General features: G+C 45.5%; 1 protein-coding gene and 1 pseudogene across 1 annotated transcript; both read left to right on the forward strand.

The window, feature by feature from the left end:
* The first annotated feature begins 24,567 nt into the window (after positions 1 to 24,567).
* On the forward strand, positions 24,568 to 116,615 carry LOC147632297 (beta-1,2-xylosyltransferase RCN11-like). Its single transcript, XM_086807106.1, has 3 exons — positions 24,568 to 25,324; positions 80,515 to 80,664; positions 115,416 to 116,615. Exons 1-3 carry the CDS (start codon positions 24,632 to 24,634, stop codon positions 116,154 to 116,156), a joined length of 1,584 nt encoding a protein of 527 aa, XP_086663232.1. The 5' UTR covers positions 24,568 to 24,631; the 3' UTR covers positions 116,157 to 116,615.
* Positions 61,162 to 67,782, forward strand: LOC147632298 (uncharacterized; annotated as a pseudogene).
* Positions 116,616 to 144,179: the final 27,564 nt, after the last annotated feature.

Below are 144,179 nucleotides of genomic sequence, written 5' to 3' on the forward strand. Positions count from 1 at the left end.
TATTCCCTTTCGTGAATCCACGTTTATTCGCTCGTCCAATCCATGGTTGTTCCTTAGTAGAGTCATGATTGTTTCTTTGTAAAGCCACAATCATACACCTACCTTGCAAATCTAAATAAGGGCCCACCATAATTCAATTTTCTCACTTTTCTCCTTGCTCCCTAGCCAAACACTTGCCATATTTTCTTGAGAATTTTCATAGGTTCTTGCCCACTTGCCATCCCAAGCGAGGCCTCTATAGGCATTGCCACCTAACCCACAGTGGTCTTGCCAGCACACCAGCACAACACAATGCACCTCAACCTGGCCATGAAGTGGCCCCGTGCAAGGAATCCTTTGGGTACCCAAAGTACCCTTGCCACCCCCAGTCATTCTACCACCACCACCATTACCTTGAGTGACCCTTGTTCACCAGTTAACCTTGACGGAAAGCTTTGAAGAAGATAGATTGGGAGAGATTCTCCAACATGAAGTGAACAGGCGTGGCCAAGGAAGGTACGGCCGTACCTCTATGAAGTGAATGGCCATTCACTTCTCACAGATGCAACTCGAGAATGAATTACGCCCAGTTTTTTCTTGGTCTTTCCTTGATTTCTCCCTCTTAGTGATGGATTTTTAGGGTTTTGTTTTTATGGGTCCCAGGCTACCCAATGATGCAAGGAATGCCTAATTTAACCTAATATCCTAAGATTAATGGTGGGTTAAGATAACATGTAGTTTTTTATCTACTTGAAGAAAAAAAAATTAATGGAATCAAAAGCAAAATTAGGGCAGTACTTGTAGCTTCCACTTTTGGTGTAGCCTCCCAAGCCCCTAATGCTCCCAATTCTCCATTGCAACTCTATTGTACAAAGAAAAACAAAATAACACAAATCAAACATGCATCTCATAACCAACTCCTACCGGTGGATTTGCATTCCATTTGGGCAAAACAAGACTGTGGCTTAGGAATAGAGGGTGGAGGACGCTAAGCTAAGTGCTATCCCCGACAATGCCGCCAAAGATGTCCACCTAAATGAGAATTCTCTTTGCATGAGAGAGGAAGAAGAGATTAGAGGAGAGAAGATCCACAACCTATTCTCTTCTCTACTAATCACACTGCTTCAAATAGCCATATTAAGGGACAAGAGACTTGTAAGAAGATGTCAGCAGGGAGGGCAAATAGAGTAGAAAAAGCTAGTGTTTCCCAGCCAGTGCTAAAAATGTTACATGCTACACCATCCCTCTTCTAATGCAAATATCCTAATATAAAGGAAAATGCCCACCTTAACTTGTCATGGGGTACTTGTTGGTGTCCAATCTTGTATCTCGGTAGACTCCAAGCTTTCCTAGTGGTAGCTAGCACCATTCTCTTGCCTCCTCCCCAAACTGTCACCACCATGACGTTGCCATTCTCCATACAAGGGAATTCACTCCTCTCAACTCTCACACTCAAAAACACAAGCATGAACGGAACATATATGAAGAATGTAGCTCTCTCCTCTCAACTCTCTCCCTCTATCACACACCATCTACTATCACACACCATAGACAAGCAAGAGAGTAAGGAGATAAGACTAGACTCAATTGGCACAAAGGGGGATTGTGTTTTTTATTATGAGAATAATGTTATTTATACATTTGGCCCTTATTCACACTTGGGTACCCAAAACTTAATAAAGTATGGACTCAATGCTTACAAATTACATGGTTTTATGAGGGTTTTATGAGGGTTTTATAGATAATCTATTCTCATAATTATAACATTTAGAGTACCGTTACGTGACATTTATTGTGCTATCTCTCATATGTAATGGAGAGATGCTAAGTTAATCCCAAAATGGGGTTGACACTTGGTGAAATATTCCATCTATGTGGATTGTATTTGTACACATCTATGGTTTCAAGGATGAAACCTCTTAGGTAGGGATGGTTTGTAACAAAGTTTAAAAGGTCTCATGTAATTTAGGCCCAAGGCCAAGAGATTGGAGAATGGGAAAAGGATTATGCTTATGGACACATTAAAGTGTAATGTGAAAGGGCAGTCATGTATATAAGTAAAAATAAGCCTAATTTGGCACTATTCACTTTACCAATAGAAAGTTAATCATTTGACTAATTTAGCACCAATCACTTTACCAATGGAAATTTAATCACTGTACTAATTTGGCACTAATCACTTTACTAATAAAATAATACCATATATCTTTCTAATCTTAGGCTAATCTCTCTAATCTAGGCTAATCCATGTAAGTTAGGCTAATCTAGGTGTAGCTTTCTTTTAGGGGGCTTAGAGAGACTGGACTAGGTAATACCCCATGGGTCCATCACCATAGAACGCATGAAACATACAGACATAGGAGATGAAACTCTTGGTTTCTTTCAAAAATTATGAGTTCTATATCCGATTGTATCTTGAAGATGGCACTAGACCACTTTTGTTATTCAATCATCTAGATTATTTAAACATTTTGAAGAAAATATTAGGATAAATGAGCTCTCCATTCTCTAGTTTTATTGGATCATTTGGGGCCTCTTGGGAAACTTGTAATTTGAAGAGAAGCCCTCACATCAAATCTTGAAGCATTATATATACTAGTTGGTGAGATCAAATCTTGAAGCATTATATCCACTAGTTTGGTGATATCAAAGCTTTTTCTCAATTTTTCTATTAACAATCATTAACAAAGGATGAAAAGGCTGATCTGTGGGGGCTAAAGTTTGAGTTGATTTCCAGCTGGTATAGGCTGATTCGCAACACCTTGTTGAGCATTCATTTGCCCCACATATGGATGTCTAACATTATATAAAGGTTTGTATAAAATCATGGGCTGAACTGAGTTCTCAAAAAAGATAACATCTCTACTCACCAAAATCCACCTTGTGGCTAGTTGCTATAGTATATACCCTTTGTTTTTAGAGATGTATCCCACAAAATTTCATTTTATTTCCTTGTCATCTAACTTATTACATTGTTTCTCGGGCACAAAGCATAAGAAAGGCAACCAAAATCTAAATTGTCATCTAACTTATTACATTGTTGCTTAGGCACAAGAGCATAAGAAAGGCAACCAAAATCATGAAAATGAGCCATAGAGGACTTCCTGGCATTCCAAGCTTCATAAGGGCTACAAGGCCTTGGTGGGACATCAGTTTAACACATAAGTGGGCACACATAACTACTTCCAACCAAAAATCATGAGGCAAATCCTGGCCTTTCACCATGCAATGTGCCATCTTCATTAAGATCTATTCTTCCTCTTAGCCATACCATTTTGTTAAGGTGGGCAAGGCACTGTGCATTGATCTTTCATGCCTTTTTTAGCCATATGTGCATGAAACTCCTTGACATCTACTCCCCCTCCCCACCTTGATCTATACAAAGGGTGCCAACTTTTATGTATACAGATTTTTAGCCATAGAAACAAGGTGCTAGAGCATGTAAAACCTCAGACTTTACTTTCAAACAACAGATATAGCCAAGTGTGCCTAGAGCAGTCATCAATAAAAGTCACGAAGTAGAGATATCCCCCGTTTGATGGTGTCCTTAAAGAACCACATGCATCACTGTATAAGTCATAATTTCTAGATAGCCCTTGTTTACTGATCCATCTTTCTTGATAGTCCTTTGCTGATCCATCTTTTAAGAATGATGGCTAATGCATCTTGCCTCACATACATGTTTGACAAGGGCCTCCACCTCTTGCCTTTTAAGGCACAACAAGCAATCTAAATTCAAGTGACCAAAGTGGGCATGCCATAGCTCCCTGCATCACTCATAGCACGTGTGACAATAACTACACAAGCATTATATGTGCCAATCTCTCATTGCACGTGTGGCAATAACTAAACAAACATTTTGTACCAATCTCTCATACCTATCCAACCTGTAAAGCCTATGACAGAGTACTGAACCACAGTGATGTTTCTCTCTAGTCATGAATTGTACCATGTCATCAATAAATTTGACCTCTAGGATAGCCCTAACAATGGTGGAGACTTAGATCGACTTCTTTTTAATATTACGACACAAACAAGACTTCGAAGAGAGTGATTACCATACCATTTGTAGTGAGCATAACCTTACCAATTTTTTTCACTAGATATAAGTAGTTTTTTGCACATGTGACTATGCCTCCTTGAGGAGTAGACAAAGACAGGAAAACAAATCATGTTGAGAAGTAATGTCCTTATTTGCTAGTACCACTATCAAAATACCAGACATGCTAATTTGATGTCATTGATATACATACATCATGGAAAGAAGGGTCATAACTATAATTCACCCAATCATCATGTGTGTAGTTTGTTGACATATGTATATCACTCACATACATACATCAAGGAAAGAAGGGTCATAACTATAATTCACCCAATCATCATGTGTGTAATTTGTTGACTCTTTCTTTTTAACACTTGGTGTTGATGCATTAGCCACCATAGCCATGCTTGACTCTTTCTTCTTCTCCTTCTCTAGCCTTTTTCTATATTCATTAATATAATGGCATTTATTTTGATAATAGTTGCATTTAACTTACTTTTTACACTTATATCACCCCTCTTCTCAGCATCCTTACCAAAAGACTGGGTTGATTATACCTTTGGCTTAGTCGCCCCCTAAGAGAAGGCTTTACCTTTACCTTTTTTATTGTTGGCAGCGAGAACGCATGTTCTCCCACATGCATAATAGCTCGGTTTTGTTGACATTGCTCTTTTTGTAGAATCAAATAAGCCAAAGTGTAGATGCAAACACTGGTATGAATTTGGCAAAGCTGTGAGAACAATAGACACTAATTTCTTAAATTTGTGAGAATAATATAGACACCAATGAACTATTTAGATAGACACCAATTTGGTAAAGCTATGAGAACAATAGACACCGATTAACTTTTTAGATTGAAACCAATTTGGTAAAGCTATGAGAACAATAGACACCAGTTTGGTAAAGCTGTGAGAACAATAGACACTAATGAAGTGTTTAGATATGCCTTTGATCCTTATGAGAGACTCATCCATCGAGTCTCCTCATTCATATACTCGGACTCTAATTGCTTGCACAAGTAGGCCACACGTCATTACATGCATGGTAAAGCGCAATAAAGCATGTCCCAAGCTTGTTTGGCAATTTTACATGAGTGAATATGAGGTATAATGCTCCTTTCCACAAAAAGTGTCACCAATGCATGTGCATGTGCATGTGCATGTGCATCCCTACCATCCCACCTTGTTTCTTTTATTGTGGGCATTACGAAGGTGATGGTAGATGCCACAATTACATCTGAACTAGTATCACCATGTATTATTCTACACTTAGCTAGGCATGCCTCAATGCCAATAATAACATTCCATAGCCTTTTAATAATTAATAAATAACATATCACATATAGAAGCACAATGGTCCCATTAAGCTTATCCTCAATGGAAATAACATCATCACTACTCATCATTTTAGCCTCCGAATAGCAAATCTCTAAAACAAAATGTAAGTATCCCAAAAACCTATAAGTACCATCAATGCCCACTGAACGTAACCAAGTTGATTGCAAGTAGATCATTGGTGTGAATGAAGTGACATGCAAAGTGTATGAAAAATGGTAGATTATAGATTGTAGATATATTACTATCAAGGATGTAAAAGTTGATGACAATGCTCAAAAAGCTATTGATGATGAGCTCAAAGATGCTATGTCAATTGACAATCAAGAAGCGACACTAATGGCCCTGTCTGCACACACTAAATTCATCTTGATGGTATATTGCAAAAAATCTAAAATCGAACAAAGGAAGTTCAAATTGAAACTCCCCTAAGATGTCTATGGTAATCTTCTAGCATGCGAGAGTAGCCCTCGAAATGGGCCTGCTTAAAACGACCCATAAAGTTGAAAATTTTTTGTTAACAAAGTTAACTAAGTTGTAAAATTTTGTTCTTAAAGTTCACTAAGTCATAATTTTTTTTAAACCAAAGTTCACTAAGTCATAAAATTTTTGTAAACAAAGTTAACATCACACTAAGTCATTAAAAAATTATTACCAAAGTTAACATCACACTATAGGATATACCTTCTCCACCTCTAAGAGCATAGCTCAATCTCTGAGACTATTAAAAGAGAATCTTAAGAGTAAGAAATGGAGGTAAGAGCCAAGAGAACCTACTCTAAACCAATTGTTAAAGTGGTGGAGACAAAGGAAGAAACCCACATACAGATACAGCAAGTAAGCAAAGCTAAAGAGAAGCACAACACTCAAAGTAGATTGATGAAAATAAGTGAAGTACAAGTGAAGTGACATGATAAGGTCACTTACACACGCAAGTAAATTGATGTGAACGAGTGAAGTAAAAGTGAAGTGACATGATAAGGTTACCTATACACACTGAGGGAGAAAAACCTCCTAAAGAGGGAAAATTTGACATGGCCCTTTATTAGCCTACGTCCAGATATCACTACCATATAAATGGCTACACTCTTGCAATAGGTTGAACTTTACAAAATCATTGCACCCAACCGGTTGGATGTCGTGTTCCAGAAAGTCTCTTTATATAGCTTATAAAATTGATCAACCCAAGCTTTGCAATCCTTAATGAATTTCATTAGTTGACTGCACATGGCCAACTTGAGGTCTTTAATTATTTCAAGTGGGTGACCTTACCCCTCATAGTGAGTGTGGGCATCCAAATGGTTAGCGACAAAAAAAGGATAAATTGCCAAACATGACTGGAGGGCACGGAACATGATCATCAAATTTGAGCAATGAGCCATGGATGTTCTTCTCACGAAAGGACAACTAGGACAAATCTCCTCGGAGATCCAAAAATTACTTCCTCTATTACAAATAAGTCCTATCGCTAAGTTCAATTATTTGCAAGCTCCAAGCCACCTCATCAAACCAACCTTTCCCAAGCTCATTAAGAGTCAAGGCCAGCAAGCTAAGTGTTGCACTTCACAAGGAGATGCTCAAGCTAAAATCAAGGAGGGACCTTAGGAGAAACTAAAGAACCACCAAGGACACTAGTCCAATCCTTGTTACCTCCACTTCATAAAGGATCCCCAAAAATACGACAAGTATGGGTAGCAAAGGCCTTACTAAACCCAACAAATGTACCCTTTACTTCTCTCAAAACCAAGGTCAAAAAGACAAAGCAGGTATGAATCCCAAAAACCAATATTCCAAGCTTGCAAATGAAGTCTAAAACAATGGTAAGTGACAACCAAAGAAAGGGAGAATCCATAAATTGTAGAATGAGCCAACCACACAAGTTTGAGCAACCACAAAAACACTCCTTAAAAGCCTAGGACTAAGGACAAAGACTAATTTGGGTACCTAAGATAAAGCAGTTCAAATCAATGCAGTATGAGAACCAAAATGCATCAAAAATCATCATCGTGCTCTAAGCTTACTCCTATATCTAACAAAGCAAGCTTGGAAATACTTTTTGCCTTCGTTTTTAAGTCCAAGAAAAGCCTTGCAACCTTCCCTTCTTCTTCTCTTTCAGCATTGTTTACTATAGCCTTGTGGATAGACAAGATGCCTCTTCTCTCAGTTTTCATCTTCCCCTTATCTTCACAAGCCTTAGCTTCACGTTGAGCTTGTTTCTTCATTTTGGTCTCCTTTCTTCAAGTTTCAACTTGTGGATGGCCTTGAGTTATTTGCATAGGTCCATAGAACTTTCTAAGCTAGCTCGTTCCATGGTCATAAATCCTAAAAGGACCCATTGCCCTAAGCTTGATCTTTCTTTTGTTTTTCTTGAGGTTATAGAGTAGGACAACCAAATCCCCGTCCTTAAATTTCTTGGGTTTGATGTTTCAAATTGAACCATCTTTTCCTCCTTTTCTTTTCAAGATACATGCCCACGATGGAGCGTAACCTACAACGAATCGCTCCTCCCATGGTCATTTTGTAAATCCTAAAAGAACCCATTCCCCTAAGCTTGATTTTTCTTTTGTTTTTATTGAGGTTAGAGTAGGACAACTAGGTCCCCACATGACCAGGTCACCTTAGTTAAATCTCTTTGTTTTGATGTTTCAAATTAAACCATCTTTTCCTCCTTTTCTTTTTAGCATACATCCCCACGACAGAGTGTAACCTAGCCTTTCTTAACTTTTTCAAGCTCGATGAGTTATTTACAACTCACGGCCATTCCACTCCATTTACTTAGCTACCCTCAAAGTTAAGATCATAGGAAGAATTGCATCCAATTAAAAGACCAAGTTATAAGGTGTAGTCCGTGTTGAAGTTTTGTAAGCACTTCTGTATGCCCACAACTTTGATGTAACAAGTTTAAGTTCCCAATCAATTATGGAAGCATCTACAATTTTAGGGAGCACGATGCATAGAACTTTATCCGTGCTCTCTACTTGTCCATTTGTCTCTGGATAGTAGAAGGAATACTTTTACAATGGATAACCATAAATTTTGGAAGCATTTACAATTTTTGGGAGCACAATGCATATTTATCCGTGCTCTCTACTTGTCCATTTATCTCTGGATAGTAGAGGGAAGGCTTTTACAATGGAAAGCCATAAATTCTTCTAAAATAATCTCAACCACCTCATTTAAGAAATGTGTCCCTCGATCACTAGTGAGCTGAAGGAGCCATCCAAATTTTGTGATGACATTCTCATGAGGACCTTAGTAGTCATCTAAGTGCCAGCCTTGTTTGTAGCCTTAGCCTTGATGAGCCTTGTTTGTAGCCTTAGCCTTGGCCCATTTGCTCACATAATCCAAGATTTGACCTTGATTGTAGCCTTAGCCTTGGCCCATTTGGTCACGTAATCCGTAGCTATGATGATATATCGTGCTTACATGCTTTTAACTACATGGCTAATGGGTCCAATAAAATCCATTCCCTATTTAGCAAACGGTCTAACAGACATTATGGGTTCTAAAGGACATTTTTCTTTTTGTTGTGGTATTATGAAGCATTGGTTGCACCTTTTGTCATATTCCATGGTAACTTCAAAGAGTGTTAGCACCCCACCACAATCTGGCATAGAGGACATTTTGAGTTGTAGTTTTTCCCCCAAAATGTCCTCTAGAGTTGAGCTTGTTCAAGAATAACTACATACTCATCCTCACACATGCAAAGTCTTAAGACATCGTCTTTTTCCTTTTTATTGATCTACCCCAAAATAAGCATGTAAGGGGCTATTTTACCTTCACAAGTTGTCTTTTTCTTTTTAGGAACATTGATTCCTCCATGGCTCAAGAATTGAGCAATTTCATAACTCCATCTTGACATAAGATTGATTTGGAGAAGAGGAGTATCTCGAAGATCATCCTCAACTCTTGTCGGTGGTTCTCCACTCAAGATTCTTGACAAATGGTCAACTCTTAGGTTGACCCTTTTTCTCATAGAGAAAGTGAAATCAAACTCAAGAAGAAGCAATAGCCACTAGTTATATTCCCCGTGGGGTGTAGGCTTATTCACAAGTCAAAGTAAGGCCCGATGTGATCAACATAAAACACAATCTTGTTTGCCAATAAATAATGTTAAAATTTATTCATAGCATGTACCATTGATAATCATTCTCTCTCAGTGTTGTGTAGTTCTTTTTAGGCTTGTTCAACTATCTACTAGCATAGTAGACTAGAAAAATCCATGTTCTTTGGTTGAGCTAATATACATCCTATACATAAGTGGATGCATAAATTATACACATAGAAGATGGCATCCCACTTTGGTGCTCTCAAAATCAAAGATGAGCTTGTTTTAGCTTGTGGAAATCTTCCTTCTATCCTTCAGTCCACATGATGTTGAAATATGGTGCCCGTCATGTCATGTATGGGGCACATGTATATGGGAGTAAGGTAGAAGAAGATTAGGATGTTGAAATGGATGCAAGCTAAGGCTATTTGGAGATGTGAATGGATGAATGTAAAAGGTAGTCAATGGTCAAAAAGTAGACACATGGAAGATGCAAGGGTGCACAAGGCATGTGAGCATTTACGAACACATGGATGGCACAAGTGTGCATAGAACATGTGGATGAGAGCTCTATAAGACCTACATATAGATGTAACAAGCTCATTCTCATAATGCAAAAACATAATATGTTGATTAGCCTTGCCTCATATCTTAATCGCTTCTATTAGTGTTGATATCACACTCTAATGATGTCTTCCTTCATCTTTTATCCACCATAGCTCTCTCCTGCAACTCTCACACACTCTTAATCGCTTCTATTAGTGTTGATATCACACTCTAATGATGTCTTCCTTCATCTTTTATCCACCATAGCTCTCTCCTGCAACTCTCACACACTCTATAGCCATCTCAAATCGTGCATTTTCTTAACTTAGTATTAGATCTAGGTTAGTGCTTCACTCACAAAATTTGAGCATTAACAAAAATTAGTGACTTCATTAGGCATAATTAAGTTTTTTAGAATCCTTAATCAACCTTATCCATAAGCTCAAAGTAGTGGGATGCAATTGAAAACTCTGGTTCTCCCTGTTCTCCCCAACATTGGGCAAGCCCTTCTAGGAGAATATAAAGCACCTTAGGGCAAACCCACACATTGGAGGAATCAACCAAAGACACCAAGAAGCATGCGGATTTGACGTTGCAGCAGTTGATGCTACAAATTTTGGGGAAAAAAACTTGAAATCAATAAGCTCGTGCAAAATCAAACAAATTCCACTGAGTCATGGGGGTTTTTGTCAGCTGCAAATCGACCTGCAGCCTCAAATTAAGCGAAAAATGCAGTGTTCTACCTCATTCAAGCTTGAGCACTCGTCAAAAAGCAAGTTTGGTGTAATACTATGATTAAGGCTTGATTAAAATGATTAATCATGTGTTTATGGGCTTAAATCTCAAGCATATTCACTACTATTGAAGGCTACAAAGTTTTTCTTGCTCATTCATTACTAAATCTACTCAAAATTATCACCCAAAGTTGTCCAATTTTTTATATAATTAATAAAAAATTAGCATCACTAATACCTTGATTAGTGTTAATTATCAAAGGTATTCTGAGCATCTTATGATTGGATTTGCAACTTTGGATGTTGTTAAATCTCGGTAATATCCTCCTCATTAAGCCATGGCTACCCAAATCCTAGTGGATAAATTTAGTGTGGTGAAGGATTCCATACATGGCAAACAAAATTCATGTATCTACTCATGAAAAAGGAGCTTTGGGGGGGGTAGTAAATGGAGATGAACTCAATGAAAGAAGTGAGGCTGAGGTCAAAGCATGAATAAATAAAGATTAAAAAAGCCATGGCCATCATTGGGTTAAGCCTTGAGGATAATATCATTCATCACATCAGCACAAAGAGCATTCCAAGGAAGCCTGAGATGAGCTAGAGCAAGTATTTGGAGCTAGGGCAAAAAATTAAGAAATAAATCTGAGAACACAAGTCTATGGGCTTGATATGGAGTTCAAAGACTCATTTGTGGAGCATGTAGGTAAGATGAAGAACATTATGATACAACTTATAGGTAACAACTCTTGCTAATCTTCCAAATCTTACTCTTAAAGGTGTTGAATACTCTTTGTTTAAAGAAGATAAGAAACTAAAAGGTACACAACAAAGCTCAACAAACAGTAGGGAGACTACATTCTTTAACAAATCCAATGTCAAATGTAACCATTGTGGAAGGATGGGGCATGTAATGGCCCAATGTCATCATCAAAACATTTGTGGAGCATGTAGGTAAGATGAAGAACATTATGATACAACTTATAGGTAACAACTCTTGCTAATCTTCCAAATCTTACTCTTAAAGGTGTTGAATACTCTTTGTTTAAAGAAGATAAGAAACTAAAAGGTACACAACAAAGCTCAACAAACAGTAGGGAGACTACATTCTTTAACAAATCCAATGTCAAATGTAACCATTGTGGAAGGATGGGGCATGTAATGGCCCAATGTCATCATCAAAACAAGCCCAACGCTTGTATGTGATGCATGTGGAAAAGTAGGCCACCTTGAGAAGAATCGCTGGTCAAAGAAGAAGCAACAAAGTAACTTGATGGTGGAAGCAACTCATGAGGATGCTCCACAAAAACACCTTTTCTAGGTGTGATGATGTATGAGATGATATTTTATGTCATGTCTTATTTCTATGTCAACCTTGGGATTGGGTGACCCTTGGTCGAGATGTGACCATATGTGTGTGGATATGATGATGTCTATATTCATGTCCATAATGTTATGTAATCATCTCTAGCCACCAATGATGTAGGCTAAGTGATGTATATATGTGTGTCTCTATTAAGGGGGGGCAAATGTCATGTCTATGTGTGTCACATTACCTTCTTGGGATAAGATCCATTTGGGCACCAAGGGGGGGTATTGAAATATAGTACCTGTCATGTCATGTATGGGACACATGTATGTGGAAGTAAGGTAGAAGAAGACTAGGATGTTGAAATGGATGCAAGCAAAGGTTATTTGGATATGTGAATGGGTGAATGTAAAAGGTAATCAATGGTCATGAATTAGGCACATGGAAGATGCAAGGGTACACAAGGCATGTGAGCATTTATGAACATGTGACAAAAGTGTGCATAGAACATGTGGATGAGAGCTCTATATGGATGTAACAAGCTCATATATGGATGTAACAAGCTCTATATGGATGTAACAAGCTCATTCTCATAATTCAAAAACGTGATGTGTTGATTAGTCTTGACTCATATCTTAATCACTTCTATTAGTGTTGATATCATGCTCTAGTGATGTCTTCCTTCATCTTTTATCCACCATAGCTCTCTCTTGCAACTCTCAGACACTCTATAGACATCTCAAATCATGCATTTTCTCAACTCATGAAACATACCAACAAGGCAAAGAAAGGTCTTGCAATCTCTACATACATAAATGGAGGTTTCTGAAATGAGATGGAGCACATAGATTGGTGTCACTAGTGATCATAGTAGAATAGCAAGATCCACGTATGCATGAACTTAAAAAAGGTAAATATTGCCACAGTTAGAGACCATTACCCATTGCCTTACACTAAACATGTGCTCAAACGAGTAGTAGGAAAAGAAGCTTATAGCTTGTTACATTGGTTCTCTGGATATTATAAAGTATCTATAGACGTAAGATTACATTCAAAAAACAGAGTGGGAAACATTCATATTAATGTTGTTTGGACTCACAAACGCGTTAACTATGTTCCAATGATTAATGTCCACGGATTACAAGAATTTCCTACAGAAATTATTAGAGATCTTCATGGATGGCCTCTATGTGAACTCAAAGTCAAGAATAGAGCATATCCCAGTGTTTAAAAGATGCAGATATTATATATAGATTGTGCTAAACTCAAACAAGTGTAAATTCATGTTTAGGCATGGAATAATCTTAAGGCATATGGTGTCCACAAATGGGATAGTCATAGACAAAGAAAAGGTTAAAGTTATTATAGAACTCAAAAGACCAGAAGGCCAAAATGGGATAGTCATAGACAAAGAAAAGGTTAAAGTTATTATAGAACTCGAAAGATCAGAAGGCCAAAAGGCCTCCAAAGATTTATGGGACATACATGATATTGGTTGCATTGTAAATGTATGGCCTTTGTTTGACCAGCTTTACACCATCATGATTGGAATAGGGTGCTAGAAAACTTTTAGAGAAAATTATTTTAGATTTGAATAGCTTTAAGCAAACACATATGCAACCAAAGGAACATCCAAGGCACTACCAATAAGAGAAAAGCCCAGGCTTCCACTTTGAAGCAAGTAGCCAAAGGACACTAGTTGAGCTTGATATATCTACACTCCTTGTGTCGAGCTTAACTCCATACTCAAGACTCTAAGTAATCTCATGAGCTTGCGAAGCCTCTCTGTATCCAATGCATTGTGAAGATCTCATATGCATAATGCTATGTGTTGACATAAACTAAATCCACATCACTTGCTAGACCCTTCTCCATCACCTTTGTGAAGATGTTAGATACACGATCCTCTGTGTTGATGTAAACCAAATCCACATCACCTACTATACCCTTCTCCCTCAAAAAATGATAATGCGCCTCAATGTGCTTCATCCTAGTATGCTACATTGGGTCACTAGCCAACTACTGTATGCTACTCATATTGTCATAATAGGGTAGTTGTCATAATTAATGATAACACTGCCCTATCCATGGCTCACCCATATATGCTCTACAAGTAGCTTGATTGCAAGTATCAAGCTACCTCACATATGCTACCATAGAAACACCCTTATATGCGCCCTATACTCAGCCTTTGTACTTGACAAAGCAATCATTGATTGTGTCTTGTTTCTCTCCAGCTACTACTAATAGTAGCACTCCCAAAAGAAAAGGTCTAACAATAGACCCATTGCTAGAGAACTCTCCTCGTCCACAAAGTACATATGGTTGTTTACATAATAACAATATGTACTTAGTGGGACGAGGAGTCTCCTTGTCCACTAAGTACATACTATTGTTTACATAACAGCTCTATGAAATCCTTCACTAGTACACCAGCTATTTATCTCATCAAACACAACATCCCTACTCTCACTCGCACCTCATGTGTAGTGGGATTATAAAATTTATAAGCTTTCTACTCAAGGGAATATCCAATAAAGATACATTTTCTACCTTGGGATCCAATTTACTTCTCACTTTGTACATAGGTAATGCACCCAAACACTTTCAAGTGTACTAAATCTAGTTTCCTACTAGTAAACTTCTATTCAAGCATCATGCCATGAGCTTCTATTCATAATATAAGCCATAGTTGCTACAACTTTCAGCCCAAACTAAGTGAGGCATTCCTTTCTCATTCAATAATACATGGCTAACTTTTACAATATACATGTTCTTCTTTTTTTTGATGCGGGGTGTACTTGCATGTAAATTACCTCTTTATCTCTTTTTGTTGTGGGGTCTACTTGCATGTAGCTCCATTTTGTTATGTACACGAAGTACTTGCATGTAAACTGCATGTAGCTCTATTTTGTTACACGGAGTACTTGCATGTAAACTGCCTCTTTATCCCATGCTCTCTTAGATAATCATTGAATTCATTAGAGAAATATTATCCCCCACCATTTCATCTTATGAATTTTATGTGTATGCCTTTATCTTTCCCCCCAACCATAGCCTTGAAGCTCTAAAAGTGTGTAAACACTTCACTTTTCTCCTTCATGAAGTATACCCACACATTTATAGTGTGATCATCAATGAAAGATACATAATAGTGACATACTTTGATTGATGCCACCTTTGTTCATCCCCAAACATCAAAATACACCATATCTAGAGGTCTTTGGCTTGCATTCTTATCATGTAAAAATGCATGCTTAGATTGTTTTCCCAATCAGCATGCTTTCCATACTTTTTGCATTCCATCCACTTTAAACTTCGGTAAACCTATAACAATACTTTAGGCCTACTGAATATTTTTTAACCTTGAATATTTACATGACCAATGCGTTTATGCTAAATATCGATGTCTACAATCATATCTATACCATGTGCAAACATTGTATTCTTCACTTCAAGCATGCTAACAATACTTTGGACTTGTATATATTTTTAATCGTTGGATATTGACATGACCAATACATTTATGCTAAATATTTATCAATGTCTACATCGCATATATACCATGTACAAACATTGTAGCCTTCACTTCAGGCATGCTTACATCTAATATATACATTCGACCAATTCTATTCTCCTTTACAACCATGCAAGAATGGTTATTAAAATCTCCTACATAACACCATGAAAGTTTAACCTCACTTGTAGATCATGCTTAACCATTTTTCTAATAGAAAATGTTTGGAACATGTACATCACCCACCAGATACTTCATTTTTCTATCTTGTATAAACAATGGCACCTTATTAACATGTGCAATAGGGTGCATTGTATCACCACATATTTTCACATACCCTAGTTTTATCATTTTTTGCACATCTCTAAACCACTCACCATGACTGGTTATGTGGTTAGAAGTATCCAAATCAATATATCATATCTCTAGGATTCCATGCACTTGTTGCGTCACAAAAAGATGTTCACTTTTATCTTTGGCTTTCTTGCTTGAAGATGAGTTGTTCCCTTACAACTTTCCACGTTTAATGTCATTCTGCTTTTTATAGTAGTAGTCTTATGATATATGCCCTCGTTTGCCATAGAATTAGCACTCCATGCTATTTCCACCCTAATTTCTTTACCATCCAACCCGGTCTCTCTAGCACTTGGCATGCTCGTGCTTTTGGGATGAATGATGACTGGTAGAAGTGGCTCCTAGGATTATGGCACATGTGTTGAGGTGGATGTAAGACATGCGGGCTCCTTCGATCCAGCACAGTGGTCCAGGGATTGATTGGGCTCAACGGTGCATGCCGTCCTAGTTTGAGGATCACAGTCGTGGTGTAAGGAGATATATATTGATGATGTGACACTGATGTGGTGCCTTGTGAATATGTGATTAGACATATGGAATTATGTATGATATGAAAAGAATTTGTATAACGTTATGTTTTTATTTTATGAAAGGAATGTTTTCAAAGGAGTGTGTATGTGAGTAGTGTGTGTGAGTAAAATGGCAATTTTAATTATGGGTGCATGAGTTCACACTAGGTCCATAAGTCTTAGGTAGGGCGAAAGACCCATGGGATTAGATGGGGCTTGGCTGAGCCTATGGATTTGCTCTAAGCTAGAAAAGGATCAAACATTGAAAAGTGGGTGGCAAGGTGGACATGAGTTTGGGGAGTTACTTTCTAAAAAGAGACAAAAGTTTAGACCAACTATCATGAATGAGTAGTTTAGACCAACTATCATGAATGAGTAGTTTAGACCAACTATCATGAATGAGTAGTTTAGACCAACTATCATGAATGAGGATAGAAAATTACATGTATAATCAAGGACTTAGGATATCTTGTTTTAGACTTTGGGGAGATGCTTACTGTGACCTACTTGTGAGAATTACATGAATCATTCAGTTTTCCTTACATAAGGATTGTTCTAATCAGACTTAAAGGGAGCTGACAAAATAACCAAGGGTCAGGATATTATGCTATCCAAGTGAGTCACCCTACCCTTAGTGTGAATTTCGTTTCCAAATATTGTATAAATAGAGGCATAGGGGTCTCACAAGTTCACGGCCATGCAATGCCAAAAGTGACCATTGCTCCAACAGCACCACCCCCTTATGGTCATTATAGTCAAGACTAGGACTTTTGTGGTCTTGTGTGATAACCGTAGTGCTATAGCACATAGGCTTCACCAACTAATCTAGTTTGTGCTTGTTCCCTTGCATTCTCACTAATCTCTGGTTTGGTAAGCAACTTGACCCTTTTCAATCCTTCTTGTTGATGATTCATCAATAAATACTTGGCGCTCACTCGACTCCATTCCAACTAACAAAAGCTCTACAAGGTTTATACTCCACATCACTGATCTAGTCTCTTTTGTTGTGAAGGACTAGAGGCTTGTGTAATCGAGGAGGTCACATTAAAATCGAGGACTAGAGGCTTGTGTAATCGAGGAGGTCAACCCTCTAACGTATCACTCCCTAATGTCGGTGCATAAGACAGTCTCGTATTCGGAGGTCACATTAAAATAAGACCAAGTAATTATTCTACTTGGTCACAAATGCAAAAGCACTTGAGCCAATGCCAAAATGAGATTCTTTTTATGCATATTTTGTGAATTTTTTTGGAGTTTTTATATATTTTAAAACTTTAAAAAAATTATTTTCAAGATTTTTCACTGTAAATCAATAAACAAACAAAGGAATAAAAATGTGCAAGGTGCATATGAATAATGGAAATGTGTGTTTTTTTGTTTTATTTCTTGCTTTTTGGAAATCTTGTCGGATTGGCGATCTAGATCTGGGAATTTTAGGAACGATCTAGATCTCAGATCAACAATCTAGAGATTATTTGAAAATTGGGGTGATTTCGAACTTGCAACAACGATTCTAAAAATAGCCGATCTAAAAAGTGGGACAATTCGAATCCTAAAGAGTATGAGGGTTGGATTGACGATGTGAATTTGACAACGATATGTATTTGGAATCACACGATTTAGAAATGGATATTTAAAAGTTAGGATGGCGATCCATACTAGTGAGTTGGGATTGACAATAAAACAAACAAATAGGGATCAATAATCCAGATTTGGGACCTAGACGACTTGAAAGTACATTTAAGACAATAGATGGCATTGGTCTCTATATACTTTTTTCAGATATAACATGGGTCATTACACAACTTTATACCCTCTACAAGAGAATATTTGATTGGTACCTTGACAACCCCCTTTTTTCTAGCTCAACTGTGTGGAAATGAAGATTATTTACCAATGATTATCTGATACAATCCACTTTCAACTCTAGAAAATGATATGAACTTTGGATCGGTGATCCAGATGTTGGACGATCTAAAAACTGGTTGATGAGCCAAAAATTCCAAAGAGTAATTGCACATATTAATGCCTAAATTAAGATAAACCAGGCAAAAATTATGAAAAATGCTAATGTAAGTAATTTAAGGCTAATGCTCGTAATAATGATGAAAGTAACCAAGTGGATAGATAACCTACCTCAATCGCACTCGGGAGAGCCTGCTCTTCATTCCATCACTCATGAGATAAAGAATATAATAAATTGACAACAAAAAACACAAAAAGGTTAAGGTTAGAAAGAAAACCTACTATAATAACACGAATCCAATCACAACAAACACACAAATCACACACATTAATACTCTAATCAACTCGATACCCTACTCTAAAACACATTTCCCTAATAATAGACCAAGGATTTGCATCCATAAAGTGAGAAAAATAGAAGATTTTTGAGAAGAGAAAGGCTTTATTTCCCTCATTCATCCAAGACTAGTTCTTCCCCAATCATAATGCCATTTGTTCATGTCAAAAAACCTTCAAGGATAGTGGCTAAACCACTTATCTTGGATCATGGAAGTGCCATTGGAAGAGGTGAAAGAGGCCAAGAGGAGTGCTAATCCCTCTTTTTTGAGCTCTTGCTTTACTCTCAATCCTCTAAGGTAACCCTTCCAATGGCAATGGTTAAGCTGCTAGAAAGCTTGAACTACTCTCCACTTCACTATGGTTAACCAAGAGTCCCTTTATGAAAATTGACCTCCTGAAGGCCCCATTCCCTTAATCATCTCCTTGGCATTTTTGAAGGATTTTGCTTGAGCATTGGGCACCTCATGATATGTTATACGTGCCTAAGAAAGTCCTGTTTGGTTGTCAATCCTTGAAGAGGCTTTGATACTTATTCCTTTTGTTTTCTCTAATCAACATGTACTTGGACTTTTGTTAGTTGATACATGTGTGTGTGTGTGTGTGTGTGTGTTATCCACAAAATATAAAAATAGTGTAATTATGGTAAAATTACTATCTTTTTCAAAATAGTCTCCATATTGGTTGAATGCAAACATATAATTATTGTTCCCCCCCCAAAAAAAGACACGTGTATGTTGTTGGTATAATAGTTTTCCAAACCCTACACGCGCAGCCATTGTGTTTGTGATATTTACTATTCAAACTTATTCTGTATTATTTGTTGACTAAAAATGGTAGGTCAAGGCACTAGCGTGGATTTCAAAATTAAAGTCCTGTTTGGTTGTCATTGTCATTGAGGGCCTAAATTTGACGGGTTACTGAAAATTTCAAGTGACACACTTTTTCCAACTGCTTTTCACATGACATGAATCTCTAGAATCATGTTATTCAAATGGCAAGCAATTTATCAAAATGAAAAGCTTTTTTTAAAAACTAAAGCATTCAATCTACAAACAAAAGGCTTCAATGTAATACTTATGCTATGAAAGTACTAATACGAGAGATGCGCGATAGCTTATCCTTGTATTGCATATAGTATTTCTTCTACCAGCCATCTCAAATGTGTCTAGCTGCCCAGCCATCTGAAATGTGTGTCCAGCTTGCCAAAATGGGTTTAGCCACCCTAGTACAACCTACTCACTAGTTGTGTTCAAGGCAAAATAGCTGGAGTGATGTTGTCAACCATCTTATGTACCCATACATTGCCCAGCATGCTGTCCAGTCAAGATGCCTTGCATGTCCAACTTGCCAAAATTAGGCCCCTGACTACTGTTTAGTTGTGTTGCACTTCATGGAATTAGTGAACAAATCACTCTAATGGCATCGCCCTCCTCCTTTTTCCTTGTAACCAAATATCAAAAACATCTTTCCAACAAACTTGTGATGCATCACTTGCATTAAGTAATAACAACATCAATGCATCAAGCGTCTCCAGACAGAAGCTACTTCTCAAGCTACTCTTTATGTCATTTTGTCGAGAGAAACCTCACTCACATGATGCTGTACTCGCTGGAATTACTATGCTTGCTTGCCATAAATGCATCAGTCCTAGAAATGTGTCCCACCAAGTCTTTGTGTTGCTGTAGATTGCCCAAGCATCATGCATACCTCTACTCCTAGCAACCCTGTACATCATTCCAACAAAATCCTCCCGTTCACCCAAACAATTCCTAATGTCAATTGTTGAATCATCAACATTAAGCTTGCCAATAAGCCTATTAACCATTCTTTAGTCCTTTTATCCCTTTCAATTACATATGAAGGATAGGCAGATGGATTAAATAGCTTGACCGAATTGAAAACCCCAAGATCAAGAAACCTATTATTTAAGGCATTCAAAACATCTTGTACAAATGTCCTTCCAATGCAGCAAGGGAACTACTTGCATTTTCAGCATCATGAGGCAATACATTGAGATCAAGAGTTGCATTTTCAGCATCATGAGGCAGTACATTTAGCAAGGGAACTACTTGCATTTTTAGCATCATGAGGCAGTACATTGAGATCAAGAGTTGCATCCTCCTCTTCTGAATCACTTGATGCTCTGCCTCGTTTCTTTCTTCGAGCTAATTTTGGAACCGGCACAAAGTGTAGCACATGCTTATGAGCAAACCCATTAGAATCAACATATAACATATTCCCATCTTTTGACATGTTCAAAAACTTTGTAAGCTGTTTTGAACCAACACTAAATTGACCACTAAATTGACCTTCATAAGATATATACCTTTTAGTGAGCTTCTCAAATGTCAAATCCAAGTAGACTCCAATCATAGTAACATCCATGTTCTCCCTCTGAAATTCTTCATTTAATTTATTCAATTCAACCAAAACATCAGCCAACAAATGCATCATAAACAGGACTTGAAAGATTGTAGCATGATTGTACCATTTTTTCTCATGCATTCTCCATTGCTCCAAAATAGCAAGCATTAAGGGAACCAATCTTTCCATTACTTGACCTCTAGATAACCATCGAATTGCATGGATTTGTAAAACTTTCAAGTCTGCAATATGATACTCACACATCAAGTTTCGAAGTTCAACATGTCGATTTGTTGATTTCCCTAGCCATGCATATACCTTGTTCGTCGCAACCTTATCAACAAAAGCAAACACATGAGGATTCGATGCAAAACCATCCTTTGCTTTGCAAGTGCCTCACGGTGGGCAATACAATGCATGCCCATAATTCGTGAAGCCAATGCTTGAAAGCGTGCCACTGCACCTGTCTTATTTGACCAGTCATTTTGTTGAGGCACCATCTGTTTTACAAATGCAACTAGTTTCTTCAAATCCAGATTGCTCTCTAAGAGCATGGCATGGACAGCATTGTAGATTGCCTCCCCAGATCCATCAACTGGTAGCAATCTCACAAATTTACAACTGGGCTCTCCTTTGCCATTCTGAGCCAAGTACAAAATGTAGATAATCAAATGTTTCTCCATGGTTCTATCTGTACTTTCATCAATGAGGATTGAAAAAATGGACTTCCACAAACTTCAGCATACAAGTCTTGTCTAGTACAATCTCTTAAAGCTATCAAGAACTCTCTTCCAGATACGGGATTGGTATATGCACCATACTCATCAGATGATGGCATATTAGGAGTGCCAAGCTCCCTTTGTAACTTACATCGAGTGGGGTATTTCTCCAATGCAATATTATTGCATGCACAAAAGTGTACCAGCTTCATACAAGTGATTATTCTAAACTGTTCAGAATGCACCATTTTGTCAATACCCCCATCTATTGGTCCTTTGCCACCAATAGCCTTTAGCTTTGCATGATAAATACTTGCAGCTCTCCTATGATCTGCAGATTTTGCATGCTCATTCAAGGCTGAACGCTGAATGCTTTGGGATCCACCCATTGTGAAAGCATTCACTCTTCCATCTTCTTCACACCAAGTGCATTTTATGCGGTCCTCATTACATGTAGACTTGCATAAATATGCCCAAGGATGTAGTAGAGTCCATTGAGTCCTCCACTTCCTTTTGGGTTTACTGGAAGAAGACTCTTAGGAAATCTCATTACAAGTTTCCGAGCTCCCAGCACTACTCTCATGTCCTACATTGGCACTAGTCCGTCTTGACAAAAAAGAATCTATTGAAGGCTGTGAATTTTTCTTTCTGCCGCGTCCTCTATGAGGCACTAGATTGGGACGTTCAGACATGACGTAAAATATAAGAATAAAATAAGAAAAAGAAGCCATGTAACCCAAGCTCTGACTGTGAGCAAACTCAAACTAAAACATACTACACATACTAAGTTACTAACCCAAGCTCTGACATTCTTATTTTTTGTCCCAACAATCTCCAGCAACAAACAGAAGCAAGCAACAATTTCTAGCATGCCTACGTCAGGTAGAGACGAGTAGAGTCCAGACCTGAGAGAGTTGCAAGCCTGAGGCAGTTCTCCTGACTCCCGAGTCCTTGTATGCGAAGGGTGAAGACACCTTTATGAGAAGACCAGAGAGAGTCGTATTAACATCAAGAGTAGAACAACAAATCCACGAGATACTGAGGCATGGAAAAGACTCAAAAGAGACTAGCTATCTGTCTATCTCAGCATCACAGTAATCAAAGGTCGCTCTCAAATCAAATTTTAAATTAAAGAAAACCCTCATTGAGCTCTTTCTTTGGTACAGTAGGTGTGCAGGGTCTGGGGCCTACTGGGCGACATACAACCAGGCAACAGTTCTCTTATAGAAAAGAGAGTTGCACATGAACATCCTGATTCCTACAGATTCCTTATTTCCTACCTCTTACTTTGCCAAAGTCTAGTACAAAGCTCTCTTTCAGCATGCGCAAGGCTCTGGGAAGACGAAGTTGCAACACAGGAGTCAGGACCAAACAACAGCTTTGGTAAACAAATTAATGTGCATGCAGCATGGTAACCACAAGGAAGTTCCTTGATTCATTTATTTTGTAAATAAAGAGAGAACCTGTTGGATTGGAGGACCTTCGATTTGCGATCCCACTACTGGCGTGTGCTGGCATAGCCGCGTATGTGGGGTGGACCAAGTGGCGACTCGGCTGGCCCGCTGGAGAGAGATGCAACATTGGCAACTTGCGCGAGGGCTGGCCCGCTGGAGAGCGATGCAAGCCAACAGAGATGAACGAGGCGGCGAGGCCCCCCCTTTGTGTAAAAGGTCGAGAATCGAGATGATTTATGTAAAAGGCCCAGCCTCCTAGGCTGTAAGCAGCAAGACTCTACAAGAGAATGAAAAAACAGAGGCTAGAGCAGCGAGCTGCAAGCCTGCATGTTTTAAGTTGCAGACTCGCGATTCGTGAACGCCCTGGCCTGGGGCCCTTGGGCCCTTAGCAATGCAGTAGAGAACGGTAAACTAACGCCAGTGGCCACTTACCTTCCAAGTTCCAAGGTTGCAAACTTGCAACTTGCAGACGCTAGCCTGCAGAGCCGATGCAGGGCCAGCCTCCCAGGCTGCAAGCAACAAGAGAATGAAAAAACAGAGGCTAGAGCGGCTGCCAGGCTTGTTGCATGCACTATTGCTGAATCCCGATTCCCCTACACGTGTCAAGTGTCCACTAGGCTGCCCAGTGCCAGGTGGCAAGCGCTAGCCTGCAGGCTGCCATGCAAATGATGAATTAGCAATTTAGCAAATAATAAATTAGCTATTAACTAATAGCAAATTAGCAATCATGCAATAAAACGTGCCATGCAAATGATGAATTAGCAAATAATAAAGTAGCTATAGCTATTAGCTAATAGCTATTAGAATCATGCAATAAAATGTGCCAAGCAAATGATGAATTAACAAATCATAAATTAACTAATAAAATAAAACGTGAATATTTATTAATATTGATTAATTAATCAATTCCAATTTCCAATTTCTCACAAATCTCACTGGTTACTGTTAACTAACTTACTAGGTTAGTGTTCACTGGCTACTAGTAACTTATTACTAACTAGTGGTTAGTGGAGTGGTTATAGATGTGTCATGTGTGCATTGTGTATTATATAATATATTGTATTATATATATATATAAAATATAATATATTATAATATATATATATTATATATATATATTATATATATATATATATAAAATGAAAAACACTTTTTAAAAAATGACATGTCATTTGAAAGGTATTTGAAATTACTGTATTTAAGAGTGAAAAGTTAATTCCAAGGCATTGCATGTTTTTTAACATAGTATTTTTTAAAATTTTAACATAGTATTTTTAAAAAAACCTTTGTTTGACAGGCAAAATGGCCCTTGACAGGCACAATGGCCCTTGACAGTTAAAACAACGGCCTGGCGCTGGCATCCTTTTGAAGTGAAAGCTAAAAATGGTCGACCGTAAAGGACGAGTGAACTCGACCGAATGGCGATCTCCAAGCAGGTAATTCTTCTGGCCGTAGCGGGCTCCATTGTGCTACTCTTCAACCTCACTGGCATCTCCTACTTCCACCTCCCAGCCATCCCTTCGCTCAGGTCCAGAGAGCGCGGCCTGGAGGCTCAGCCACAGCTAAATGTTGAAGACGAAGACACTCGCAGAACACCTTTACAATCCAAAGGGAAGCCGTGGCCCTCCCTCCCTTCTCTCCTGCCATGGCTACCCCGCCCCAACCTGCCCCCGCACTCATGCGAAGCCTACTTCGGCAACGGCTTCACGGAGCGCGTCGACGTCTTCCCTCACAAGGCAAGCTCCTCTAGGGTTTCTCAGAACAACAGAGACAATCCTGCCTTGCATTGCTTCTACAGCAAGACTCTGCGCACCTCGATCTGCGAAGGCCGGAAGATTGTGATGCATCCAGGACGGATCCGCATGTCCGTTGGCGGTGAGGCCCTCAATTCCGTCATGGGACGAACGGATGCTGACGAGCTTCCGTCCTTCTCGGCCGGTGCTTTTGAGATCGCCGTCCCGTCCGACAGCTTTGACGGAATCGCAGACTGGGTCATTGGTGGGAAGCTCCTGGATACTGTTCTACCTCAGGGCCAGATACACGACCACAAACTGCGCTCCCTGTTTAGCAGCATCCGGACTGTAAGATCAGATGAAATCAGCTGCACCCAGGTAAAACGTTTCACTTTTTTTTCTGGGTTTTTTTTGAGTGGATATCACATGGAAAAAATTGGAGGAAGGTTGTTCTACAAGTGAGGGAATTCGTCCTTTTCAAGGACTCCCATGGAAATAGATGTTTGTTTAAAAAACTGTACTTTTCTAAAAACCTATATATTTTTCTAGAACCCTAAAACTACAATGGGTATGTAGAGTTTAAGCTACCACCTACTGTTAAGTTGTGGGTTCGAAGAAGGTTGTTTCCAAGCAGCCGGATTCAGCTGTTCTGTCATGCATGTGTAGCATTAATGCACACTAGGATGTAGCTGGATCTCTTACAAATCTGCTGTATTTATTCATTTATGCAACATACTGTAGATTAGGTCAAGTTAACCTTTTCTTTCGTATATCTGCAGTATAAGTGAATAGCATTAATCAAGAGCTTCATCAATGTTTGATTAGTGTAAATCTAAGCACACTTCCCCAAGTATGTAACAAGAATGAAAGGGATATGGTTGAAATGTGCAAAATTGTGCTTGTGCGTTTCTAATCAAATTGGGTCGCAGAAACATGCATGTTGATTGTCTTGAGTTGTTAGGGTACCAAAGCTAGATTTCTGTCTATAGAAGGTGGGTGCACCTGCGGTTGCAGCTTTGGGCTGACTGGGTGCAGATGGTTGCGTTTTGGCGCGCCCAAGGTGCTGCTGGAGTGCGATGTTGAAAAATGATGGTTTCCATCCTTTTTAAGGGGCTTTATTGGGCGACCGTGTCCCATCTGTGAGGGCTGATAATGGTTTGCTAAACCCTACCAACCGTAACAGATCCTCAAGTTGGCTTGATGAGGATGTTAGAATATGCAATGGAAATGATAACCAAACTTGGGTAGACAAGAGCAAGTAGAATGCAGAAAATAGACAGCACAAGAAACACAGAGAGATAGGTGTGTAAACTCTTCTCTATACACAAGATCCCGCAGAAAACTGAATGAGGAAGTGGTGGGGGCATGGGGCCTATTTATATGCCCCTATGAGAGCAGTCGGCCAGCACTGAAGGGCCTCCACGACTGCATGAGCAGTCGGCCAGCAAAGAAAAGCTCCACGACTGCAGACATCCAGTTGGCCAGCCGTCCAGAAGCGCTCCTGCCAACTTCTGGCTCCCCACCACTGGAAAAAATGGAAAAAAATAGGGAAAAATACGGGGAGTGAGAAAAAATGATAAAACACCTTATACAGGGCGGGCACACCCACAACAGAGGCCCTGGTGTATAAATATAGACAGGAGATGACTTCTAACACCCCCTCTCAGCTCCTGGCTGTGAAACCAACCCAAGGGAGCTGGAGTGCCGCCTGAGCGTAGCGTGAGGTAGAGACTTCGTGAAGAGGTCCGCCGCATTGTCCTCCGTCGAACAATAAAGTAGCAAGATGTCACCAGCCAAGATCTTCTCACGTACAAAGTGATACTGTATCTCTATATGCTTGGTCCGGGCATGGAAGACCGGGTTCCGAGCAACAGCTATACAACTTTGGTTATCGCACTGGATGACTGTGGGCTCCTTCTGTGGAAACCCAATCTCGCCAAGCAGCCTCCGCAGCCACACAACCTCACAAGCAGCACCACAAGCAGCTCGGTACTTTGCCTCTGTCGAAGAAAGGGCAATAGTTGGCTGCCTCTTGCTGCTCCAAGAAACTGCGCCTGAGCCGAGGGTAAAACTGTATCCTGAAGTAGATCTCCTCGTGTCCGGATCTCCTCCCCAATCTGAGTCACTCCAACCTTGGAGCCTGACTCCATTCCCTCCTGTGTAAAAGAGTCCCAGATCCTCCGTACTCTGCAGATACCGCAAGATCCGCAATCCTGCGTCTTCAATGGCGTCTGCATAAAAGAGCTCAACAGCCCCACGGAGAAGCTCAAGTCCAATCTGGTGTTCAGCAACGAGATCAATGAACCAATCAACTTCCGGTATTGCGAGGCATCAACTGGCTCACAAGGATCAGTATTGGTTAACTTTGTGTTCGGATCCATCGGCGAAGTAATAGCCTTGCAGTTCTCCATCCCAAAGGCCTTAAGCAGCTCATGAACATACCGCTGCTGAGAGACGAAAAACCCCCTTTGGGTCTGCCAGATCTCCAATCCCAAAAAGAAGTGGAGTAAGCCTAAGTCGGTCATCTCAAACTCCTTTGACAAGGCAGCCTTCGTCACTCTAATGTGCTCCACATGACCGCCGGTGAGGATGAGATCATCCACATAAAGGATGATAAGCGTGACCATGCCGCGTTCCCGAAAGAGATACAGGTTCGGATCTGCAACCGATCTCTGAAATCCAGTCCGAATAAAGAAGGAATCAATCTTCTGATTTCAAGCCTTGGGAGCCTGCTTAAGACCATACAAGGCCTTACGTAACCTGTAAACCATCCCTTCAGATCCTGGAACAATAAAGCCTGGAGGCTGCTCAACGTACACCTCCTCCTGCAGGTCACCATTAAGGAACGCAGATTTTACATCCATTTGATACACGGGCCACCTCTGAGAAGAAGCAAGGGCAAGAACGGTCCGAATCGTGGACATCCGCGCTGTCGGTGCAAAGGTATCCTCGTAGTCGATGCCTGGCCGCTGAGCATAACCTTTAGCCAGAAGTCTGGCTTTGTGTTTGTCCACCGACCCATCAGACGCATATTTGGTCTTAAAGATCCATTTGACACCAACGACTGACCGCTTCGACGGCCTCGGTGCCAACTCCCAAGTGTGGTTCTTCTCGATGGCATCAAGTTCCACCTGCATGGCTTTTCTCCAAGTATCCTGTGAAAGGGCTTCCTTTACGGAAGTGGGCTCTTTGTCCCGCATTATACGAGACATCAAAGCATAGTTCACCTGAAGAAGCTCCGCCGTGTTGCTTTTATCTCGGACTCTATCTGATCTTCGAGGGCCGTCCTCTGTGGTCCACTCGGAGGGTAGCTCCGTGACACCTGACTCCCGAAGGGTGTCTAACAACCACCTAGGTACTTACTACTCGAACAGATCGTGGAGCCTCCTGTGATCGCGGGGGCTCTACTCCAGCTGTGGGCTCAACCTCCTGTGATGACTGAGGTTGATCAACTGGAATGATAGTCTAAGAATCATCATCAGACTCCTCTGGATCTCCAAGAAGTGGCGGCTCCTCGACAGTGGATACTGGAACATGCTCGTCAAAGACCACATCCCTGCTGACAACAATCTCGTTCCTATTTGGATCATACAGCCTGTATCCCTTGGAAAGAGAGTTATACCCCACAAATACAAGCTTGCGGGACTTGGAGTCAAGCTTCCCCCTCTGCTTCTTCGGAATATGTACATACGCGTCACTCCCAAAGACACGGAAGTGCGAGACATCAGGTTTCTTGCCAAAGTATGCCTCAAATGGAGTCATATGGGGTACTGAAGTCGTCGGAGATCGGTTGAGGGTATGGACAGCCGTTGCCACAGCCTCTCCCCAAAGTGGACGAGGAAGATCACGATGCTTCAGCATAGTCCTTGCCATCTCCACCACAGTCCTGTTCTTGCGTTCAACAACTCCATTCTCCGAAGGCGATCCAGTATTGGCCAGCTCCCTTTTGATGCCATGATCCGCACAAAACCTGAGAAATACAGTCGAGGAGAATTCACCTCCTTTATCAACCCTGAGAGTCTTGACCTGAAATCCAGACTCTTTCTCCACTATCACGTGCCAATCCTTGAACCGAGCGGGATAGTACTAAAATTCAACCTTTCGGAGACCGAACTAAATTCTGCTCGCTGAAGCTCCCGCCTCACCCTGCTTGCGCACCATCGCTCCCCCCCCTCCTCGCGCCTTCTTCCTTCCGCCCCCCGCTTGCTCCCCCCCTCTGCTCACCGCTGCGCCCCCCCTCTCCTTTCACGCTGCTGCGCCGCCCCCCCCTCTCCTTTCCTCGTTGCTGCGCCTCCCCCCCCTCTTCGCCTGTTCGCCATCCCCCCCCCGCTGCCGCCTGTTCGCCTTCCCCCCCCCGCTGCCGCCTGTTCCCCCCCGCAGCCGCCTGTGCGCCATTTCCCCCCGCTGCCGCCTGCTCGCCATCCCCCCCGCCTGCTCGCCTCCTCTCGCCCGCCTCCATTCAGCAGCGCCTCCCCCCCCCCCTCCTTCTCGCGTTGTCGCCGCCCCCCCCCCTCCCTCCTCTGTCGTGCTTCTTTTCACCCCTTGGGGGTTTTTTATTTTTTTCCCCTCTTCGTCATCCGTCTTTCCGCCTCTTGGTGTGCAGCCCGCTTCTTGCAGGTTTTCCGCTTTCGCCTCGCCTTCGCTTGAGCTTCAGACTCTGATGGAGACTCCTCCCGCCTCGCCTCAGAGGGACTCTTCCGCAGCCCCCTCGCCCGCCCCCGAGGTCATCCCCATCAGGCTTTCTCTTTCGCCGGAAGAGGAAGCGAGCCTCACCGCAGAGGTGGAACGCCTTCAGGCTCACTCCACCATCTGCCGTATAGTCGGCACTCGCCCCAGCAGAGGGGAGATCAGGGATCTACTTCAGGCTCGCCTTCTTGCAGATGTGGGCAAGATCCTGGATGTACAGCTCTTGGGCCGGGGACATTATCAGATCGAGTTCGAGGCCGCCCAGAGCGTTGCCAAGGTCCTTGCCATGAGTCCTCTGGATATCAGGGGTGCTCGGGCTTTTTTCAGGCCTTGGCAGCATGGATTTGACCCAGCTGCGGCGGAGCAGGGAGAGCGCCTCTTCCATATTACAGTTTGTTTCCCTGGTCTCCGCCGGGAGTATCTTCCGCTCCTCCCCAGGCTCGGAGCATTGGTGGGCTCGGTTCTTGAGACGGGCCCCTCAGCAGCTTCAGTGGTGGCCAGAGCAGCGGGGCTACCTTCTGTCAGAGTGTTGGTATCTGACATCTCCTCCCTTCCTAAGGTCATTCAGCTACCTAGGATAGGGGGGGGGTGGATAGATCAGAGAGTGGAGTTCTCGGGGCTCCCGAACCAGTGCTTCATTTGCAGGCAGGTCGGTCATTTGGCCAAGGCCTGCCCTCGCAGGAGACCTCGGCCCTCACCACAGCAGCAGGCCACGGATGGCCCGCCCACAGATTCGTCTCGGCAGGCTGCCTCAGGGACACCTGCTCAGGCCACAGAGACCTCGGAGTGGCAGCCTGGACAGGGGCGCCGTCGAGGGAGACAGCCACAGCAGCACGCCCAGGTACCGCTGCAGCAGCAGCCGCAGTCTCAGCCTCACTGGGTTCCCGTGAGGAACAGATTTGCTCCCCTTCAGGAGGAGACCCCTGCAGCGACCGAGGACCAGGAGATGCCAGCTCCCCCTCCTTCACCTCCCCCACACCCATCCCCTCCCACCGCCTCGCTTCCACCATCGCCTCCTCCCGCCCCCGCTCCGGTCTCGGCAGCGGCTCCCTCTCCTCCTCCCTCGCCTCCCCCTCCTCCCCCTCCGCCCGCCTCGCCTTCCCGGGAGGTCCTGGCAGCTCCCTGGCGCTCACCTGCAGTCCGGAGGGCGCTGAGCACTGACCTCGCTCGAGCACCACAGAGGAGACCTATGCCGATTAGGGCCTCACGGATTTCATCTATCCGCAGTCGGCTGAGTCGCCTCGGCATTCGACAGCGCTCGGCGGCGTTTGATTATACCTTCACACGGCTTTTTGGAGCAGAGGGCCCCCATGAGCCAGCACCCATCCGAGTGCATGTAGTGATACCTCCGGCCCGCGGGGAGGAGGCACTAGACTCAGCGGTGGCCTTCTCATTCCCTCTTTGTGGACCTTGTGACCGGGAGTGGACTCTAGAGCTCGCTCTCAGCACGTTGAAGGCTCAGGCAGTTGAGTTTTCTCATCACATGAGCGATTTGGAGGTTACAGATGTGCTAGGCCGACTTTGGGAGTTGGCTCATTTTGTCTTGGATCCCGGGAGTGTGGATACATCCGGGATTCGGCATTTGGTCGTGCGCATAGTTGCAGATCTGGCACGCGACCCAGGATATGTGAGTATTCACGAGGTTACTATGTCAGAGCAGGAGGCAGTCGCCATGGGTCACAGCCACTGGCGTCTGATCCGGGATTCTTGCAGTACACCGGGTGGGCAGACTCGCAGCCGTTCGGATGGGGACTACTCTCCATCCAAGCCGCTTGCGAAGGCCCGCCGCACGGCTGAGACAGCCCCCACCTCAGTATGACATCCATGAGGATCATCTCATGGAATGTACAGGGCCTTGGCGGAGCACACTTTATACGCTATCGAGGCTGCTTGAGGCAGGAGCTACAGAGATGCCTGGTTGGTGGCAGCATAGATATTCTGATGATGCAGGAGCACCACTTGGGTGAGAGCAGGATCCGGAGATATGGTTTGGTGATGCCTGGTAGATGGGACACTTTCTGGTCTGCAGGGTTTGGTCCTTTGGGTGGACAGGGAGGAGTATGCATGGTTATTGCAGATGCATGGCGGCAGGCCATTGTGGATCGAGGGATCATTGTGCCTGGTAGAGCACAGTATGTCATTCTGAGGATGCATGATGAGCTATTGGGTGTGCTCAACATCTATGCGCCCAATCATGCTAGTGCCAGAGCAGAGTTCTGGACTCAGGTTACAGATGCATTGCCAGAGGCCGCACATTGGTGTGTTGGGGGAGACTTCAACATGCTTGAGGACCCGGCAGATAGGGTGGGAGGCAGTCATGTTACAGTGCACGGCACGGAGCTTGCAGCTTGGGACCGGTTTTGTATGACTCTGAGGATCACTGATGCATGGCAGCATGGGGCTTTCTCCCGGTCTCAGGACAGTCTTAGTTTTTCTCGGTCGGATCGCCGGCAGGGAGGGACTAATCTATCTCGGATTGATCGCTTTTATGTGGGCGATTGGTTGGGGGAGCGAGGGGGCTCCGTCGGCATTCTTGCTGGCACCTCATTTTCAGATCATGCGCCAGTTATACTGACTTTGGAGGAGGGGACTCGGGAGCCCAGCTTGCAGTTGAGGATCCCAGAGAGGGTACTTGCAGACCCCAGTCTCGCTGAGGACATTGAGAGGATCTGGCATGATAGTCAGTGCTCTGACCAGGATGCAGCGGGCCAGTGTTCCCAGGGACTCATTGATCTTAGCTCTTTTCTACACGCTGCAGCTTTGACACGACTGGGAGAGATTCGCGAGCGGGAGCAACGGCTGAGACGCAGCCTTGCTTCGCTACAGCGCCTTCAGGAGCAGCAGCCTACATGTGAGTGGGTGGCGTCCCAGCTGAGCCAGGCACGCCAGGAGGTTAGAGAGGCAGAGGAGCAGAGACATGAGTTTTACTATCGTCGTCAGGCCTCTCAGTGGACACAGCTTGGTGATAGAGTGACTGGGGAGTTTTTTGAGATCACTGGACCCCGTCATGCGCGAGCAGGGGTTCGCCAGCTTGGTAGACCGGATGGATCGATAGCTACTGAGCTCGGGGAGATCAGAGCCATTGCCACTGCCTTTTATCGTGACTTGCTTTCAGCGGAGCCAGCCACTGAGGATCGAGATGTATGCAGACAGACTGTGTGGGCCCATGTGCAGAGGAGGGTCACAGACCATATGCGCACAGTTCTAGGTGCGCCTTTGTCAGAGATTGAGCTTGCCGAGGCCTTGAGGGTCCTGCCGCGACATAGTTGCCCAGGGGAGGACGGACTGACGCCGGCCTTTTTTATGCGCTATTGGGACCTTTTGGGGCCAGGCCTCTGCAGGGGCTTTCAGCATGTTTTGGACACTGGGATGATGCCGCAGAGCTTTTCCGAGGGCTTGATCTATCTTATCCCCAAGGGAGAGGGAGTATCAGATGATATTCGGCATTGGAGGCCTATTACGATCCTCAATACTGTCTACAAGGTCTTGGCAAAGGCCTTGAGTTTGAGGATCCAGCCCTTCCTGGGGGAGTTGATTCATGCTACTCAGACAGGATTTGTCAAGGAGCGCAGTATCCTTGACAACATCTTTACTTTCTGGGAGGCGACGGCCCGAGCTAGGTTTCTTGGCGAGGACTTGGTCGTGATGCTTCTCGATTTTGAGAAGGCATACGATAGAGTTGATTGGGGATTCTTAGAGGGCACTATGCTACGCCTGGGCTTTGAGCCAGGATGGATCAGAGGGGTGGCAGCTTTGTACTCCACAGCTCGCAGCCAGGTGCTGATTGCAGGAGGTCGGGGGCCGAGTTTTGAGCTGACCAGATCAGTCCGTCAGGGGTGTCCTCTCGCCCCTTTCCTTTTTCTCTTCTTTGCGGAGGCTATGAGTATGTATTTGACAGCAGAGGAGGTTGGTTTGAGAGGACTTCAGCTCCCAGTCCGGGGGGAGGATTTGCTTGATGCTGAGTTTGCAGACGACACGGGCTTATTTTTGCATGGCCAAGAGGCCAATCTTATTCGGGCAGAGCAGTCGCTCCAGATCTTTAGTGCAGCTTCGGGAGCATTGATCAATTGGCGCAAGACAGTGGCCTTTTGGATCAGTAGTGCTCCCACTCCGGCATGGAGTCCGGACCCCGGCTTTAGATGGATTCCTCCCGGCACAGCAGTGCGGTACTTGGGATGCCAGATTGGCCTTGATTTGTCACCTGAGCAGCAGATTGCCCCGCTTCTTCTGAGCATTCGGAAGAAGCTATTGTATTGGAGTACAGCTCGACTATCCTTGGCTGGGAGGGTGGTGGTGGCAAATCAGGTGCTGTTAGCGACTATGTGGTACATTACGTCTTGCTGGATTTTCTTGAGCTCTTGCATCAGCCAGGTACAGAGGCTGATCAGGAACTTTCTGTGGTCTGGGCGGGACGGTCAGCCAGCTCGGGCAAAGGTTGCATGGGCAGTTATTACACTTCCGCTGGCTCAGGGCGGTTTGGGCATTATAGATCCAGTCGATCAGAGTAGAGCCTTATTGGGGAAGCTTATTGTTCGGGGGTTGCTTCCAGGCGCTGAGCCTTGGAAAGAGCTCCTCTTGCAGCGACTGCAGGCCAGGGCGCCTCCTGCAGGGGGTACTTGGGCACCAGAGATTCGCTGGATATTCATAGAGATGAGGAGGACAGGCCTCAGTAGAGGATGGGAGGACAGATTTGCTTTGAGTATCCTGAGAGCTTGGGAGCTGCTGAGACCGGGGCTCTCTCAGCGGCCTCCGTCTTGTGTTGAGGAGCGGGCCAGGCAGCCGCTTATCTGGAGCCCAGCGGTTCGTACAGAGCAGGGTCATATGCTGGGTTCTCGGCCTCGTCTAGCCTGGGGACCTTTAGCGGCAGGCCCAGCTCGTAGTTTTGGAGACTGGCAGGCTTTCTGCAGTCTACCAGAGGAGACCCAGGTGGAGAGGCTGAGTCACTTCAGAGGGGGGTTGATTATGAGGGATGACATTCAGGAGGCACTTACAGAGGAGTGGTTCACACCTCTCGAGCCAGTGGCCCCACGGTGGATGGGAGCCTTTACACAGTTGGAGATCCTGATTGCTGTCAGAGCTAGCACTGAGGATGGCAGATGCCTCTATTATGAGATTCAGGATGAGGGCCGACTCCAGAGAGTGGAGGTGGAGTCGCCTTTGGTTGCAGAGTGCACCTTTCAGAGGATTCGGGTAGTGGCTGCCGCTTCTCGGAAGTGGCATATTGACCCTGACCCTGCTGATGTGCTCCCGGATTGGCGTATATGGGCATATGCAGCGCGCCCCTTGGCCCGGCTACAGTGGGACCCCGGAGAGTACGAGTGGCATGATCCTTATGCATCCCTTGAGGCCACAGAGATCACCTTTTTCCAGTATACCGTTCGGCTGGGACGGCATATTTTGACGGCGAGGAGGACGGTTTCTCCAGCGGCAGCGGGGCATTGGCGATTGCAGGGACTATCACAGGAGTTCCTGGAGGATTTCTGGGCTCGGCTTTGGGCTAGTCGACAGGCCCGCAGGATCTCGGCCTTGCAGTGGCTGGTCGCCCACAGGGGCTCAGCAGTTGGCACTTGGCTTGTTTACAGCGGTCTTCCGGCGGCCTGCGTCCGATGCGGCCACCCTATGGAGACACAGAGACATTGCCTTTGGGACTGCCCTCAGGCACAGCAGATTTGGCTGCGGATGCTGCGTATTCTGGCCCCCCTCTCTCCAGAGGGTATGTTTACGTGGGGTGCTGCTGCTTGGTCGACTTCGTCAGGGCCTGCTATGGGCTATGAGATGGAGCAGGGCAGCCAGGCCATCAGATTTATTAGGGGCCAGCCTCGCCTGGTTCCGGCACCGGATTTCTCGTCCGCCAGCTGGACACAGGAGAGGGATTTACGATGGGAGCTCCTCAGCAGCCTCACCATCTGGTTCACCTGGAGGGCCCGGTGTTTTACGGCCTTTGAGGGGAGCAGAGACTGTTCGGGGGATTTGGCAGGAGTTGATCCACACCCTGCGAGGACAGTACGACCGCATCCGGGGAGACTCGGATGAGGCGATTTTACGGCGCCAGGCCTTCCATACCACTTGGCGCTGTGGTCCGTTCTACACCCTTCACACGGGATCCCCCCGTTGGCACTACAGGCCACCTGTTTGGCTTTTCCCCCCCCCCATTGTATGATTTAGCCGCTCAGTCCGTTAGACTGATGCTTGTATTTTGCAGCACCCAGGGAGAGTCTCCCGGGCTGCCTGGATGTATTCACTGCTCCTCTCTCTGTTGGGAGCAGGAGAGATCTCTTTTGTAGCCCTACGGGCGTTTTTTTTACATAACTAATGAAAGGATCTTTTCTCGGAAAAAAAAAAAAAAATCCTTGAACCGAGCAAAAGCCTGGTCCTTTTGGGAAAGAAAGTAGACCCACGTGAATCTGGTACAATCATCAACAAGCAGCATAAAGTGCCTACTACCAACATCTGGCAAGCCAACCACCATCTGGTCTCGGAAAGCTCGCCTCAATGCATCCACATTTAAGTGGCCAAAACGAAAGTGCCACAAATCTCTGACCTGAGAACCTGTCAACGAGGAGAGTGCAGAGAGCTTGTAGATACCATTCTCCACACCGCCTTCCCAAACAACCTGGCCAGTCTCACGGTCCCTTAGAGCAACTGAATGCTCCTCAAATTCCACCCGAAAGCCAGGCTTGCATACTTCATGCACTGACAGAAGATGAAAACCCAGAGCAGGGACATAAAGAACACGGGAAGCATGCTTGCCCCCCTTGCCGTCGGGAATAATCTCCATCCGGCCCTCACTATGTATCGGGATAGTGGAATTGTCGCCAATAAAGATGCAACTTGACTGCCGTTTTAGATCCAGAAAGAAGTCACGGGATGGAGTCATGTGACTGGAAGCACCACTGTTGAGAATCCATTCCCGGGTATCCTTCGCGGTGAAGCCAACTGCCTCCTCGCTCGAAGATGACGCTCGAAGATGATGAAGCATCGGAGTCCACCATCTCTAAGTGCACAAATGCCGGAGTCTTCGCAGCGGAGGCTGATGAATCAGCACTCTTCCCTGTCCGCTTAGGACACTTCCTCCAATAGTGGCCTTTCTCGCCACAATCATTACAAGATCTTTCGGCCTTCGGCTTCTCTCGTTTTGAATCAGGCTTCTTCTCAGAAGACTTCTCCGATGAAACCTTTCCTTTGCCCTTGTTGTTATTCCGGCCTTTCGACCGTTGGCCAGTTAAGGCCTCCGAACCTCCGTTGTGAGGAGGGTTCGTGAAACGTTCCTCCTGGTCCAAGACCATTGGCACAAGCTCCTCCCAGGTAATGGTGCTGAGCCTGCCACTCGTAATCAACGAGGAATAGAAAGCAGAATACTGAGCAGGCAAGTGGGACAGCAAAGTGATGGCCATGTCTTCAGACGATATCTCTTTCCCAGCTTGTAGAACTTCCTGCTGAAGGGCTTGCAGCTTGTTAATGTGTTCCCGCATCGTCGAGGACTTTGCAGGGTTCATAACCCGTATCTGCACTTCCAAGGAGATCCGTTTCATGGGTGATACCCTGTTATACAAAGAAGCCAAGTGCTCCCATATGCCTCTCGCCAGCGTCATGTGCTTCACATGATTGATCACTTGTGGTGTGCAGTTGAGGAAAATAAACGACCAGACCCTGGCGTTGACACGATCCCACATGTGTGCCTGTGCCTCTCGGTCCTTCCTCGTTGACAGTAACTCCCCTTCCTCTGCTTCCGGCCGTGGAACCCCGATGATGATAAAATCAGCAAGGTCATATGACTCCAGCACCGACTCCATCATGACCTTCCAGATGCCATAATTGGACCCATCCAACTGACGATCCACTGGGAACGTGGGGAGAGTCGGAATCTTCACGTGCTTCTCAGCCATCTCTAGTGAATCTGCCATCGCGGGGAGTAACCTGAAAGGGTGGGTAGGTGGGAAAAAAAATCTGTAAAACCTGCAAGTGGCTGTCCAGCCCCTTTGGGCCACCTTTCTCTTGCACCTTCTCTTCCCTTACAGTCCAAAACAGTCCACCAATCAGCAACCTAACGCTCCCCCTCTTGCTTAGAAAAACTCCCAAGATCTATCACGAGCCTAGGGCTCTGATACCATGTCAGAATATGCAGCGGAAATGATAATCAAACTTGGGTAGACAAGAGCAAGTAGAATGCAGAAAATAGACAGCACAAGAAACACAGAGAGATAGGTGTGTAAACTCTTCTCTATACACAAGATCCCGCAGAAAACTGAATGAGGAAGTGGTGGGGGCATGGGGCCTATTTATATGCCCCTATGAGAGCAGTCGGCCAGCACTGAAGGGCCTCCATGACTGCATGAGCAGTCGGCCAGCAAAGAAAAGCTCCATGACTGCATACATACAGTCGGCCAGCAGTCCAGAAGTGCTCCTGCCAACTTCTGGCAACCCTCCCCACCACTGGAAAAAATGGGAAAAAATAGGGAAAAATACAGGGAGTGAGGAAAAATGATAAAACACCTTATACAGGGCAGGCACACCCACAACAGAGGCCCTGGTGTATAAATGTAATATGCGGAAGCTTCGGAGAAGGATCGGTACTTCAAAACTCAGAAATCAGCACTCTTTTCGCGACGGAATTAACGCACAAACTGAAAGGAGATGTGCAGAAAATAGAGAGAGAAGGGGAAGATGGAGAGGACACAGTATTGGGTCCCAATTACCCTCTGTAGGGCCCCCACCACGGATGGTGTATTTGCTTTATTAGAATGATGTAAATTTGAAAACAAATACAGAAACTTGACCTTTTCTTGGCTAGAGAATCCTGCCCTTGACCTTCAGTCCTTCACCCCTTTGCGTTAGCAACTTCTTGGCTGTCCTGGCCCCTTTTTGCTTAAGCACTTGGTGAATTATGAGATGACTTCAATGATTATTGGCTGGAGTATTTATACTCCCTTTATCATCCAGTCGGCCAGCTTCATGAAGCCCCACGACTAGGTCTTGAGAAATATTGTGTTTTCACACTTATTCAAGCTGCTGGCCACTCTGCGCATGCCTGCTGGACAGTGCCAGGCTGTTGGGCACTCAGCGCATGGGTGTGGGACTGCCCCGGCCCCCTACACCTGGCCGACCTGCTGGGTAGGGTTTCTAACCCTGTCGGCTGCCTGTCCAGCAACATTAAAGCTGGCCGACAGCCCTTCCAGCCCATGCCATGGCTGGTGGGCACAGCTGGGGCCCTCCTGGCCCCTTGGGGGTGGTTCTACACCTCCCCCATGCCCACACTACAAGTGCAAACCTTCGCACTGGGGTAGCCCTATGGGCTGGCCCCATCTCTACATGCAAACCTACATGCCCACAGAGGTCTGGCATCCAGTTGCAAACTAGATACACAGAACATCTGACATCATTCCAGAGGGAGACTCACAGCGCGGACTGGCACTGTTTCATGTGCAGGACAGTGCACACCTGACCTTGGACTCATGTGCAGGACAATGCACACCTGACCTCGGACGACTGAGATGGATCCTTGGCTGACTCGTCCCGGACTGGGCTCACATGGGACCAGTTTACCATCCCAGGTCCTGCACCTTCTGTACAGAAATGTCTACGTGGCATCCAAGTGCGGGATGCACGTGACATCCCCTTCTGCTTAACTTGACGGAAGCTGCATAGCCTCCAAATAATCCGTCAATAATGCCGGATAGTCTTCGAAAAATTCTTTGTCGAGCCATACCGCTTCATGAGTTCCTCGGTCCTGAAACTTCGTGAGAAACTGTCGTAGTCTTCGGCCTGAGCCATGCTTGAAACGGTGCAGAAGGATCTGTTCTGGAACCATTACTTGTGCTTCATCAACAATGTCTGGTTCCGCTTCGTCTTTGACCTCTGAAGGGGGTGGACCTGCATATGGCTTTAACCAACTGATATGAAATACATCGTGCATAGTCTAACTCGGAGGTAGCTTTAACTGCATAGACACCTCATTAATCTTTTTCCGGATGGGAAATGGTCCGAAGCTCCTGAAAGACAACTTTGGGCATCGCTTGCCCACCTGCTTCAATCTTTGCTTCATAATCCGAAGATACACCCAATCCCCTTCCGAAAACTTCATGTCCCTTCGGTCTTTATTGGCCTGTCGAGTGTAGGCCTCTTGCGCTTTAGCCAATCTGTCTTTAACGGACTCTAGGATCTCCTGGTAAGACTCCGTCACTCTGTTCGCCTCCGGTACTGAAGACGAAGTCCTGGTTAACAACGACTGGAAAGGCCTTCCAAACGCTGCCTCATATGGAGTCCTGCCAATAGCTGAAGAAAAAGTCATTCAAAACAGCTTGAACTAAAGGCAAAAACGATTCCCACTTACCTTGCTGATCGTGGACATAACACTTCAGGACATCAAAGGCCAACTGGTTGTATATCTCTGTCTGGCCATCTGTCTGTGGGTGGAATGCACTGGAAAAATTCAACTTAGTACCAAAATTATCAAACAATGCCCTCCAAAAATGACTGGTAAACTTGGCATCTCGGTCTGACACTATGGTCCTAGGAATCCCACCAATCGGGTACCAATGCCGAATGAATAGCTGGGCAACATCCTCTGCGGTCACATTGGCCCTGCAAGGAATTGTTAGCACTTTCATCCCCAGTTTCTGCTCTGTATGGTGCCCATTTGGTCCCCTTTTGTTTGGCCCTTGCTTGTGGGCTGGCCACCCCTTTTTTAGTATTTTTCTGGGATTTTTCCCAGCCATTCTGGCATTTTTCTAGGGAGCCATGTCCAACAGCTCCAGTCGGCCTGTTTCCATGCTCCAGTCGGCCAGCTCTTCCCCACTATAAATAGTGGGTGCTGGCCTCTCATTTTTCATAGAGTCTTGTACTTGTTTGCTCCCTCACTTATGAGACTATCACTGTCTCTTGCTTGGGACTGTTTTGGTTCAGTATATTCAGCATAGTTTGCTCCATATCTCTCTCTCTCTTGCACTCTCTGTTCAGCACATTCTAGTGCCACTTTGCTTCCGCTCTGTGCACTCTTTCATGGTATCATCGCTCTAGGTTTAGCAACCTTTCTGCTGCCCCAGATTCAGCCCTGTTTTCAGCACCTTCTCCTCTGCGTTTTCTTCCAGATCCATAGCCTTTGGTGCTGCGTTTTCTGGACAGCACTCTGCTGGTCAGTTTTTTCTTCAGATTGGCTTCACCGATTCAGCCGTCTGGCTCTTGGAGATCAGCGTTTCATTGCCCACTTGGAGATTGGACTGCAGGCGGCCTGTTTTCTACAGGACAGCACTTGTTCATTGCTGCGTTTTCCTCTCCAGTGGTCCTTTCCCTTTGCAGAGGGGGCTTGTGGTGTTGCAGGCTTTGGTGGCACTCTTGGTACCTGTGGAGGACACCTTTTCTTCAGAGATTGTGCATTTCTTGAGATTGAGCCCAAGCTCTTGTGATGGCTGCTCCCACTTCCCTTCATATGTTTGCTGAGTCTGCCAAGTTGGATGGTTCCAACTACACCCTTTGGAAGGTGAAGGTGAAATCGGCCTTGCGTGGTGTGGATCTCTGGGATTGGCTTGTTACACCAGCCAATGCCACCCCTCCCACCCTTTCTTCCGGTGGTGTGACTCAGGCACAGATTGATATTTGGCAGTCGAATGATCGACGTGTTTACTCCTTCCTGATGTTGAACTGTCAGGATGCTGTTCTCTCTCATGTGCGTACAGCTGATGCTGCACATGAAGTTTGGAAGGCTTTTGCAGATCTCTATGAGATTAAGTCTCCGGGTCGGATTTTGGCATTGGAAAAGCAACTTATGAACTTATCAGTTTCTGCGTTTCCATCTTTATCTGCTTTCATCTCGAAGATGAAAGATCTCCGGGACGAGCTTGCTGTTTGTGGCAAGGACATCTCCACAGAGGATATGGCTATTCGGCTGCTCTCCAAACTTCCAGAGAGGTTTGATGCATACTTTCAGTCTCTTGTTTCTTCTCCTCGTCCTGTTCCAGTTACTTGGGAGGAAGTTCTCCCCTCCATTATGCAGATAGAGTCTCGCTTTGAGGAGCGGACTGGCACCTCCGGTGGCGCTGATGGAGCTTTGGCAGCACGAGATAAAGGGAAGTCTCAACAAAAGAAAGGTAAAGGGGGTTCTGACAAGAACTCCAAGGATTCCGATAAGGATAAAGACAACAAATCTTCAAAGAATAAGGACATTGAATGTCATTATTGTGGCAAGAAGGGTCACAAGTCACCCCAATGTCACAAGAAGAAGCGTGATGAAGCAGCAAAGAACTCTTCCTCAACGGCGGTGTCTCAACCCAAGAAGGATGATGGAATTCTTCTCTTAGCAGGTACTCGGCGTATACTTGCTCTTGTGACTTCTCAGTCACGGTCTTGGATTGTTGATAGCGGTGCTACTGCTCATATGACACCCCATCGAGATTGGTTCGAGGACTTCACTGCCAGATCAGGCGAGATCACTCTGGGTGATTCTTCTTCTGTGCCAGTGCATGGTCACGGCACTATCCCCATCTTCCGTTCTGAAGAGGACAAGAGGTACTTCTCTGACGTTCTGTATATTCCAGATTTGGCTTTTAACCTTTTGTCAGTGAGTGCTCTTACAGCTCAGGGTGCGGAGGTGATCTTTTCTCGTTATGAGATTACCATTCGTGATAAAGCGACTGGTAGCATCTTGGCTCAGGGAGTCCAAGATAGTGGTCTCTACAAACTGACCGCTCTGCTTTTCTCTGGTGCTTCTTCTGCTCTTTGGCATGCTCGGTTTGGCCATTTGAGCTATCAGCTTCTGCAGCGAGCCTCGAAGGATGGGTTGGTTGATGGATTACCAACCATCAAGGCTCTGTCTTCTCCTTGTTCCTCTTGTTTACAGGGGAAGCAGCACCGAGCCGCCTTTCCGAAGGAGGCGACACACAGATCTTCGACATCACTTGCTCTCATTCATGCAGACTTATGTGGTCCTATGAGTACCGCGTCTTTGAGTAAGGCGTTGTACATGCTCGTGATGGTGGATGATTTTACCAGATATACTTGGGTTTTCTTTCTGAAGACCAAGGATGAGACTTTTCATCACTTCTGTGATTGGAAAGCCGAGGTGGAAAAAGAGACCGGTCACACGGTCAAGGCTCTCAGGACCGATGGAGGGGGTGAGTTTACATCCCAGGAGTTTCAGCAATATTGCAAGACACATGGCATTCGGAGACAGCTTACTACAGCATATACTCCATCTCAGAATGGAGTTGCCGAGAGGAAGAATAGGACCATTATGGAGATGGCCCGTGCTATGCTTGAGCATTCTTCATTACCTCGACGTTTCTGGGCTGAGGCGGCTTCCACTGCTGTCTACATTCAGAATAGGTCTCCTACTGTTGCTCTTCCCGACAAAACTCCATATGAGGCTTTCCATGGTGAGAAGCCCTCCGTTGTTCATTTCCGGATATTTGGATGTACGGCGTATGTTCATGTGCCTAAGGAGCACCGCTCCAAGTTGGACTCGAAGTCTCAGCGCATGACTTTTCTCGGATACAGCACTGTGTCCAAGGCATATCGTCTTTATGATCCTCAAGCCGGTAAAGTTGTTGTGAGCCGTGATGTGGTGTTCGATGAGACTCCTACATCTTCAGAGGGGGGTGGTGAGCTTCTTCTTCCTGCACCTCCTTCTCCTCCTCCTACTCCTCCTCCTGCTCCCGCTGTTACTGTTACACCTCCAGCTGAGGATTCTCAGTCAGATGATGATGACCCTGCTCCTCCTCCGGCGAGTTCGAGCAGATCTGTACCTGGTTGGTATTATCAGACAGTTCGTGACTCTGGGTTACGTGAGCTTCCTTCTGCTCCTCCGCCTGGTTCTCTTCGGCGTTCTTCCAGAGTTTCAGGGAAACAAATTCATGAGGGCAACATGTTTGTTAATTATGCTCTTATGTCTACAATCATTAATGGTCCTTCTGATCCCACTTCTGTAGACGAGGCTCTTTCACATGAGTCTTGGCGTCATGCTATGCAGACAGAGCTGGATGCTATCGAACGGAATGGCACTTGGATTTTGGTGCCTCGGCCTCTGCAGCGTAAGGTGATTGGTGTGCGTTGGATTTTCAAATCAAAGTTCCGAGCTGATGGCAGCTTGGACAAGCACAAGGCGAGGTTGGTTGCCAAGGGTTATGCTCAGCGCCCTGGTGTCGACTTCGATGAGACTTTCGCTCCAACGGCCCGAATGACTACCATTCGCACCGTTCTTGCACTTGCAGGACATCATAGATGGCCCGTTTTCTAGATGGACGTCAAGTCGGCTTTCTTGAATGGAGAGCTTACACAGGAGGTTTATGTTGATCAGCCGCCAGGATTTGTTGTTCCGGGCAAACAGGATCATGTGTACCGGCTGAAGAAGGCTTTATATGGTCTAAAGCAGGCTCCGCGGGCTTGGTACCAGCGGATTGATGAGTTCTTTCAGAAGCTCGGCCTGCGCCGTTCTCATGCAGATTCGAACCTTTATATCCTCCTTGAGAGAGGGTTGATTGTTATCATTGTGGTCTATGTTGATGACCTCATCTTTACAGGTTCTTATTCTGTGCGGATCCGTTTTGTTATGGATGCTTTGGAGACAGAGTTTGAGATGACGGATCTGGGCCTCTTGCACTATTTTCTTGGCTTTGAGATTTGGCAGACCTCGAAGGGCATTTTCTTCTCTCAGCAGAAGTACACTCGAGAGATTCTCGACAGATTTCAGATGACTGGGTGCAAACCAGTATCTTCTCCTTTGGATATTGGTGAGAAGCTTTCTTCACTTGATGCTTCTCCAGGGACAGATCAGGGACAGTATCGGGTTCTCGTCGGTTGTTTGGTATGGTTGACCTACTCCCGCTTGGACATATGCTTCGCAGTCAGTTTATTGAGTTCCTTCTCATCCAAACCCCGTCAGCAGCATTGGCGGTGTGCTCTCAGAGTTCTTCGGTACTTACGTGGCACTCTGGATTTTGGCATCTTTTATGGCCAAGGACGCACTCTTGTTGGATGGTCTGACTCAGACTGGGCTGGAGATCGAGATACACGGCGCTCGACCACTGGTTGTGTTTTTTCACTTGGGTCTGGAGCCATTTCTTGGAGCAGTAAAAAGCAGCCTACTGTGGCGCTTTCCTCTACCGAGGCGGAGTACCGTGCAGTTTGCTATGCTGCATGTGAGGCGATATGGTTGCGGAGATTATTGGAGGAGCTTGGCTGTCCTCCTACCGGATCTACTCTTCTTTGGTGTGACAATCAGAGTTGCATCGCCATCGCCAAGAACCCTGTGTTTCATGCTCGTACGAAACACATTGAGATTCAGTATCACTATGTTCGTGAACGGGTTCTTGCTGGAGATTTGCGTTTGGAGTATTGTCCTTCCGCAGAGAATGCTGCAGATTTGTTCACCAAGCCGGTTTCTCAGGCTTCCTTGGCTCCTCATCTTCGGATTCTCGGAGTTTGTTCAGCATCTGGTGCTGAGAGGGGGTGTTAGCACTTTCATCCCCAGTTTCTGCTCTGTATGGTGCCCATTTGGTCCCCTTTTGTTTGGCCCTTGCTTGTGGGCTGGCCACCCCTTTTTTAGTATTTTTCTGGGATTTTTCCCAGCCATTCTGGCATTTTTCTAGGGAGCCATGTCCAACAGCTCCAGTCGGCCTGTTTCCATGCTCCAGTCGGCCAGCTCTTCCCCACTATAAATAGTGGGTGCTGGCCTCTCATTTTTCATAGAGTCTTGTACTTGTTTGCTCCCTCACTTATGAGACTATCACTGTCTCTTGCTTGGGACTGTTTTGGTTCAGTATATTCAGCATAGTTTGCTCCATATCTCTCTCTCTCTTGCACTCTCTGTTCAGCACATTCTAGTGCCACTTTGCTTCCGCTCTGTGCACTCTTTCAGGAATAAGCATAACAAATTTGCTGAACCTATCAACAATAGTTAAACACTGCGTATTACGCTTACTCGGACTGGGAGGCAGATTTGTGACAAAGTCCATCGAAATGTCCTGGAAAGGACCCTCAGGAATTGGCAAAGGCTGTAACAACCCTATCTTCTTTCCACGAGGAGCTTTCACCTTTTGACAAATGTCACAGCGTTGTACATATGTAAACACATCATGCCTCATCTTTGGCCAATAGTATTGCCGTTCTAATTTCTCCAGAGTCGAATTCATGCCCCTATGACCACCTGTAATGGCGTCATGGGCATCATGGAGAAGAGCTGCTCGGAATGATTTCATGACACATAGTCGGCCTTTGTAGAAAAGCCAACCATCGCGTATCAGAAAATGGCATGGTCCTTTGGCATCCAATGTCTGTTCCCACTGTGTACCGAATTTCTCGGAATCCGAGTACGTGTGCTTCATGTCTTCTAGTCCTGTACCAACAAGGTCTAGTCTAGTGGTCTGAATCGCAGATACTTGTCCCTTCCTGCTCAAAGCATCGGCCACTGGATTGGCCTTTCCTGGAAGGTACTCAAATCATGCCACCGAACTGCTGGAATACAGGCACTGAATTTCTGATTTCAGTAAGCGTTTTGCTGATTTTTTGGAGCATCTATACTTGCGTTTTGTTCGTGGCCTACACAGTTCCCCGGTTTCTTCACGTTCCTTGCCTTCTGTTGGCGGTGGCGTGTTGTTTTTGCTGGACAGTAGTGTTTTTGGCTGCGTTTTGCTTCCCAAATGAGTTTTCTACACTCAAAGGGGCCCCATCTCCAGCTACTTCACTTGAGGATCTGTTTTTGGGAGTCGTTTTGTATCTATGGAGACTTTCATCTGTGACTGGGGTTTACAGATTTTGGAGGAGAGTAGTTCTTTCTTGATGAGAGTAGTGATCTTTTCAGAGATCCTGTGCAAGAGTTTAATTTGTTCGAGCCTATGTTGTTTGCAGAGAAAGGAGGGTGTTGTCTCGAAGTCACGGCCATACAGGAAATGTTTCCAATGTTTCAAGGCCTGTATAACTGCTAGGAGTTCACGATCATAGACTGAGTAGTTCTTTTCGGCGGGCAGTAACTTACGAGACATGTAAGCTACTGGATGACCATTCTGTTGCAATACACCTCCAATTGCGATGTTACTCGCATCGGTTATCACTTGAAATGGTTCGTCCCACGAGGCAAGGGCTAAACAAGGCGCTTCTGACAAAGCCACCTTGAGGTTCTGGAATGCCTCCAACGCTCGTGGAGTCATTCGAATCTTTTGCCGCCTTGTTTTCACTCCCTTTAGCAGATCGGTGAGATCTGCCCGGAGATCCGAAAACTTGTCAATGTGGGTGGAATATGCCTGGCATATCCCCACAAATGATCTAATGTCATAAGCGGTCTGAGGTACTTCCGAGTTAACAATCTCGGCCACTTTAGCCGGATCAAGTCGAATGCCTTCGGCACTAATTATATATCCCAAGTAATGTACCTGGAACATATAAAATTCTGACTTCTTTTCATTGACATAGAGCTCGTTGCTTTCCAGCAACTTAAGGACTTTCTCCACATCAATGTCATGCTGCTCAACTGTAGTTGAAAATATGAGTATGTCGTCCAGAAATATGAACACACACTCTCCAATCAACTCCCGGAAAATACGCATCATCATGCGGTTAAATGTAGCTGGGGCGTTCGTCAATCCAAATGGCATAACCACAAATTCATAGTGGGCCCGTTCTGTACGGAAGCCTGTCTTGGGGATGTCCCCCTCTACAATCCGTACCTGGTGGTATCCACTCTTTAAATCCAGTTTGGAAAACACCTTAGCTCCATTCAGCCTCTCGAGAATATAGTCAATTCGAGGCATCGGGAATCTGCTCTTGACAGTCAGCTTGTTGAGTGCACGATAATCGACACACAACCGAGAAGACCCATCTTTCTTCTTGACAAACAAGATCGGTGCTGCAAATGGCGACACGCTGGGGCGGATGAAGCCAGCTTGCAACAATTCTTGGAGTTGGCGGTCCAACTCCGATTCCATTGCCTTAGAAAGGCGATACGGAAACTTGCTCGGGGGTTCCGAGCCTGGGAGGAGGTCAATCTTGTGATCCTCCGGTCTGGACGGGGGAAGCTGGGGAGGGAGACTGTCCCGAAGAAAAATCTTCTGGAACTTTTCATGGAGAACCGAGTACTTCTCGGAAGCACTGGCCACCGTCTGGGCTGTCTGGATGTAAATCATCGCACACTGTGCGCCTTTCCTGACTGCTCGCTTAGCCTGCAAGTGGCTTATGAGCGGAAAGTTTGGAATACCTGGCTCACACTTAATGGTCACCGGGGTGTTTGACACATTCCGATCGATGTGGAACGTGTGCTTGTCCCACTTGACATCAAGAAGAAACTTGTGAAACCACTGGATACCCAAAATTATGTCTGCTCCTACAAGAGGGGCAACCATAAAGTCACGCACAAACTCTATGCCCTGAATCACTAACTTAGCACCTAGAGCTTCATACTTGACGCTCGTTGTCATACCTGTGCTAAAACCCTCAACTTGTTTGTCCACCGGAGTCAGCTCGAAACGGGCATGGCTAGCGGCCTGTTCCGTGATCACATCCTCCGTGCTGCCGCTGTCAAACAAGACAACGACTCTCTGGCCACCTATGTAGCCAAAGGACTTGAGCAATTCGTTGCGCTCATACTCCTGGTCATGGGCGCCCTTCTGCTTATCTTCGAGCTCTCGGCTAATAATTGCTCCAACTGAAGCACCGGGGGTTGAAGAACTAGGGGTAGCCGCTGGGGTCTGTGTGGGAGCTGTGCTCACCATGGAAGCTGTGGAGGCGGCGGCGGCCTTTGGAGGCTTCTTCGGACAATCCCGAGAAGTATGTCCTTTTGTGTGACAAAAGAAACACCTACCCTCCTTCCTGTACTGAGAAAGCTCCTCAGCACTCAACTTGCCACCTGTCTTGCATGCCTCCGCTTTCTGGTCTGGAGTAAGCTTAGACGCATTGTTCGAGTTCTTGGAGCCAGAGGCTCCCGGGCTCTGTCCTGGGGAAGACCCCGTCTGGTTTTGGCTTTTGCCCCCCGAGGTGTTAGCCTTGGGAGAAGCCGGCTGGGAAGTCTTGGGCTTGCCACCTGGGCTTGCCACCATTGTGTTTCATTTCTGCACTTTGCGCAAGCGAGAGTGCGTCCTCAAAGGTGGCTGGCCTAAACATACGCACCTCCCATTGGATTTGCGTGTCCAGGCCATACAAAAACTGCCCTTTCTTGTCCGTATTAGATAAGCCTAATTGCAGACACAAGGTCGAAATTTTATTGGCAAACTGAAGGACTGGTTGCGCGTTCTGACGCGCTCCCCTGAACTCGTCTTCGAGTCGCTCAAGGTAGTGGGGCGGTAGAAACCGCTGCTTAAGGTCGCGGACGAGGTTTCTGCTTAAGGTCGCGGACGAACTCGTCCCACACATAAGCTGCCATACCTGCTCTGGTGTGGGCATGAGCCCACTGAGTCCACCAAGGAATGGCCTCACCTTCCAAGTACCAACTAGCTAAGATCACTTTGTCAATATCTGTTTTCCTAACTGCGGCAAAGTAAGCTTCAAATTGATGTAACCATGAATAAAGAGTAGTGGGATCGAGTTTACCATTATACTTACTGAAATTCATTTTCTCGGAAAAATGATTCGAGGGCGCCGCCGGTGTCAATCTGGCGTCCAAAGCTCTGAGGTAACGCTCGTGTTCCACTCGTCGCATGGCGTCGTCTTCTCGTTGTCGAATCTCCAATGCACGCATCTGCATCTCAAGCAAGGAGCTTGGCTGCGGCTGTGACCCCGCGAGAGGGTCCCTGTGATGAGGATCTGGTATCTGGGATACGGAAGGAGAGGGAGGAGGAGATGGAAAACGCGACGCTGGAGAGCGAGAACGCTCCTCCAGAGCCAAAATCCGCGCCTTCTGCTCATCCAACTTGGTTGTCTGGTCTGCGATTGCTCCCATCATCTGTTGGAACATGTCTGTGACACTCAAGCCGGGTGCCCTAGCTGGGCTGCCTGGTGCACTCTGGTCCCATGGTTCTGGTTCTCTCTCGTCGCCGAAACTCGCCATAGCGGGAAAATGCAATTCCTTTCCGGAACGCAATCTGACCATCCACTCTGTGTGGGAGACTTCCGGAGGCTTCCGGAGGCTAGAAACCAACCGTCCTTCGAGGGACAGGAGTCACTCCGAAAGGGGTAGTCCACCGGCGTCTAAAAACCAACCACACGAGCGAAAAAATTTTCTGGTTTTCTTTGCTGAATCGTTGTCCTTGAAGTGAGCTCTGATACCACTGTAATATGCGGAAGCTTCGGAGAAGGATCGGTACTTCAAAACTCAGAAATCAGCACTCTTTTCGCGACGGAATTAACGCACAAACTGAAAGGAGATGTGCAGAAAATAGAGAGAGAAGGGGAAGATGGAGAGGACACAGTATTGGGTCCCAATTACCCTCTGTAGGGCCCCCACCACGGATGGTGTATTTGCTTTATTAGAATGATGTAAATCTGAAAACAAATACAAAAACTTGACCTTTTCTTGGCTAGAGAATCCTGCCCTTGACCTGCAGTCCTTCACCCCTTTGCGTTAGCAACTTCTTGGCTGTCCTGGCCCCTTTTTGCTTAAGCACTTGGTGAATTATGAGATGACTTCAATGATTATTGGCTGGAGTATTTATACTCCCTTTATCATCCAGTCGGCCAGCTTCATGAAGCCCCACGACTAGGTCTTGAGAAATATTGTGTTTTCACACTTATTCAAGCTGCTGGCCACTCTGCGCATGCCTGCTGGACAGTGCCAGGCTGTTGGGCACTCAGTGCATGGGTGTGGGACTGCCCCGGCCCCCTACACCTGGCCGACCTGCTGGGTAGGGTTTCTAACCCTGTCGGCTGCCTGTCCAGCAGCATTAAAGCTGGCCGACAGCCCTTCCAGCCCATGCCATGGCTGGTGGGCACAGCTGGGGCCCTCCTGGCCCCTTGGGGGTGGTTCTACACCTCCCCCATGCCCACACTACAAGTGCAAACCTTTGCACTGGGGTAGCCCTATGGGCTGGCCCCATCTCTACATGCAAACCTACATGCCCACAGAGGTCTGGCATCCAGTTGCAAACTAGATACACAAGAACATCTGACATCATTCCAGAGGGAGACTCACAGCGCGGACTGGCACTGTTTCATGTGCAGGACAGTGCACACCTGACCTTGGACTCATGTGCAGGACAATGCACACCTGACCTCGGACGATTGAGATGGATCCCTGGCTGACTCGTCCCGGACTGGGCTCACATGGGACTAGTTCACCATCCCAGGTCTTGCACCTTCTGTACAGAAATGTCTACGTGGCATCCAAGTGCGGGATGCACGTGACAATAAATATAGACAGGAGATGACTTCTAACAGAGGGTGTGCGTATGACATTCCCTCCTGCTTATTTTGAAACAGGAGGGTGGAGTCTTTGTAGGTTTGCTTTCATCTAGGATCATCTTTAATGGATCTGAACCGCAATGGTGGAAACTCTATTTCCATCTTTGTATAATCTGGTGCTGTTCTCGCCCCTGAAGCAACCTTTGGATCTTTGCAGTGATGGCTGGGAGGCCCTAGTCTTGGATAGATTTGGCACATAATGTAGGCTGTTTGAAACGTGTTTTCATACATTTTGAGACGCACAAAACCCGCAATCCGTTGCCATGTGAGAGTTGAGGCAAGTCCTTAAACCATCTGGCACATAGAACATAGACTATTAGAAACATGTGTCATACGTACAAAACATGTGTGAGGCCCCGTGCAATGCCCTTCCCATGTGAGCCCATGTGAGAGTTGAGGCAACTATTTAACCCATCTTGCACATAACGTAGACTATTAGAAATGAAACATACAAAACACGTTGAGGCTCCTCCCCCGTGGATTTCATAAGATATTGTTTTACGGAATCCGAAACCTTGATGTTTTTTCCCCCCCGAGGGGCAAAAACGTTGTCATACAAAACTTGAAACATAGAAAAACGTTTTCTTGTCACCACCATGAGTTACATTGTACATGTCCTTATGAAGGTATGACACACATCTGAGGAGTGGCAGCATGCAACATTAATTCAACCAATACTCACACCTTGATGTGGTCCAAACCGACTCCATTCATTCTCCTCTGAGTTCTTCTCTTTTAGTTGTTGACTGAGCCTAGGATTTGGAGAGTCAGAAGTAAAGAGGTGATTGAGGATAAAGAGATACTACTGCCCCCTATTTATCTTGATAAACGTTAGCAAGGGGGGTCGATGTGTTGGTAGCAAGAGAGAGAGATTAAGTTGATTGTGGTCATCTGCTTGAAAACATGAGATTTGTTTTGTGCGATGCGATGCACATCATATAGTTGTGTGGGAGACGTAGTAGGACCGCCTTGAGGAGAAGCAGACTTTATCGCCACAAGCAGAGAGCAAGGTTGGTCAATGGACACGAGCAAAGAAGCACTAGGTAGCGCCGCAGGAGAAATAAAGAAAGTTATATTAAGCGTCTTCAAAACACCCAGTGGATCTATGAGACCAAAAGTGATACAATAGCGTCCATGTAATCTCATCATGGTACAAAAGAAAACAAAGACGGGAGCTATGAGCTGGGAATGTCAAATGCTGTCACGTGCATCCCGCACTTGGATGCCACGTAGACATTTCTATACAGAAGGTGCAGGACCTGGGATGGTGAACTGGTCCCATGTGAGCCCAGTCCGGGACGAGTCAGCCAGGGATCCATCTCAGTCGTCCGAGGTCAGGTGTGCATTGTCCTGCACATGAGTCTAAGGTCAAGTGTGCACTGTCCTGCACAAGAAACAGTGCCAGTCCGCGCTATGAGTCTCCCTTTGGAATGATGTCAGTGATTCTGTGTATCCGGTATGGTACCGGATGCCAGATCACTGAGTAGATAGTGGTTAGGACAAGGGGCCAGCCCATAGGGCTACCCCGGATCTGAGTGTGGGCATGGGAATGGTGTAGAACCACCCCCACGAGGGCTAGGAAGGCCCAGGCTGAACCCACCAGCCATGGAGGGGCTGTAGGACAGCCCTAGGGCAAAGATAAGGCAATTTCCAGGAGTTTACAGCAAGTATGGGGCAGCCCATACAGGCTGCCCAGCCCTTGGATTATGGGCAAAAGCTGTGTCCAGCCAATCAGGAGCAGGCGCATCATGTCCAACCTTTTAAGGAAAAAAGGCAGCATTTTATGTGAATATTTTCAGCATTTATTGCTGAATTTTCACCAGTTGTGGGACATTTGTGCTGGCCGATTGCTTTAATGCTGGCCGACTGCTCATGATTGGGTAGTATAAATAGTGGAGGCCACATTAGTGTTGGCCGACTGCTCATGATTGGGTAGTATAAATAGTGGAGGCCACAATCCCAATTGTTCATCTCATTATTCACCAAGAGCTCAAGCAAATCAAGGGCTAGACAAGCCAAGGGAATTGCTAAGCAAAGGGGTGGAGAATTGAAGGTCAAGGGCAGGGTATTCCTAGCCAAGAAAAGGTCCAAGATTGCTGTATTTTCTTTCAGATTTCTCATCATTCTAATAAAGCAAATACACCATCCGTGGTGGGGGCCCTACAGAGGGTAATTGGGACCCAATACTGTGTCCTCTCCATCTCTCCCTCTCTCTATTTTTTGCACATCTCCTTTCAGTTTGTGTGTTAATTTCCGTGGTGAAAAGAGTGCTGAATTCTGAGTTTTGAAGTTACCGATTCGTCTCCGAAGCTTCCGCATATTACAGTGGTATCAGAGCCTACTTCAAGTACAAAGATTCAGCAAAGAAACCAGAAATTTTTCTCGCTCGTGTGGTTGGTTTTTAGGCACGGGTGGACTACCTTTTTCGGAGTGACTCCTGTCCCTCGAAGGACGGTTGGTTTTTAGCCTCCGGAAGTCTCCCACACAGATAGTGGATGGTCAGATTGCGTTCCGGAAAGGAATTGCATTTTCTTGCTATGGCGAGCTTCGACGACGAGAGAGACCAAGAACCCTGGGACCAGAGTGCACCAGGCAGCCCAGCTAGGGCACCAGGCTTGAGTGTCACAGACATCCCAGATGATGCGAGCAATCGCAGAACAGACAGCCAAGTTGGATGAGCAAAAGGCGTGGATCTTGGCTCTGGAGGAGCGTACCCGCTCTCTAGTGTCACGTTTTCCATCTTCTCCCTCCTTCCGTATCCCAGATTCCAGATCCTCGTCACAGGGATCCTCTCGCGGGGTCACAGCCGCAGCCAAGCTCTTTGCTTGAGTTGCAGATGCGTGCATTGGAGATCCGACAACGAGAAGACGACGCCATGCGACGCGTGAAACACGAGCGTTACCTCAGAGCTTTGGACGCCAGATTGACACCGGCGGCGCCCTCGAATCATTTTCCCGAGAAAATGAACTTCAGTAAGTATAATGGTAAACTCGATCCCACAACTCTTTATTCATGGCTACATCAATTTGAAGCTTGCTTTGCCGCTGTTAGAAAAACAGATACTGACAGAGTGATCTTAGCCAGTTGGTACTTGGAAGGTGAGGCCATTCCTTGGTGGACTCAGTGGGCTCATGCCCACACCAGAGCAGGTATGGCAGCTTATGTGTGGGACGAGTTTGTCCGCGACAGTAAGCAGCGGTTTCTACGGCCCCACTACCTTGAGCGACTCGAAGACGAGTTCAGGGGAGCGCGTCAGAACGCGCAACCAGTCCTTCAGTTTGCCAATAAAATTTCGACTTTATGTCTGCAATTAGGCTTATCCGATACGGACAAGAAAGGGCAGTTTTTGTATGGCCTGGACACGCAAATCCAATGGGAGGTGCGTATGTTTAGGCCAGCCACCTTTGAGGACGCACTCTCGCTTGCGCGGAGTGCAGAAATGAAACACAATGGTGGCAAGCCCAAGACTTCCCAGCGGGCTTCTCCCAGGGCTAATGCCTCGGGGGGCAAAGGCCAGAACCAGACGGGGTCTTCCCCAGGACAGAGCCCGGGAGCCTCTGGCTCCAAGAACTCGAACAATGTGTCAAAGCTTACTCCAGACCAGAAAGCGGAGGCAAGCAAGACAGGTGGCAAGTTGAGTACTGAGGAGCTTTCTCAGTACAAGGAGGGGGGTAGATGTTTCTTTTGTCATACAAAAGGACATACTTATTGGGATTGTCCTAAGAATCCTCCAAAGCCCACCGCCGCCGCATCCACAGCTTCCATGGTGAGCTCAGCTCCCACACAGACCCCAGCGGCTAACCCTAGTTCTTCAAACCCCGGTACTTCAATTGGAGCAATTATTAGCTGGGAGCTCGAAGATAAGCAGAAGGGCGTCCATGACCAGGAGTATGAGCGCAATGAATTGCTCAAGTCCTTTGGCTACATAGGTGGCTAGAGAGTCGTCGTGTTATTTGACAGCGGCAGCACGAAGGATGTGGTCACGGAACAGCCGCTAGGCGTGCCCGTTTTGAGCTGACTTCGGTGGACAAACAGGTTGAGGGTTTTAGCACAGGCATGACAACGAGCATCAAGTATGAAGCTCTAGGTGCTAAGTTAGTGATTCAGGGCATAGAGTTTGTGCGTGACTTTATGGTTGCCCCTCTTGTAGGAGCAGACATAATTTTGGGTAATTCAGTGGTTTCACAAGTTTCTACTTGATGTCAAGTGGGACAAGCACACGTTCTAGATCAATCGGAATGTGTCAAACGCCCCGGTGATCATTAAGTGTGAGCCAGGAATTTCGAACTTTCCGCTCATAAGCCACTTGCAGGCTAAGCGAGCTGTCACGAAAGGCGCATAGTGTGCGATGATTTACATCCAGACAGCCCAGACGGTGGCCAGTGCTTCCGAGAAGTACTCGGTTCTCCACAAAAAGTTCCAGAAGATTTTTCTTCAGGACAACCTCCCTCCCTAGCTCCCCCCGTCCAGATCGGAGGATCACAGGATTGACCTCCTCCCAGGCTCGGAATCCCCGAGCAAGTTTCTGTATCGCCTTTCTAAGGCAATGGAATCGGAGTTGGACCGCCAACTCCAAGAATTGTTGCAATCTGGCTTCATCCGCCCCAGTGTGTCGCCATTGCAGCACCGATCTTATTTGTCAAGAAAAAGGATGGGTCTTCCCGTTTGTGTGTTGACTATCGTGCACTCAACAAGCTGACTATCAAGAGCAGATTCCCGATGCCTCGAATTGACTATATTCTCGAGAGGCTGAATGGAGCAAAGGTGTTCTCAAAACTGGATTTAAAGAGTGGGTACCACCAGGTGCGGATTGTGGAAGGGGACATCCCCAAGACAGCCTTCCGTACGGAGCGGGCCCACTATGAATTTGTGGTCATTCCATTTGGCTTGACGAACGTCCCAGCTACATTTAACCGCATGATGATGCGTATTTTTCGGAATTTGATTGGAAAGTGTGTGTTCATATTTCTGGACGACATACTAATATTTTCAGCTACGGTTGAGCAGCATGACGTTGATGTGGAGAAAGTTCTTAAGTTGCTGGAAAGCAACGAGCTCTATGTCAATGAAAAGAAGACAGAATTTTATCTGTTCTAGGTGGGATATATAATTAGTGCTGAAGGCATTCGACTTGATCCGGCTAAAGTGGCCGAGATTGTCAACTGGGAAGTACCTCAGACAACCTATGACATTAGATCATTTGTGGGCATATGCCAGGCATATTCCACCCACATAGACAAGTTTTCTGACCTCTTGGCAGATATCACCGATCTGCTAAAGGGAGTGAAAACAAGAAGGCAAAAGATTCGAATGACTCCACGAGCGTTGGAGGCATTCTAGAATCTCAAGGTGGCTTTATCACAAGCACCTTGTTTAGCACTTGCCTCGTGGGACGATCCATTTCAGGTGATCACCGATGCGAGTAACATCGCAATTGGAGGTGTATTGCAATAGAATGGTCATCCAGTAGCTTACATGTCTCGTAAGTTACTGCCCACCGAGAAGAACTACTCAGTCTATGATCGTGAACTCCTAGCAATAATACAGGCCTTGAAAATTTGGAAACATTTCCTGTATGGCCGTGATTTCGAGATTCGCACTAACCATCAGGCATTGCGCTGGATTCAGACGATGCCAAGTGCACAGTGGAGTGATCGACAACACCGCTGGAGTCGGATATTCCAGCAGCTCGGTGGTATGATTGAGTACCTTCCAAGAAAAGCCAATCTAGTGGCCGATGCTTTGAGCAGGAAGGGACAAGTGTCTACGATTCAGACCACTAGACTTGATCTTGTTGGTACAGGACTAGAGGACATGAAGCATACGTAACGGGGATTCCGAGGATTTCGGTACTCAGTGGGAACAGGTATTGGAAGCCACAAGACCATGCCATTTTCTGATACGCGATGGTTGGCTTTTCTACAAAGGCCGACTATGTGTCATGAAGTCATTCTGGGCAGCTCTTCTCCATGATGCCCATGACGCCATTACAGGTGGTCATAGGGGCATGAATTCGACTCTGGAGAAATTAGAACGGCAATACTAATGGCCAAAGATGAGGCGTGATGTGTTTACATATGTACAACGCTGTGACATTTGTCAAAAGGTGAAAGCTCCTCGTGGAAAGAAGATAGGGTTGTTACAGCCCTTGCCAATTCCTGAGGGTCCTTTCCAAGACATTTCTAAGTTGAATTTTTCCTGTGCATTCCACCCACAGACAGACGGCCAGACAGAGATATACAACCAGTTGGCCTTTGATATGTTGAAGTGTTATGTCCACGATCAGCTAGGTAAGTGGGAATCGTATTTGCTTTTAGTTCAAGCTGTTTTGAATGACTCTTTTTCTTCAGCTATTGGCAAGACTCCTTATGAGGCAGCGTTTGGAAGACCTTTCTAGTCGTCATTAACCAGGACTTCGTCTTCAGTATCGGAGGCGAACAGAGTGACGGAGTCTTACCAGGAGATCTTAGAGTCAGTAAAAGACAGATTGGCTATTGATTAGCATTGTGTTCAACCAAGTTATATTGGTATCAAAGCATACGGTTCTCTTTCACTTCTATCGTGAGAGACGATCACCGTGAACACTAGCTATCTCTACACTTAGAACATTATGGACAGCCATACAATGAATGTTGGAGATGCTAACACAAAAGGCAGGGACAATGAAATGCATGCCTCCAATGCTTTACAGGATGAGCAAACTCATGTGGTGCACAATAGGGAACATGAATGTGTGGGACAACTGTCCCGTGGCAAAGAGAAGATGCAGGAAGAAGAGTCCATAGCCCCCTGAGGGCTGAACTTACTCGTATGCAGGCCCTTCTCTATGCACAAGAAGAAGAATATAATCTCTACCGTCGTGAGGATCCATTCGTACATGACCGTTTGAAGGCCAAGAAAGCTGAATCTTATATGGATCATGCAATGGCAATGATTGCTCAAGAGTTGCACATGCAACCGAGGGATGCAGCACGTGCATACTTGGCTCGTACCGAGGATGCGTATGGAGAAAAGGCAACCATCCCACATGTCTTGGAATTTCCACAGGTGCCCGAACAAGAACTTATGTCTAAGAGGATGAATCTCCATGCTATGGGAGAGAAACAATCAGTGACTTCACGCCATGCAGGAATACCTTATGAAGCCCGTGAATGATACAATGTTTATGGTACTGGTCAAAATGTATGTCAAATGCCATTGCCGGCTGAAAATGTGCATGCACAACACATGCAACATGGGCTGCAATTTTCTGTTGGTGTAGGTATTCCGCATATCTCTCATGCCACTCATGCCTTCGAGTGTGCTCGTGAGGGAGAAGCCATGGCTGAAAATGTATCAATGCATGTTGAGGGGCCAGCCATGCCTCATGCTTATAGGGCACATGTATCTATGCCTTATGCATCACCTTTCGGTCCTAAAATGATGCTAGTCACAGGGGCTGTCCCAATGGACAAACATGGGGGAAAACATGTTGAGATGCAGGCACAACCATCAAAGTCTCGTGACTTCAAATCCGGGGACAAATCTGTGAAGTTTGACGCATATCATGGGGAATATGATGCATCAAAGGCACTTGCTTTTATTGCCCAGTCTGATATTGCTTTCATTGAGATGAGGATTTCACTTAGAAGAAGAGGAAGCGAGCCTCGCCGCGCAGAGGTGGAACGCCTCGAGGTACATTCCACCATCTGCCGTGGCCCGTATAGTTGGCACCCGCCCCAGCAGAGGGGAGATCCGGGATCTTCTCCAAGCCTGCCTTCTTGCAGATGTGGGCAAGATCCTGGACGTTCAGTTACTGGGCTGCGGACACTACTAGATTGAGTTCGAGACAGCCCAGAGCGTGGCCGAGGTCTTAGCCATGAGTTCCCTTGACATCAGGGGCGCTCAGGCCTTCTTCAGACATTGGCAGCATGGTTTCGACCCAGCAGCAGCGGCCGAGTAGGGAGAGCGCCTATTCCATGTCACAGTTTGCTTTCCTGGACTTCGCCGCGAGTACCTTCCGCTCCTTTCCAGGATAGGATCATTGTTGGGCTGGGTGCTTGAGACTGGCTCCACAGCAGCTTCAGTGGTGGCTAGAGCAGTTGGCCTTCCTTCGGTCAGAGTTTTGGTTCCTGACATCTCCTCCCTTCCGAAGGTCATTCATTCAGTTACCTAGGATAAGGGGGGGATGGATTGATCAAAGACTGGAGTTTTTGGGGTCCCGAACCAGTGTTTTATATGCAGGCAGGTCGGCCACCTGGCCTGCCCTCGCAGGAGACCCCGACCTTGACCGCAGCAGCAGACCTCGGCTGGCCCGTCCACAGATGCGGCTCGGCAGGTAGCCTCCGGGACACCCGCTCAGCCCACAGAGACCTTTGATTGGCAGCTTGGACAGGGGCGCCGTAGAGGGAGACAGCCACAACAGCATGCCCAGAGACCGACGCAGTAGCAGACACAGCCTCCGCATCATTGGGTTCCAGTGAGGAACAGCTTTGCTCCCCTCCTGGAGGAGACCCCTGCACAGACTGAGGATCAGGAGATGCGAGCGCCCCCCCCCCCCTCCCGCCTAGCTTCCACCCTCGCCTCCTCCCGTTCCCGCTCCCGCATTTTCAACGTCTCCTTCCCCACCCCCTTCTCCCCCCCCCTCCTCCCCCTCCGCCGCTCGTCTCAGCTCCCCGAGAGGCACTGGCAGTGCTCTGGCGCTCACCTGCAATCCGGCGGGCACTGAGCATCGACCTTGCTCGTGTACCGCAAAGGAGACCTACCATGCCGATTCGTGCTTCACGGATATCCTCTATCCGCAGTCGGCTGAGTAGTCTCGACACTAGACATCGCTCGGAGGCTTTCGACTACTCCTTTACACACCTATTTGGAGCGAAGGGCCCCCATGAGCCAGCACCTATCAGAGTTCATGTGGTGATACTTCCGGCCCGAGGGGAGGAGGCACTTGATTCAGCGGTGGCCTTCTCCTTCCCTCTTTGCGGCACTCGCGACCGGGAGTGGACTCTGGATCTTGCTCTTAGTATTTTGCAGACACAGGTAGTTGAGTTTTCTCACCATGTGAGCAACTTGGAGATTACAGACATGGTAGGCCGACTCTGGGAGTCGGTGTCACCATTTGGCCACCCGAATGGTTCACTCTTGCTTTCACACTATGTACATATTGGATTGGTGTCCATGGCTTATGGAATATGCCTATGCAGGTGATTGACACGTGTCATGTTGTATAGTTGGATATGATATTCCGCTGGGACATGATGTTATCATGCCCGTAATATCTGGAGGACGTGGCTTTCCGCTGGGACTTGTGCCTTTGTGTACATGCCCGGAAACGCCTGGAGGACTTGGCTTTCCGCTGGGACTTGTGCCTTTGTGTACATGCCCGGAAACGCCTGGAGGATTGGCTTTCCACTGGGTCTGGTATCGCATATACTTGCCTGGAGACGCCTGATCTTATATGGTTTCATGAACGGAAATCGCTCATGCCAATGCTGCATTGCATAGCATCTTTATGTGCTTGCCTGCAAATGAAATTGCATGCTGTTTTCATGCGTGCATGACCTATGTGTAGTTCCGGGTAAGGGGACGCCCGCCCGTGAACCGTGCGTGTGAAACTGTCTGCTGACATGGTTGTGTGGCATGTGAACAGGTGGTAAGTATTACCCAATCTAGGCTCAAATAGCCCTTAGGACTTAGCCAATATTTATAAGTGAGTGCGTTCCCATTTCATTAAAGTTTGGGCGCCCAAAAGTCACTTATAAATTATGACCGCTTCCAAGTTCACACTCACTGAAGTCCCGAGGCGGACAAGACTCAATGTCCAGGAGCTGATCCTCCCCTTTTACTCATAAATGGGCATCTCTCCATGTCCTCTCACCTGATTGGACCCCAATTCACTTACTTATTAAGAGAAAATTCGTGTTTTCTCTTCATGAGGATTTTTGGAGGCTGAAAACTCTGTTTTTCCACCATTTCTCTCCATTTCCAAGCTCTCCATAGCCATACCCAACTTGCTAGGGTGTTTTCCAAGCTTCCAAGAGTGTTTCCAAGTGCTAATCACTCTCCTACTCACTCCCAATGACTGAAATTCAGCAAAACAGCTCTCATTTTTGCTGTAATTTCTGGTCTTTTTGCTGAAAACCCTAATTTCAGCCTTCCTTTCTCAAGTTGAACCATAGGGGAAAGCTTGCGAAGGCCCACCGTATGGCTGAGACAGCCTCCACCTCAGCAGGTCATCCATGAGGATCATCTCATGGAATGTACAGGGCCTTGGCGGTGCACACTATGTACGTTATCGTGGTTGCTTGAGACAGGAGCTTCAGAGATGCCTGGTTGGGGGCAGTATTGATATTCTAATGATGCAAGAGCACCATTTGAGTGACAGCAGGATTCGGAGATATGGTTCAGTGATGCCTGGTAGATGGGACACTTTTTGGTCTGTAGGTTTTGGCCCCTTGGGTGGGCAGGGAGGAGTATGTATGGTCATTGCGGATGCATGGCGGCAGGCCATTGTAGATCGCGGGGTCACTGTGTCTGGTAGAGCGCAATATGTTATTCTAAGGATGCACAATGAGCACATTGGTGTGCTCAATGTCTATGCGCCCAATCATGCTAGTGCCAGAGCAGAGTTTTGGACCCTTGTTACAGATGCATTGCCTGTGACCACACATTGGTGTGTTGGGGGAGACTTCAACATGCTTGAGGACCCGGCCGATAGGGTGGGAGGCAGTCATGTTACAGTGCACGGTACGGAGCTTGTAGCTTGGGAGCGATTTTGTACGACACTGGGGATCACTGATGCATAGCAGCATGAGGCTTTCTCCCGTTCTCAGGACAATCTTAGTTTTTCTCGGTCGGATCACTGGCAGGGAGGGACTAATCTATCACGGATTGATCGCTTCTATGTGGGCGACAGGTTCGGGGAGCGTGGTGGCTCCGTTGGCATTCTTGCTGGCACCTCTTTCTCAAACCAGTTATTTTGACTCTTGAGGAGAGGACACGGGAGACCAGCTTGCAGTTGAGGATCCCAGAGAGGATACTTAGAGACCCCAGTCTTTTTGAGGACATTGAGAGGATATGGCAGCCAGAGCTCTGACCTGGATGCAGCAGGCCAGTGTGCCCAGGGGCTCATCGAGCTCAGCTCTTTTTTGCACGCTACAGCCTTGACACGGCTGGGAGAGACACGAGAGCGGGAGTGTCGCTTGAGACGTAGCCTTGCTTCGCTCCATCGCCTTTAGGAGCAGCAGCCTACATGTGAGTGGGTGGCGTCCCAGTTGAGCCAGGCACGCGAGGAGGTTAGAGAGGCAGAGGAGCAGAGACACGAGTTTTACTATCATTGCCAGGCCTCTCAGTGGACTCAGCTTGGTGATAGAGTGACTGGGTTTTTGAGATCACCGGACCCCGCCATGCTCGAGTAGGAGTACGCCAGCTGAGGAGGCAGGACGGATCGTTAGCCACTGAGCCCGAGGGGATTAGAGCTATTGCCACTGAGTTCTACAGAGACCTACTTTCAGCGGAGCCAGCCACGGAGGCACGTGGTGCTTGTAGACAGACTGTGTGGGTCCATGTGCAGAGGAGGGACACAGATTGTATGCGCACAGCTTTGGGTGAGCCCGTTTCAGAGGATGAGCTTGGTGAGGCTTTGAGGGCCCTCCTGCGTCATAGTTGCCCTGGGGAGGATGCATTGACGCTTGCCTTTCTTATGCGCTATTGGGACCTTTTGGGGCCAGGCCTCCGTAGGGGGTTTTCAGCATGTTTGGACACTGGGGTGATGCCACATAGTTTTTCAGAGGGCTTGATCTTTCTTATCCCCAAGGGGGAGGGAGTGCCAGATGATATTCGCGGGAGTGGAGGCCTATTACAATCCTCAATACTATCTACAAGGTCCTAGCCAAGGCCTTGAGTTTGAGGATCCAGCCCTTGCTTGAGGATTTGATTCATGCTACCCAGAGAGGATTTGTCAAGGAGCGCAGTATCCTTGACAACATTTTCACCTTCTGGGAGGCGACGGCCCGAGCTAGATTTCTCGGCGAGGACTTGGTCGTTATGCTTCTCGATTTTGAGAAGGCATACGATAGAGTCGAGTGGGTTTTTCTGGAGGGCACTATGCTTCGCCTGGGTTTTGAGCCAGACTAGATTCGAGGGGTGGCGGCTCTATATTCCACAGCTCGTAGCCAGGTGTTGATGGCAGGAGGACGGGGGCCGAGTTTTGAGTTGACCAGATCAGTCCGTTAGGGATGCCCTCTCGCTCCGTTCCTTTTTCTTTTCTTTGCAGAGGCTATGAGCATGTATCTGACAGCAGAGGAGGTTGGTTTGAGAGGACTCCAGCTTCCAGTCCGGGGTGAGGACTTGCTTGATTCTGAGTTTGCTGATGACACGGGATTGTTTTTGCATGGCCAGGAGGCCAATCTACAGAGGGCAGAGCAATCTCTACAGGTTTTTGGTGTGGCTTCGGGAGCATTGATCAATTGGCGCAAGACAGTGGCTTTTTGGATCAGTAGCGTCCCCGCTCCGGCATGGAGCCCAGACCCGGGTTTTAGATGATTCCTCCTGGCACAACAGTGCGGTATCTGGGATGCCAGATTGGACTTGATGTGTCACCTGAGCAGCAGATTGCCCCGGTTCTTCTGAGCATTCGAAAGAAGCTTTTATATTGGAGTACAGCTCGGCTTTCCTTGGCTGGGAGGGTGGTGGTGACAAATCATGTGCTTTTAGCTACTATGTGGTATATCACGTCTTGTTGGATTTTCTCGAGCTCTTGCATCAACTAGGTACAAAGGCTATGAGGAACTTTCTTTGGTCTGGGCGAGATGGTCAGTCGGCCCGGGCTACGGTTGCTTGGGCAGTTATTACTCTTCCGCTGGCCCCGGGGGCTTGGGCATTATAGATCCAGCTGATCAGAGTAGAGCCTTGTTGGGGAAGCTTATTGTTCGGGGGCTACTTCCAGGCGCTGAGCCTTGGAAGGAGCTTCTTTTTCAGCAGCTGCAGGCTAGAGCTCCGCCAGTAGGGGGCACTTGGGCAACAGAGATACAGTGGATCTTCACAGAGATAAGGAGGACAGGCCTCAGTAGAGGATGGGAGGACAGATTTGCCTTGAGTATCTTGCGGGCTTGGGAGTTGCTGAGACCGGGGCTTTCTCAGAGACCTCCCACTTGTGAGGAGGAGTGGGCCAGATAGCCGCTCATCCGGCGGTACGCACAGAGCAGGGTCATATGCTGGGTTCTCGGCCTCGTCTAGCCTGGGGACCATTGGCGGCAGGCCCAGCACGCAGTTTTGGAGATTGGCAGGCCTTTTGCAGTTTCCCGGAGGAGATCCAAGCGGAGAGGCTGAGTCACTTCAGAGAGGGGCTGATTATGAGGGATGACATTCAGGAGGCTCTCACTGAGGAGTGGTTCATGCCTTTTGAGCTAGCGGCCCCATGGTGGATGGGAGCCTTTACACAGTTGGAGATGCTGATTGCTGTCAGAGCTTGCACTGAGGATGGTAGATGCCTCTACTATGAGATACAGGATGAGGGCAGACTTCAGAGAGTGGAGGCGGCCCCAGGCTCTGGGCTAGCAGACAGGCACGCAGGATCTCGGCTTTCCAGTGGCTGGTTGCCCACAGGGGCTGTGCAATTGGCACCTAGCTTGTCTACAGTGGCTTTCCGTCGGCCTGCGTCCGATGCGGCCACCCATTGGAGACACATTGACATTGCCTATGGGACTGTCCACAGGTGTAGCAGATTTGGCTGAGGATTCTGCGCATTTTGGCCCCTCCTCTCTCCAGAGGGAATGTATACGTGCGGAGCCGCTACTTGGTCGACTTCGTCAGGGCTAGCTTTGGGATACGAGACGGAGTAGGCCAGCCAGGCCATCAGATTCATTGGGGGCCAGGCTCGCCTTGTTCCTTCACCGGATTTCTCGACAGCCGACTGGACACAAGAGAGGGATTTACGATGGGAGCTCCTCAGCAGCCTCACCATATGGTTCACCTGGAGAGCCTGTTATTTCAGGGCCTTTGAGGGGAGACTGGAGCCACCAACAGAGACTGTTCGGGCTATCAGGCAGGAGTTGATTCACACCCTGCGAGGCCATTATGACCGCATCCGGGGCAACTCGGATCGAGCGATCTTGCGACGCCAGGCCTTCCATACCACTTGGCGCAGCGGCTCTTTCTATACTCTACACGCGGGTACCCCCCCTGGCACTACAGGCCACCTGTTTGGATTTTTCCCCCTCCTATTGTATGATATAGCCTCTCAGTTGTTTGTACTTTTCTGCACCTAGGGAGAGTCTCCCTAGCTGCCTTGATTGGATCTCTGCTCTGCCTTCTTATGAGCAAGAGAGGGTTTGTAGCGCATTGGGCTTTTTTCTCTTTATAACTAATGAAAGGATCTTTTCATAGAAAAAAAAAGGATTTCACGTAGAAATCCATGCTCCGGCATGTAAGCATGTTTATGAAAGGGGTGGCTCACGGAGAAGCTCTCACCGAATCGTGTTAGATCATGGGAAGAGTTCAAGGAGAGGTTCTATGCTCAATTCTTGCCTCCCAATGCATTGAATGAGATAACAATGAAGTGGGATTAAGTGAAGCAAAATGAGGGGGAATCAGTGAATGCATATGTACAAAAGTTTTGGAAAGTACTTTTGGAGGTGTCTCCATTTATGCATGTCCTCGAGGCGGAAAGGAAGAGAAAGTTTCAATCGGGATTGCAACCCGTGTACAAAGCGGGACTACAAATGTATCCTAGTCACACCTTACACCAATTAATCACAGCCGCCATTGCCACCGAGCAATTGGAACTCAAATTGAGTCGATCCAATAAGACTAAACCCTCATTTCAAGGCAAAGAGAGGGCTGTCCAAAACCTGCAAAAAATAATGGACAACCACCTACTAAAAAGGACCAAAACCAAGATAATAATGGTCCAAAGGCTAAAAATAACACTACCAAGAAGCGTCCCTTCAAACTGAGAGACTATGGTCTCACTCCAGAGCAAAGAAAGCAATATATGAGCAAGGGGAAATGCTTTACTTGTGGTACCACCGAGCATATTACAAAGGCATGCCCAAACAAGAAGCAGCATGAAAATGCAAATGCATCAAAGCCTAATGTCCATATGGTTCCGGATGTGCAGGGCAACACTTCACATGATAGCAAAGACAGGGTTGTATGTAAAGCTTGGGGACAACTCAAGGATCAGCCCACTTTGTTCATGTTTGATGATTGTGCATCTGAGAATTTCATATCCACACAGATGGCAGCTACTTTGGGTATTGAAGTGGAGGACATGGGTCCTCAAATTGAAGCAGGGGTTGCCTTTGTTGGTAGAGAAGTGCAGGTCATGCCTATTTTTGGCAAGTTGCGAATACACATTCAAGGCTATGTGGATCATGAGGATTTTCTTGTGGCGCCTTTGAATGGCTGTGATGTATTGCTTGGAAAGCCTTGGCATACACGTATTGATCCGTGCAAGGCTTACAAGACCAACACGATCACCTTCATGCATAAAGGCCGAGAGCATGTAATTGATGCTGGTGAAGAGGGTGATACCATTCCCCTTGTATCTCATGTACAAATTAAGAAAGTAATGAAAAAGAGTGTTTTTGCGTACTTGATTTTTGTACGAGATCATGTTGAGGAAAATAATGTACATGTAAACACTCTTAGTAATGATAGGCTGAAATTCTTGCAAGAGTACAATGATTGTTTTGCTGATGAGTTACCAAATGAGTTGCCACCTGTACGACCGGAAGATCATCGCATTGATCTTGTGCTGAGTAGCTCACCACCTAATAGGCCAGCCTATCGTGTAAGTGCATCCCAAAAAGAGGAGATCATGAAGCAGGTGAATGAGCTTCTTGAGAAGGGTTTGGTTCAGCAAAGCTCTTCCCCATATTGTTCACCCGTCCTCTTGGTTCAAAAGAAGGATGGATTCTTTCGTATGTGTGTGGATTATAGAGCTTTGAATAAGCTTACCATCAAAAATCGGTTTCCGATTCCACGCATAGACGACATCCTTGACAAGTTGGATGGATCGGCATACTTTAGCCGAATTGATCTCAAGAGTGGGTATCATCAAGTGCGTGTAGTGCCTGAGGATGTACACAAAACTGCTTTCAGGATAGCATTTGGACTTTATGAGTATCTTGTTATGCCTTTTGGTCTTACGAAGCCCGGCTACATTCAATAGAATGATGGATCGCATATTCCGTGGGTATAGAAAATTTATAGGTGTCTTCTTTGATGACATCCTAGTCTTCTTGAAGACCCAAGAAGAGCATAGAGCTCATTTGGCCATTGTTTTTGAAGAACTCCGTAAGCATAAACTCTTCATAAATGCAAAGAAGAGTGAGTTCTTCTTGTCAGAGATACATTATCTTGGGCATATTGTGTCCAAAGACGGAGTGCGGATGGATCCTATAAAAATTGATGCAATTTGGAATTGGCCCGATTTGAGTTCGGTACATGAAATCCGTAGTTTTCTTGGATTAGGCTCTTATTACGACAGGTTCATTCGGCAGTATGTTAGGTACTAGGACACTAATCTAGGGACCTAATCGAGCAAGGTTAGGGGCCTCCAAAATCAGAGATTAGTAGGTTGATAGCCAATTAGCTATTTATGGTGCAATCATAGTTGTTGTCGTACGCTGTATAGCACAATCGTACGGTACTACATGGATCCCCCCGCTTGTTTTTGACCATTATTGTTTTGATCTTCTTTTTTGGAAAAAATGGCTATTTGTGGTCGTTTATGGTTGTTTTTTATTGTTATGGGGCTTGCTTGCTTTTGGTGTCGTTTTAGGCTCAGTAGCCAAGGATTTGTGGAGTTGACTTTTGATGTGGATGCAAAGGATCTATTCTCTCTATCCTTGTGATTACTGGTCCGTATTTGGAGGGTTGAGGTTGTCGGAATGCACAGCGGAAAATGAGAACTGTTGTAAGAAACAAAACACAGAAGTGTAGAGAGAGAGAAGGTGTATAAACTCTGCTATATGCACAAGATCCAGTACAATGAGAGTGTGGGGGGAAAGGGTGGTATTTATACCACCCTACACAGTTGGTCGGCCAGCCCTAAAACAGCCGACAACAGCCACACATGTCCACGACTGGGAAATAGCCAGTCTGCCAGCAAATAACCAATCTGTGAGGACAAAATCAGCAGTCAGCCAGCACAAGAAATGTAGGCATACACTTATGGTAGTGCTATGTGTGAACAGGGCTTAACCAAGGACACTTTTTCCCGTGGTTTTTTCCCTTGGACATCAAGTGTGAAAGGACACTCATATAATATTTTGTACTTCTATATTATATGGATGTGGCACACATGCAAGGGTTGACTTGCATTTTGTGGATACCACACTTTTGGCTCTCTCTCTCTCTCTCTCTCTTCTGTGTGTGAGCTTCTCTACCCTGCAACTAACCCTAATGTGCAGGTTTGTGTGTGTGTGTGTGAGTCCAACGCCCAACAATTGGTATCAGAGTTGGGAGCTGCCTGTGGATTTTTGCCCCAGGAAAAACTGCCGCTGACTATGGAATTCCGTCGTCGAAATTCTGTCGAAAACTGCCATTCCGTCTGTCGCTTGTGCTTTTCCGTCAACGGACTGCAAATTTCCGTCGACAGACTGTGTCTTCGTCGCCGGAACGTCTGCTTCCGTCGCTGCTCCACCGTCCGGCCACCAGAAACGGGCGGCACTAGTGGGGAGCCCACCACCGCTGCTCAGCTCACGGGCGGCTCTTCCCTCTCTAGCTGCCGCCCAGAGGCACCTGCCGTTGGGCATCGCCCCTCCGTCGCTCCTCTGTTCAGGCCGCCCTCTCCGCTCCGTTCCGCCCATCAGCGCCTCCGTACATCGGTGTTCCGTTCCGGCTGCCCAGCATCGCCTCCAGTTCGACGGCTTCTGTCGCTGCTCCGTTCCCACGGCTTCCGGCCATCGACCCGTCCGGCGCTCGCCCAGCGCCGCCTCCGTCTGCTGTTCGCACCCTCCGACCTGAGCGCCCGACACCTGCCGACAGCCTGCTGGCTCCCTCCAACTCCCGTCTACGCTCTCCAGCGCCGTGCACGACTCCAGGCCGTCGGGTCCTGCTGCAGCTACGCGCGCTAGCGCTTGCTCTCCGCCTCAAGCAGCTCGTCAGCGCACCTCAGCGTGCCTCGTCAGCTGTGTATGCCCACCTCGACACCTGCAGCTCCTCGACACTTTGCACGCCTCCATCTGGCTTGCACGTGCATGCACCCGCCTGCAGCTCCAAGTGGTGCCTGAGCCCCGTATGTTGCTATGTGCTCTGTGCTCTGTGCTCCTCGACAACAGCTGCAAGCTTCTCGACTGTGTGCTCCCCGCCTAGCACCTATTTCCTCACACGTGCTGCCAAAGGTATTCTCTGTACAATTTTTTGGTCAAACACAAATACAAAATTTGCAGCCATTCCAATGCAGGTCATATGCAGATTTTGCAGACACTTCTGTGCAAGTCAAATTCAAAGAAAAATTGCAGGTGCAATTTTGGGGGATTTCTCAATTTGAGGCAAAATTGAAAATTGCAATTTGGGGGTTTTCGAAATTGAGGTCAAAATCAGCAAATTGAACCTCTTTCACTTGCAGAAATTTGGGGCTTTTGTGAAAATTGGCCAATTAGATGCACATTGAAGCGATTGGAGTGCATAAAAATTGGGGATTTTCAGATTGGAGCATGTAATTGGGCATTACAGCTGCGATTTGTCGCGTATGTATACACATTGTGTGTAATTGGACAATTTGGTGCAGGTTTACACTTGCTTTGATTTGCAGGCATACATTTGCACAGGACATTTGGTTACCTGGCAGTGCACATTGGTGCTTGGTTTGCTTGCAGATATATTTTGTTGACATGGCATAGAAATTTAGAATGCTACAAACAAGCCATGTCATTGATAGCCCTTTCAGTGAAAAGGACTATTATTCCGCAGATTCGTTCATGCAAGACATCGAAGCTTGCATGGGACACATTGGAAGCAATGTATCAGGTACGCAACGAGGCAAGAGTTGCCTACTTGAAGAGGCAATTGGATCTTCTTTCTATGGATGAGGGTGACTCCATGGCAGATCATCTCACCAAAGTGAAGGATTTGTAGGAACAATTGCTCAACATTGATGAGGTTATCCCAGACAGACAGATGGTCACCAACACTCTTCATTCTTTACCGCCTTCCTACTTGGGCTTTCACACCTCTCTCAACCTCTCACTGAGAGGAGGTGGTGATCCCGTCACTTTTGAAGAGTTCGTGGGTTTACTCTTGCAGGAAGAGCAAACAAGAGCAAACTTATCGAGCAACCGTGGTGGAGACAAGGCATTTACAGCCAAGGATAAGGGTAAAGCAAAGAGCTTTAGGCATGGGGGACAACAGTCTAGCAAGGCTGGTCATGGACAGCCCTCTTCTGGTGGTGAAAAGTCTGACAAAGGGGATGCAAACAAGCCCAAAAAGAAGGGCAAATGTCACTACTGCCATAAGCCTGGACACTACATCAGTGAATGTAGAAAGCGGATTGCAAAAGAGAAAAGGAAAGAAGCAGGCAATGCAGTAGCAGACTCTTCTGATGACAAAGCACAGCAATCAGCTAATGTAATCCAGGAAGAGTACACTTTTTTGGTCACATGCACTAGTGACACACCAAGTGCTTCAAACACTGATATGTCTTGCATTGCATCTGACAGACAGAATGCATCATGGTATTTTGATAGTGGTGCTTCGAGCCACATCACTTCATGCAAAGATGTATTTCAGCACTTGGTTTATGCTTCAAATGGCCGCACTGTATCATGTACAGATCATACCACATATCCAGTAAAGGGAATTGGTAATGTCATACTTATTGCAACCAATGGTGCCAATATATGTATGAAAAATGTATTGTATGTTCCAGGGATAAAGAAAAATCTGCACCCTGTCTCGGCCATAAACGACCAAGGTATAAAGGTTGAATTTGAAGACGGGAAGTGTTTCGTAAAAGACCCATCAAAGGGTTATGAAATAGTCACTTCTGGAACACGATACAAAGGCTTGTATAAGCTGGACAGCTATGACAAGCGCACTTATGATGCAAATACAGTGGCTACCCACACTCCTGCTATGCATGATGCAGAGCTATGGCATGCTCGTTTTGGGCATGTAAATTTTCAGAGTTTGATGCTTCTGCAGAAGCATCATATGGTTGATAATATGCCGCCTCTTGAGTCTGCACCAAGACATGTATGTGAGGGGTGTATTTTGGGAAAGATGCACCATTCCCCAAAGATGGAGCTGTTAGAGCTGAAAGTAAATTACAGCTCATACATAGTGATGTATGTGGTCCAATGCGGACACCATCCATAGGGGGGCATCTTTACTTCGTCACATTCATTGATGACTACTCCAGGTTTGCTTGGGCTTACCCCTTGAAAGCGAAAGCAGATGTGTTTATATGCTTTCGACACTTTGTAGCAATGGCTGAAAATATGTGTGGATGTAAAGTCCAAACACTCCGCTCAGATAGAGGTGGAGAATACATGTCAAATGCATTCAAGGATTATATGCTTCAAAAGGGCATCAAACACCAATGTACCGTGCCTTATACACCGCAGCAGAATGGTGTAGGTGAAAGGAAAAATAGATCTCTCATGGAGATGGCAAGATGCATGGTGAAAGCACAAAAGTTGCCTCACAAATTTTGGATGGAAGCTATAATCTCTGTAGCTCATGTGTTGAACAGGTGTCCAAGAAAAGCTTTGAAAACCATAACACCATTTGAGGCTTGGTATAGCCGAAAGCCAACAGTGGATTATATGCGTACATTTGGGTGTTTGGCATATGCATATGTGCCAGAACAACTCCAAACAAAGCTAGATGACAAAGCAATTAAATGCATTTTTGTGGGCTACAACAATGAGAGCAAAGGATACCGTCTTTATAATCCAACTACCCTCTGGCCAGCAGAGCGCTTCTTATGCCTACCTTTAAGGGGAAAGGGAAGTTGTTTTCTGAAATACGAATAAACAAAGCCCGCATGTTCCGTCGTCGGAAAAGGGGTGTAGTCATGCTGCAATATTCCTTATTTTTCCTCACGAAGGAGTTTTGTCAGTAGAGATGTGGTATTTGCTGAAAATTCAGCACAGCCCATGTATAGCTTGTATAAAAGCAATGATACAAGCATACAGGACATGTTTGATGGACTTTTACCCATTGCAATTAGGGGAAATTCAGATCAGCCAGCCCCTACACAAGAAAATCCTCATGTAGAACATGCGGAACAGCCAGCCATTCAGCCCCCTTCTATGGAAGAAGTGGAAGATCTTGTCAGGGAAGAGCAAACAGCCATAGACACAGCCAAGTCAGTGCCAAGATGGTTGCTTAAAACTTTGCAAGAAAGCAAACTTGCAGCTCCACTCACAGGTAGAACAAGGGCTAGTTCCAGCCATGCTTTGAATATACATCGTGGGGAGTCTGCATTAGCAATGGGTGGTCTCTTTGATTGTCATGTGCATCACAGATGCCATGGACATTTCCAGGGCTAGATCCAGAAGAGGCAAGCAGAAAAAGACTATGAACCAGTAGAGCCAGAATATAGAAGCTTCAGGTGTAGCATCTGAGGTGAGCATGGAGCAGGACAAGTGGGATCATGGAGGGAAGCAGTCGGCTGAAGCACATGAACCCAGACTAGGGCTGTCGGCTGCAAGGAAAGGAGGATGTTGGCTGTCGGCTGACATCAGCAGGAATGGTGGGCAGCATGCGCATCAAAGACAAGGACCAGCAGCAGTCGGGCAAAAAGGGATTTGTTGGACATGGAACTGGCCGACCAGCAGTCGGCCAGCATAAAGTGTCAAAAATCCCCTATAAAAAGGGCTCTCATGCTCAAGGTTTAGTCATTCCACCCACTAGGGGTGAGAGTCATTAGGATCCTAGTCTAGAGCAAGTTTTGGGTGTGTTATCACCTTTTCAAGAGGGCAGCCAAGGGCTGCAAAGACATGTACCCTTTTTGTACAATAGATATACTGAAATTCCAGCACTTCTCACTCTCTCTCTCTACTCTCTCTCTACCTGCGTTTTTGCATCAGATGGTGCGTTTTTGCATCAGAAGGTTTCCAAGAGTGTTTAGGGCTGAAAGAAGACTACCCAGAGCTTCCGCATGTTACATTGGTATTAGAGCATCAGGCTCAGCAAAGCTAAACACTGATTCAGTCCCATATGATGGTGTATAGGTCCAAGGTACAGGAAAGTACACGGATTCGAAGCCCAAGGCGGGAACACAGATCGGGAAGAACTCCCAGGAGGTTTGTTGGTGGTGTTCCACAGTGCCAGATGGGGATGGCAGTTCCGTGAGCCAGATGGGTTCTAAGGGAACGGTCCCAAGGGAGGTTGATCCTCCAAGGGTGATGTGAGAGTGCCAGACTCAGTTCCAGGAACGAAGACCAAGACGGTGTTCAAAGTCAGGGCAGGAATGGATTGTGGACTAGAGGAAGACCAGATGCATAGATCTTCATCAGAGACAGTGTGGTTTGGAGAACAGAACGGATTTTCAGAGAAAAAAGGTTTGCCAGGGATGGATGATGACAGAGGGACTTCGGAACAGGATTGGGATGATGACAGTCATCCAAGAGCAGGTTGGATTCCCGTCATCAAGTTTAGCAGAGGGGGATGTCATGTGCATCACAGATGCCATGGACATTTCCAGGGCTAGATCCAGAAGAGGCAAGCAGAAAAAGACTATGAACCAGTAGAGCCAGAATATAGAAGCTTCAGGTGTAGCATCTGAGGTGAGCATGGAGCAGGACAAGTGGGATCATGGAGGGAAGCAGTCGGCTGAAGCACATGAACCCAGACTAGAGCTGTCGGCTGCAAGGAAAGGAGGATGTTGGCTGTCGGCTGACATCAGCAGGAATGGTGGGCAGCATGCGCATCAAAGACAAGGACCAGCAGCAGTCGGGCAAAAAGGGATTTGTTGGACATGGAACTGGCCGACCAGCAGTCGGCCAGCATAAAGTGTCAAAAATCCCCTATAAAAAGGGCTCTCATGCTCAAGGTTTAGTCATTCCACCCACTAGGGGTGAGAGTCATTAGGATCCTAGTCTAGAGCAAGTTTTGGGTGTGTTATCACCTTTTCAAGAGGGCAGCCAAGGGCTGCAAAGACATGTACCCTTTTTGTACAATAGATATACTGAAATTCCAGCACTTCTCACACTCTCTCTCTACTCTCTCTCTACCTGCGTTTTTGCATCAGATGGTGCGTTTTGCATCAGAAGGTTTCCAAGAGTGTTTAGGGCTGAAAGAAGACTACCCAGAGCTTCCGCATGTTACATTGATTCAGAAGAGCCTTCTTCTTATGAAGAAGCACATGAGAATGAGCATTGGTTGCAAGCTATGCAAGCTGAAATTTCTTCTATCATGAAGAACAATACATGGGATCTTGTGGAATTGCCTAAAGGCAAGCATGTCATTGGAACAAAGTGGGTGTACAAAGTCAAAAGAAAATCTAATGGTACTATTGACAGGTACAAAGCAAGACCGGGAATAGAATATGAGGAGACTTGTGCTCCTACTTCGAGAATGACCACAATAAGATCAGTGATTGCATTGGCTGCACATAAAGGATGGAAAGTGCATCAATTGGACATCAAAACTGCATTCTTAAATGGGGATTTACAGGAGGAAGTATATGTAAATCAGCCCATTGGTTTTGTAGTTCCTGGTGTGGAACATAAAGTATGCAGGTTACACAAAGCATTGTATGGGTTAAAGCAAGCTTCAAGAGCTTGGTATGATAAGATACATGCTTATCTAACCAGCCAAGGTTATGAAAATAGTCCAGCTGAAAGCACATTGTATGTGAAGAAAACCGATGCCGATATTCTAATGGTCATCTTGTATGTAGATGACATGCTCATTACAGGTACTAGCAAAGCACAAATTTCAGATTTCAAAGCTGATTTGAAAGCTGAATTTGATATGTTAGATTTGGGGCCTTTACACTACTATCTCGGCATACAGTTTATGCATACAGATGATGGCATTGTTATGCAGCAAACTAAGTACATAAAAAGTTGGCTAAAAAGGTTTCACATGGATGAATGTAAGCCCATTTCTACTCCGGTAGAACCAGGTGTACGGCTCACTATGCATGATATTGGAGGGCCTTTTGAGGCCGGCATTTACAGCCAGGCAGTGGGATTCCTCATTTACTTGTGTAACACAAGGCCAGACATATGTTTTGGGGTGTCTTTGTTGAGCAAATTCATGCACAGCCCAAGCACAAAGCATTGGCAAGCAGTCAAACGCATTTTTCGTTATCTTAAGGGTACCCTAGATCTTGGTTTGTTCTATCCCCGGGGGGGGCAGCTTGCAGCTTTATGCATACAACGCTTCAGATTGGGCTGGTGATTATGATACCAGGCAATCCACCAGTGGGAATTGTTTTTTTCTTGGCAGTTCATGCATATCTTGGTTGAGTAAAAAGCAACCCACTGTTGCTACATCTACATGTGAGGCTGAGTACAGGGCAGTCTTTACAGCTACAGTAGATTGTGTATGGTTGAGGAGACTATTGGCTGATCTTCGTGAGTGTCAGCAGACACCCACCACCATTCTCACTGATAGCCAGAGTGCTATGGCCGTGGCACGAAATCCACTAGTCTCACTGATAGCCAGAGTGCTATGGCCGTGGCACGAAATCCAGTATTTCATACATGTACCAAGCACATAGAGATTCATTATCACTATGTCAGAGAGAGGCTTACATGCAGGGGAGATCAGTTTATCTTATTGCCCTACACAGGATAATGTTGCAGATCTATTCACAAAGGCTTTACCTCGAGAAAAGTTTGAAGCTTTTCGCAAAGCTTTGGGCTTAGTCTCATACAGAGAGTGATCTGCTACCTTGTACAGGTTCACACTTCCACTACAAGGGGGATTTGTAGGTCATATGATCACTTATGGTAGTGCTATGTGTGAATAGGGATTAACCAAGGGCACTTTTTCCCATGTGGTTTTTCCCCTTGGACATCATGTGTGAAAGGACACTCCTAACATATAATATTTTGTACTTCTATATTATATGGATGTGGCACACATGCAAGGATTGACTTGCATTTTGTGGATACCACACTTTTGGCTCTCTCTCTCTCTTCTGTGTGTGAGCTTCTCTACCCTGCACCTAACCCTAATGTGCAGGTTTGTGTGTGTGAGTGTGTGAGTCCAACACCCAACAAAAAAGTCCCCACGACCAAAAACAGGGAGAAAAAAAATGGAAAAATGGAGAGAACTCCGTGGCAGGCACACCCACAACAGAGGCTCTCAATGAGTACTATGGTACATACAAGAGATGACTGCTAACACCCCCTCTCAGCTCCTGGATGTGAAACCAACCCCAGTTAGTTGCAGTGCTGCAGGAGCATCGCCTGAGGTAGAGACTTTGTGAAGAGGTCCGCCGCATTGTCCTTCGTCGAACAAAACTCTAGCAAGATGTCATGAGCAAAAAACTTCTCACGAACAAAGTGACTCTGGATGACCGTGGGTTCCGCCTGTGGAAACCCAATCTCGCCAAGTAACCTCTGCAACCTTACCACCTTGCATGCAACACCGCAAGCAACCCGGTACTTTGCCTCTGTAGAAGACAAGGCAAAAGTTGGCTGCCTGTTGTGGCTCCATGAAATAGCTCCTAAGCCAAGGATAAATCCGTAGCTTGATGTAGATCTCCTCCCCAATGTGAGTCACTCCAACCTTGGAGTTTGACTCCATCCATCGTTCCCCCTCTAGTGTCATAGAAGAGTCCAAGATCCTTCATACTTTGCAGATACCGCAAGATCCGCAACCTTGCGTCCCAATGATCTTCAAAGGCGTCTGCATGAATGAGCTCAACAACCCCTTTGGAAAGCTCAAGTCAAATCTGGTGTTCAACAACCAAATCAATGAACCAACAAGCTTCCGAAACAAAGAGGCATCAACCTGCTCACAAGGATCATCAACTGGAACTTTGGTATGCCAAGTTGTGGGAACGTGTTAAAGACCATACAAGGCCTTCCTTAACCTGTAAACCAACCCCTTTGATCCCGGAAACACAAAGCCTAGAGGTTGCTCATCATACACCTCCTCTTGCAAGTCACCATCTGCCACTTGCATGGCTATCCTCCAACTGTCCTGGGCAAGAGCTTCCTCAACTGCAATAGGATCTTTGTCCTGAATGATATGAGACATGAAAGCGTAGTTCACCTGTAAAGGCTACTCTGACTGATGAACACAAGAACTAGAATGTCCTTGCCTGCTGCCAACATCTGGCAAGCCATCCACCATCTAGTCCCCGAAAGCCCGCCGCCGTAGCGCATCCACATTCAAGTGGTCATGACGAAACTGCCACAAATCACCTAACTGAGAACCTGTAAGAGAGAGTGCTGAGAGTTTGTAAATCCCATTCTCCACTCCGCCTTCCCATACAGCCTGGCCTGTTGCTTTGTCCTGGAGAGCAACAAAATGCTCATCAAACTCCACCCGTACACCAGTCTTGCAAACCTCATGCACTGACAACGGATGAAAACCAAGGGATGGGACATAAAGAACCTGGGAGGAATGCTTCCCCCCTCTGCCATTGGGAACGATCTCTAACCTGCTCTCACTGTGAATAAGAATAGTAGACTTGTCACCAATCAGGATGTGACCTGCGTGCCTTCGAAGATCTTGTAATAACTCTCGGGAAGGAATCATGTGCCTGGAAGCACCATTGTCTAGAATCCGGTCCCAAGTATCCCAACCTCCTTCCTTGTCGAAGAAGATGAAACGTTGGTGTCCATAATCTCAAAGTGCACAAAAGCTGGAGCCTTCACGGTTACTGCTGAGGAATCTGCATCTTTTTGGATGCTCCGCTGAGGATATTTCCTCCAATAGTAACCTTTCTCACCACAATGGTTACGGTCTTCCTTCACAGCGTCACGATCCAAGTCAGGCTCCTTCACATAAGACTTCTCCTGTGAAGACTTCCCTTTGCCCTTGTTGCGGCCTTTCGATCTCTGGCCAGTCAAGGTCTTAGAACGTCCGCCCTATGGAGGGTTCGTAAAACGCTCTTCCTAGTCCAAGACCATAGGCACAAGCTCCTCCCACCGGTGATCAAAGAGGAATAGAAAGCTGAGTACTGAGTGGTCAGATGAGACAGCAAAGTGATGGCCATGTCCTTTGAAGATATCTCCTTCCTAGCTTGAAGAACCTCTTGCACAAGAGCTTGGAGCTTGTTGATGTTCTCCGGCACCGTCAAAGACTTTGCAAGATTCATCACTTGCATCTGCACTTCCAAGGAAATCCGCTTCATGGGTGATACCTTGTTATACAGAGAAGCCAAGTGCTACCAAATCCCTTTGGCCAACGCCATGTGTTTGATATGATTAATCACTTCGGGTGTGCAATTAAGGAAGATGAAAGAACACACACGGGCATTGACACGATCCCATAACTGTGTGTGAGCCTCCCGTTCTTTCCTAGTAGAGGGTAAAAGCTCCCCGTCCTCCAACTCTGGCCGTGGAACATCAAGCACAATGAAATCAGCCAAGTCATAAGACTCCAAGATAGACTCCATCATTACCTTCCAGATGCCATAGTTGGTCCCGTCCAACTGTCGATCCAGCGGGAATGTGGAGAGAGTGGGGATCTTCACATGCTTCTCAGCCATCTCAAGTAAATCTGCCATCTCAAGGGTCCACAAGGTCTTGTGAAGGGAGGATGGGTGGGAAAAAAAATGAAGAGGAGGCTGCAAAACACTATGCAAGGTGGCTGTCCAATAGCGATGGCCGCCTTCTACCCGTTCTCCAAGTCCCGAATAGCCCAAGAAATCTCCAATCAGCACCAAAAAACAGCAAACCCTCAAGCTCCCACTGTCTCCAAGCTTCAAGCCACATGGGGCTCTGATACCATGTCAGAATGCACAACGGAAAACAAGACAACTGCTGCGAGAAACGAAAAGAAGAAGTGTAGAGAGAGAGAAATAGTGGGTGGAAACACATCGCCCCGCCTTCATCTGGCGTCCAATGGTGGTGAAACTTTGCCTGTAGAAGGGTAGCATAACCTCTGCTATATACACAAGATCCGGTACAATGAGAGCGTGGGGGGCAAGGGTGGTATTTATACCACCCTAGAGTGCTACTCGGCTTGCCCTAAAACAGCCGACAACAGCCACACATGTCAACGACTGGGAAATAGCCACTCGGCCAGCAAATAACCAGTCGGCCAGGAAAAAATCAATCGGCCAGGCAAAATCAGCAGTTGACCAGCACAAGATAGCCCCCACGACCAAAAACATGGAAAAAATGGAGAGAACTTCTGGGTGGGCACACCCACAACAGAGGCCCTCATTGAGTACTATGGTACAGACAGGAGATGACTACTAACAGAGGTGAGGGACCTTCCTTAGTTAGGGCAACAAGAAGCAAAGGCTTCTCCTCAACTATCTCCCTCTCTTTGTGTCTTTGCAGGCCCTTGGATTCTTTGGCCTCCCTTTAAAAAGCTCTCCTCTAACCTTATCTCCATCACAAGTTTCAAGCTCTCAAGCTCTCCTCTCTTGGGCCTTGGCACTTGCAAAGCAACCTTCTTAGCAATAGCGACTTTGGCGAGGGCTCTGATAGTGATGCCTTCTCCATCTAGGTCCTAGGATTTAGATTCTAGCCTCCACCTTCTTATCCATTTTCTTGTACTCACTTTTTTGTACTTGCGCCTAGTGCGCATTGCACCGACGGTCTAGCGGCCCTTAGCACTATGCTTTGTACTTTTGTTTGTAACTTGTTTTTAATGAAAATTTGGCTTCTATAAATCTATAAGTAAAAACCGTACTTTACCGTATCGTATTCCAAAATTTCATACGGTATGGTAAATTCTCGTACAACATCGTACTGTACTGTATCACACAACCGTACGCCAACAGTTATGGGTGCAACTATCACTATATAAGTGAGGGCCTGGATTATTATGATATACGATTGTGCAGATGCACGACTGAAGGTATGGCTTGGAGCACGAGAGGAGACATGCTCATGCCATGCACATGGCGAGTACATAGGTTGGTGTGTCGAGGGCCTTTGGGTAGGCCTCAGTGGTATGGGACGCTTGAGTTAGACTTGGGCCTGTGGGAATGTGTTGGAGCCCTAGCCTTGGCTCGGGGGTGATCGGTGGATGCTGATTGTGGTTGGGAGGTGAGAGCGTCCTGCCGCATGATTTGGTTTTGTATGAACCTTAATTTCAGCTGTGATTAGGGTAGATTGGAAGGATTTTACAAGGTCAGTCTGCTGTAGGGGGCTGCAAATGGGGAAATCATCATTTACTAAAGCTCCAAAACCTCCATTTTCACACAGCTTAGCCCTGGCTGGTCCTTGGGTTCTTGGACGGGCTGTTGGACGGGCTGTTGGACGGGCTGTTGTAGGGATTTCCAAATCTTGTTTAGGGACAATCTGTTGGAACAAAGTCCACCTAGCAGCAATTTAATGCATTGGTCTTTGCTTACTTTTGTAAACATTTCCTACACAACTGGTGGTGTTAGTGAGCTGCTTTTCTGTCTTTGATTTTTTCTCCTTTCTCCCTTTTCTATTGCTGTGTGGGATTGATCTCGTCTTGTCTTATTAATATGCTTAAACTTGCAGGAAGTTACAGAGTCAACATTAATTGTCACACGTTTTGAGTATGCAAACCTCTACCACACTGCCACTGATTGGTATAGCGCTTATGTTGCATCTCGGGTACTGGACTTGCCACACTCTCCAAATGTGGTTTTTGTGGATGGACATTGTCAGGTACTTAACATATCAGTCCCTCTTTTGCAAGTTAGATTCAGTTCAAGGTTTAACTAACTTCGGCCGGCAAATTGATTGCATGGTTTTACCTATTTTAGTCACTGGCTTATGATAGCTCAAATAAAATGTTAGAGGTGCTCTTCTGTGATACACAGCACGGTGAATAATCCTAGAATGAAGATGTCTTTTATTGGCATGAATGTTTTCTTGAAATCAATTGCCAGCTATATGAACTCACCCTGACAGTATTGGCCAAAGACAGTTGTTTTTTTTTTTTGGGGGGGGGGGGTGTGGGAGGGTACAAACAGAGCAAGCCAAGCAGATGAATACCAAAGGATCTGGATGAAGAACAGCATATCGAGTGCTTAATTGCCAGCAATTTTCAGCATGCCATGGGGGTGTAGATGAAGGGAGGCAGGCTGCTGAAGTGCGCGAACGGGCATGGACAGGCAAGGTGTTTGTATTGGGCAGCCAAAAACACCATACTTGGTCATTTTTCTGGCTGTTGGATCAGATAGATCACGGACTAGAAATAGGGGCATATCTCCCTACAAAAAGGGCAGCCCATATTATTCTTGAGCGGTCTTTTCCTCACTAGCTCTTTGTAACATGTTCGCAAGATCTCATTTATTCACTTAATCAAAAGCAAAGATGATGCAGGCATTTTATGCTAAGATATTTACAGCAGCGGAACAGTGTCGTATGTCCTCAGATTCTGAGATTCTGTGTAGCACTCAAACAAACGATACTAAATACCGGGAGCTTTGTTCTCCGCCCTCTTCTAGTGTGAGTGAGTTTATATTGCACTACTCCTAGCCCACAGCCAGAGTGAACTGGGTTTTCAGCACACACACCCCTCCATCTTTGGCATTCCAGCAGCAGCTTTACACATCTGTATAGCAGCCCATCATACACAGCCGTACAACAATTCTGCAGATGGCCGTATATCATGCAGATCTGTAGGCATATGCTCACTTATGGTAGTGCTATGTGTGAACAGGGCTTAACCAAGGGCACTTTTTCCCATGTGGTTTTTCCCCTTGGATATCAAGTGTGAAAGGACACTCTACATATAATATTTTGTACTTCTATATTATATGGATGTGGCACACATGCAAGGGTTGACTTGCATTTTGTGGCTACCACACTTTTGGCTCTCTCTCTCTCATTTCTGTGTGAGCTTTCTCTATCCTGCACCTAACCCTAATGTGCAGGTTTGTGTGTGTGAGTGTGTGAGTCCAACACCAACAATTGGTATCAGAGCCAGGTTCGAGAGGCACATTTAATACGGAAGTCAAAATCGTCACAGAATCGGGAGTCGGAAAACTCCAGCGGCAGCAGCGAGACGTCCATCTTGAGAGAGGTCCCCAGCGTGGTGGCGGTCACGTGGAGGTAGCAGGTGGCCCCGCTGTTCTCCATACACTCCAGGGAGCTTGCCCGACACGGGTTCCACCGGAAAGACGTCCTTGAGCTTCCCCCCCTCCTCCTGCTCAAAGCAATGGGCCACGCCTAGCACTATGTAGTCGTCATCAAGCCAGTCTGGGTCCTCCCCCAGCATAGAGCTTGACGTCTGCAACCGACAGTGTTTTCCTCTCTTGCCCAGCTTGCTTCCCAGGGCGCAGTTCCTCTGTAGAGACGAGATAGAAGACAGAAATGGAGACTTCACGAGAGAAGATCCGCCTTGTGATGATGCAGGTGAGCGCCTCCAGCTAACGGCCAAAGGCCTCCTGCTCAGCTGCACACGGAAGTTGTCCCCTACGGCTACGATGCGTGCACTAGAAGTTGCCAAAGCTTCCACAGTAGCCATCGCCATGACGACTCGTGCAACTTCAACGAGAGAGGAGGAGCTATGCTTGAAAGCGAAAGCAGATGTGTTTACATGCTTTCGACACTTTGTAGCAATGGCTGAAAATATGTGTGGATGTAAAGTCCAAACACTCCGCTCAGATAGAGGTGGAGAATACATGTCAAATGCATTCAAGGATTATATGCTTCAAAAGGGCATCAAACACCAATGTACTATCCCTTATACACCGCAGCAGAATGGTGTAGCTGAAAGGAAAAATAGATCTCTCATGGAGATGGCAAGATGCATGGTGAAAGCACAAAAGTTGCCTCACAATTTTTGGATGGAAGCTATAATGTGTGCAACAAAAGCTTTGAAAACCATAACACCATTTGAGGCTTGGTATAGCCGAAAGCCAACAGTGGATTATATGCATACATTTGGGTGTTTGGCATATGCATATGTGCCAGAACAACTCCGAACAAGCTAGATGACAAAGCAATGAAATGCATTTTTGTGGGCTATAGCAATGAGAGCAAAGGATACCGTCTTTATAATCCAACTACACGAAGGATTTTTGTCGGTAGAGATGTGATATTTGCTGAAAATTCAGAACAGCCCATATACAACTTGTATAAAAGTAATGATACAGGCATATAGGACATGTTTGATGGACTATTACCCATTGCAATTAGGGGGGATTCAGATCAGCCAGCCCCTACACAAGAAAATCCTCATGTAGAACATGTGGAACAGCCAGCCATTAGAAGTGGAAGAACTTGTCAGGGAAGAGCAAACAGCCATAGACACAGCCAAGTCAGTGCCAAGATGGTTGCTGAAAACTTTGCAAGAAAGCAAACTTACAGCTCCACTCCCAGGTAGAACAAGGGCTAGTTCCAGCCATGCATTGAATATACATCGTGGGGAGTCTGCATTAGCCATGGGTGGTCTCTTTGATTCAGAAGAGCCTTCTTCTTATGAAGAAGCACATGAGAATGAGCATTGGTTGCAAGCTATGCAAGCTGAAATCTCTTCTATCATGAAGAACAATACATGGGATCTTGTGGAATTGCCTAAAGGCAAGCATGTCATTGGAACAAAGTGGGTGTACAAAGTCAAATGGTACTATTGACAGGTACAAAGCAAGACTTGTGGCTAAAGGCTACTCCTAGAAAAAGGGAATAGATTATGAGGAGACTTGTGCTCCTACTTCGAGAATGACCACAATAAGATCAGTGATTGCATTGGCTGCACATAAAGGATGGAAAGTGCATCAATTGGACATCAAAACTGCATTCTTAAATGGGGATTTACAGGAGGAAGTATATGTAAATCAGCCCATTGGTTTTGTAGTTCTTGGTGAGGAACATAAAGTATGCAGGTTACACAAAGCATTGTATGGGTTAAAGCAAGCTCCAAGAGCTTGGTATGATAAAATACATACTCATCTAACTAGCCAAGGTTATGTGAATAGTCAAGCTGAAAGCACATTGTATGTGAAGAAAACCGATGCCGATATTCTCATAGTCATCTTGTATGTAGATGACATGCTCATTACAGGTACTAGCAAAGCACAAATTTCAGATTTCAAAGCTGATTTGAAAGCTGAATTTGATATGGAAAATTTGGGGCCTTTACACTACTATCTCGGCATACAGTTTATGCATACAGATGATGGCATTGTTATGCAGCAAACTAAGTACATAAAAAGTTTGCTAAAAAGGTTTCACATGGATGAATGTAAGCCCATTTCTACTCCAGTAGAACCAGGTGTACGGCTTACTATGCATGATATTGGAGAGCCTTTGAACGGCATTTACAGCCAGGCAGTGGGATGTCTCATTTACTAGTGTAACACGAGGCCAGACATATCTTTTGGGGTGTCTTTGTTGAGCAAATTCATGCACAGCCTAGGCACAAAGCATTGGCAAGTAGGCAAACACATTTTTCGTTATCTTCAGGGTACCCTGGATCTTGGTTTGTTCTATCCCAGGGGAGGTAGCTTGCAGCTTTATGCATAGAGTGATTCAGATTGGGCTGGTGATTATGATACCAAGCAATCCACTTGTGGGAATTGTTTTTTTCTTGGCAGTTCATGCATATCTTGGTTGAGTAAAAAGCAACCCACTGTTGCCACATCTACTTGTGAGGCTGAATACAAGGCAGTCTTCACAGCTACAGTAGATTGTGTATGGTTGAGGAGACTATTGGCTGATCTTCGTGAGTGTCAGCAGACACCCACCACCATTCTCACTGATAGCCAGAGTGCTATGGCCATGGCACGAAATCCACTATTTCATGCACGTACCAAGCACATAGAGATTCATTATCGCTATGTCAGAGAGAGGCTACATGCAGGGGAGATCAGTTTATCTTACTGCCCTGCACAGGATAATGTTGCAGATCTATTCACAGACTTTACCTCGAGAAAAGTTTGAAGCTTTCCACAAAGCTTTGGGCTTACTTTCATACAGAGAGTGATCTGCTACCTTGTACAGGTTCACACTTCCACTACAGGGGGGATTTGTAGGCATATGCTCACTTATGGTAGTGCTATGTGTGAACAGGGCTTAACCAAGGGCACTTTTTCCCATGTGGTTTTTTCCCTTGGATATCAAGTGTGAAAGGACACTCTACATATAATATTTTGTACTTCTATATTATATGGATGTGGCACACATGCAAGGGTTGACTTGCATTTTGTGGCTACCACACTTTTGGCTCTCTCTCTCTCTCTCTTATGGCACTGAATGGAGTTAGACATAGATCTGCATAGCATGCTTGTACTACCCCTTCAGCATATAGAGATGCATCTTGCCTTAGCACTCCATCCACATCCCCACCCCCCCTTATATTGTTTGTATATGGGCTCCACTGATCCATGATGATTCACAGTTGTATCCAGACACATGCACACTTTTTCTTTTCTTTCTTTTCTTTCGATGACCGGGAGAACACAGTTGTATTATTTTTTGTCTCATAGGCTGACTTTGGCCTCTCGTAGACGTTAATATATCTTTCTTTCTTTCTTTCTTTCTTTCTCTCTCCTTAGCACTCCATCCGCATCCCCACCCCCCCTTATATTGTTTGTATATGGGCTCCACCGATCCATGATGATTCACAGTTGTATCCAGACACATGCACACTTTTTCTTTTCTTTCTTTTCTTCCGATGACCGGAAGAACACAATTGTATTATTTTTTGTCTCATAGGCCGGCTTTTATCCTCTCGTAGACGTTAATATATCTTTCTTTCTTTCTCTCTTCACTTCTCTTTGTTCGCTTCTCTCTCCTTCGCTTCGCCTCCTTCCCGGCTGCCTCCCGCCTTCCCCTCCTTCACCGCCTCCCTCCTCGCTCACCCCCCCTCCTTCGCTTCGGCTGACCCTTCCGCCTCCCGTGTAGCCGCCGCTCCCCTCCTGCTCGCTGCCCACCGCGCGATTGCTGCACGATTGCTATGCGCCCCCGAGCTGGTCGACTCCACCCTCCGCCAACTCCCCCCCTCTCTCTTCGCTTCTCTCTGTTCGCCCGCTTCTCTCTCTTCGCTTCCCTCTCTCACTCCGCCCCCACATGCTCTTCGCTTCTCTCTGCTCGCTCCAAAAGGACTCGACCATCTCTCTCTCTCTCTCTCTCTCTCTCTCTCTCTCTCTCCCGCCTGCTTCCCTCTCCCTGCTGCCTATCTTTCTCTCTCTTCGCAACAGCCCCCTCTGGCCTCTCTCTCTGTGGGAAGCGCTGCAGACACGCACAGAGCTCTTCCTATGGCCAAGGGTTAATTAAATTTTAACCCAAAACCAGCCTTTTTCAGCCCAAGTCAAGATGGAGAGGAACGACATTGAAGACCTGATCAAGGCAGCCATCCAACAACACAAGAAAGAGACAGACAATGCAATTAATATGGTCAACCGGAGCCTTCTTGACAAAGTCAAGAAGCTTGAAGCGCGGATAGCAGCCCAAGATGCAGAGATCGCAAATCTCAAGAAGGAGATAGAAGCAGCACGTGCTCAACATAAGCTCGAGGAAGGTGAAATTCAGCCCGTCATGATGGAGGAGCTGAACACCATCAAGGCCCAAGTGAGAACACTTCAAGAGGGAGAAGAAAAGAAGGCCCAGGAGACCTCCTCGTGGGTGGAGGTGCTCACGAAGACGCAAAGCAAGTAGATGAAACGAAGAAATGGATAGAAGTGGTCAAGAAAGGTAAGAACAAGGAGGCCGAAATACATCTACCTCGAAGATTATCAACCTAACCATTGAGGAGGAACAAAGAAGAAAGACAAGGGAACTTCATGTGTGGATCATGGGTCTTAAGGACGGTGACAATGTAGAGGAGGAAGCCAAAGATTTATACACACGCATGGGCATTTCGAGGCCTACACACACGGGGGCTTGGAGAGTGGGCAAGAAAGACAAGAATGGAGGAGAGAGCTCGAAGGAGAGAGCTCTCATTTTACGCTTTCCCACCTTGGAGGCCAAGAAGGATTTCTTGGCCAAGCGCTCCGCCCTTAAGAAAACGGACATCTCTTTAGGAGATGACCTTACCTTGGCACAGCTAGCACATATGAGGGAGTGCATGCTGGAGATTAGGGCAGCCAGAGAAAAAGGGAAGCTAGCATTTTACAGAGGAGGCAGAGTGGTGATACTAGAGAGACGTACCACTTGATGGTGCGAGACCTATGGGACCAGTCTGAGACTTGCAGTATGGAACTGCAACGGAGCATTGAGACTGGATGTGGGGGCCTTTGAGGACAGCTTCAGAGATAGGGACATCATCTTCTACTCGGAGACACATCAGGCCCAGGCAGCACATTACCGAGAGTGGCAGGATACAGATGGGAGACGACTTGTAGATAGGAGGCCCGTTCGAAGCATGGTGGTCGCGGATCTGGAGGAGTGAGTTCTTTTTAGAGAGGAGCTTCAGTCACTCATCCATGTTATGCGCCGTGATGAGAGCGCGAGGTACATGTGGGTCAGAGTGAGGGCAGATGAGGGTAGACCCCTATACATTGCTATATGTTACTTTCCACCTAGCACATCTCATTATGCAGCGCCCAAGGGGCAATCTCCATATATGATTCTAGATGAGGACGTATGGGAGTTCTCCAGGGAGGGAGATGTTATCATACTTGGGGACTTTAATGCTTGAACGGCTTAGTACCAGACCTCCTTCTTTGACACTTCGGAGGAGATGTTGAGAGAGAGAGATGTGGAGGAGATGTGTTTGACCCGGAGATCACAGGATGAGGTGGAGTGCACTGAGTATGGGAGATACCTCTTGGAGATGGGGACTGCACATGGGCTGGCCATTTTAAATGGCCTAGAGAGGTATCCACTTGCCAGTGGCTTTACTTGCTTTCCACACAGACATGGGGCCAACACAGTGGACATGGTTGTCACGGTACGAAAATACGATACCGTACGATACGATACCGTACGGGAATTTTTGGTACAATATGAAATTTTCGGATACCGTACGATAAAATACGGTTTTTATTTTTTACACTTACAACCTATGGAGCTTCAAGCTTGAATGTGAGGGAAGGTTGGGAGGGGAGGAGTCTACAGTGCTTGAGGAACCAGAACATGGATATGTGTCTCTCCCGGTTGGATCTCCCGATTGTCTCCAAAAAAGAACCTGGATGGATAATGCAATACCAAAGGTCTCCCAGTGTAGCGTTTATGACTAAGGGACCGTCCTTGCACAAATACGAGGAGTGCATCTAGGGTGATAAGTTTAGGGACTCCTCTCTAGATCAAAATGGCCATGTCAAAATCTTCTCCCTCGTGCATAACTTGAGAATCTAATTGTCTAGCCTACCTATACCAGGGATCCCCAAGTGATGTAGCAAGATTCTGTCATCCTACCAATCAAGTGTACACTACCAGTCTACCTCGCCAGGTTTTTTAGGTCTCTCAACAACCCCATATGGAATACTGAGTGGACACGAAAGTTACGAAGTATTGCGAGCATTTGGGATCTTCGTAAAGCAGGGTTTCTATATTTTTTTTAGCATTTGGGATTTTTTTTTAAGGAAAAAAAATTTGGGAAGAGAAAAAAAAACTCGTCCCGTACGATATCGTACCGTACGAACCGTACCATACGAACCCATTCGTACCGGTACGAGAAACAACTATGACAGTGGATTATGTTTTAGCCTCGCCAACCTTCATCCCGAGTATCCAGGATTTTGCGATTGGCCCCAGGCCCAGCAGAGTTACAGTGGATCATGCACTTCTCTCCTTTACGGTGGATTTCCACTACAGTACCCGCTAGGTTGGGCAGTCCTCCTATCACCCGAGATATACCTTCTGTAGAGAGACTGATGGAGTATACACCGCAGAGATCTACAGCTTGTTGAGTGCAGAGGATCCGCAGAGGCCATTAGCAGAGCTCACACAAATCCTGACAGAGGCTTTACATACAGCTGCAGCGACAGCCTTCCCACACACGCAGCCCACAGTACGACTACGTCCTGGGAGCATGCCCCAGAATAGTTGGTATGATGATGACTGTAGGGAGCTCAGAGCCCGCCAGCTAGAGAGAGGTGGCCACAGGTGTTACTACATATAGACAGTCACGCATCATCTTCCGATCCCTCATTCGGCGGAAGAAGAGAGCATTCTTAGCTCGGCTAGAGCGAGACATCTATCAGTTGTTTTTGAGTCAAGATTCTGGGGAGGCCTGGAGATTGCTTAGAGAGCACCCCCCGCCTCCGGCCATTACCTTTCCAAATACATGGGACGAGTATGCGGCCTCCCTCTACACAGTACCAATTGTCCACCCACTTCTACCTTCTTCACAGCAGAGATGGTGAGGAGGGCCGTCAACAGATTGCATACAAGGAGGGCACAGGATCATGAGGGAATTGTAGCCGAGCATATATACATGCTAGAGATATGATTGTAGACTTGCTAGCTTTGTGTTAGGGGTTTCCTGGGACTTTCAAGTCTGGAGATCCGAGCCTGCCGACTAACTACCGCACCATTATGATTGGTCACTAGCTAGCCAAGCTATATGCCTCTATTCTTGAGCAGGAGTTGAGCAGATGGGCAGAGAGACAAGGGGTCCGAGCTCAAGGACAGGCCGGTTTGAGGAGGAGATTCTCTACTTTGGATCATATCTTTACCCTCGGGGCTATCATTGAGGAGGGCAGAGCACATAGGATCTACTGTGGCTTTGTGGATTTCCGCAAGGCCTTTGACACAGTGCCGAGAGCTAGACTGATGCGCAGGCTGCAAGACTTGGGGGTTCCATGTGAGCTCATTTGGGGTATTATGGCACTTTATGAGACAGTAGTTGGGCAGGTGCGGACTTCAGAGGGTCTCTCCCAGCCAGTACACTCCACTATAGGGGTGAAACAAGGCTGCCCGCTCTCTCTGACTCTATTTGGACTATACATTGATGAGATCTTTGATTATATTGGGACACGAGGGGACAGAGGAGCCTAGTTGGCTGGCACTTGGATACCTCTCCTCTTATATGTTGATGATATTGTGCTTATTGCAGACTCACCATAGGGTATGCAGAGGCACTTGGATACTTTACATGCTTATGCACAAGACAGTGGGCTCTCAGTTAACCTTGGTAAGACCAAGGTTATGGTGTTGAACACTACAGCTCAGTGGGTTTGGAGATCAGCGCCTATTTTCACATATGGGCAGGAGACAGTGGAGTATGTTGACTCATACACATATCTTGGAGTTGGTGTTCACTGGGCCCACATTTTCCATGAGGGGGGCAGCAGAGGCTAGATCGACTAGAGGATATGCAGCACTAGGAGGTCTAGAGAGGATGTGCTCACAAGTACAGTTTCAGGAGCCACGCACTAAGCTGTGGCTTTTTGACACGCTTGTCACATCGGCTATGCTATATGGAGTACAGATCTGGGGGCCTAGCCTAGATTGTCACAGTCGATCATGATGCACATACGATGGATGGAGATCGATGGAGAGACCACTTGTGTCCATGATCTCCAGGATGATTCGGGCTAAGGCCTCGGTACCCCATGAGATTATTGGAGCCGAGATGGGAGCACCACCGATCGTAGTCAAGGCTCTTGCCAGATGAGTGTCCTTCATTCATAGCACCTGGGAGCTTCCCCGACACCGGTATGCACGACTTGCTTTAGAGTCCTCTCATCAGCTAGCCATGGAGGGAGACACTTCATGTTGGTATGCGCAGATAGCATCCTGGTTTGAGCTCCACGGGTTCAGTTTAGACAGATTTCCACCCTTCCAGTACTCTCTGGAGGCACCCTCTCTCACCTTGACACATTCTGAGATTAGACAGGACCTCATTCAGTTGGACACTAGGAGGACATGGCTAGAGCCCTCACAGGAGTTGGGGACAAAGATGACTTTCTATAGAGACCATCTTCTCCGCACCACTGAGGATGGCTTTATACTTGGACCGAGCTACATGGATACCCATCTGTCTCATGGATTGAGGTGCGCCATTGGGCAGATCTGCACCTCTTCACATCAGTTAGAGATAGAGACATGCAGATTTAGAGGCATACCTTCAGGGGACAGGATTTGTCAGATTTGTTGGATAGAGCCAGAGACAAAGGAGCACTACATCTGTCGCTGCACAGCATATTATGAGATTCGAGGGCGCTACCATTGCCTTTTCAGAGAGGGATTTGGACCACTGGCTAGAGTCATGGACTATTGTGATCAGCGATTGGGTTTGTATCTCATCATGGAGATCCCCAGGCTCAGAGAGTCCAGTATCAGGAGCAGACGCCCGACTGGCAGGGAGTCCACACACAGACAGATTACTGACTTCTTTAGAAGGACTACCTGGGAGGGGACACAGCCGACAGCCCAACAGTGGGCACCCCGTGGAACTCTAGTTGAGAGAGCTATCCAGTTGGGCAGATCCAGACACCCGAGGGTTCGCGGATCGTCACATCAGAGACAGTGCCTACACCGGAGGATTCAGAGCATCATTGCGAGGCATCGGGCTCGTCCGACCAGGCATCTCACTATGGCAGATATCCAGGCCATCCGGGAGAGACCCATGCTAGAGCTCTTAGGATGATTACAACTCCAGCCATATACTGTTGTACTCACTGTCACTTTTGTACTCCCCCATATTCATGTATTCATGTATCCATGTACTCATGTACGCCATTTTGACTAGTAGCATTAACTTCCCACTCTCCCTAGTTGCTGCTTCCAGATGCCCCCTACTAATGTATTGTGGGGCTAGATACTCACCTTCAATTCTTTCTTTTCTTTTCCAGACAGTGTATGAGATGTCACATGGTTGTAACTTTGGTCTCATAGGTCACTTTGGCCTTTTGAAGATGTTAATATAACATTTCATTTCATTTCATTTCTCTCTCATTTTTGTGTGTGCTCGAGCTTCTCTATCCTGCACCTAACCCTAATGTGCAGGTTTGTGTGTGTGAGTGTGTGAGTCCAACACCAACAAGATCAGTCTGTGCAGCTGTGCGGGTCGGTACAATTGGCAAGCGGCTGGTTGTCCAGCTGCAGTCCTTTGGAGGGTGTGTGCGTGGGTGTGTTTGTAGAAGATCTTCGGGTCTTTGGGGTGGTTTTTGCTTGTACGGAGACTTCATCAACAGATAGGACTCAAGCTTGCCCTTGAGTCCTTTGCAGCCGACGAGAGGTGGATGTTGGGGTAAAGGCGTTATGCCCACCCTTATAGTGTGTACAAGCCCATAAGTTATAGTACATAGTACACTTAGTACTTTTAATGTACTAAGTGCACTATGTGTACTAGTGCAATATACATGTGTGATAGGGGAGTCACACACTCATGCTTTTCATGAGTTGACTTATCCCCACAACTCTCTCTCTCTCTCTCCCTTGCTTCTCTGTGTATGTCTCCCATGAATGAACTCTAAACCCTAATTCAGGTTTCTCCCCATTAACTGGTATCAGAGCCTTGTCTTCCAACTGGTGGTGTCGAATTTGCTGTAGAGGAGAAGAAGGTTCAAGCGCTGATTCTTTCTCTCTCTGCTGAGTGTTGAACGCTGGGCTGTCTGCGTGAAGCGAAGGCTACACACAAATCGGCTGTGGTAGCTAAGCGTTCAAGCGCTACTAGGAGATAAGAGCATATGGAGCTGGCTATCACACCATAGGCGGGCGTCAGCACTAGGCGAAGGCAGCAGCGTTGGCGAACACTGAAGGTGGGCGGAAACACGAAGGCAGCGTTGCGTTGGTCGACGGCTATCACGTGTAGCGCTTTTGGGGTTCGCAGCTGTTCTGTGCGCCGGCTCTTCTAATCGCCGTTTTGTGCGCATGCTGGTCTGCCCGCCCGTGCCATGCCTGCCGCCTGTGCCCATCAGCCGCCTCTGCAGTAGTCGCAGGTGCCACGTGGCAGCGCCACATCACCTGGACGGGCTGCGCTGACTGGGCTATGGCTGCGTAGGTCTTCTACAAGTAAACTGAAGGCTACTAGTCGTAGGCAGCCTGCAGCGTGGGTGTACAGCCAGGTAACCTCTGCATCAACCTCAACAGCACATTATCCTCGTAATGCAAGTGGGCAGCAGCAGTCTGTTGTAGTTGCTGAAACGGAGCCCTGTGGAGCATACAACCAGCAACCAGCAACGAGTCAGCAAGAAGAGCCCCCCCCTTTCACCTGCAAGTATCAGAAATCAACACACAAGTCAGGATCAATCAAAATCGACTCCTGCAAACCTCAAATTCAGCCCGAAAATCAAAAAATCAGAGGTATTTTGCTTCAATTTTGGGAATTTCTCATAAATTCAATTAATTGAGCAGGTACAGGTGCATAATTGCTCAATTTTTGAGCAAAATTGGCAAAATTGGGTGACATTGGTCACATCCCACGTCAATTGGCAGGAAATCGGTGACATTGGTCACATTTGCAATCAATTGGCAGTAAATTGGGCATTGAAATTTGGGGCTTTTAATGTATTTGTGCAATTAAGCATTCATACATGCTGTATGATGTGAGAAATCGCACATTCGGGCAAAATTGCAGCAAATTGCAGTGCAAATCAAGGGGCTTTTGTGCCGATTGGATTGATTTGCATGCAGGCAATCGCATTTGATGCTGTGGATAATGTGTTGATGTCTTACAAGCACTCAATGTGCCTGTAAAACAAGGGGCTTTCATGTATTTGATGTATATGTGGCCAGGGGGAAGCATCGTGAACACTCTGGATGCCTTCATGTGCGTCAATGTACCATGTATGATCAGAAATTGATCTTAAATCAAGGGGCTTTTCAAGTTTGTATGCTTGTTGAGCTTGGCAAAGCAGCAGGCAAGACATTTATGCCTTGAATACTCAAAAATCAGCTTGCAGTCAAGGGGCTTTTGCCCAATTTCTGTTCGGGACTGTTGTATGCAGTGTTCGTGACTGTAAAAGTCTGATTTTCACTCATTTGGACAGCCACGAGAGTATTTATTGCTATTGTACCTGCTGGTACAGATTTGGCACAGCTTTGTGCATGTTTTGGCATGGCTGTACACTGTTTTGAGTGATCAAAAGGTTCAAATTCAGCTGCTGAAATTGCCGGTACAGGTTTGGTACATCATTTGTAAGCACTTGGTACTGTTGTACAGTATTTTGGAAGGGCAAAAGAGCACATTTAAGGTGCTGTCCAAAATCTGCAGCAACCAGATTTTGGTGTTTTCATCACAAAAAGTGGGAGAAAAGTTGCATTCTTGCTTCCGCAGTGGGAGATAAAGCTTGGGAGAACATTTGTGAGCACTTTGTGTGCTTTGGGTGCAGTGTTTGCACATTTTGGGTGCAGTGTTTGCACATTTGCAGGGAGTCAGGCATTGACAGGTTGCATATTGCTATGGCAACCACAGGTGAGAGCTCTTCATTGCTTCACATCAAGAAGCTTGAAGGCTCGCATAATTATGATATTTGGCAAACCCAGTGCTACAATGTGTTGCTCCAGAAAAAGCAGCACAAGCCTATCAAAGAAAGGGGTGTGATGCCCGCTTCTCTTACAGCTGAAGAGTGGGAAGATATGGATGAGCTGGCAAGATCTACTATCATGTTGTCTGTGTCAGACTCATTACTTTTCAGCATTCGTGAAGAGAAGACAGCTTGGGGAATGTGGCAGAGATTGCAGGACTTGTATGCCCAACAAAGTGCCTCAAGCAAAGTGTATTGGTTGAAGAAACTCATAGGTCTTCAGATGAAGGAAGGGGCTTCTATGACAGCCCATCTAAATGAGTTTAATGGTATTGTCAGCCAGGTCATCAATCAAAAGTTGGCAATGGACGATGAGTTCAAAGCCACTTTTTTGTTATGCACTTTGCCAGAGAGTTGGGACACATTCAGGACAGCCACTAGCAATTCGCATGCTATGCTGTCATATGCAGATGTTGAGGGTGCTCTTCTTCAAGAAGAGATGAACAGGAAAAACAACTCTGTGGGAAAGTCCAATGCAATGAATGCACGTGGGAGATCCCAACAAAGGGGGAAAAGCCAAGAAAGGGGAAGGAGCAAGTCTCGCTCCAAAAAGGATTTGGAATGCCATTATTGTGGCAAGAAGGGACACATTAAAAAGCAATGCTACAAATGGAAAAATGATCAGAAAGAAAAGGGAAAAGGCAAAGACAAAGAGAAAGATGAAGCCAAAGATGCAAAGCCAAAGGGCAAAAGTGGAGTCAAGATTGAAGAAATCAATGTGTCACATGCAGGTGGCAGTGAGGATGAGGTCCTCTTTACGTCTTCACTTGATGCCCATTCACTTCTTACAGGTGGTCATGGTATGCACTCATGGATCATTGATTCAGGTGCCTCCTTTCATGTCACAGGTTGCAGAGACTTGTTTGTCAGGTACACTGCTGGCAATGAAGGAGTGGTTTATTTGGGTGATAACCATGCATGCAAGATACTTGGCAGAGGTGATGTGAGGCTTGTATTTTCAGATGGCTCACAGCTTATGCTCCATGATGTCAGGCATGTGCCTGAGATCAAGAAGAATCTGCTTTCTACTGGACAGCTTGATGATGCTGATTATGTTACCACATTTGGTCGTGGAAAGTGGAAGATTAGTAAGGGCTCACTGGTTGTTGCCAGAGGCTCTAAAGTGGACACTCTTTACTTTATGCATGCAGGTGTTTGTCACCATGCTAATGTAAATGCAACCGAGCTGCCGGAAATTTCTATGTGGCATAGCCGGTTGGGACACATGAGTGTCAAGGGAATGGAGCAATTGTCTCGTTTGGGTTACTTGCCTTCTCTCAAGTTTTCAAGTTTTCAGTTTTGTGAGCATTGTATATATGGTAGGCAACTACAGTGCCCCCACAAGAAAGCTCTTGGACAGAAAGATGCTCAGTTAGAGCTTGTGCATACAGATGTATGTGAGATGCCTCAGCTTTCTTTGGGAGGGGCAAAATATTTTGTGTCTTTCATTGATGATGCCACACGCAAGGTGTGGGTTTATCCTCTTCGTTTGAAGAGTGATACTTTCTCAGTGTTTCAGAAGTTTGTTGCTCTTGTTGAGAATCAAACTGGCAAAACACTGAAGGCTTTGCGTTCCGACAATGGTGGAGAGTACATGTCCAAACAGTTTCAGGACTTTTGTAATGCTAAAGGCATCAAGAGGGAGCTCTCTACTCCTTATGATCCTCCACAAAACGGGACAGCAGAGAGGATGAACAGGACCATACAGGAGAAGGTCCGTTCTATGTTGTCACATGCTGCATTACCTCATGGTTTTTGGGCTGAAGCTGTTATGACAGCCGTTCACCTTATAAACAGGTCACCTAACACGAGGCTTGGTGGGAAAGTGCCAGAGGAAGTATGGACAGGAAAGCCTCCGTCATACAAGCACTTGAGAGTGTTTGGTTGCGTTACGTACGTGCACATACGCAGGGAAATGCGCACCAAACTTGATCCTAAGTCTCACAAATGCATATTCCTAGGATATGGTGACAAAGGTGAAATGGGGTATAGACTTTGGGATCCCATAAATAGAAAGATCATACGCAGCAATGATGTCATTTTTGATGAAACATGCATGTATAAGGAGCCTGCAAGGCAACAGGAGCCTGGCAGAGTCATCTTTGATGATGATGGACATCATGGACAACAACAAAGGGCTGTAAATCAGCCATTACAGCAGGAAAACCAGCCCTTAAATGGTGCTGAAAATGGTCCAAATGGACAGCCAGATATGGCAGAAGATATCCCTATGGATATACCACAGTTAGAGGATATACCGGGCATGATTTTTCAGCCTTATGGCATGGAACAGGAGCCACCAATGGGTGATATGCAGGCTGGACAGCAACCTGCAAATGATGGTCATTGGGTACGGAGGTCCACTAGACCCTCCAGAGTCCCTGACAGGTTTGTTCCAGGGGTTGACTATTTGATGCTTACTGACTGTGGGGAGCCCTCATGTTACAAAGAGGCTTTACAGAGGGCAGACAAGGCTCTATGGGAGCGTGCCATGAAGTCAGAGATGGATTCTCTGCATAAAAATGGAACATGGAAATTGGTGTCTTTGCCTGCAGGCAAGAAGGTTTTGCCATGCAAGTGGGTATACAGGCTCAAAGTTGCACCAGATGCAAAGCCAAGATACAAAGCCAGGTTAGTGGCTAAGGGCTTCAAGCAAGAATATGGTGTGGACTTTGATGAGATCTTCTCTCCAGTGGTCAAAATGACCACACTTAGAGCTGTGTTGGCTTTGGTTGCGCATGATGATCTGGACTTGATTCAGATGGATGTGAAGACTGCTTTTCTTCACGATGATCTCCATGAGGAGATATATATGCAGCAGCCAGAGGGTTATGCAGTGAGTGGAAAGGAGAAGCTTGTATGCAAGCTGAAAAAGAGTCTTTATGGGCTCAAACAGGCACCAAGAGAATGGTATCATAAATTTGATACATTCATGAAATCTCAGAAATTCAGGAGAAGTGACATAGATCACTGCTTGTACACCAAGAAAGCTTTGGATGGCAGTTTATTGATTCTCATTTTGTATGTTGATGATATGTTGATTGCCGGGAAATCTCGTAAAGAGATGGATGCCTTGAAGAAGAGGCTGCACGAGACCTTTGATATGAAGGATTTGGGTGATGCAAATCACATTTTGGGTATGCGGATACTTCGGGACAGAAATCAGCATGTGTTGTATTTGTCTCAGAAGGAATACATTGGCAAAGTCTTGCAGAGGTTCAATATGGACGGGGGGAAGAAAGCTAGTACTCCTTTGCCTCCATATGTGAAACTCAGTGCTATGGACAGCCCACAGTCGGATAGAGACAGGGCTGATATGGCCAAGATTCCGTATGCTTCAGCTTGTGGCAGTCTCATGTATGCCATGGTTGCTACTAGGCCGGACATTGCATTTGCAGTGGGAGTGGTTTCTAGATACATGGCCAACCCTGGCAAGAAGCATTGGGAAGCAGTGAAAGGTGTCATGAGATACCTGAAGGGCACACAGGATTTGTGCATTTGCTTTGGCAAACAGGATGCATTAGTGCATGGTTACACGGATTCGGATTATGCCGGTCATCCAGATAACCGGAAGTCTACTACCGGTTATGTGTTTACATTCACAGGAGGTGCTGTGTCATGGATATCCAGGATGCAGAAGTGCACTGCCTTATCTACTACAGAGGCCGAGTATATTGCAGCCACAGAGGCTTGCAAGGAGGCATTATGGCTATCTCGGTTAGTGGTTGATTTGGGCTATACAGGGGATATTCCATTGTTGCATTGTGACAGTCAGAGTGCCATCCAGTTGGCAAAGAACCCTGTCTTTCATGCAAAGACGAAGCATGTGGATGTGAAGTATCACTTCATCAGAGAGGTGATAGAGAACAAGCAAATTCAGCTTGTTAAGATTCACACGGATGACAACCCGGCTGATCTGTTGACGAAGAGTTTGCCTCCAGAGCGGTTTGCTCATTGCAGACACTTGATGGGCATTGGATGAGGCCATTTTCAGCCTTGATATGGCCTTGTATATTATCATGTACATGCTGATTTTTCTTTTCCTTTACTTAAGGGCACTTTGCCTTTAAGTGGGAGGTTGTTGGGGTAAAGGCGTTATGCCCACCCTTATAGTGTGTACAAGCCCATAAGTTATAGTACATAGTACACTTAGTACTTTTAATGTACTAAGTGCACTATGTGTACTAGTGCAATATACATGTGTGATAGGGGAGTCACACACTCATGCTTTTCATGAGTTGACTTATCCCCACAACTCTCTCTCTCTCTCTCCCTTGCTTCTCTGTGTATGTCTCCCATGAATGAACTCTAAACCCTAATTCAGGTTTCTCCCCATTAGTGGAGGCCTCTCTTGCTGCATGAGCCGCTGACCTTCTCCGGCTTTGCATTGAGGGGAACAGTCTGGATGAACCCGTCTCTCACACTTAGCAAGGTAAGACTTGCCTATAGTTTGGATTCTTGGGCTGGGTTTGACAAGGATGCTCTCAAAGGACAATCCTTGTATAGTCAATCCCACACGTTGTGCAAAGTGGTGTTAGAGGTGGTTGGGCTTAAAGCAGTGGCCTTCTTGATAGGACACTGTGCCATGTGGTGAGGTCCTTGGCAATGGAAACACTGCAAGGGTGGTCTTGCCCCAATTGCATTGATATCCTTTCCCCTTGCGTTTTGCAGCTCGGCTTGGTAAACATGGTATACATTATCAGCATCTGTGACCTAGTGGCTTAGGATTTAGACTGGCGGGTTGCTCTGGGCCTCCAACGGTTCAATGCACACGGTCTCCTGGCCTTCTCTCTCCTCGTCTCTTGGAATCTGAGTCAGCGTGAGTTGGTTCATGGGGGCGATCCTTGGGATAGGTGGTTGCGGTGGTAACATCGTGATGGTATGAGTATCACTGGAACTCTCAAGATTTCTTTTCGGGCACATGTTACTACCCGAAGTGAGGAGCGTTAGCAATTGTTTGCCTACCCAGTAGGGCTAGCAAGGCCAAGGGCTGTCTTGCATGAGCAGATAAGGCTAGGGGAGTGAGAGAGATGACTTGCGTTATGTAACTATTTGGCTCTCCTAGCTCTATTTCACATGATGAAACCCATGCCCGGACACTAGACATGTGGAAGAAGACATGGGGACAGGGTCCATAAGGTCTAATTAAGAATAAGCACCATTCTTGGTCAAAAATCAAGAAAAAGCAAAAAGTCAAAGAGGGTTGATCGTGAGCCAAGGGTACTATTGGAAAGAGGAGATTGAGCCGGGCAAAAAAGCTAAAAGTTGCTTTTTCAAAAAGCAGCTCTAGGGCCAAAAAGCAAGGCCTTGAAGCTAGAAAAGCAAAACAAGAACTTTTGACTAAAGTTAAGTAATATTTTACTATTAAAAAGACCAAACGCAAAGTAAAAGGTAAAAGCATCACTTTTTGGCAAAAAGCAAGGCTTCCCCAAGTATAAAAGAAGCATGAGCCTCTCTTGAGCATCAAGTTGAAGAAGAACCGCCCGCTTCATCGCGTTGCGGTCTTCGTTGAAGCGTGGAGGTCATCTTCTCCATCATCATCCATGAACCAAATCATGGAGTTTTTTATCGCTACGCGTTGATTTCAGAGCACCTCCATCAACTACAGTGCCATGTCATCATTTGTCTGTACAATTGTACGGATCCATAGAGCTGTACGGACTGTACGGATAGAAAATGTGAGAAACCCTGAAATTGCTCCAAAAACCCTTAAAACTGCTTTTTGGAGATTTTTATTGCCCAAAAACCATTAAAATAGGTTTTTATATTAGTTTTCTTGCCAGAAAGAGCTTTTCCATGGTTTCCTTTATCGATAAGGCTGTAGGAGTTGTGGAGATTACTCATGGGATGAGCGAGTGATTTTTGGACTTAGATTAGGTTTTGGATTTGGACTCAGACTTGGACTTGGATATGAACTTGAACATGGAACTTGGACATATAGCTTGGGCATGAAGCTTGGACATGAACATAGAGCTTGGATATGGAAAACTTGGGCATCAAGCTTGGACATGGAACATAGAACTTGGACATATAACTTGGATTTGGATCCAGACTTGGATTTGGACTTGGATCTAGACTCGGATTCATTGGATTTGGATTTGGATATTGGATCTGGTACTAGCCCGGTGAGAGATACTTGTGGGATATTCCCGTGGTGTGCTCGACATCAGAGATCTCGTACCTCAACATCGACCTCGACTTGGATATCCTACATTTTCATATTTGTTTGTTTTGTATTCATTGATTGTATTGGTCCTAGCTAGCGTGCCCGTGGATTGTTCCTGAATAAATTCCTAAAAAGAGGCGAGGCCTATTCCCCGCTCTATGTGGTATACTGTGCAAGACCCCTATTCCCTTCTCTCTCCCCTCCCTCTCTCTCCCTCTCTCTATCTTTCTCTCTTGGACACATGGTAGGCACGCCCCACTGGGCTTACACGCTATGGCGATTGTAGAGTAAAGAGAGAGCGTATGTTACACAACTCAAGGAAATATTTCTTGATTGATTGTGTAGCAGCTTACATCAAGTACATGCTTTTGTAGGCTGTAGGCCTTATCTTTTGAAGGAAATCACACACATCCAAGACAAGTGATACATGGCACACTTATCTTATCCAACCTGGGATCACACACACTAACACACTTAGCTCTTTTAGGGGCTGTTCGCACACATTGGGCTCCGAATCCTAACAAACCCCCATCCGGAGAGGTGGAGATGCTTGAAAAACCTTCAATAGTCATTGTGGTTTGGACTCTAGATTGCACCATGTGCTCAATGAGACACAATGGCACCAACACTTGAACTCTCATGTCATGCTTGATATAAGAGCTTGACTACAAATGACAGCCTACATGAGTTTGTCAAGAGAAACCTCCTCTTGATCTAAATAGGGGTATACAAAAAAGTGGGGTCTTTTTCTGACTCAAAGGACTCTTTATGGTGGTCTTCATGTATGAGAATTGCAATCATCTCATCATAGGACATTTCACAAGCCACTCTTAGTACAGTTGAGGTTTCAAAGAATTTGAAACCTCTCCTATACTTGATAGAAGCACAACTTTCTTTCCATCCTCATCCAAAGCAACTTCCAAGCCAAAGAGGAGTTGTATTATGAAGCCTATATTGCTCAAACATTCTCCCAAAGTTTCTTGTTCATTCATTTTGAAGCAGTAGAATTTTTGCCTAAGAAAGACTTAGGAGTTAATGATTTTATTACCAAACAAGTTTTTCAATTTGTTCCATATCTCCTTTTAGCTTTTGGTGGAATGCACATGGTGAATTCGGTTGTTGAATACCTCGAGCCCGGTAAACCATGGCCTTGTCATTATGGTCATTCCATGTGCGAATCGTTTCCACTCCATCGCTTGGTTTGAGGTCCATGTCGTTGACCACATTCCAGACACCATCTCTCATCATTAGGTTACACATCTTTATTTGCCATGCTGGGAAGTTGCTCCCATCGAATTTTTCAATCGCCACGCTGGCTCTATTCGACTCCATGATGCTTTACTTGAAAAGGCCGCCCAAATGTTAAAAATGGTAAAGTGGGTATTTAGACATATGTTACCTATGTTGAGATATCGAGCTCAACTAGTGTTGTGGACATTGATGAAGGCAATGAAGGGTTAGGGTTAGGGTTTACACAAGTTCAAGCAGGCGTGGAAACCAAGATGCAGAGAGAACACGACTACAGTATGCTTGATTGATAAAAAGTGAAGTACAATAGCCACATGATAGTGACCCTAAAGATAAGTGTTCACATGTCCGGCCATAAATGTGCCGGGTGGACCAAAACACTTATAAACTGCATATAAGTGAAACTGAGCTAAACTGGGGGAAAAAACCTCCACTAACTGAAGTAAAAAGTGCCCCAGTAATCTACTGATGATCACTAGCACTCCTCTGGGTGCATACACAGCATAAAACCCCACAAACCCCCCTGGAGTGATATGTGATCACTGTACATCATCCACCAAAAGGAAACAAATTCAAAGCACTGCGGAATGCTTCAAATTTCGGACGTGGTAATGCCTTGGTGAAGATGTCTGCCACATTCTGATCTGTAGGACAGTAGATCAGACTGATATCTCCTGCCTGGAGTCTCTCCCGAACAAAATGATAGTGAATCTCAATGTGTTTCGTGCGAGCATGAAACACAGGATTCCTGGCCACAGCAATGGCACTCTGACTATCAATATAGATAGGTGTAGGCTCCTCCACTGAAATATCCATATCAGTCATGAGACGACGCAGCCAAACACACTCAACAGTAGTAGTGTAGGCTGCTCTGTACTCTGCCTCACAAGACGAAGTGGCCACTGTGGTCTGTTTCTTGCTTAGCCAAGAAATGCATGAAGAGCCAAGAAAGAAACAATTTCCACTAGTGGAATGTCTGGTATCAAAATCACCAGCCCAATCTGAATCACTGTAAGCGTGTAACTGCATGTCACCCCCCTCAGGATAAAGCAATCCAAGAGACAAGGTACCCTGCAAATAACGGAATACACGCTTCACAGCTTGCCAATGTGACAACCGTGGGCTGTGCATGAATCTGCTCAACTGAGAGACTGCATACTGAATATCTGGCCTTGTATTACACAAGTAAATGAGGCACCCAACAGCCTGAGCATATGTAGTGGCATCAAAGGAAACACTGTCATCTTGTAGTGACAGTTTCATCCCAGGCTCCATAGGAGTACTAATAGGCTTGCAATCCTGAAATTTAAACTTCTCCAGAAGTTTAGCAACATAGCGTGATTGCAACAACCCAATGCCTCTGTTATCCTGCACAAACTGTATGCCCAAATAGTAATGTACAAGGCCCAAGTCAGACATGTCAAATGTCTGTTGCAGTATCTCCTTAAAAGCTGCAATTTTGTCATCATTTGATCCCATGAGCAAGAGATCATCCACATAAAGACTGATGACCAGCAGATCTGTCTCTTCTTTCTTTACATACAGAGTGGCTTCTGATGGACTGTTCACAAATCCCTGAGTGAGTAGAAAAGCATCTATTTTTGCATACCAAGCTCGTGGAGCTTGTTTCAAACCATACAAGGCCTTTTTCAGCCTGCAAACTTTCCCCTCATGACCATGTTCTGCAAATCCCATGGGCTGAAATACATAAACTTCCTCCTCGAGGTCCCCATGTAGAAATGCAGTCTTTATGTCCAACTGGTGAACAACCCAACCACGATGTGCAGCCAATGCAATGACACACCTAAGTGTCGACATACGGGATGTAGGAGCAAATGTCTCCTCATAATCAATGCCCTTTTTCTGTGCATAGCCCTTTGCAACTAGACGGGCTTTGTACCTGTCAATGGATCCAACTGCATGTCTTTTCAACTTATAGACCCATTTAGTACCAATTGCTTTCTTGCCTTTGGGCAGATCAACCAAATCCCATGTTTGATTCTTTTTAATAGAATCAAACTCATCCTGCATGGCTTTGTTCCAATGCACATTATCTCGTGCATCCACAAATGAATCAGGCTCATCATCATCCTGTAAACTGGCTGCCATAACCAGATTCAAATCCATGATGTGTGCATGCTCATTGGTCCTTGTCTCCCTACGAGTACGACCAGCAAGAGGACCCTCTAAATGGCTGTCCTGTAATGTCCTCAAATACCATCTAGGTATATGTCTGACCTGTGGTGCCTGCTGCCCCATATTTGGTTCAGCTTCTGGCTCATTTGGCTGCTGAATTTCTGCACCACCTACATCATTTGCTGGCTGTCCTGTACCCTCATTAGTTGGATCACCAACTGTGGAATGAAACTCCATAGATAGTAGACCTTCAAACACATCATTTTCAGCCTGATTTGCCTCATAACCAGCCATGGATATTTCTGATTTTTCATCAAAAATCACATCCCGACTAGTGAATATCTTCCTGGATAGTGGGTCATATAACCTGTAGCCCTTGCTCTCACGGCTATACCCAACAAAAATGCATTTTGTGGCTTTATCATCCAGCTTCCTCCTCAACTCTTTGGGTATGTGTGCATATGCAAGACACCCAAAGATACGAAAATGCGATACAGAAGGCTTGCGGCCATGCCAAGCCTCAAAAGGAGTAATAGAAACCAATGCCTTTGTGGGACATCGATTCAAAATATGACAAGCACACATTACTGCTTCCACCCAAAAGATATGTGGTAGCCTTTTTGCCTTTAGCATACATCTGGCCATCTCCATGAGTGACCGATTCTTCCTTTCTGCAACCCCATTTTGCTGTGGAGTGTAAGGAGTAGTATACTGATGTTTTATACCTCTACTCCCAAGAAAGGAATTCAGCATATGTGACATATATTCCCCCCCTCTGTCAGAACGGAGAGTCTTGACCTTGCATCCTGACTCAATCTCAGCAAGTGCTACAAAGGCCAAAAATGCATCATATACCTGTGATTTCTGTGTCAAAGGATACACCCAGCATATACGAGAGAAGTCATCAATAAATGTTGCAAAATAGAAGCAACCACCTAATGACTTCGTCTGCATGGGACCACAAAGATCACTGTGTATAAGTTGCAACTTTGCAGTTGCTCTTAGAGCCTGATCACGTGGGAAGGAAAACCTGTGCATTTTTCCCAAAATACATCCTTCACAAATGTGATCTGGAGGCTTCTCCATGAGAGGTAGATCTGTAAACATATTATGTCGCTGCATAAGCATAAGACTACCAAAATTTACATGCCCCATGCGAGCATGCCATAACTCCGCATCAACCATAGCTGGAGTAAGAGTGAATGCATGATAAGCAGACTGATCCACTGGCTGAAATGCATCCAACTGATAAAGTCCATGACATAATGTACCAGTAAGCATCAAGGTCAAGGCATTAGCTTTGTCTCTGACCATGCATTTATCATCATCAAAGTTGACTTGCATACCACAATGTGCTAAAGAAGAAATGGACAACAAATTCTTCTTTATCCCTGGTACATATAAGGCATCTGTAAGGCGGAGAATGGAGCCATCAATGGCTGTGAGCTGAATCTCCCCAATGCCACGAACTGGATATGAAGCATTGTTGGCACACTGAACAGTTTTGCCAATAGGGGCAGGGCCAACATGACTAAACAAATCCCTGCGAGATGTGATATGCTTTGAGGCACCACTATCAAAATACCAAGTACATGCATGCTCTGTCAAACTGAGTGCCTGTGAAGACCAAGAGGCATCATAGCTGCATGTATAAAAACAGTAATCCCTGTCCTCAACAAAAGAAGCAGTCTCTGGAGGAGCTTTAGAAGCATCATTAACAGACATCCCAGCTTCCTTTGCCTTCTCTTTGGCAATCCTCTTCCTACATTCCGTGATGTAGTGACCTGGCTTCTTACAATAATGACATTTGCCCTTCTTCTTGGGCTGTCCATCACTTTTCTTGGTATCCTGTGAAGAACCACCATCACCTGAGTTTTGATTTGCACTCTTTGGCTGAGTTTTTCCTTTCCCCTTTTGACCTGTAGTAAATGCTTGTTCAGCATTTGTGTTCATATTCATATTCTTCCTCATTTGCTCCTCTTGTAGTAAGAGAGCAACAAGTTCCTGATACTTGAGGGGTTCAACAGCATTCCTCATGCTGAGGTTCAAAGAGGTATGAAAAGCCAAGTAAGATCTTGGCAAAGAGTGCAAGATGGTGGACACAAGCTGTGTCTCAGGAATAATCTCATCCACATTGATGAGTTGCTCTCTCAAATCCTGCAGCTTGTTTAAGTGGCTAGACATATCATCTCCTTCATTCATTTTCTGATTTTCCAGCTCTCTTTTCAAAAATGAGATCCTAGCCTCATTACGAGCAGCATACATCTGCTCCAAAGTCACCCATGCATTCTGTGAAGAGCCAGCTGAACGAATATGAGGTATAATGGACCTCTGAACTGACAATGCAATGAGTGACAAAGCTTGTGCATCCCTGGCATCCCATGTCTTTTGAGCATTTGTTCTTTGAACAGGCAATGGCTGTCCTGGAGCCTGTACCTGTTGTCCTCGTCCACGAGCACCCCCTTGGGGAGGAGTCTCTGGAGCCAATGGACCTGGACGTGGTTCATCACCACTAACAAAATCCCAAAGACCTTTTCCCACAAGCACATTCTTCAGCATAAAACTCCACAAGGAGTAGTTCATGCCATCCAATTTGTCTTCCTTAGACAAATATGTGAATACATCACTTTGCTGTTGATTTGCCATTATGCTTACGCACAATGTTGTACCTGTTTACCAAAAAACCCAATAGCAGAAACCCTGATAATAACTGTACTCCACTGAATACAGTTCACCCAAATATGCCTGCACTCTCAATCCTCTGAATGTGCAGCTCAATGCACCAATGACTGAGTAGAGCAGCAAATGGCGTACACAATGCCAAAATGCCCCAAAAATGCCCAAATTTGCTGCACCCAAACTGTGCAAAAAACCTGTATTGTTCTTTGCTAGAAAATCTGCCTGTTGTGCCTGTATATTTTCACAGAGAAAATAAAAATGCCCAATATTCAAAATATGTAATGCTTACCACTTCTATGCTGAGCAGTAGTATAGTCGATTGTATTGTGCAGGTACACAGCAACTACAGTCGAGGTGCTGTACGAAAGCAGTACGGAAGCTGGGCAAGCAGGTACAGTACTGAAGCAGAAGGCTAAACTGCAGTCGAATGTTGACGTAGCAGATTCTGGTCGGCTGTACTGTGCAGGTACTTTGACTGTACTATTGCAGTCGTGTTTTGTATTGTGCACTGTACGGAGCAGGGCGACCAGTTCCACAGCAGCAGGTCGCCTGTACGGCTGTCTACACAGTCCTGCGCAGGTTTAGGCGCAGTCTGCGAAGCAGGTACAGTATACACGTGCGCTGCAGGTTCAGATGTACGTTTCAGGTACAGGCGCTGACAGGCGCAGTCATTCGAAGCAGGTACAGAAGGCGGCGCACAGGTGTACGGGCTGTAGGCGGCGCAGTGTGGGTATACGGGGCAGCAAGCGCACAGTTGTACTGATGCTGTACGGGCAGCAGCAACAAGAGCTTGGCAGTGTACGGGCAGGGCAATGCAGAGCTTCAATGCTCTGATACCAATTGAAGGCAATGAAGGGTTAGGGTTAGGGTTTACACAAGTTCAAGCAGGCGTGGAAACCAAGATGCAGAGAGAACACGACTACAGTATGCGTGATTGATAAAAAGTGAAGTACAATAGCCACATGATAGTGACCCTAAAGATAAGTGTTCACATGTCCGGCCATAAATGTGCCGGGTGGACCAAAACACTTATAAACTGCATATAAGTGAAACTGAGCTAAACTGGGGGAAAAAACCTCCACTAACTGAAGTAAAAAGTGCCCCAGTAATCTACTGATGATCACTAGCACTCCTCTGGGTGCATACACAGCATAAAACCCAACAATTGATGATTCGCCTGGGTGATAGCTTCTCCACTTATGTAACTTGCATGGTTGGTGAGATTATGATTGATATGCCACCAATGGATGACAGACTGTGTGACAGTCATATTTGGATTACTCGAGTTATGGCATAGTTATAGCACCAGTTTATATAGTAAGGTTCACACTATGAACCAACCATTGTATGTGACAGTAGGAGAGAACTTTTCCTTATAGTATGTACTTTTATCTTTTTAGTTTGTGGTTGTTGTGATATGCAGCGGAAGTCTTTGTATTGGAAGATCCTGTCACACAATATGCTCACACCGTCTTCTGTATCCTGAGTTTCGTGAGTTTAGCAATCCATTTCAATACTTCAAACTTTAAAGAGATGAGAGAGAGAGATATGAGAACTGTACACCAGATTGGGTCCCGAATTACCCACTGAAGGGCCCCCTATTCCGATAACGAGATAGTATTTGCTTTATTTCTTTAGAGAGAATGACTGTGGACTGTAGATAAGCCAAACACAAGATCTCGGAGGATCGGAGAGTGGCTGATCTGTACACTGCTGGAGAAACACCTTGATGACTTGATCTCGAGCCTATGCACTCTTCCCAAGGGCATGAGGAAGGGCTGCACACCTGAGGCTGAGAGAAGAAGAAGGTGGACCGTTCTACACTATGTTAGAATGCTGAAAACACTTATGAATGTTGTGTTACCTTCACCAGATGACTGCTGCATGTGTGGATGATGCATAGAAGGCTGGACATTGATGCAAACAGCAGATTCAGGGCTGGAAACTGCTGTAGACTGAATCTTCAGGGCTGGAAACTGCTGTGGACAGAAACGCTGAAGTGTAGGGGTGCTGAGGAACTGAAACGCAGACCTGTAGGTCTGCTGAACTGCAAAACGCAGGTGTTCTGAAGCTGCTGGACAGAAACGCTGAGGTCCTGAGGCTGCTGGACAGAAACGCATGCATGTACTGCTGAATTGGAGACTGTAGAGGACTGAATCAGGGCTGCTTTGGTGCTGAAAACAGGCTGATTGGAGGCTGATAGTAGGCGCCTAGGGCTGACTGAAGCTATGGTTTCTCAAGGGGCTGGAGAAGCAAGCTTATGGGCTCTAGGGCTGGATTAGTCTTGGGCTGAAAGCAAGGAGGAGGAGAGCTCTTAGCACAATGAAGACTGAATGAGAGAATAGGCTCTAGGCAAGCCTATTTATACTAACTGGAGGTTGGTCATTTAATAAAGTTAATGTTTATAAATGCCCAATAATGCAAATAATGCTAAATAAATACTAATAAATATGGAAAAAATACCAGATAAATCCTAGTAAATTCCCTAAGGCTTCGGGCATGTTCTAAATGATGCACAGGCATATGAATGCATATTATGCAGGATGCAGAGTGCTTTCTGATGCAAACCCTAAGGCTTCTACTGACCCTACATGCATGAATGATTCTCTCCAAGTGGGTTAAGGGACTTGACTGACTGACTGACCCGCTAAGGCTGAGGAATGACCTACGTAGCTCGTGCCTGACTTATCCTAGACTGAGGATGTACAATGGGGTCACGGCGTACGACAATTATCATCCTATTGGGTTCTAAAACTGTACAACTGCTGCACTTCTGATGATGAGCCATCTCGTCACCATGCACTGAGTGCAGAGTGCATGTGACATTCCCTCCTGATTAGCTTGGCGGCAGGTTCATGGCTTCCAAGTAGTCCGCCAATAACTGGGGGTACTCCTGGAAGAACTCCTCGTCGAGCCATACAGCTTCGTGGGTGCCTCGATCTCGGAATTTCGTATAGAACTGATGAATCCGTCGATCGGAACCATGCTTCCATCGATGAAGAAGGATCTGCTCAAGCTCAATAACTTCTGCCTCGTCTACCACGTCTGGCTGCTGTTCATCTGAAACATCAAACACTTCTGGACCAACATATGGTTTTAGCCAAGAAACATGGAAAACATCATGCATTGTCCAATTGGCAGGCAATTTTAACTTCATTGAGACATCACTTATCTTCTTAACTATTGGAAAAGGACCAAAACTACGGAATGAAAGCTTGGGACAATGTTTGCCCACTTGTTTCAATCTTTGTTTCATGATGCACCGAGAGACCCAATCCCCTTCCTTGAAGTGGATATCTCGTCTAAACTTACATGCCTGTCTGTGAACTGAATGATGGCCAGGCTCAAAATTGAGGGCCAAACTGGGTTGAGTACCAAACTCTACGGAATCGACATACTGATGTTCTAAGTCTTTTCCAGAGATGTTGAGAATGGTAGACTCCTGACTGGTCAGGATGCTGGTCTTTCTACTAAGAACATCTGCTACTGGGTTATGTTGACCAGGTATGTACTTGATCATTCCTCCAACCTGGTGGAAGAGCTGACCCTGTCTAGTGTGCTGAGCACTCCACTGGGCACTTGGCATCGTCGGGAGCCACTTAAGTGCTTGGTGGTCTGTGGTGACTGTGAAAATGTGTCCATAAGGAACATGTTTCAAATGTTTGAGAACTGATTGCTGTTCTAGCTTGCCCTTGAAAGTCCTGGAAAGACAAGAGGGAAACTTGCTAGGAGGTTCTGCTAACTGTGGGATACTGGGTAGGAGATCATCCTTAAAAATGTCTGAATGAGAAAGGAGATCTGCTAACTGAGGGACCGAAGATAATGAGACAGCGGTTATTGATGAGATAGAAGCTGTCTGAGCATAAATTAATGCTCCTGCTCCCTTGCACATAGCTCGTCGGGCCTGGAGATGAGAAATCATAGGAACGCCAAGAATGCTCCTATCCCCCCGAATCATGACAGGCTCAGGAAAACCTTTAGAGATAATAAAGGTGTCCTGTCCCCAATTGGGAATAGGTTCATACTGACGAAACCACTGGATTCCTAAGATCATGTCACATCCCAAACGAGGAGAGACAATGAAATCTCGCTGGAATGAGGCCTTTTGAACTTGAAAAGAAAACTGTTGTGCCTTCTGAGAGATGTGGGTGCGGAGACCAGGTGTAAACCCGTCTACCTCCAAATGATAGGGCACTAAGGTATAGCTCATGTTGGTAGCCAACTGGGGAGAGATGGCGTCCTCAAAACTGCCCATGTCAAAAAGGATTATGAACTGTCGGCCCTGGGCAGAGCCATAAGCTCGGATGAGGCTCTTCTAAGCAGCATCGCTCTCACCCTCCTGCTTAGCATCAAATACCACGGATGGCATAGGATGCATGGAAGGTTAAAGTTGAACTGCATTTGAGGTAGTAGGCGGGGCTGGAGGAGCTGGGAGGCTGTGGCAACTGTGGCAGAAGGAGCTTTGGCAGCTTGTGCCGCTTGCCATTTGTGGCAATCCTTCTTACCATGCCCTATAATATGACAGAAAAAACATCTATTTTCTGACTGGTACTTCCTTTGCTCCTCTAGAGGAAGATAACCTCCAGTAATGCCTGCTTTAGCCTTTTCATCAGGGGTTTTCTTGGGTTCTTTATCCTTCTTACCCCCTGAACTGGAGCTATTACTGCTGTCCTTCTTAGCATCTTTAGAAGATGCGTTACCTTTCCCTGTCTGTGCAGCTGATTGCTGCTGCTGGGATTTGGTACTGGACCTGAGATGCCTGCTTGGGCTTGCCCCCGTTGAGCTTCATTTCTTCATTCTGAGCGAGAGTCAAAGCCCGGTCATATGTACTTGGTTCAAAGTTACGAACTGTGAACCGAATGTTGGAGTCCAATCCATGAATGAATTGCTCCATCTCGGCCTGCTCAGATAACCCTAACTGCTGTGCTAAAGTAATGACCTTACCGGAAAACTGAAGCACTGGGGATCCGTTCTGTCTGAGTCCATAGAACTCGTCTTTTAGACCGGTCATGTACTGGGGCGGGAGAAATCTGGTCTTCAGGTCATGGACAAAGATGTTCCAATCAAAGGCTGTGACACCTGTGGCCTGGTCTGTATGAATACTAGACCAATGCTGCCACCAAGTGACTGCCTCACCAGTGAGATGGGGAGCCGCTAAGTGGACTTTGTCTTGTGGGTCTGTGATCCTAGCTAATGAAAAATGAGCATTAAACTGATGAACAAATTGATTAACTGATGAATGATCACACTTACCATCATACTTACTGAAGTTTGGTTGACTGCGAATGATGGTGGTTGATGCTGCTGCGGGCTGCTGGCTGGTGACACCTATGACTGGGGAGACTGAGGAGAGCTGCTGATACCTCAAGTGTATGGCCTCCTTTTCCCGTTGGTGTTCGAGTAACATACGTTCTCGATCAAGCTCACGTTGGTGTTCCCGAGCGGCGAGGTCAGCCTGACGCCGGTCTTCGTTGATCCTGCGTTGGGCTTCCTCATAGTCCCGTCTTTCTTCTTTTTCTCTTCTCCTTCGGGCCTCGTCCTCTCTCCTTTGTTGTTCCATCTGAAAGAAGAGGGAGATGTAGTCGGGTGCTGCTGGAGGTGTAGAAGGACATGCTGCTGCTGCCTCCAAGACTTGGAGACGCTCCATGAGTAGCTAGTTCTGAGCTCTAAGAAGAGCTATAGTGTCTGTTGTAGGCGGAAGAACAAGGTCTCCTTCGGGGGAGACGTCTTCCGGCTGATGAGTACTCTCTCCTGTAGACATGATGCTGAAGTCGATGGTCGTGCCGGAACGCAATCTAACCATCCAAGAATTACCCCACGCTAGGATACGGTGTGTGTGGACAATCTGAATCTGATACCAATGTGATATGCAGCGGAAGTCTTTGTATTGGAAGATCCTGTCACACAATATGCTCACACCGTCTTCTGTATCCTGAGTTTCGTGAGTTTAGCAATCCATTTCAATACTTCAAACTTTAAAGAGATGAGAGAGAGAGAGATGAAAACTGTACACCAGATTGGGTCCCGAATTACCCACTGAAGGGCCCCCTATCCCGATAACGAGATAGTATTTGCTTTATTTCTTTAGAGAGAATGACTATGGACTGTAGATAAGCCAAACGCAAGATCTCGGAGGATCGGAGAGTGGCTGATCTGTACACTGCTGTAGAAACACCTCGATGACTTGATCTCGAGCCTATGCACTCTTCCCAAGGGCATGAGGAAGGGCTGCACACCTGAGGCTGAGAGAAGAAGAAGGTGGACTGTTCTACACTATGTTAGAATGCTGAAAACACTTATGAATGCTGTGTTACCTTCACCAGATGACTGCTGCATGTGTGGATGATGCATAGAAGGCTGGACACTGATGCAAACAGCAGATTCAGGGCTGGAAACTGCTGTAGACTGAATCTTCAGGGCTGGAAACTGCCGTGGACAGAAACGCTGAAGTGTAGGGGTGCTGAGGAACTGAAACGCAGACCTGTAGGGCTGCTGAACTGCAAAACGCAGGTGTTCTGAAGCTGCTGGACAGAAACGCTGAGGTCCTGAGGCTGCTGGACAGAAACGCATGCATGTACTGCTGAATTGGAGACTGTAGAGGACTGAATCAGGGCTGCTTTGGTGCTGAAAACAGGCTGATTGGAGGCTGATAGCAGGCGCCTAGGGCTGACTGAAGCTATGGTTTCTCAAGGGGCTAGAGAAGCAAGCTTATGGGCTCTAGGGCTGGATTAGTCTTGGGCTGAAAGCAAGGAGGAGGAGAGCTCTTAGCACAATGAAGACTGAATGAGAGAATAGGCTCTAGGCAAGCCTATTTATACTAATTGGAGGTTGGTCATTTAATAAAGTTAATGTTTATAAATGCCCAATAATGCAAATAATGCTAAATAAATACTAATAAATATGAAAAAAATACCAGATAAATCCTAGTAAATTCCCTAAGGCTTCGGGCATGTTCTAAATGATGCACAGGCATATGAATGCATATTATGCAGGATGCAGAGTGCTTTCTGATGCAAACCCTAAGGCTTCTACTGACCCTACATGCATGAATGATTCTCTCCAAGTGGGTTAAGGGACTTGATTGACTGACTGACCCGCTAAGGCTGAGGAATGACCTACGTAGCTCGTGCCTGACTTATCCTGGATTGAGGATGTACAATGGGGTCACGGCGTACGACAATTATCATCCTATTGGGTTCTAAAACTGTACAACTGCTGCACTTCTGATGATGAGCCATCTCGTCACCATGCACTGAGTGCAGAGTGCATGTGACATTCCCTCCTGATTAGCTTGGCGGCAGATGGATGTAAATAATGCTTCTTGCATGGTGTTCTCAAGAAAAAGTATACATGTTTTCTTTTGGGAGTGTTGCTGTGAGTTGGAGGCAGCAAGAAGCAGCGGACAGTTACCTTGTTGAATATAGAGGCAAAGTCAGGGGCACTATGGCAGCTTGTGAGGTAGCTTGGTTTCAAAAGCTACTTGGTGATATAGGTGAGCCCGTGGATAGAGCTATTGTCATTTATATTGACAACATGGGTAGCATACATTTGGCTAGTAATCAAGTATACCATGCTAGGATGAAGCACATTGAGGTGCATTATCACTTTGTGAGGAAGAAGGTACTAGGAGGTGATGTAGATTTGGCATATGTCAGCACAAAGGATCAGGTGGTTGATATTTTTACGAAGGCAGAAGCTCCATACGATTAGGATCTTACTTGGAGTACATTGTGTGGAGTTGAGGTCGAAGGGGAGTGTTGAGATATCGAGCTCAACTAGTGTTGCGGACATTGATGACCCGCTTGGGTGATAGCTTCCGCACTTATGTCACTGGCACGGATTGTGAGATTATGGTTGATATGCCGCCAGTGGACGACAGGTTGTGTGACATCCATATTTGGATTACTATAGTTATTTCCTAGGCTCAGTACATATACTATCGGCGTTACACAAGTCGTAAGCTCAGTAAATGATTATCGTCGGGCATTACACCAAGTCATAAGCTTGGAGATATCCCAAAATCTGTTGCGCAGTACAAAATTGATATGGGAAAAAAGGGGTGTAGCCATGTCCGGAGTGATGTTAATCATTTACCATTGTGGGCTGAATAATACTCTCTCATGTCTGACCTTGCTGTCTGGCTGCCCTCATGGCTTCTGGAGTGAGCTGATGGTAATCATGTGTCACAGTGCACTACAATTGAATTCTGGTCAAGGAAAGAATGCGTAAGAAAAACATTCTAGCAATGCATCTGGAAGTAGATATGAAATATAAATTTTAGTCTGTGTGGATCCTGGGATCAGCCCGCCATGACATTGCAGGACTAGTGCTATGTGTCTAAGAGATCATCGTAGTCTCTCCATATTTTTGAGTCAGAAGCCTTCACCATGCTCTAGTCTGCCCTCTTCTTCATCCTGCTGTTTATTCTGATCTTCTTGGATGAGGTTTTTTTCTCTCCCTCAGTTGTAAGCCAACCTGTTAGGTGGCTGTTTGACCTCCATCTCTTCTATAGAGGCATTCAAATTATCTATTTGCTTCTAGATAAGTGTGTTTTGTTTGCATAGGGCACCTTTTCATGGAATTTTTCCTTGGTATTCTTTATCGTTTCTTTATATGTCACAACGAGCTCTTTGAAAAGCAAAAGAACATGCCTCATTACCACTGTTTTTGAATCTTATCTTCTTAAAGTTTTTTGCAGTTTTTTTTTCTCGATAAGCTGTCTGTATCTTTGATGTTGACTTTGAGATATTCATTCACATGTTTCTATTTTAGCTACTAGTTTTTGTGTTTTTGACATAATGTCCCTGTTTCCTTGTTAACAGTCTCCAATGGATGATGGCTGGGAAGCTCTGTTTAGTGATGTGCAGTATGCAAAGAACTTCACTACCTCTGTTTGCTTTGATCATGTAATCTTTACGCCGCTTGGGTATGAGACAGCCCTCTTCAAAGAGCTGAACTCAGGAATACCATGCAAAGGTTGTCCAGCAAGTGAGTTGAAGCAGGCAGAGGATAACACCAAGACTGCAAGGCTTCGGGAATTCGGTGAGATGTTTAAAGCTGCATTTGGGGTCTTGAGTACAAGGACCAGCACTGACATCAAAATTCTCTTTGTTCGACGCGAAAGCTACTTAGCTCACCCTCGACATAGCGGCAAGCCCGAAATCAGGCTGCGGAACGAGCAAGAACTATTCAACTCAATGAAGACGTGGGCATGGGTTCAATCTCAAAAATATAATAGTCAGAGCAAGAAAGGGAGGAGTGTTCAGATTATCAATGGGACACTTGCCCATATGAAAATGAAAGAGCAGGTTCAAGCAGTGCATGATGCATCTATAATCGTAGGAGTCCATGGAGCAGGTCTCACTCACATTCTGTTTGCACGGCCAGCGACTGTTATCCTAGAGTTGCTGAGCCCGCTTTTTTTACGTCCCCATTATTCCCATATTTCACAATGGATGGGTTTGGAGTATCATTCAATTACCATGGCAGGTACAGAGGCAGATTGCACACAGGTGTTGGATCACCTCTCATCCATTTTGGATAGCCTTTTATCCTCTCTTTAGGAAATTCGTCAAATGGATTCAGCAAAACTGGGGGAACCTAGGCACTGAAGCAAACACTTGCAGCTTTGGAAAAAGCTATACTCAATAGAAGAGGACAAGAATCCAATGAATTGATGGGCTCACCCAACATGAGACGGGAAATGTTGAATTGCAGCAAATTTGGATGGCCGTGATTAGCTATTGCAGGTGTAGACCGTTCCAAGTTCATCGAGGAGTTTTGTCAATGATGTAGATGACAGGTTAAGACAAAGTGGAATATTTTACTTTGTTTTGAGAACATACTAAATTTCTATTTTTACTTGATAGGATTACATAATCTTAGGTTATAGAAGTTGGTGATCCCGCAGCTCCTATGGAAGGCTGAAATTGTAAAGATGGCCTTGAACATGGGACTTTTGATGTATCCATTCTATTAGTAATACAAAATTTTAAAAAAACTTCAATTTGGGAAAAAAAAGTCACTATGATGCACCTTGCACAATCCTTTGAAGAAGACTTCCAAGCTAAAGCGTATTTTGCAAGTTGATCTAAGCAAGGTGGGAGAGATGGCCTAGCGTAAGGGCTCTTGCCCTACATCACGATAGCCCGGGTTCAATACTTGCCCCCTTCTCCGGCATGCGGTCCATCAATTCTGCCTCTAAAATAACCCTCGTGATACAGCCCCAAAAAAAAGAGAGTTGATGTTAGCTCATATAATCACTCTACATATTATAAAGCTAGTGGTCCACTGAACTCCAACTAGTTCATTGTCTGGATTATCCAATAATGAATGCTTTCGTGAAGGCATTATTAAAGTGTTCCTTAACTTTAGGTTTCAAGGATCGAAGCCATTAACCTAAGGCACTTGCCACTATGACTTGATCGTGTACGTGTCTAAACACCTCACAAGTTTGATTAAAAATTTCCAAATGAGGGACAAAAAAGAGTTTTTAAAAACATTTTTCCTCATCCTCCCTAGGATTAGAAAACTCGAAAGACAAGTAGGGTAGGGCCCATACACATCAAATGCAAACATGGGCCGAAGGGAGCTAATTTGTGTGCCATAATGGCTTATTACCAAGGCCTCAGAATCATGGCATGTGTTGCTTTGCATAGTAAGGTGGTGGCTTTGTAGTCTTCATCGAGGTTTGTGCAAGTGCACCATAAAAAAACTTTAGCTTCTTGTTTTATTGTCTACCATTGGATGGGAGTAGATCTAAAAGTTTTGAACAATGCAAGGGCGTCTAGGGTGATAATCACGAGGATGGACCATGTTCAAGATTGCTTTTAGAAGGTTGATAACTTTGTGCAATTTCTATTACATGCTTTTATAAAATAACACAATCATGTGCGTGTATCTGTATGTCTCCCACGGTCTCAAAGAATCCATCCTCGGAGTCTCAAGAAGTGATCTCTGTAGAACTCACTTCTTACCAATATCTGACAGAGACACCCATGTCTAGTGCATGTGTAGCCCGAGTAGATCTAACTGGATGTGTTTATCTTTTGACGTGAGAGATCACGGTATGGGGAATCCAAGCTATACTGAAATGGGGGGAGACGGTCCATCTCTATGCCATGTGCATGAAACCAATCGACTGCCTCAAAGTACCATGCATGTGTCGGTAATGGTGGTGGCTGTGTCGCTGAGGAAGAGGGCAGTCCAGCTCGTCTCAATCGCTCTCTCTCCCTCTCCCCGTATAATTGCATAGAGGACTCTAGTGCTAGTCGTGGGGGAGGCGATCTCTGTTAAGCGTGTATACAAATATATGTGAGTTTGAAAAAGGGCATCTGTAACTAGTGGGACTCTGTATGTAGAATGTCATGTGGTACATATGGCTTACTCTTGATCATGCGTGACAACATCATCACGTGTAGCCTCTCTATGCTCCTCTAGTGATCCTTCCCTAGGCCTGGCCCCCGGAGGGGTGCACCATACATAGCCACTGGTTGTACTAGAGTATCAAAGAGCCAGCACTTAGTGCGGGGTTTTTGGAAATGTGCCTGGAAACACTCTCTCCATACGGGCTAGGGAGGCGTGCCCCCTCGCAAGGTCAGTGGCAGCCGTGGTCATGCAAAACAAAGGGCCAGTAAAAGTGACTTCTAAATACACATACTTCTGCACAATCTCCACTGGGGCACCTCTATATATGAAAGAAAATCGTGAGGCAACTGCGTAAGATGTGTTGAAGACCATAACCTTGGTTTTGCCCAAATTGACCATAAGGTCTCTCTCCATGCAAAATTCGTCCAATGCATTTAAGTGTTTCTGTAAAAACCCTCGACTAAATCTGAGATCAAGATAATGTCGTCAGCATATAGCAATATGGGCGCACTACTGTCTGCACCAATGGTGAACCTCTACCTCTCCGAAACTATCCACATATACTGCGATCTCATCAATGTATAGGCCAAAGAGTGTAGGTGAGGATGGGCATCGCTGCTTAACCCCAATAGTGCTACATATATCTCTCAGGGTCCCACACCGGGTGCACGTACTCGGCCGCGTACTGCCTCATATAGTGCCATCACACCCCATATCATCTCATGTGAGAACTGGAGCTCTTGCAAGTGTCCTATCATACGAGATCGAGGGATGGAGTCAAACGCTTTGTGGAAATCCACAAAGCAGCAATACACATGTCTCTTTGAGAACCTCGCCTCCTCTATGATAGCCCGTAAAGTAAAGATATGGTCCAGCGTGGAGAAGCTGCTCATGAAACCTACTTAGCCTGATGCTCTGTTTCCCATTCTCTCTACCATAGAGCTCATCATGTCCTCTAGTACTGCCCCATAGATTTTGGCCATTGTGTGACCAATCATGATAGTCCTGTAGTTACCTGGGTCTATGGGATCTCCTGCTTTGTGGATGGGGACAATGGTGTAGTCCAGGAGGGTGGGAAGCCTTCACAGAGTGCTCTGTTAAAAAGACTGGCAAGAATGGCAGCCAATATGTGGTGCCTGTGGGAAAAATGTTCCGCATGTAGATCCTCATGATCTTTTTCTCTCCCATTATGCAGCTTTGTAAGAGCCCTAGTGACATTGGGGGAATCAAAGAGATAAGATGATGTAGGCCTAGGGATGTGTGACATTTGTGGTATAGGCTGGTTTGGCACATCATATAGCTGTCGTGCATAGGCTTCCCAAAGGCTAGGATCTGTGATAGGTGTAGGTGCTCTTTTTCCTTCCAGAATGCGCCAAGCTTCTCAGTTGTCCTAGCTGAAAAAGAGCTGGTATAACTCGTTCTCGTCTAGCGAGAAATGCTCGTTTTTTTCGACGAGTGAATGTATAGAAGATGCGTTGCATTTGATGTGCTGAAATCAGCCCATGTTCCCTCTCGCGTAAGAGGCAAAGCCTAGTGGTTTTGCACTCTTCATCATACCATCCATTCTAGGGTTGGGATCCCACTGGCAAACTTGCTATGGAGCATGTGGTGTAGGGGAAGCTGGCATGGGCGGAGTCATGGATGATGGAGGAAAGTTGGGATGTGATGGTGGAGATAGGGAGGGATAAGTCGAGAGCTGAAATGTGGCGGGAGAGGTGGTCCTCATAGATGTGGTCAAGATCATGACAGAGATGAATCCGGGTGAAGGTGGTGACATGGGGTGTGGGCAGTAAGATGGGGCATGAGATCGTGAAAAGAAAGTAATGCGTGGTCAGCTAGTATGGGAGGAGGAGGGATGGTGAAGTCTGAGATGTGTGGTATAAGATCAGGAGATCCCATGAGGTAACCCACCGTACTTGTGCCTCCCTCATGCGGAAAAGATGTAAGGCTATCCGATTGCGGCCATTTGGACAACCCATCATATATAACCAGCTCATGCATAGCCCCCATATCCAAGAAGTGTCTACCATATGATGTTGCATTCCCCATATCCTGGTTGGCCCTTTGGAGGCCCATCTCAACCAGGTCAATTTCTGAGACAACATAATGGCATCTCCCTGGAAGTCATATGTCTAAACTTGTTCCCCTTTTGTCCGTGCATTAAAGTCTCCTAAATAGGAGGACCTCTCCTTGCTAGGAGAACTCTACAATGTTTGCAAATAATGGTGCATAGGGGTCTCCCCTTTTCTCTGTCAACCTGCATGCATATTCAGATTTCTCTGGTGGATAGTAGCTTACTGCAATATGTATCACTCTCAAGCCGGGCCTGGCTAATCGCATCCACATAAAACGAGCCTCCTTATGGTGTCTAACCATTGTGTGCATGCCTCTCAAATGAGGGCAAAACAAGCATGCCACTCCTCCCAAGCCACGCACCCCCCACCAGTGGTGCGTTTTTGTCCTTTGAAAGCTTATTCCCATGTATAACCCTCCACTTTGGGTAGCCCCTCTCTTAGGACTTTGATGCGTTTCTGTGTAGAAGATAATATCCCTATCTGTGTAAGTCTCTGTGAAGCCTCATGTGTCTGACCATATAGTTCCATTGCAATTCCATACTCCCATCCTCAATGTATCTCTGGTCTCATAGGCCCCACACCGTCATGTGGGGCATTTATCCGTGATGATGACTCAATCATCACAATAAACGGCCCATTTTCCTGCCTTGCGGGCTTGAACCATCCCAGCTTTCCTGTGTTCCACCTATAGGGGGTGAGGTCATCTCCAAGGTATATTTTGGTGGTTCGGAGGGTGGCCCTCTTCTTCAAGAAAGCCAAACGGGACTCCGTATCTTTGAACTTCAGGAGGAGAGGCCTCTCCCTGGTCAAGTCCTTCACGGCTCGCCAAGCATCTACAACAGGGTGCCAGTGAGGCCCATCTGTCTACATAAAGTCTCATTGTCCTCTTTTGTTGGTGAGTTGCCCACTTGCAAGCCTGTTACTCGCACATGTAGAGACATGTAGAGCCCTAAATTGGCAACGCCTCTCTTCCTCAAGCGTGGCCGTCATGATGGATGTGGCATTCGAGGTGTGGAATGTCTTTTGCTTTTTTACAACCTCAACCTATTTGAAGCTTTCTCGAACCTCTTCTTTGGTTGCTTCCATGTCTTTCAGAGGCCTGCATGCTCCTCCTAGAATCATGATTTGGCCTCTTGAATCTATGTTGTGATTGCCTTATTAGCCTTCTCTAGTTCCGTTGGCATTGGCATCTCGCACTGGGCAATCTCTAGAGCAAGGGCTTCTTGTGTAGCTATTTCGCCTTCCTCTTTTCCATGCTTGTGCATCTCTTCCTTACATAATTCCATACATTTCTCCATGCATGCAGCCAGGCATGCGTCCTTCCAGGCTTCCATCTCTTGTCGCATTTCAGCTTGCAACTATTTGTACATTTCCTCCTTGCCCTAAATCTTAGTCCATGAATCAACTATTTGTACATTTCCTCCTTGCCCTGAATCTTAGTCCATGAATCTCCTTTTTGTTGAGATATCGAGCTCGTCTAGTGAGGCGGTGGACACTGATGACCCGCCTGGGGGATAGGCCCCACACTTACACCACTGGCATGGTTGGTGAGATCATGGGTGATATGCGGCCAGTGGGATGACAGGCTGTGTGACAGCCATTCTAGAGACTGGCATAGTTATAGCACCAGCTCATTTAGTTGGGTTCACACTATAGAGAACCCGTGTATGTATTGTTTGAGTACCTTTCATATTGTGTGTACTCTTATCTTGTATATGGTGTGTTGAGTGTTGAGAAAAGAAGAAGAAGATTTTCAGCCTCTCACCTTGTGTGTTCTCTATTAGGGTTTTGTGAGTGTGTGTGTGCTTGCAAGAGCTCAAGCTCTCTTCCCCCCTGCATCTTTTCATGGTATCAGAGCCTGGTTCGTGCTAAGGGCTGAGCTGCAAGCAAGAGAACCACAGGAAGCGGTACGAGGGTAAGAGCTTCAACTACTCTTCCCTATTTGTGTTGGTGACTACACCCTTGTCGGGAGCTCTACGGGAGGCACCGACAAACGATCTCCGATTGAGGAGCTTTCTTCGCGGGAGTAAAGCTATAGGGCAACTATTTTGTCCTATTGGACTTCATTTTTTGGCCGAAAACGCGTTTCGGGCGCGTCTGGACCTCCGTTTTTCTGAAAGCAGGCGATTTCGGGTAAGTCATTGATTCTCTGCAAAACTCTGTTTTAAGAACTGCAGAAAGACAGATTAACTGTGCAAACACTGTGCGTGCTGTAAAGAGGTCAACAGTTGCCACTGGGTGTATGTATGCACATTGAAGTCACTGGTTATGACATTTGAGAGTACTACAGTACCGCTGCAGAAAATACAGCAGTTTAGCAGGACAAAGCAGAGTGTTGTTTTTGGTAAAATTGTGTGTTTACCAAGATGTCAAATGATGGGATAACCCAGATTGTGGCTGAGAAGCTTGATAAGAATAACTTCCATGCTTGGAGATTCAGGTTGACGAATTTCCTGATGGGAAAGGGCTATTGGGACTACATAGAAGGTGAGCATGAAGAGGCACCGGAGATACCGGACTGCTGCAGATGTGAAAGAGTTTAAAGACTGGAACCAAGGACCCAGGAAAGTTATGTATTGGCTCTCCATTAGTATACAGGACACCATGATTGGGCACATTCAGGATGCCAAGTCTCCTAAGGAGGCGTGGGACACCTTGGTTAAACTCTATGAAACAAATACCAAGGCACGCAAGATACAGTTGAAGAACGAACTTCATACTGTGGAGAAAAAGAGCATGTCTGTGAATGACTATGCGTTGAAGATAAAGGGTATTATGGAATCCCTTGCATCTATTGGTGTGTCAGTAAATGATGATGATAAGGTGGAGGTCTGTCTACGTGGTCTTGGGCCACAATACAAGGCGTTCAAGACGTCTATTCAGACTCGGAAAAACATTCCCAACTTTACAGATTTGGTGTCTATGCTGATTATAGAAGAGAAGAGCTTGGGCGAAGACCAACAGTCTTCACAAAACAAAAACAATTCAGAGCAACATGCCTTCTACACAAGTTCACGAAGAGGACGAGGTAGAGGAGGTCGTGGACGCGGTCAAGGAGGTGGCCGAACAGGTAATCAGAATTATGGCCAACAAAGCAGCAACAACAACAGTCCCAGAATACACAACAACAACAACACGCAGGTGGAAGAGGCAAATTCAGAGGCAGGGGGAGTCAAAGAGGCCGTGGAAATTGGCAAAGGCAGTATAATGATGCACGTGAATGCTATTATTGTGGTAAGCCTGGACATGTGCAGGCAGAATGTTATAAGAAGCAGGCTGACATGCAAAATGGGAAAGTGCAGCAAAACAACTATGCATCCTCAAGCAGAAATAATGAGGATAATGAAAGGTTGTTTGTTATGCAGCATGTCGTGAATGCCATGTCTGAAAATGTTGATGCAGCACAAAAAGATGATGTATGGTATGTGGATTCAGGTGCTTCGAACCACATGACAAGTCATGGAGAGTGGTTCAAGGAGATGAAAAACCTTGAAAGACCAAGTTTTGTGGAAACAGGGGATGACACTGCTCATCCAATTGCCCATGTTGGAGATGTGCCATTGTCTATGCAGGATGGCAAAGTGAAGTACCTTGCAGATGTACTTCAAGTTTCAAACATAACAAAGAATCTGGTTTTAGTTGGCTAGATGATTGAGCAGGGTTTGCAGGTTCGGTTTAACCCTGATGCTTGTTATGTTGAAGACTTTAAAGACAAGTGCAGGTTGGTTGCAAAAGGCAACAGAGTGGGTAGAATGTTTACGTTGAATGTAGACATGCCTGAAATGATACACTCCGCAGCAAAATGGAGTTGCTGAGCAGAAAAACAGGCACATTGCTGAGATTGCGCGAGCATTGATGGAAGAGAAGAATATGCCGCATAGCTATTGGGCTGAGGCTGTTTCTACAGTAGTATACATCATGAACAGGACTCCAACTGCTGCAGCCATACATGATGTAACTCCAGAGGAGAGGTTTACTAACAGAAAACCAGATTTGTCTCATCTGAAAGTTTTTGGATGCATTGCATATGTGCATGTGCCAGATGAGCTGAGAACTAAGCTGGATCCAAAAGCTGAAAAATGTGTGTTTATTGGATATTCCCTTGAGCAAAAGGGATACAGGTGTTATAACCCTGCTACACGTGAGTTGAGGGTAAGCAGGGATGTTGTCTTTTTGATGAGATGAGCAGCTGGTATGCTGCTAGAAAAGAAGCTGTTGGGACTGATGTGAGTGAAAGTGTGGTTGCACAGAATGTAGGTCAGCAATCACAGTCTTTGAGTGGACCAGGAGAGTCCTCATCTAGTGGGTCTGTTGATAGACCATGGAGTGGCAGGCTGCGTCATAATACCAGTCCTGCAAATGTGATTAGTACATCATGTAAGGAAAAGAGAAAGTGGTTGAGCCCTGGTATGCCTGACATTTCTGCAGGGCATTCTCATGTTGATGGAGAGTCTAGTGGCTCAGATATGAGCCTTGATGAGGAGCTTGGGATCCCAGCTATGAGAACACCTAGTGTAAAGAAGGCTATGGAAGCCATGAATGAAAAGCTGTGAAGATCTAGGGACCCTGTGCAGAGATTTACATATGATGGTTATGTGGCACATCACTATGCATATATGGCAAAGGTTGTGCAGGTTGTTGAGCCCACATGCATTGATGAGGCTGTTGGAAATGTGTGTTGGGAGAAAGCTATGGATGAGGAGATGAATGTACTATATGGAAATGAAACTTGGGACTTAGTGCAATTGCCTGAAGGCAAGAAAGCCATTGGATGCAAGTGGGTGTACAAAGTAAAACATAACAGTGATGGAAGCATAAACAGGTACAAGGCTAGATTGGTAGCCAAAGGATATGCGCAGACATATGGCATTGATTATGAGGAAACTTTCAGCCCAGTTGCCAAGATGGCAACAGTGAGAGTTGTAATAGCAGTGGCTGCGTCAAAGCAATGGTCTTCTGATGTAAAGAATGCATTCTTGCATGGGGATTTGTTTGGGACATCATAGCATAGCGGAGGCTACACTCCATCCCACACACTTGTCAATCCGTGAATGCAACCCGGTTAGCGCATAGAGGCTATCCCGAATGGGAGAAGAAGAGTTAACCACACACTAATGACTTCTAGTCCTACTCAATCCTTCTTCATCACTCAAGCAATCAATCTTACATAATCAAAGCATCAAGGTTAGGCTACACTTAAGCACACAAATGCAACTTCTGCAAGGAACCTAATATGCAAAGAGCTATCACACAAGCCTCAACTACACATTATTTCAAACACAAGCTTCATCACAAGCACTCTACAACTCACAAATCAAAACATCATTAAGAAATCTAGATTAGCAAGAGTGTAGACCAAAACCTCATATCATTGAAAATGTAAAGAATAGAGACTACAAGATTGAAGCATGAATGGAGATGGAGAGCCTTGGGAGAGCAGAAGGAGCTATGGAGCAAGCTCTCTCTATGAGCCTCTCAACCAAATGACCAAAGAGTCCTACTTAGCTCTCAAATGGGCCACCTTTTATACAAAAATTCTAGAACTCCCAAAAGTTCCCATGTGGGATTATTGTCAAGCCCTCTCCCACATTCATCTACAACTTTGAACTCTTTTCAAGAGCCCTAAGTGTCTTTTTTGTTGCATCCTTGTATTGATCTCTTCATTCGTCATGCAACAGTCCCCCCTTCCTATTTTGCGTACGTCCTCGAGCGCGGTAGTAGCAAGAGCTACAACAAAAAAACAATGGATACAAGTAAAGTCTCTTATTGAAAAAAAAGAAAAGAAAAGAAAAACCAGCAATGATAATTTCACACGTGAGCATATAAGTGCAAGGCTGATTAAAGTTTTAATGAGGACTAAAATAGGTGAGTAAAGACTAGTCAAAGTGAGACTTAAGTGGTAGATAGTGCTATGCAAAGGCAAGTGTGCTGTGTACACCGCCAGTTATGACCGCAGTCTTAATGTCCTACAAGTATGTAAGTTATTCCTAAGTGACAAACCTACTCCTAAATATGAGCAAAGGTGATTGGAACTCTTTTTTTTTTCTTCTTTTTTTTTTCTTTTTGATGTGTGTGTAGAAGGTGATAAAGATTAAGGTTCCATCCCAAAGAGACCCAAGCAATGGCCAAGAGACCTCTGCCAAGAGAATCTAAAGACCGCTAAGTATCTCAAGGGCGACAGACCCTTTTTCTTTCTTTTATGACCTAAGGAGTACCCCATGAAGATGAGGGCATCGGTCTCGAGGGCCCATAGTGTACCCTAGAGTCCTACCAACATCTATCAAGGCGATAGATTCCTCAAAGGTCTTTTTCTGAAGCTTTTAGACATCAGTGTTCACCCCATGGAAACCAAGGCATCGGCCCCAAGGTGCTAAGACAACCCCAGGTCCTACCAAGCATTTCACTTGGCGGTAGACACGTCATGTCTCAATTCACTTTGTATATATATTTTTTAGGGTATAATTTTTTTTATAAATTTTTATTACTCCTAGCACCCACCTCATATCTAAGAGGTAGCCACCACTAGGGATAACTAATATACCTTGAAAGCATAAGAACTTGGCATATTCCATTGGTATATATCCTACACTGTCTTTAGATAGAAATATCTTTTACTAAGTCTTCTAAGACTCTAGAATTCACTCACCATATTTTAACAACTAATAAAAAACTTAAACCAGCCAACATTGTGTGAACATGCAAACCATATATTCAAAAGATAAGAGCACATAAAGAAATAAAGTTTAAGATTTGAATACACCTGTTGTAGTGCCCTGTTGATGTTGTTCGTTTGCATTGATGAATTGCTGATTTTGTGCAGATTGCTCCTCCTTGATCTTTGTAAGCGTAGCATGTCTCCCCCCTTCCTAATTTGTGTGCACGATAGGTGGACTATTGGGGCGTGTTTGATGCTCTTTTTTTAGTGGAGATCTCTGCAAAATTTTTATTAACAAACAAGAAAAGAAAAGAAAAGAATAAAATTTTGCCATTGGTGCCAAACACCGAATATAGCCGAGGGGAAAAACCCAGTGGGAGAAAAGTGCCCTGGCTTGTCGATCTTATTATGGAGTCACTGAACTTACCTTTGCGCTGGTGGTGGATCCGTGTCCTCGTCTGCTGGAAAGATGGTATCAATTTCCTCAGGATGCAGAGACAACCCCTCACAAAAACCTGCCGCTGGAGAAGGTGGTAGAGGAAGGAGTGCTTCCTCACTAAAATATGGCATTGGTTCTATGGGAAGGTTAATCAGACAGTTTTGATTTTGGAACTGCGCAATGTAGGTACTCATATTTATCCAATATTGACATGTTGAGGCTTGGGGAAGGAGGGCTTGCAAGATCGGTGGTTGCAAGTCATTTAAGCTTGTATCCCTCCATTGTTGTGCTTGAACCTCCTCAGGTAATCTACGTTGATTTGGTCCTCTCTCTGGTATTCTCACATTAAGAAGATTATGGCGTTGGGGTGTAACTCCCACAATTTGCTTCATTAAGCCCGTGCCATATCGTCTAAAGTAAGAGTAGCATAACCAACAAATATGTGAAGCTTCTTCTAATACAAGCCGTGCACACTCTTGACAATGTGGAAATGGGTGATGCTGTTGATAGAATAATGTGACAAAGTGATGCCCACAGCAATTTTCACCTAAGGGAGCATAGAAGTACCTAGAATGTGTTTGAAACGGAGGAGCACTATAACCCCTGCGATGATCTGGTCGAGTACTATCAGGGTCAATGCATGGTGGACATGTATCTCGCCAAATATCCATCAGGAGTTATCTGGACGTAGAACAATGAAATTTAGAACACTCATATCCATCATTACAATTCCAATCAAAAACAAGATTATCTCAAAAAGAACACATCTTCCAAAGGCATAAGGAACTACATTATTCAAACATTGATTTACCAAAGAGCTTTAATTGTAATGTTAATGCCTTATCTTTGGTTTTTGGTATATCCTTTTTAAGAGGTGGAAACTTTAGCAATTGTCTTGGAATTTGAGCAAGATAAGAGGATTTAGGCATTGAAATGCTAGAATCTATGCTCAAATGAGACTCATTTGGACTTGTCTTAGGTACACAAGTTGATGGTTGAATTGTGTAACAAGGAGAAATCGGGACAACCGGTGTTTCAATACATGTTTTAGGAAGATCAACACAAGTAGTTTTGTAGGTGCTATCACAGCCACCTTTCCTTTCTTGAAGAGTTTGTGTTGATTTCTTTTGCACCCACTGATATGGACAATCAAGGGTGGCTTTTGGAATCTTTCTGAAACACTCTTTAACCCCTGCCAAAGCATGGCATTTTGGAAGCCAAATTGCTGTTGCACCCTCATAATAGCCTTGTGCTTTAAGAACATGTTTTGGGACCCATCGAGGCTTAGGCTTGGAAGTGATGTGCTTCTTAAGAGGCTTAGCAACTGGACTAGATGGTATAAGTTTGTACGCATCTTTGGGTAGCCACATTGATAATTCCTTCTTGCCTGGCCTTCTTTGAGCAGCAACTAGAGTAGTTGGAACATGCCAGCCGTGGCCCTCACTTGAGTACTCATCAATTATCCACATCATTTGTTTTGGAGCTTCAAGAGCAGATTTTGATTGTGGGTTGGGTAAGGTAGAAACATTACCCCTTTGACACGATAAAGCTCTTGGAGTAGCAGATCCCAAGATGCAATCAGAATCAATTTGCAACTTGTATTGTCTATTCTTCCAATCTAATGAGCAATTGGTAGCACTTAACCACGATCTACCGAGAACAACCTCTACTACTGCCTTGGACTTACGTGCCACATAAAAGGGCATTGACATCTGGTGATCCTGAATGGTCATCATAATGACACATTTTCCCTCTATAGGGTTATCTTCTCCTGAGAAGCTTCGTAGGTCCACAGGAACTTGCACAAGTGGTGGTTGACCCAAGGCTATCCAGGTGTCAAACGAGAGAACATTATAATCTGCACCAGAGTCAATTAAGGCAGAGACAAAGTAGGTAGCCTCATGAAGATGAAGGCACACTTGAATATTGAATGGTTCGACATATCGCTCATCAGTAGCCAACTGTATGGCTAACATAGAAGCTTTGCGACGCTCCTTGGCTTTTGCAACTCTAGCTTTAGCCTCCTCTTGAGCCTGACGTTTAAGTAGGTCAAGTGCTTCTTTCCGTGTTTGTGCAGCATGCATCTGTTGAAGCATGGCTTCAGTTAATGGTTCATTGTATTTCTTGAGACGACTTCCATTAATGAAGTTAGGCATTTGCTCACCGTCTAGTGTCTCTAAACGCACTGCACCACTTGGAGTAAGCTCATTAATCACAAACGGTCCTAAGCCACGTTTTTTGAGCTTTCTCTTATGTTTCTTAAGTGTGTACAAGAGAACCAGGTCTCCTTTTTTGAATCGGCCAGTTGTTACATTTCTATCATACCATTGCTTTTGTCTCCTCTTCTCGGCATACATCCCCATTACCGCCACAATAAGCGGGTCTCATCAAGTTTTTCCAATTCGTCAACGCGTTGTGAAAGCTCATGACCAGTCCAATCTAATTGTTTAGCTACTCGTAGAGTAGGTACAAGAAATTCAATGGGAAGAATTGCATCTAGCCCAAAAGCAAGTTCAAATGGGGTTGTGCCCACAGATGTTTTATAGGCTGTCCTATATGCCCAAAGAACTGAGTGCAACTTTTGCTCCCAATCAGTCCTATGTCCCTCAACAATCTTTGTGAGTGCTGTGCAGAGAATCTTGTTAGTACTCTCGGCTTGTCCATTGGTCTGGGGATGATAGGGTGCAGAACGCTTGTGAATTACCATAAATTCTTGAAGCAAAAATTCTATGACTTCATTTACAAAGTGTACACCTTGATCACTAACGATCTCAATAGGTAAGCCATAGCGTGTAAACACGTACTCATACAAGAACTTGGCTGTGGTTTTGGCATCATTTTTGACTGTTGCCTTTGCCTCTACCCATTTGGTCAAATAGTCGGTTGCGACTATAATATATTCTGCATGCGTGTTACGAGCTAGAGGTTTAATGGGACCGACAAAATCAATACCCCATTTTGCAAAAGCACGTGTGCTTAACATAGGCCGCAATGGCATATTATCCTTTGTGATGGGAGGTTTGGTCCTTTGACAATCGTCACAACGTTTCACATATTCTTCGGCATCCATTTGTAAGGTTGGCCACCAAAGCCCAGACCACCTAATCAACTTAGCTGTGGTATTGCCAGAAAAGTGTCCACCCCCAACACCTGCATGTGCGTGAGTTAAGATTTTCAGATAGTCAGCTTCACATACACACATGCGTAAGTTGCCATCCTTGCCCCTCTTGTAGAGTTGGCCCTCTATCAGCATATAGTTTGCCGCTTCAATTTTAATAGCCTGCTTTCGATGTTTAGGAATTGTTTGATCCAAATGACCATGCTGAAGATAGTCCACAATATACTTACTCCAACTTGGTGTAGTTGAGATTTGGAATAATGTGACATTATGAATTGGCTTCTGAATTTTACATGAAGCACAGTTACGAACAAATGTTTCAGCATCTGCATGCATGGTAGGCCACCATTGCCCATCTTGAGATATACGTCGCACACAAGTAGTAGCTGATGCATGGATTCCATCGATACCCGCATGTGCCCATTCCAAGATCTCCTCATATTGGTCGGGGTTAGGTATAAGCCTCAACACTCCATCATTACCCTGACGATATAATCTCCCTGAGATTAAATTGAATGGTCGCCATAGGTCCACATTAGGACCCGCTAGTTGTATCTGCCCACTTGTCAAAATTTCTAAAATGGATTCAGACCATCTAGGAGCTGTCTCTACAAGGAAAAGTGTTGAATCTAACATATCATCATCCACACCCACAGGAGCTTCGCCAGAGGTGATTCGAGACAAATGATCTGCCCTTAGATGAGTTGTTCCTTTTCGAACTGCAACTTCAAAATCAAACTCAAGAAGGATGATAAACCACCTTACTATCCTTCCAGTTGCACAAGGTTTATTCACCAAATATAGCAATGCTTGATGGTCCACAAAAAATATGAATTTGTTTGCCAAAAGGTAATGGCGAAACTTTTTCACTGCATATATCATGGACAATCCTTCTCTTTCTGTTGTGGTGTAATTCTTCTCAGCATTGTTCAACTGTCGACTAGCATATGAGATTGGGAAATCCTTATTGTGTTCTCCCGATTGAGCCAAAATACATCCAATTGCAAAGTTGGAAGCATCAATATGGACATGAAAGATTTGGTTCCAATCTGGTGCCCGTAAGATGGGTGCAGTCACTAATGCTTGCTTCAACTTTTCAAAGGATTCCTCACACTCATCAGTCCAATTAAACTTTACAAGAAGAGCATATAATGGTCTGGCTAGGACAGCATACATGTAGATGAATCTACGGTAATAGCCACAATGTCCCATGAATGTTTGTACCCCTTTAGGGTTGATAGGCCGAGGTAATGAGACAATGACATCAATTTTATCCATATCTGTTGAAATTCCATTGCGAGAAACAATATGGCCCAAAATTTTCCCTTGTCTTACCATGAATTTGCACTTGTCAGGATTCAAGCATATACGATAAAGTTGATATTTTTGAAACACAAGTCTCAGGTGTTCTATATGATCATCACGCTCTTGTGAGTGAACACATAAATCATCCATGAAAATCTCAAGAAATTGCCTAAGGTACTCCTTGAATACATGACTCATTAACCGCTGAAACGTTGCTGGTGCATTTGTTAGACCAAATGGCATAACACGATAGGCAAAGATGCCATCTTCAGTAGCAAAGGCTGTCTTGTGTTGATCCTTTGGATCAATTGACACTTGATTGTACCCGGAGAATCCATCCAAGAAACTATATGCCTTTTTCCCTGCAACTCGTTCCAGAACATGATCCGTGATTGGAAGTGGGTAATGATCACGCACAGTAGCTGCATTTACCTTCTTGAGGTTTACACATACTCGGAGTTTTCCATTTTTCTTGGGCACCACTACAATAGGGGAGACCCATTCAGTGTGTTCAATCTCATAGATAAATTCTGCCTCTAAGAGCTTGTCTATTTCTTCCTTTATCTTCCGTGCAAAATTTTCATTGTAAGTATAAGGACGTTGCTTGGAGGGTTTTGCATCCTCTCGTAAAGGAATTGTATGCTGACATATGCTTGGATCAACTCCTTTGAGGTCTTTATAACTCCAAGCAAAAACATCGCGATACTCCTTTATTGTTTGTATTAATAACTTCTCCTCATCTAAGGACAAGTCTGTGGCAATCCACACATAGCGAGGCTCTTCTCCTGGCTTAGCAATATCAATCTTTTTTGCATCTTCTGGACCATCGTATGAAACCCCTGGCACGCTTGGTTTTTGTCGCATGGGCTGTTGAAGAACAATCTTCCGATCTTGAAGAGTGTACTGTGTGAAATTGGGAGGAACATTGAGACCTTGTTCTTGTCCACTTGAGTCTTCACTCATTGAAGACCATGCGGTTTTTAGCCCTCCTTTGCTATCTTGCATCGGATTTTTTTGTTCAACCGTTGTCTTTGCACTTCCCACACTCTTTTTTGAATCGGTTTTAGACGTGAGTTTTGGTTTTTGTTTCCTCGTTTTTTTACGATTTTTGCTAACAGTTGTTAGCTTTTCCCCTGCTTGGAATCCATCTGATCGTCTGACTTGGTCTTTGATACTATCTTGTGCTTGGACATAGTATAGATATCCGTTCTTTCCTGAGAAGTGAGGTGGTGGTCGAGAGTTTTCACTCTTAGACTCCTCCTTTTCTTTTTGTAGTCTCTCACGTTGTTCACGCTCATCTTGTCTACGGATTCTTTTATGGCTCTTACAGCATTTACGTTTAGGTCGGCTTCGAGGGATCTCTACCTGAACCTCCCTTCCTCTCAAGAGTAGGCGTGCCTTTCCTAACTCTTCCTCACGGATTGTCACATCATTATTAAAATCAGAGTCCCATCCATCTTCCTTATCAGCATCATTAGCAGATTCGAGTGTTAAGTCCTCTACTGAGACTTCCTCGACATGCATAGCTGTTGTGGATGTATCTCTATAGTACAAATCATCTAGAAGGGCACGTGGTTGTACCATTCGTATAGGAATAATATCATATCCATCTGAGTCACAAAATTGAATTGGCTTCGGTAAAGCACATGTCGATAATGTTGCAAGGACATGACTCCATTCTAGTGGATCAATTAAATGCTCAAGGAAGGGTTGTGGAATGTATGCCTCGTCTGATACACTTCGATTACCCTTAAGTCTCTCAGTGTTGAAATCCCTACATGAGGCTCCACACATCCATAGATCTTCTCGCCCATCTGACAATGTAACTCTTGAGCCCTCAGATGAAGCAGAATCAAACTCATCTATTGGAGACCTTGTTACATCACGATATGAGTGATTACTTAGGTTGACCCTTGTGATGACAGAATCATGTCGGAGGTACAAATAATTGTATCCCCAATCTTGAATCATTTGAAATTGTCGCATGAACGGTCTACCCAATATCACTTCATAGTTTGGATGTTTTCCAAAATCCACTACTGCAAAGGTGTGCTCATATTCAATCCCACATGTGGTGACCAATATGTTCTCAAGCAGCCCAAGGGGATGTTCTAAGCTTCCATCTGCTAGCTGTAAGCGCATCCTTGTACTCCTAATAGCTGGTTTGCCCCACTTTTCCCAAATGGACCTTGTCACAATGCCCACTCCTGCGCCACTATCAAGTATTGCAGTTGAAGATACTTTTCGCACTTCTAATGGGAGGGTAGCATTTCCCTGATCGTCCTCACAAAATTTTCCTACTTTGTTGATAGGAACTGGCATTACATGCTTTGTCTCAGGGTGTATAGTACACTCATGGTGACCCTTTTGTAGCAATACCTGCTCTGACAAACATGTGGCAATATCATTCCACAACTCAGGTCGAATTTTTATCAAATCAAGCAAAGGTAAGGTACAAGCCACTGGTGCTGACAAAATAGCTTGCACCATACTCATATCCCTCTCCATTGTCAACCTTTTATGCATGGAGAGAACAGTTCTCATATTCTCCCAGATATGATGGTAAGGTTTTCATTGTATGCTTACTTCTAGGAGAAACAATTGTTTGAACTTCCTCCTGGATGCTTGGGCGTCTAAAGTTGTTTTCCGTGCCTCTGGTAAAATCCACCTCAGAGAATGGAGGCGAACTAATTGAAGACATGTTCTCATTAACTTTCTCATGAACTGCGGCCCACATCTCATTTGCCATGTCCTCATTAGCATCAATAACTTCATCATTGCATGGGAGGACAAGGCTAGGCGGTGGCAGATTACCTCCTTTCAATTGGGTGTCAATTGGTGCAGACCTTTCGCTATGAGCTTGTGAAATGAGCTCACTTTTCATTTCCCGACTCGATGACACTTCTGGTATGGTTTCTAATGTTGGCTTAAGAGAGGTTGGGCCCCGAGGAATAGGTGGTGGTGGTCCCTCAAGTATTGACTGAGCTTCCCTAATGAGTTGCTGATGTATAGCTAGATTGATCTTCTCCTCACGAGGGTTTGGGTATTCTTGAAGCTTCTTGGGTAGCTCAGATAAAGCTGCAATGCGACTTCTATGAGCATCAATGATGGCCTCTAGAGTCTCATTCACTTTATCCACAAAAACAGAACCCCCAGAACTATCCTCAGTCGTACTAGCCTCATTTTGCTTAACACTAGGCCCAGGTTGAGGTTGATGTTCCTCATGCACTTCTTTGGATGTAAAAGTTTGATCCCTCATGTTTTGTTTAGAGGCTTCTTGAGAACTAGTGGATGCACTTTTAGTTTGCTTGTTTCGGTTCTTCTTCCTCCTAGTGGTCTTTTTTCTATTGGACTGTAGGGTCTTGTCCACTAGATTTGTTTTTGCATCCCTAGTTCGAGGTGTCTCATCAGTTTGTATTTCGGCATTTCGTGTCTGTGATCTAGTCATGACTCTAAGTGGCACGACATCCTCATTCTCAGATGAAGGTGGTGATGGAACTGTGCCTACAAGGTTGAGTGAGACCTTTGGTTGAGAGGTGCCTTCCTCATGTGGTTTCAGCAGACAGTCTTTTGGGAAGTGTTCTACACAGCACCCTAGACAATATCTTTCAATTGGTGGAAACTGTTGTACTGTTGTATTGGACCGAGATGCTTGCCTTGAGCGATGTGGACAATCACGAGCCCAATGGGGTTCTCCGCGCACTCATAACAGGGGCCCATTGGTTTGGCCTCTACTTTCCTTGGCTGCCCCCCACTGACCTGAGGGGCCTGGAGTCCTAGGTTGGTAGCCGCCTAGCAACATTAAAGAGTTTTGTTCCCCTAGTTGAATGTCCAGTGCTGGGCTTGGGTATGCGGGACTTTCAAAGATATTTTCTTTGGATGAATATGATACATATTCTTCCTCCACATAGCCTGGGTTTACCAATTCTCTACACATATTTGAATTGTCGTAGTCAACAACCCTCACAGGAGCAGTCCCTGGAGCAGGAGGTTGAGCACCAAGAACAGGTCGTGCTTGCTCTTGTGCCATAGGTGGCTTACGTTCAAAATTAGTATACTGTTGATACATTTGTGGAGCCACTCCACCCCTTGGCTGCTCACGTTCCTGTCTCATTCTCGCAATGTGAGTGCATTCCTGTGTGGTATGGGTAAAGTTCCAAGCACAGGCTTGGCACCACTTTTTTGTGGGTTGGTTTGTGACTAGAGGAGAAAAGGTGTTACAATCCTCTATTTTATGGTTACCGCCACATGCTCCACAAAGATGAGGACCTGTAGGAAGTACACTCCTCATTCTCTGCTGCTGTTGTTGTGGCTGCATGGGTGGACGATAGGTCTATCCCAATCTCCGTAGTACTAGGTTAGCTATCTGGTCTGGATTTACTAGCGCGCTAGACCCTGAACTTTGGTCATCACCCCACTGATCTCTAGGTTTCACCTCTGGGCCAGAACCATCTTGGAACTTGAAGTTATCGGTGAAATCCATAGCATCATGGCAACACTCATTGAAATTTGTATGTTTCTTCGCATAGAGATGTGTATGCAGTGTTGAATTTTTGAGTCCTTTTAAGAAGAGAGAAATTAATCGACTTTGGGCGGGCTTCTCATCTTCAGGGCAACGATTAATGTACTGCTTCATTCTATTTACACAGTCTCTAACACTCTCATTCTCGCCTTGCTTGAAAGAGTAGATGTGTGCTACCGTGTCATGTTGAATTCCCATCAAGGAAAAAGCAGCAATGAATCTCTCTTCCAAAACTCGTAAAGAAGATTTGTCTGAAGCCTCTAATGCCTGAAACCAAGCCAGGGCTTTTCCCTCAAGAGTGAGTCCAAATCCTTCAATTTGAGTATGCTTATCAGCCACTTGCTCAGCTCGAACTGCTTGCCTAAACGCTGCTACATGGTCGTATGGATCTCCCGACCCTTCATACTTCTTTACCAGTTTCTGAAGAGTTGATGGCCTTACTTGTCTTGAATACTCGTCATAGGGCCTACGGCCTCTCACTCTCAGTGGGAATCGTTCCTCTCTTTGGAAAGATGGTCCACATGTTTCCAAAATTGGTGTGGGTACCTTATTACCAGCCTCACCAAACCCCTCCAAAGATCTTGTCACCCCGCATTTCAGGAGGTGCATTTATGGGAGGCCGAGTTGGCTCCCCTACCCTCCGATTGTTATGGTGAGAAAGATGTTGGTGTGGTGTGACCTGTGGTCGCACATTTGGTGTAGGACGATATCTTGGTGCTAGAGTTGGGCTACTAGCAGTGGTCCACTTAGATGTTGAGGGTCCCTCTCTAGTGAACTCTCGTAGGGGAGGAGCAACAGTTTCTCCAAGAAAGGCTGTCTCTCCTGGTTTGGCTGTATTTGTTGAGAAAACTTCCATGAATAATGGATGTCCTTTCCACGTGAGTTCCCGAATCTCTTTCCAATCTAAGGTTCGGTATTCATTGGCCCATTTATCAATTATTCTGTTCATGTGTCCTGCAAGCTTCTCAACTACCACCACATGAGCTAGAGGAAGATCCAGCTGTGGCAATCTAGTTGTGGCATAATATCCCTCTAACGAGTCCTTATAGACCTCTTGAAGTGGGTCATCCTGTAAGACCTTTGTCACAGGAATTTGTCGTACAAACTCCCATTGGCTTTCAGCCCCCTGATCCATTTTGCTCTTGCCTTTCCTATCCCTTTCCAAATTTAGATCTATAAGAAGTAAATCATCTATGGATAGTTTTGAGGACTGGGCATTGGTGGATGGTCCAGGCATGTCCGGCTCAATGAGCCAGTCATCTCTAGACTCCCTTGCTCTGGAAAGTTCTGATAAGTCTAAGAACTCGGTTCTAGAGAGCTCCCCTAATTTGTCTACCTTTTCTGGATGGTAGGTGACTTCGTAGCGAACACCATCTCCACCCATGTACATGTTACCCTGGTCATTGACTAGAGGTGCTCTATCAAGTTCTGAGAAAATGTCTGCGATCTTAACAAGATACCGTTGTTATGGATCCCTAAAGATCTCAGCTCCTTGAGCATTTGTGTAGACATATTGGAGTCTCACATTGAGTGTTAACCCCATGGTGTCGGCTTCAAATGGATTAAAGGATCTTGAGGGTGTCCTATTTGGGGCTACGGGATGACTATTTGTCGGCCCTAGATTGTCCATGGACAATGAACTAGTTGTTCTAGAGGAAAGGGTATCGGATTGGGATTCAGAAAGGGTTTCAGCAATATCTGCCAAATTTCCTACCGATTGGGTCCCACTTTCCTACGTAGGTACTCTAGAAGGTGCCCTAGGCCCTATGGCAGAATCTACAAGACGTCCCGACCGCAAGTGCATAAGGTCAATTTTTTTTTGTTTTTTTTTATGTGTTTTTGTTTTTGTCTTTTGTTTTTAAATAAAAAATATATATATATATGTATATATATATATATATATATATATATATATATATATATATATATTTTAACCTACCTAATCACTAAATGCACTAAAAGGAATATGTGTGGCGTAACTATCTATCCTATTTTTTTAAATGATTTTTTTTAATGATTTTATGATTTTTATTTTTTTATTTTTTAAATTTACACAAAAATTATGAATCACACTAAAAAAGATACTAATTATGCACAAAGTTACAAAAATTAAAAAATGCAGGTTAAACTAATTATGCAAAAAATTAAAAAAAAATAAAGAATTACAAATTATGCAAAAAAGTAGACTCCTAAAAAACACTTAATTTATCAATTTTTTTTTAATTTTCTTTTGTTTTCTTCTCCTTTTGTTGTTTTTTTTGGGTTTGTTTGTTTGTTTGTTTTTTTTATTTTTTTTAAACTAATAAATTTCGTGCCAATTACAAAAAATATGAATCTACTAATTATGCACTCAATTATAAAAAATAAAAATAAAAAATGCATGCTACTTTACTTATGCAAAAATTTAAATAAGGAACAATGGATTCAAAAAAATAAAAATTGTTTTTTTAATTTAATTATTTTTCCTCTTTTTTTTATATTTTTTTATTCCTTTTTTTTCTTTTTTTATTTCTTTTTCTAAATTTAATTGTTTTTCTTTCTTTTTCTTTTTTAATCTCTTTTTCTTTTCTTTTTTTTTTAAAATATTATTTTTTTGTTTTTTTATTTAAAAATATAAAAAAACATGAAAAATTAATAAAAAATGAAAAAAATGAAAAAAATGAAAAATTTCACCTACCTTATCCGCCGCCTCGCCGACTCCCGGATTCTTTGCCGGCGCGCACCCACTCGTCTTCAATGCGCCTCGCTGTCCCTCAGTCGCTTCTGCCAGCCGTCTGCTCCTCTTATGCTGCTGCTTGCAGCTACCCACAGCGCCTCTGCAGTCGCTAACTTTGCCTTCGTCGGCAGCGTCTCCGCCTCTACAGCCAACGGCCTCCTCACCCTACGCCACCTCCTCTGTTTGCCTACCTTCCAGCTATAGCTCGCCTTCTTTGCTCCACCGCCTGCGCTCACCTCCTGAGAGCTGCAGCTGTCGCCTTAGGTTCTTTCGATGCAGCCTTGAGCCTGACGCCGCCCAGCTGCCCGTCAACTCCACCTCCTCTCACTCAGCCTCTCTTCCCACCTTCTGTCTGCTATACAGCAAACTGCCGGTCTACACAGCCAGGATTCTTTGCTGCTTGCGCTCGTGGATTGTGCGGAGGAGGTCGCAGAGGCGCATGATCCAGTCGTCGTTGCTGTAGGCGTTCGCTCGGCTGCCCGTGATGACAAAGCCGTCGTAGTCGCCCAGCTGCTCCTCCTTTCAGCTGTGGCCCTCCTTGCTTTGCTTCTCTTTGGCGCCTCCACCTACAGCCTTGTAAGGCAAGCTTAACGCAGCTCCACCTTCTACACGGCTGCCTCCCTTCGCCCTGCTGCTGTTCTTTGGTGCTTCCACCTCGCTTGCCAGCCGCAACGCTCAGCCACCTCTTTCGACGGACCCCTTCTTTTCCACGCGGCCACCCTGCAGCCTTTGTTTTTTTTTTTTAAATAATTACTTTTGGCCTTCAGCGGCCACTTCACCCCCTCTGCCGTCCGCTTCACGGCCCTTCAGGGAATCAGCCGCCTTGAGCCTGCTGACTCCTTCACTTTCTTCTTCTTCTTCTTCTTCTTCTTCTTCTTTTTTTTTTAAAAAAACAGCCAAGCAGGCAGAGCCCGCCGCTTTCTAGAGCTACACCGGCCTCTCCTCACGCTCGCCCACAGCGGACTCCTACTGTGTGCCTTTTAAAAATATATAACAAAAATAAAATAAAATTTACAACCTCTCTCTTTTCTTTTCTTTTTTTCTTTCTCCCTTCTCTTTCCCTCTCTCCTCTCTTACTTAAGCGGACTTCTCACTTGGACGCCTATACTTGGACGCCTATGGAGCTTGTATAAGCTATGGAAGAGCTTAGCAACGTATCTTTTTTATTTTTATTTTTAATTTTACTACTAATTACATGTTTAGCGAGAAAAGCTTGAAAGCATGAAATGACATTAAAAAAAACAATGAATGTAAGCATAATAACGGTACTTGAAAAGCAATAAAACATAAAAAACAATGCGGGAGAAACCTCAACCGTTCAATGGCGTTTTAATTTTTTTGCTTCTAATCAAACAATAGAAAACACACAAGGCGCCCTTGAGATCACACACTCAATGCCCTTGCAAACTCTACTCTAATCGACCCTAATCCACGATTTTGCAATCAATGGAGCACTTAGTAAGAAGTAATGGTTAACACCCTTCACTAACTTAGGTGTGCGTTCCCCGGCAGAGCGGCGCCATTGTTTGGGACATCATAGCATAGCGGAGGCTACACTCCATCCCACACACTTGTCAATCCGTGAATGCAACCCGGTTAGCGCATAGAGGCTATCCCGAATGGGAGAAGAAGAGTTAACCACACACTAATGACTTCTAGTCCTACTCAATCCTTCTTCATCACTCAAGCAATCAATCTTACATAATCAAAGCATCAAGGTTAGGCTACACTTAAGCACACAAATGCAACTTATGCAAGGAACCTAATATGCAAAGAGCTATCACACAAGCCTCAACTACACATTATTTCAAACACAAGCTTCATCACAAGCACTCTACAACTCACAAATCAAAACATCATTAAGAAATCTAGATTAGCAAGAGTGTAGACCAAAACCTCATATCATTGAAAATGTAAAGAATAGAGAGTACAAGATTGAAGCATGAATGGAGATGGAGAGCCTTGGGAGAGCACTTAAGAAGGAGCTATGGAGCAAGCTCTCTCTATGAGCCTCTCAACCAAATGACCAAAGAGTCCTGCTTAGCTCTCAAATGGGCCACCTTTTATACAAAAATTCTAGAACTCCCAAAAGTTCCCATGTGGGATTATTGTCAAGCCCTCTCCCACATTCATCTACAACTTTGAACTCTTTTCAAGAGCCCTAAGTGTCTTTTTTGTTGCATCCTTGTATTGATCTCTTCATTCGTCATGCAATAGGATTTGCAAGAAGAGGTGTATATGTTGCAGCCACCTGGTTATGAGGATGTGGGTCACCCCGAGCATGTTTGCAGGTTGAAGAAAGCCTTGTATGACTTAAAACAAGCACCAAGAGCATGGTCTGATAAGATTTCTGAATATCTTGTCACTATTGGCTTTCATGTAGCCAATGCAGATTTCTCGCTGTATGTGAGACATGGTGATAGAGGGGTTGTGCTTGTTGTCATCTATGTAGATGACTTGATCATTACGGGGGACCATGATGTAGAGATCTTTGATGTAAAGATCTTACTTAGACAGAAGTTTGAGATGAAGGATCTGGGGGAGCTCAGATATTTCTTGGGCATTGAGGTGATTAGGTCACCACATGGTATTGGATTACTGCAGAGACAGTATGGCTTGGACATGTTGTCCAAGTATGGTATGACAGGCTGTAAGCCTATTTCCGTGCCATTGGATCAGAATGGCAAGTTGAGTGCAGATTCAGGAGAGATCTTGGAGGATCCTACTATGTATAGGCACATAGTAGGAAGCTTGATCTATATGATGATCACCAGACCAGATTTGAGCTATGCTGTTGGGTTGGTGAGTCAGTTTATGCAGGTTCCACGGAAATCACATTTGGATGCATTGAGACGCATACTGAGATACGTGAGGTCTACTTTGCATTGTGGACTATTCTATGAGACTGGGACAGAGATATGTGTACATGGGTACACAGATGCTAATTGGGCTGGTAGTATCTCAGATAGAAGATCTACCAGTGGATTCATGTTTTCTTTGGGGAGTGCTGCTGTGACTTGGAGCAGCAAGAAGCAGCCTACGGTTGCTCTATCCAGTACAGAGGCCGAGTACAGAGGAGCTGCGGCGGCAGCATGTAAGGTAGCTTGGTTGAGAAAGCTACTTGCAAATTTGGGTCTATGAGTGGATAGACAGGTTGTCATTTTTTGTGACAACATTAGCAGTATATAGTTGGCCAAGAACCCAGTTTTTCATGCTCGCACGAAGCATATAGAGGTCCACTACCATTTCGTCAGAGAGAAGGTCTTGGCAGAAGACCTTGACCTTGTTTATGTCAGCACAGAGGATCAGGTAGCTGACATCTTCACCAAAGCATTGGGTACAGAGAAGCTCCGCAGATTCAGGGCTTCGCTTGGTGTACATGAGATGGAGCTGAGCTCGAGGGGGAGTGTTGAGATATCGAGCTCGTCTAGTGAGGCGGTGGACACTGATGGGGGATAGGCCCCACACTTACACCACTGGCATGGTTGGTGAGATCATGGGTGATATGCGGCCAGTGGGATGACAGGCTGTGTGACAGCCATTCTAGAGACTGGCATAGTTATAGCGCCAGCTCATTTAGTTGGGTTCACACTATAGAGAACCCGTGTATGTATTGTTTGAGTACCTTTCATATTGTGTGTACTCTTATCTTGTATATGGTGTGTTGAGTGTTGAGAAAAGAAGAAGAAGATTTTCAGCCTCTCACCTTGTGTGTTCTCTGTTAGGGTTTTGTGAGTGTGTGTGTGCTTGCAAGAGCTCAAGCTCTCTTCCCTGCATCTTTTCACTTTTGATGCTGGTTCAATGTCCTGTCTATTAGTTTCTTTTGGTTTGAAAGGGCCTTCTAAGACTGTTCTTCGATCTTGTTCACTCTATCTTTCAAGAGGGAGCACCATTGTCACAATCACCCAACTCAAGTTGTGGTCAAGGACATGGGAGAAGACGGCCGATGCGCGATGGGGTAAAGGCGGGAGTGGCTTCTGGTTGAGGGTTCGACCATTGGTCTAGGATAGGGACATTCTACATTGTTGAGCGCAAGGTGGCGGGCGCACAGCCAAAACTGGAGCACAGGGTGGCTGTGGGTGCACAGAGCAGAGGGCGGTGGAGGCGCACAGGAGGGCGGAGGGTGGCGACGGCACAGAGAGAGGGCGAAACAGGAATAGGGCGGCGGGCAGGTGCACAGAGAGAGAGGGTGGTGGTGGTGCATAGGGCAGAGGGTGACAGCGGCGCACAGAGAGATGGCGAAATAGGAGCAGGGCAGGCACACAAAGAGAGAGAGAGAGAGAGAGAGAGAGTTATATTAACATGTATTATAGACCCCAAGGGTCTATGGGACCATAAGTAATACAATGGTACCATGGATATAATGAGCCATGGATGAACTAAAAAGGAAATGAAAAAATGGTAAAAACACCAATGTGTACATCCATATAGTAGATGATCCCTCCTTAGTCACGACCAACCTTGCATGTATTTGAAGTTGGAGCAGAGGCACTAGTATGGGTGGTGGTTCTAATGTGTATGCATGTACACAAAGAAATCCTAGATGGCTCTCTAGGAGGTTAGCTATTGGGAATGGGCCTATCTTAGCATGTTGCTCAGCACTACATCCCTCAACACTACATCCCTATGTAGCTCTACCTCAACACTACGTCCCTTAACACTACATCCCTCTGTTGTCTTAACACTATATCCCTCTATCGTCTCTTCCATCAAGTACATGCCCATGCGTCTTTTATCCTCATATTGTATCACTTGTGTGAGTGGTCCAAATTCGTCTTGAAAAAGGCAATGGAATCTCCCCCATATCTCATAGTATGCCAGAAAACTAAACATATAATGGGTCTCTTCCTCTACAGCTCCCATGGTGCATATTGTTGATCCATACAATCACCCTCATCCAAAGTGCCATTGGACCTCATGAACATGTTCGGACCACTGCTCACCCCTTAATGGACTCCGACAGTGCTAGTCCATTCACATGGCTGACCGTAACACCATTGTTGGCAATTTCCCATGTACCCACCACTACTTTGTACAATATTTTGTAATCATCAATCTGTTAGGATCTTGAATGTAACTGACACACACAGATGTATAAACAACATGTGCAGACTTATTGAGTAGTTAGTTATGAGTAGTCAGTAAATGAATAGTGAATAGTTAACTATACATGTTGCTTATATGTATGTGCATGTCAGTTAACTATTCACTATTCATTTACTAAAATTAGGGTATGAATTTACACATCTTGGGGTAGATAATGTACTTCTAATGCCCTTGATTTTTGGAGTAAATAAGACTTCCTCTCTCTAAAAATATAAGGTCTCTTGTAATGGTTTATTCAAATTATACCTAACTTACGAAAACTATATCCAACTTTCCATACATT

The sequence above is a fragment of the Cibotium barometz genome, chromosome 13 (assembly GCF_041138505.1).
Source record: "Cibotium barometz isolate CiBa-2024 chromosome 13, ASM4113850v1, whole genome shotgun sequence".
Classification (NCBI taxonomy): domain Eukaryota; kingdom Viridiplantae; phylum Streptophyta; class Polypodiopsida; order Cyatheales; family Cibotiaceae; genus Cibotium; species Cibotium barometz.

What these genes read in the sequence shown, in the direction of transcription:
- LOC147632297 (XM_086807106.1), top strand. Translation starts at nt 24,632, where the DNA reads ATGGCGATCTCCAAGCAGGTAATTCTTCTGGCCGTAGCGGGCTCCATT. An exon ending in ATGAAATCAGCTGCACCCAG is followed by an intron (nt 25,325 to 80,514) that starts GTAAAACGTTTC and finishes TTAAACTTGCAG; the next exon opens with GAAGTTACAGAGTCAACATT. An exon ending in TTGTGGATGGACATTGTCAG is followed by an intron (nt 80,665 to 115,415) that starts GTACTTAACATA and finishes CCTTGTTAACAG; the next exon opens with TCTCCAATGGATGATGGCTG.